General features: G+C 45.7%; 1 protein-coding gene across 1 annotated transcript; it reads left to right on the forward strand.

The window, feature by feature from the left end:
* Positions 1-1,842: 1,842 nt before the first annotated feature.
* On the forward strand, positions 1,843-119,808 carry TADA1 (transcriptional adaptor 1). Its single transcript, XM_078642349.1, has 8 exons — positions 1,843-1,997; positions 8,640-8,731; positions 15,401-15,466; positions 64,017-64,102; positions 67,485-67,694; positions 68,772-68,923; positions 88,080-88,242; positions 119,305-119,808. Exons 1-8 carry the CDS (start codon positions 1,924-1,926, stop codon positions 119,455-119,457), a joined length of 996 nt encoding a protein of 331 aa, XP_078498475.1. The 5' UTR covers positions 1,843-1,923; the 3' UTR covers positions 119,458-119,808.
* Positions 119,809-144,179: the final 24,371 nt, after the last annotated feature.

Consider the following 144,179-nt stretch of genomic DNA (forward strand, 5'->3'; position numbering starts at 1 on the left):
TACCCTCTCAGATGTGGAGGTGTTGTGACTTGTTGTTATTTGCGAGCTCCTCGGCAATGGTCTTATATGTTGTCAGTGTTTATTCCTTTCTTGGGTAAGTATTGTGAAATGTGGTGTCTTTCTGGAACCTGAGAAAGGATGTGGTAAGTAATGACCTGGTGACTGACAGAAGCACCAAAACATAAAGAGAAGTAGGTCATTACACCGCTCAATGTGGACGTTAAATGCACCTCTGAAGGAGAAATCACAGGATAATCAGGTTCCTTCGTCCGGAGCGTTAACAACTCGCGTCCGCCATGTTGGCTGGCTGGCCACGCCCCAGCGTTGTTTCCCACTCTTACCCACTCCATTCTATAACAATCTACCCCACTCCACTCTACCCCATTCCACTCTACCCCAATCTACCCAACTCTTATCCACCATATGCCATGCCACTAACTTTTAGCCATACTGAACTGCAGCCATAGTGGTGTACATAATGGCTGAAAACACATTGGCAAAGCCAATAGCTCTCGCATAGGCGAGATCTATTGGTTTTTGACAATGCTTGTTTTCTTTATTTTCAGCGATGCTGCACAGCAGTCTCACAGCTGTATAACATGGCTAAAACACTTTGACAAAGCCAATACCTATTGACATTGCCAATGCTGGTTCCTTTCTGTGGCTGTCACAAGTTGTGGGGAACTGTGTGTGGGACATTTACAGTTGGGGCACTGGTCCCTCAAGCCCCTACCACGCTATTATCTGCCAAGTTTATGAAACATAGTAGTATAAAATAACTAACATAATAATACACATTATTTAAAATTGTACTCGTGACAATATCAAAATAAAACAAAATAGAAGGTGAGAAAGAACTCAATAGTTAAACCTGAGATTGTCGCATACATTCTGCTTTTTCAGTGTTATTCAATGGAGAAAGTTAATTACTTCGATTTTTTTTCCCATTATCGTGTTTCAAAATGTTAGCCAATATGTTTATTTATTTGATGAGAAAGATGTACACCACGTTTAAAATAGTTTATAAATAAAATATTTGTAATGATAAGTAAATATTTGGAGCCCGAAACAACTTTTGTGGTCTTCAATGTGCAAGACAAAAACAGTTCAACATTTCACTTGTCTGGAGGCTCAAGACCTTCTCGGAATGCGCAAAAGTTGCTTCTTGAGCCCCACTCCTTCAGAAGGGATACATTGATGGCACAATCGTTCTCAGGCAATGCGGTGAGAATCTGGAACTCGCTTCCTCCTTCGCTCCGTGCCATCCCCTCCATCCAGATCTTCAAAGCGGACCGCAAATCTCTTCTTTTCCAAAGACACTATCAGAACTAATTCCCTCCTTCTCAGACCCCACTGGGAAGTTCTTTAGTCATTGTAAATTTGTCATATATATTTATATTGTGTTTGTACATTCTGTGCCTGCCTACATTGTGTTCCTTTTACCTGCGTTGTTTTGTTTCTATGGGCTGCTATTTTTCGCCAGAAAACTCTTTAGTCATTGTAAATTTGTCATTATTATTCATATTTTTGCCCGTACATTCTGTGCTTGCTGTGTTTGAGATTGTGTTCCTTTTGCCTGCGTCGTTTTGATTCAATGGCCTGCTACTTTTGTTTTGTTCCATTTCTGTAACAGTTCTCTCGTGTAACGTAACTGGTTCTATTGTACAGTGCTCTGACACCTTCGGGTAAAGTCCGCGCTTTATAAAAATGCATTAAATAAAAAACAAACAAAAAAAAACATCGCTTGAGAGAACATGTGTGACTGGGAAGGTAGTGACACTCTTCACGCGCATGCGTGCTATCATTCAACCCGTTTTTGAAACACATTTTGAGGCGAGCGGGCGCACTTTTGTTTGTTCTTCGGCGGTGTTTTTTTGTTTTCAAGCATTTTCTCAGCGAGAAGTCGTGCGGGTGGGCTCAAAGATGGCGACTTTCGTGAGTGAGCTGGAAGCCGCCAAGAAGAGTCTGAGCGAAGCGTTGGGAGACAACGTGAAACAGTGAGCACGACTATGGCATTCTTTAACTTAGGAGGGTCCTTACCTGGCCCATACCTCTGTGGGGGACGGAGGAGCTCTGGAGGTCCTGCATAGGAGATGCGGCCTAAGGTTCACGCATAAGCCGCGGGCTAGATTTGTGAGTTGTGCCCGCCAGGGAAGTAAGTGGGTGAGGATGTTACAGGAAAAGGAATCTGCGGAAAATTAGGCAAACTGTCGCGTCTGCTCTACGAGTGGGATGTCTGAATGTTTGCAAATGTTTCATTTGTGTATTCCTTTGATGTGTTTCTTTATTGATTCATGCAGCCCACATTAACGAGACTTATAATTTCCAAGTACAGTTTATTTAGATGAGGGTGTGTGAATTTCTGTTGGGGTTGCTGACCTCATCTGCATGTTACTCTACATAATATATTTAGCCTCGTTGTTACCCAAACTGACAGTTACATGTAGCTTTATTTGTTTTTTTAAAGTATAGATTGCTGTCATTCAAACACATCGACATATCGGATCCTTTCTATTTTTAGTCACAGAATGTTCCGCAGTTCATGCATTACTGGCAGGGAGATGTCTTATTAGTGTTTATTTATACCTGTGGCGTTCAGGTGAGACACAACTCACTCAGGTAAAACAGGATGACTTTAGAAGCCATCCCAGAGTAATTAGATGATCATGCAACTACATGAGAAGTCGTTTTTTACGTCACCAGACATCATCAAGCTTGATATATCTAACTTTGATTTAAACCTGTGACTAATGTCCCACATGCCGGATTCTGCAGTAGATGCGTTAACCCACTGAACGTTCTCATAAGGACCAGAATCTCTGGACTGCAGGAAACACATATATCTGTACTAGGTGCATTTACCCTTCTGCATTTTTCTCGAGGTTTAACATCTGTGACCAGCAGGGTACGTGAGTCTTTGTAGATCAGTCTCTTGACACATTAAACCAGCATTTCTTAACCTACTGAATGATTACTGGATGATGGGAACCCCTATCTAAACAGTTTCTGAGATTTGAACCTCAAAACAATACAGAAAGAGGTGTACTTCAAATTAATACATAAATTATCGAATATTTTATTTATTTCACGAAAAATATGCAGAAATCAAAAGTAAATTTTTTTAATCGGAAGGTTAGAAATTTTAAAATTCCTCCACATTTACAGAACATTTAAAAACTCAACATTCAATTTTTCTTTATTATGTGTGTATATATACTTATATACTCTTTTGATTTTATTTAATTTTAGAAATTGTTGTTAACCCCCTGATTAGGCATTACAGACCCCTAGGGGCTCGCGAACCGTAGGTTAGAAGAATTACACCAAACTATCCCACAAGAACTGTATCAGTTGGCCTGCAGATTTCACATATTATATAATATAAAATTCAATGATGAAAGCTTTCCTCACACACAGAACAACAATGCGGGAAGCCACAGTGAAAGATACAATCACACTAGCCACAGGTGTGCTTCAACTCATCCTTAGCGGGACAGACCAAAAAGAGAGAGCAACACTGGGGATGGGGAGTAACACTGAGCATGAGGGCAGCGAATAAGCACAGGTGAAAGAGTAGCACATGATGGAGAGATCAACAAGGAATGCGGAGCAGTTGGGAACAAGCACACTTTCACGGAGTGGTTAACCAAAAAAAGAGTTGCCTAAAAATGACCAGTGGAAGCAATGGGCAGGCTCCAAGCCCATTTAAAAGTTTTGTTAAGCACACAATCGATCAGTCAGATTTTAGTAAAGCTCGACTGCTCGACTGCTCACCCGTGAGGCTCTCAAGGCGCTGCGGTTCAGTCGAAGAGCCAGGTCTTGAGATCAGTCCTGAATTGTGGCAGTGATTGCCTGAGGTGCAGAGGCAGGGCGTTTCAGTTCTTTGCGGCTAGGCGGAAGAAAGATCTTCCTCTAGCCGTAGTCTTGGGATCTGTGGGACGGTGGACTGGGCCAGTTGGAAGGAATGAAGATGTCTGGTTGGAGTGTAGAAAGAGAGGCGGTGGTTGAGGTATGCAGGTTCGGCATTCTGGAGGGCTCTGTAGGCTTTCGTGAGAAGCATGAAGGTAATTCTCTTGTTGACCAGTAGTCCGTGCAGGTCTCTCAGGTGTTCGGTGATGTAGTTACAGCGTGGGATGTTCAGGATGAGACTGGCGGAGGCATTCTGGACGGTCTGCAGTTTTTTGGGAGTTTCTGGGTGGTGCCGGCATAGAATGAATTGCCGTAGTCGTCTCTGCTGCTAAAAAGCCCATGGGTGATCGTTTTTTACTGGACTCGGTGGAGATCCACTTGAAGATCTTACGGAGGAGGCTGAGCATGTGGAAGCAAGAGGACGAGATAGTTGATTTGGTGGTTTGAGGAGAGCGAGGAGTTCAGGATGATGCTGAGGTTTCGTTTGTGGTCTGTGGGTGTGGGGGATTCTGAGCGCTGCAGGCCACCAAGAGTCGTTTACAGCCCAGCCGCAGGTAGGTCACACTCTCTGGAGGATCACCAAATGAGTGCTTCCTCTCTCATTAAATTTGCGAGGACCTTGGACGTCACGGCTAGGGCTATCTGACCCGTAGGTGTTTTCCAGAACGTATATTCATCTTTACCACGCTTTTTACTTTCCTACTTCCACACAGGACTACCACACGAGTCCAGACTATAGGGGAAGGAATAACTGCTATACATACCACTACTGCCCCCTCTAGGGTGGATGAGGATCTCCTGGTCCTGAAGAAATGCCAAGATCCAACTGGACGATTTAGGGTATAAAAAATGTTGACCACTTCCTTTCCACACACATCCTGAGCTTGAGAGGTTATACTTCCTTCTCTTCAGATACAACTTCTAAGTCAGTTGTTTTTACTCCTAGCAGAGGAACACGGTGAATAAATGTGTCCTTTGGGAATTGTATAGCTATTTTTAATTCACACTTTCATTTTATCCACCTCTACTCTTTCACACTCACGCCCCACCACCTTCATTGAGCTTCACGTTGACAACCAGAGAAAACCTCCGACAAAGAACCCACTCACGCGGCCCGTTGGGCATTGCAGCGCCGGCCCAAGGAGGAGCTGCCCAATGATGAAGCATGACACCCTCTGGGTGTGTGAGGGCCCTTGCTCCTAATTGGATCTACTCCACCTTCGGTTCCCCTTCGCTCGAAGGAACACCTGTTTCCCTTTCTCCTTCCCTCCCCACCTCCTAGGAACAGCATAACCTTACTTATTGCCACCAAGTATTGTCCCAGGTGGAGGGGGAGGAGCCAAGGATGAGGACTTCGGTCTTGTCTGAGTTGAGCTTGAGGCAGCAGTCCTTCATCCATGTGGCGGCTGCCTTCATCCCGTTGTGGAAGTTGCTCTTGGTGGCTGTGGGTTTGTCTGTTGAGGTAGAGAACATCTGGGTGTCATCAGCGTAGGAGACGATGTTGATTCCGTCGCTTCTGACGGTGGCTGCAAGCGGGGCCATGTAGATGTTGAAGAGGGTTGTGCTGTCTGGTATGCGAGGCCTAAAAGGGTCTCTGCAGCGTCTTGACTCATACTTGGTGACGTGTGTGTCCGCATACTCCAGGTGATGGCCTTTTTTGAATTTTTTGTTTTTGCTGATTCTGTTCTGCATCAAGAACAAGTATTGGCAAAATCAGAAGGTTGACTCCTTCAAAGGCGAGACCTACTGGCTTTACCAAGTCTTGTTTTCTTTAGCTACCAGCTGACCATTTTTTTTCTTTCATACTAAACACAACCTGAGTATTTTCCTCTGTATCTCTCTCATATAATCTATAGCAAGTGTTTTTTTTTTCTTTTCAGTTACTGCCCACTTCAGCCTCTCCAGTTTTCTATTTTTTAAAGTTCTGGAAGTGTCAGTTGCCACTATTAACCAATTTAATGGCACTCAGTTTATTGACCTCTGTAAGATGGCAGATAAAACTGTTCTTACTCTGATTCAAACTTGTGACCTGCATATTACCACAGATAGCGACTAGTTGTTGGCTCACTGAGCCATCTTGCTGTCTATATGATATTTGTTGTTAGTGTTGGCTGTGTAGATGAAATTGCATATGATATCCTATTGCATTACAGTGTACTTCACAGCATACATTGATGTGACCTTGCCATACTGGTCCACGTTTATGCAAATCAATTCTCTGCAGCAAGACATGTACCTGTCATGTTGGAAGACGAACCACTTGGTGCAAACAAAAGTAGTCAGAGCAGTTTTCTCATTGTTTTCCCCTTTCTAATTTGTAGACTATGGAAGACTACTGGCGGCTATTCTGTCCACCTATATTCCTGTTGCTAAAATGAACCACCTTGAGACTTAGCTACTGGTAAACCTGATGATTTCCCACCCACAACCCAGCTGATCCTGTCCTTGTTGGTTCCACTGATTACTTGTGTCCATGTTACTTAATACTCCTTTTATAAAGTGAAGTAGTGTTTGCGAGGGTTTATTGTGTGTGTTGTATCCCCATCAAGGACCCAACTGGGGGATTATTGCACATTCTTGCAAATTGAAGGTGTTGTTGGACTTGGTGTAGATGCTATCAGGACCGGGAAATTAGGGAAACTGTACTGTAAGCTATGAATCTTTGTATGACTCATGGTGGCCCCACCTGGCATGCTATCTAAGTCTGGTCTAGTAGTGATCAAATAAAATCATCTGCAACCCGGTAGAAGATACGGATGTATGATGTTACAACGCATACTTTTACAACGCCTACCTTTACATCGCATTTTTTACAACGCATACCATTACAACGCATAATGCTTTTGGGCGCTGGATAGTGAATAGTTTAATTTACTATTCCAACTCCAGTCCCCGTGGATAGTAGGGAAGGTGTTGGATAGTACATTAAACCTATTCCCTATCCTAGAGTGCCCCCAAGCGCTATGCGTTGTAATAGTTTGCGTTGTAAAAGTTGCGTCGTAATGGTAGTGCGTTGTAAATGTTTTTTGTAAAGGCTGTTCACCAGAAGATACCCATGTTTTAAGCAACTAAAGAAAGCAGTAAAAGAGTAACTCCTTGAGTGCCTGTATTTATATTGGTCTTGAAGTAATACAGAAACTGCTAGGCTAAAGTTCTTGTGGGATATGAAGTAAACGATAGGCTGAGATGTTGAGCTGCAGTTGATTCTTCTGGCAAAGGCGCTGGTGGTTCTCCCGCCAAATCTGCCTGCAGGTAGACCAGTGGGCATGGTGATTTACAGGGTGTGTGTTCTCCAACCCTTTTGATTTGGGCATCAATAGGAAAGTTGGGTCTTGAGGACTCTTGAGGACACTGTAATGCAAGGTGTTGCTGCCCAAGTTCGAGGAGGCATTGTGTGGGACATCATTACCAAGAGTCTTGGTGAATTCTGCAAACATGACTGGTGCTTGAGGTGGAGATTCTGATCTGATGAAGTTTGTATAGAGCTGTTTGCTTTCAAGGAGACATGGTGAACATCTGTGAACAATATTTTCATCATAAGAAGTTCCTGCTGTTCTGGAGTTTGATGTGTGGTACTTTCTATAGTGCAAGTTGACATTTTGTTTGAGTGTATTTGCCTTGTATCTTATTAATCTCTTGGCCCACCTAGTTAGGTGGCAGTGGTTTGACTGCTTCTCATTTCAGGTGCACAAGTGATGCTTTCTTTTTTACATACCACAAAGAAAGCACTATATAATTGAAACTACCAAAGGTACACGTGGTGTGGAGTGTTTTAATTTGAACAGATTCTACATTGTGATGTTGTGATATTATGTGGTGCTTATGCATGGTGAGACAATTCAGAGCAGGTTGAAGCTTCTGAATGGCTAAATGTAAGTGTGCTTGTGAAGAAAACATGGTATGCGTGGTAGTGCTAAGTGACTGTATATTAGCTGGTTTCTGTTTAGCGCAGTGTTTGCCAATTCTCTGACTTCTTGGCGCTCTAGGTTCTTGTTGCCTGATTGATATCTGTGTTCCTGGAATTACACAATGGTGTGTCTCTGTGGAAATGGAGAATTGAAGCTCTCCCTACCGGTGACGGAGTGTGGGTGATCTAGTTTGTGGGGAGGATTTTTTTTTTTAACTAGTAGTGATTCGAAGGAGATTCAGGGACCTTGCAGTCTTTCATCTTGAGTGGGAATTATGTCATGGCTTACCCTTTCCTGATAATCTGTAGGCCGTTGATGGAGGTTTGTCTAGTGGCCTTCCATATAATCCATATCAGCTGTGGAAGTGTTGTCTTGTATGTGGAGGAATCTATCTAATTGATTGCGTGTTGGAGTTTCTGTAGTGCAATGTTGTTGACCTGATTGTGTATGTATTGGCAGCCAAAACATTTTCTGACTATACCATTTTTTTTAACACACTCCAACCAGATCAACTTGCTGAGGTGGCAGTGATTTGTGTAGTATGCCTGTAATTCGGGCACAGGCGTTCTTTGCATGGCAATACCATTACAGCAATGCCTAACCTTGCCTCTAGCAGAGCAACTTGCCTTTTGGCTTTTCTAGGAAATGCAGTGTTGTAATTGACTAGATATCTTCTGCTAAGCATCACTATCTAGCCATGAAAGTTCATATGTCCCCAGTAAATCAACTTGTTGTCTTTTCTTGAGACACCTTAAGAACATCCACCGAACTGTTAGCGGGCAGCGCATTAATTCATCTTTCCTGTTTCTGTTGTATGTGCAGGTACTGGGCCAATCTAAAGTTGTGGTTCAAGCAGAAGATCAGCAAGGAGGAATTTGACTTGGAGGCTCGTAGGCTGCTGACTCAAGATAATGGTGAGCAAAGGTTTCCATTCTCAGCCTTTAAAATGTTTTTACCTTGAGGAAAAATATATATATTTAATACTCTTTCTAAGTGCTCTTGATTTTAGCAGGAAAGGGAGATGAGGAACATATAGAAAAGTGGATTTACCCGAGATCATTCAGTTTTGGCAAAGTGGGAAAAAATGGATTCAGTAGCAGACGTTGCATCTGCTTGGCAAACAGGAAGCTGGATTGGGAAGGAGGAAGCAAGAGGGAGAACACAGGAAGAAACATAAACCACGGGGTCATGACAGAGAATTAGGAAACGTACTAGAAAATTGCCACGGCAAGTGATTTGAAAAGTGGCAAGGCAGGCTATAAAGAGCTAGACAGTCACATACATAAACCACCACACAGTGGCGGACACCCTAAGGCAGGGGTTCCAAAACTTTTTTGACCCGTGGCTCCCCCGACCGGGTTGGCGGCTGGCCGCGGCTCCCCACCATTTATTTTGCCAGTGGGTCAGGCAGCGCGCTGTGCTAGGCACACATGGCTTGAATGTTTAGGCCACGCCCCCTGCTGAATCAGCCACGCCCCTTTGAGACCCTCCCCCCGTCTCCCTTCATCCCACTTGGGGCCCTGCATTTGCATGGATGTAGGAGTGCTTCACCCGTCGAGCTACTAGCTGCATGGGTCTGTGTTTTGAGAAGCGCAGCTGCAGTGGTGTGATTCTGCTGAAGCTGCCCCTCTGCAGGATTGGGGATGAGCTGCATGGCTCGCCATCTGCTGCATAGTCTACAGATGTTGACTGAGGGGTTGTCTCTAGCTCAGACAGATCAGATCAAGGGGCGCTGGGGATGTGGCGATATGTGGAGAGACACTTGGCAGAGGTCCCTCGGTGGCTTGTTTGTGCATTTGGCTGTTTGGCCGGTGGTGATGAGGTGGAATGTCTGTCCATACAGAATTGGTATGTGTAGAAATGACAGGGCGATGGGGCATGAGACACGTTGATTTTTGCATGGGCCGGGACCGCTGGGACTGCAGCCGGTGATGGAGAGGATGCGTCCGGAGCCGGAAGGGGGGGGCACAGCTGCCCAGTCCGGTGTGTGTGGTGGGGGTGAGCCCGTCGCAGCCCGTGACCGCAGACAAACAAGAGGAGGGGTGACCTGGAGGGCCGGAGAAGAGACGGGCCCCATGGTAACAGAATGGCAGGCCTCACACGCAGCCCAGAATGGAGCCCGACCAGAGGTGAGCCCCTGAGAATGGAGGGCAGACCCCCACCCCACAAGGTACAGCTCCAGGGCTGCCCCATACAAGTAGGGCCGCACCCCCGGTCTGCACCGCCTGCACTCGCACCTCTCGCAACACACAGCACCCGGACGCCCCTCGTCCTCATGTGCCCCGCCCAGACCTGTGGGGGACCACACACCCACTTCCAGGAGGCAGGAACCAGTGGGACCACCGCAGCAGGACCCAGAGGGGAGAAATGTCCAGGCTCCAATGGATCCCCCAAGGATGTGCGGAGTGTCACACGGCGCCGCCGCGGCCTCCACCAGGCGGCCGGGCGGCGAAGGCTGGTTCCGTGTGGCAATGGAGAGGCGGCCCGAGTCTGGTCATTCACACACACCATACATGGAGGGAGGCGGCACGAACACGCCGGCCCGCCAGGCTCGCAGGCACTGCTATTCGGGGTACTCCACTTCCCGCTGATCACCATGTCAGTGTGCGGCTTTGTCCCTGTTCACTGTTGTTTATTTCCAAGCGGGCACTCAAACCACAATGCGATGCACCACACCTCTGACCCCGGAAGACACATCCTGCGCAGCGCCGCGGCGCCCCTGGCCTCTCGTCACGGCGCACCGGGGTGCCGCGCCGCACACTTTGGGAACCACTGCCCTAAGGCTTTAAATATATGGAGCACTGCATTTCAGTGCCATCATTTCTTTAATACATAAATATGACATATTTATGTTTGTCAAATCGACCGTCTTTACCAAGTGCATTGTAACCATACCTTGCATCTCCCCTTCCCAGATCATTGTCGGTGCATTCCTTAACTGAAGCAAATAAAGACTACGTTTATGAAAATGCCCTTATTTGTTAAAGGAAAGCCAAGTACCAATAAAACACGGTATACACTACATGAATCAAGCTAGGCAAATGTTTACGTGTTGTTATATTTCTGCTTTGAAGCAAATGCATTTTGACATTTTGCAGCAAGAAGAGAAAAATCTAGACGTTCTTTTTAATTTTTCTACTGCTTTAAACATAATTTTATTGTTTAAGATGTTTTATTTTCAAATTTGTGCTTTCAAACTATTTAAAGGTTCGGCATTAGGCAAAATGGAAAATATACCAAATACGGCATAAATGTTTTTCTTGCTTTCATGTAATATGTTATTCCAGCAAGGAAGGGTAATTCTGCGTTGAAAATTGGAACTTGCTAACAGCCAGATAGCATAATTTGGACCATATGTCTGTCACAGCAAATATTTGCCTCAAAATGCTCTCTGGACAATGGAATTTTTTTTTATAGCACATGAGAAATCTGTACTTCAACCTTGAGGAGCCATTACACTTCGCATGCCTACATCTTTCTCAATCATCCAAAAAGATAGCATTACCACATACCACACCACTAGTCCATTTTTTGTATGTTACATGGAGTAATGTGCCATGAGCAATGTAAATATAATTAACTCAAATCTAAAAAGGGCCTTCTTTCACAGAGCCTTGAGTTCTTTTTAATAAAGCTGTCCCTGTTTACTTCATTTAGAATACACCATATCATTCAAACATTATAAAAAGAAATACATTTAAGTAGTTCAGGGATCGCAACCATGATTCTTTTCTATAACCACTGTTATAGATTACATACATTAAAATGGCTTTTCAGTAGATTGACACACAGAATCAGCTGTAGTAACGTAGCGTACAGAGTAAAACCTGACAGCCCGTCGTCACTCAAAAGCCAGCGTTGATTTTTTAGGGTCTCTTTGCTAACCTTATGTCCTTTTTAACTAAAAATATATTTTATTAGATTTTTGAGAGTACCACAGGGGCAAAAGGCCAACAAAATCCACATAGAGATACATTATGGAAAGATTACCAGCCGTGGAAATATTAATGGGTACAATTTGTAGAGATAACAAAAAATAATAATACACCTAAAACTGCACACACACTTTACCATCCCCCCCACAATGGGAAGCAAATATCAATACTCCTCACTTCCAGATACATAAAACGATAATATACACAGTGTAGTTTGCAAACCTCCCAGAGAACCACTGTTCCAGGGATTGAGATGGTAGAGAGGGAAGATCAATGCCCCGGTAGGTGGCCCAACAAGACCAAATTCTCCTATGTTTTGGGGGGCAGCCCTTCGCTTGAAAAACCACCATTTCTGTATCCATGCATTTCGCTACTTTCCCATTGTCGGCGGAGAAGTGCCTTTCCATAGTTGAGCAATATCCCTTTTGGCAATCTTAAGGGCGAGAAAGAGGAGATGCTGCTTATAACGGTTCCCACCTATGTCTTCCGTACCATGAAGTAAAAACAGACTGGGATTGTTTTGGAGGTCCCGCGACAAAACCTCTTTAAGGCAAGTCGAAACCCTGCGCCAAAAGAGCTGCAGGGCCGCACAGCTCCACACCTTATGTAGAAACGTCCCCTCTTCACTGTCACATCATAAGCACAAGGGGGATGCCACAGCTCCCGTCCTGCAAAGTTGTAGGTGGGTATAATACACGCAGTGCAAATACTTAAACTGAATAAAACGGTATCTGGACGCACCGCAGCACCACATGGACTAGGTATCGCCTCCGCCCAATCATGATCAGTCAAAACGGCAATGTCATCCTGCCAAGCCCTTCGTGTTTTTATTAGGGTAGTGTTGGAGTGTATTGTCAGCATCTGGTATGCCTGTCTTATTTTGTGGGCTTCTAGATCGCCCATAAGAAGTCGGCCTTCCAACGGGTGAAATTCGGGGAAGTCAGGCAGAGTTGCAAGCAAGCCAGTTAGGCGTGACGTAGCTGGAGGTACCTATAGAACTGAGTTTTGTGGAGATGGAAATCCTCCTGTAGTCTCTGGAATGATATAAGGATGGTGCCATGCATACCATCCCCCAAGGTGGAGATGCCAATCAGGTCCCACTGACGGAACCCGTTCAGTGCAGCCACTGGACGCAAATAATTCCCATATTGGCGTCGCCTGCGCGTGCCATCCCATGCGCCGAACCCTGTACCTCCACAGCCGGATCGTTGTTCGACCGGCGTTTGGCAAATGGTCAAGATTATGCGCACTGTAAAGGAGCTGCAAGAGGGAAGTCCTTCCCATGGCCGCATGCTCTAGTGCAAACGCCGGGTCTGCAGGTGAGTTATACCACCAGTCATTAATGATTAACAGGTGAGCTGCAATATAATAGGAGTATACATCCGCAGCCGCGATACCGCCGCAGTAGGTAGACTGTAAAGGTCTGAAGTGCCACCCGAATCGCCCCCCCCCCCCCCATACATATGTATTGTGTAAGGCGTTGATTTGTGCAAACCATACCAGCGGAATGTAGTACGGGAAATCTTGAAGACTGTAGAGAACACTGGGGAGAGAGACCATCTTGAAAATGGCAGACCGCTGGTATAACGAAAGCGGTAGGGAAGACCATTCAGCGGTCTTATCATGAAGGTTGGCGAGTAGTGGATTAATATTGCATGCCCAAGAAATCGGGGGACACAAATACTCGCAAATACTGAAACCCTTCTGTGGCATGTTTTAACTGGGATGCCCAGGAGCCTCTACCCTGATGGCCACACACTGGGAACAGTACAGATTTTGCGGGGTTAATATGGAGCCCAGAGTTCTGGACAAAAGCCCGGAGGTTCTGCAAGATACAGGGGACCAAAATCCAGGTTTCGGTCGCAAAAAACAGGACATCGTCCGCGTAGAGCACAATGTAGTCCGGTTGTGAATACTGCCAATCAAAACCTCGGAGTACCGGATCCCTACCTACCCACCCCGCCAGGGGCTCAACAGCCAAGGCAAAAAGTAGAGGGGATAGGGGCAGCCTTGACGTGTGCCTCGGCCGATAGGAAAGAAGGGGGAACGGTGGACGGCTATATGTACAGAGGCCATAGGTTCAGTATAAAAGAGGCGCACATAAGCCAGGAAACGTGGACCAAAATTAATCGCTTTTAGTAATTGGAAAAGGAACTCCCAGCTAAGCGAATCAAACGCTTTATCTATGTCCACGAGGAGTAAGGCCGCGGGACATCCCAGCCCCGGAGCCAACGCTATGGCATTGTGAACCCGGCGAATATTATGTCAGGTGGCCCGATGCCGCATGAAGCCGAATTGGTTCAAATAAACCAGGTCTTGAATGCATGCCCGCAAATGGTCCGCCAGGACCTTCCCCAATACTTTGGATGCAAAGTTTATTAAGGAGGTAGGGCGATATGAGGATGGATCCTCAGGTGGACGGCTGGGCTTCAAAAAGAGGACAATTTCGGCCTGACGCCAGTCCCGAGGCAGGAGTCGCTGCTTGAGGGCCTCGTGAATCGTACCGAGTAAGTGCGAACCCAGTGCGGCTATATGAGAGCAAAGAAACTCTACGGGGAACCCAGAGGGACCTGGGGCACGACCCGGTTGCATTGCTTTGACTGCAGCTGTTATTTCGTCTATGGTAATCGGGAAGGCTAATTGATCTCTCGTGTGAGCCGATAGTTGCTGGGGGGGGGAATGTCCCGTAGAAACTCTGCGACGGTATCCCCGGAGACCTGTTCCCAACAGGTATACAGCACAGAGAAATGGCAGCCGAATTCCTCCACCACCTCCTCTGGCGTGGTACACAGGGCACCATCACCACCTCGGATGGTGGGGACCATGGCCGGGCCCTGCTTAGCCTGACATAGCCTATGTAGCTTCTTACTAGATTTATCCCCCCACTGGTGTGTCCGATACTGGGACGCCAACCAAATGTCCTTTGACTCCTAAGTCAGATGTTGATGCAGCTGCTGTTGCGCCAGGGGTAAATTCCTCCGAAGGGCAGGGGTGGGCTCCATAGAGCATCTTGCTTCCAGGGAAACACACCGGGCCTCAAGTTCAGACTTCTAACTCGATGTCCTTTATGTACTAAAGTTAATCAGTTCTTTCTACTTCTGATAGATGTGTGTTTATACAAGAGATTTCTTATTTCTACATGGAAAAAAAGTGCCACCGATGTGTGTTTATACAAGAGATTTCTTATTTCTATATGGAAAAAAAGTGCCACCGCCTTGCATCCCAGGTATAAATTGCCAGTGTTTACTCCAGTGACAGAATATGAACAGATTTATACAGCCAGATCACATATTTGACTGCCTGTACCTGAAATATCCGAAACAATAGTTTGAAGTCTTTGCATACTTTACTGCTCTTCACACAAATATGCCTATTACCAAATAGCACAAGTCCTCAATCTACACACTACTTCACAGCAACTCATGTTGATGGCAAGAGGTATCATCATGTTATGCTTTTCCCCCTTAGTATCTTTTGTGTCAAACACTTGCTGCACCACCAGATGTGGCTGCCTCATTTAGTAAGTTTACTGTGAAAAAGAGTGGAAAGTTGTGTTTAAAATATATTAAAATCATTTTGGTGTTTACAGTCTTGCTCAAGTGTTGCACCTGAAAAAAATAATTTCTTGATTTTCTTGGTTTTCTACAGTTCATTCACACAATGATTTTCTGCTGGCCATTCTCACTCGTTGCCAAATCTTGGTTTCTGCTCCAGGTAAGCTGGTACTGGGCACTGTGTTGTTTTACACTGACCTGAAATTGGTTCTGACTTTTAGCAGTGCGTGCTGCAGAAGCTTAGACAAAGGACACCCTATTGTTTTTGATAGTATAAGAAAGGTTGATTCTCCGCTTAGTCCTGGAAAGGCAGAGCATCTATGACAGCAGCCATGTCACAGACTTGTAACAGTAGGACTATGTGTCCTTTAAAAGCAGTCAAACATGATGTGCTAGGGTGGTTAATTTTCTGATTTACAACTGGGGAACATGGTTGAGTGGATCTATCTTCAGTGCTAAAATATTTTTAAATGCTTTTTCCCACTTGTTCATACAATAGAACAGCAGATTTTCATAAAAGGAACAAAAAAGCCTTTCTAATAGTTTATTAGTGACTAAAGTATCTTTCATTCAGTAGCTCCTCGCCTTTTCTCCAATGGCTCTACTTACTCTCATTAGGAGCAAAGGTGATGGCCTAAACAAATAACCACCCTCCCCACAGAACTACCAGATATCCGCATTCTTCATTTAGTTTCTTTCTTGCATTTTATCTATCCATTTTTATTGTCAGCAAATGCAAACTTTTAAATGGTGAGAAGATAAGAATGTTCCTGATGAGACTGAGTTGAAAAATATAACATTTACAAAATTGTCAATTTTAAATCTCGGTTTCCATCCTTGAGGTACAGGTTTGGGTGCACATCCATTGATATATTCCAAATCTTGTTGTCGGTGAGCTTTTGCTCCCTCTTATTACAGTGTCTTATCCCTGATATAATTGTTCATGTTGAAACAGATCCTCCCCATCCAATCCCCTACCTCCAAAAGACCTTGCCTAAAAAAAAGTCAGGTTTCGAAGATTTCTGAACATAATCACACCTGAGCACTGCCTGGGTGTCACTGGCTTTAGTAGAAAACTGAGGTCACAGAAAGACCAAAGGCTTGAGATAGTTGTTGGAAAATATTCATGGAGAGGAACACTTGAGACGAGCATGCGAAAAGATGAAAACAAAGTCTGAGCTTTTCCAATATGATCAGGGCCAAGCAATGTGAGGCCCAAAACTCTCGCCCACACCAAGCTCTGATTAAAAAAAAAATAAAAAAAGTTGTATTCCATGGTACTGAAAGCTGCCTAAAACAGTCCCTGCAGTTGACAGCGTTACTATGGTTTCATAACAGGCCTATAGATGGTCTGCGAAACCAGAGGCTTCAATAAAGTTTTGTCTTGATCCTTGCCTTGGTCTCCCTTCCTAGCGAGAGACCGTGGTAAAATACACCTGTAATTATCTTGGTCTGATGGATGTGTAGCGGTAACTGCTGCCTGGTTTCATGAGCTGGCAACAAAGCATGGGGAGAAAGAAGTGTTTGCAATACTGGTAGCTGAGTGGTGGTGTCCTTCTCTCCTTCTGTTCAAGGCTAACGGGAGATATATCTCTCTCTGGAGACGGTAGAAAAAATACCCTTGAAGGTGGGTGGCAAAGTAATCTCTGCCAGTGAGGGTTGGTGAGCTGTGTCTTAGAAATGTGTGATAAAGAGTTAACTGTTTATCATGCCTCCTGCATGTAAAATCTCTTCCCGGTTCAAAATCTTTGAGAATCTTGGGATTCTCAACATTGCCCAAATTTGGATGTTTATAGGCTATTTGAATACCTTAGCTTCCTCTCTATTCTCCTTACCCAATGAGCTGTCTTTGAGAACACATTAAACCATCCGGCTTTCTTTAGAGATGTGTCTGGTTGCATTAAAAATGCCTGAAATGGTTACTCCCTGGAGAAAGACACTCCTCCATGGAGCATTGGCAACATGATAACTTAGACACTGGCTCGTCTGTCTGCTTCTGCCACAGAGGGGGCTCCTAGTTCTGAACATTTTCTTATCCCGGTTCAGTTAAGCATGTCTGCTTGCCAAGCCGCCAACTGGTCCCTCTTTCCACCACCATTAGTCAACAGCTCAGCTCATGCTCACCAAGCTCTGTCTCTGCTTAACCAGTTATTTAATGGGCCAAAGACCATCATGGACAAAGCAGTTTATGGCAGAGTGAATCTGCAAGCTTGAGCTCAGTGTCTGACCAGAGTATGCAGCATCATCTTCAAAGATTGAATCCTTGAGCCTATAATAAGCCCAAAACCCTTTGGGGTCGGTTTCAATGTCAGACGGCGCTGAGTCCGTCCATCATCGATTTGGTACTAAGACCGACCGACCTCCTGTCGGCGGTCCCAACCCAGCAATTCGGTCGCATTCCTATTCTTTACAATGGGAGCATGCATTCTGACCTGAATGCATGCTCTCATTGTAAAAAGAAGAGGTGCTGTTCATCCCTGCACGCGTAGCAGGCACCTTAAGGTGCAGGGATCAACAGGGGGCACCATAGGTGCCCCCTCAGCCTCCAACAGGAGGCGGTGCACCCATCCAACATTGTAATCCCTCGGGCGGAAGAGCCGCCTTTGGGATTACTGGAGGCTTTCCGAATGACAGATGGATTCTCCAAGCCCGTCATAAGCCTTTCAAAATCCGGTTTGGGTTGCTTTCCGACTGACTCCATCCAAATGAGTCAATCAATCAATACATTTATGGGGTGCACTACTCACCCATGAGGGTCTCAAGGTGCTGAGGGGAGGGGGGCAGCTACAGGTCGAACAGCCAGGTCTGAGATGTCTCCTGAAGGTCAGCAGGACCTCTGTCTGACGCAGGTGGATGGGGAGGGAGTTCTGTGTTTTGGCGGCAAAAGATCTTCCACCGAAGGTCGTTCTGCGGATGCGTGGGACGGTGGTGAGTGCGAGATCACCTGAACGGAGCTGGCTGTTTGGGGTGTAGAAGGACTTTCGTTCGTTGAGGTATGCTGGTCCGGTGTTGTGGAGTGCTTTGTGTGCATTGGTGAGGAGCTTGAAGGTGAGCCAGTGCAGATCTCTTAGGTGGGTGGTGATGTGGCTGTGGCGAGGGAGTCCAAGGATGAGGCGAGCGGAGGCGTTTTGTATGCGTTAGAGTCTCTTCTGGAGTGTGGTCGTGGTTCCTGCGTAGAGGGCGTTGCCGTAGCCCAGCTTGCTGCTGACAAGGGCTTGGGTGACTGTCTTTCTCGTTTCCGTAAGGATCCATCTGTAGATCTTGTGTAGCATGCGGAGGGTGTTGAAGCAGTAGGAGGAAACCGTGTTGACTTGATGGGTCATAGATAGTGTTGAGTCCAGGATGACTCTCAGGTTGCGTACGTGGTTGGTAGGTGTCGGGGCGGCACCTAGCGTGGCCGGCCACCAGGAGTCATCCCATGCGGAGGGGGTGGAGCCAAGGATGAGGACCTCCGTCTTGTCAGAGTTCAGTTTCAGCCGGCTGGTCTTCATCCACTCTGCTACGGCCTTCAGTCCCTCGGGGAGGTTGGATTTGGCGGTGGTCAGGTTCTTGGTGAGGGAGAGGATCAGCTTGGTGTCATCGTCGTATGAGATGATGTTGAGGTGGTGTGCTCGGACGATGTTAGTGAGCGGTACCATGTAGATGTTAAAGAGGGTCGGGCTGAGGGACGAGCCTTGGGGTACGCCGCAGGTGATTGTGGTGGTTCCGAACCTGAAGGGGGGAGGCGGACTCTCTGCGTTCTGCCGGTGTGGAAGGAGGTGATCCAGTCCAGGGTTTTGTCTTGCGTCATGGAGGCGTCTGCGCAGGGTGTTGTGGCAGACGGTGTCGAAGGCGGCCGAGAGATCCAGGAGGATGAGGGCCGAAGTTTTGCCATTGTCCAGTATGGTTCTTATGTCGTCAGTGACGGCGATGAGGGTGGTGTTGGTGCTGTGATTGCTGCGGAAACCAGATTGGGAGGAGTCCAAGACGCTGTTCTCTTCCAGGAACCGGGTTAGTTGTCTGTTGGCAGTTTTCTCAATGACTTTCGCTGGGAAAGGCAGCAGGGAGATGGGTCGGAAGTTCTTGAGGTCCTTTGGGCCCGCCTTGGGGTTTTTGAGAAGGGCGTTAATCTCGGCGTGTTTCCAGCTTTCCTGGAAGGTGGCGGTCTTGAAGTTTCTGTTGATGATCTTCCTGAGTTGGGGTGCGATGATGGAGAATGCTTTGTTGAAGATGTGGTAGGGCAGGGTTCCCAGGAGTGGATGGTGTTCATGATTTTGATGATGTCTTTGTCGTTGACGTTGTGCCAGGAGAGTAGCAGGTTGATGTGCTTGGTGGGTGTAGAGTCAGGGGTGATGGCGTCTGTCGTCGGTGTCTGGGTGTCGAAGCTGTTATGGATGTCTGCGATCTTGCGGTGAAAGAAGGTAGTCAGGGAGTCGCAGAGTTCTTGTGATGGCGGTATGGGTGGACCAGGAAGCGGGGTGGCGAGTTCTTTCACAATGTTAAAGAGCTCTTTGCTGTTCTGTGCGTTGTTGTCTGCGTTCTTTGAAGGTGGTTCTTTTGGTGGTTCGGATGAGTTGGTGGTGTTTGCGTCTGGCGTTTGAGGGCTGCATGGTTGTCTGGTTATTGCGCCAGTGTTTCTCGAGTCTTCTGCAGGTGTGCTTGGAGTTTTGAATGTTGGTGTTGAACGAGATGGCTCACGTGTCAGTGCGTCTGTTGGAGAGATTCCTTATCGGGGCGAGGGTGTTGGTGCTGTCGTCGATCCATTGTCTGAAGTTGTTGGCTGCTGCTTCGGAATCTGAGGGCTCGGGAGGGAGACCCGGGCAATGGTGGTAGTGAAATGAAATGAATGAAATGAAATGGGTATTTATAAAGCGCGGTTGTTGCCCAAGGGCGTCCAAGCGCTGATAGAAGGTATGTTTACTGAACAAAAGAGGGGAAGCTGAGAGGGAAATTAATAGTGAACATTGAACAAAAGAGTTTTTAGCTGTTTCCGGAACAAAAGAAGATTCGGGTTGGATCTGAGCTTCAAGGGAAGGGAATTCCAATGTTTAGCAGCATTGAGAGAGAACATCCTACCACCAGCTCTTGCTATCTTGATTCTAGGGACCACGGCCAGATAGGACTGGCTGGATCTAAGGTTTCTGGTGGGGTGGTATTGGGTTATAAGTTTGCGGCCAATTGCTGGGCCTGTGCCCCAAAAGGACTGGTGAGAAATGCACATAGCCTTGAAGATGATTCTCTGTCGCACAGGCAACCAGTGTAACTTGATCAGCCCTGGTTTAGCTGATTGTCTGCGGGGCAGCTGAAGCAAAGTTCGAGCGCCGCAGTTCTGTACAATCTGCAGTTTTCGTAATGTGTAGTCCGGAGCACCGAGATATAGAGCATTATTGCAGTCCAGCCGAGATTGAATAAGGCCCTGGACGGCTACCTGTTTGGCCTCTATAGGCAAGAGAGGAAGAACTTTCCTCAACATCCGAAGAAGGCCAAAACAGGTAGCGGACAATTTAGTGGCCTGGGTGTTAAAAGAAAGGGCCCTATCCAATCAGACTCCTAAGCTCTTTATGGTGTCCTTAGGGGGTGGGGGACTACCTAAGCAGGGGGGCCAGAGAGAGTTGAAGTATTCCGGGGATGTAGGTCCCAGGAGCATCAGCTCTGTTTTGTCCCCATTAAGTTTGAGGGAGGATGCTGTCATCCATCCCTTAACTGCCTCCAAACAATTCAATAGTCCCGATGGGGCAGATTGGCCATCCTCCTGCGCCAGAGAGACCACCAGCTGGGTGTCGTCTGCATATGAGATGATTTTAATGCCAAACGGACGAACAACCTCATCTAGTGGTCTCATATAGATGTTGAAAAGCGCAGGGCTTAAAGAGGAACCCTGCGGGACTCCGCAGTTTCGAGGCCTGCTTGTTGAGACAGCATCTCCATCAAAGATCTGAAAGGAGCGAAAGCTCAAAAATGATTGGAGCCACTGCAGTGCCCCACCTGTTATTCCTATATCGGCTAGACGGTCCAGCAGGGTGGCGTGGCTGACCGTATCGAAAGCAGCACTGAGGTCAAAGAGGACCACTGCCACTGATCCCCCTTGATCCAAGATCTTTCGGGTTTCCTCAGTAACTGCTATCAGGGCGGTCTCTGTTCCGTGCTTAGGTCGAAAGCCCATTTGGGAGGCATCTAGTAACAAATTTTTCTCGAGAAAGTCCATTAGGTGGATGTTGACATATTTCTCGAATTTTGCTCACCCATGGGAGCAGAGAGATGGGACGGTAGCTGCCGTGATCCTCAGGATCGAGGTTGGGTTTTTTCAACAAAGCCCGGACCTTGGCCTTCTTCCATGCAGACGGGACAGTGCAGGAGATAATAGAGGAGTTTAAAAGATTCATAATGATGGGAAGCACAACTTGTTTGGCCAACAATATTATTTCTGGTGGGGCTGGGTCACTTGGTGATCCTAATTTTACTTGGAGAGCTAAATGGTCCAGGGTTTCGGGATCTAACAAAGGCAGATGGTCCAATATCGCTGGAGGTTGAGGAGGTACCGCCTCCGGATTCCCCTGTCCCATTGTACTAAAGTTGGCTACTATGACCGGGAAGGAGGAATAGATTAGATTTACCTTCTGGTGAAAGAAATCTGCCAGGTCGTTGCAATGAGCTGTAGTTGTGGCCGTGAATTTAGGGGAAGTGGAGATTTTAGTAAGACTTTTTATTATATGGAAGATTTCCCTGGGTTTAAATTTGGCTTCCATGATCTTTCCTGAGAAATAGGCGGACTGGGATGATTTTACATCACTTTTGAGCTGGTCTTCTGTGACTTTTTTCCAGTTGCGCTGTGGGATACGTTGTGGTTGGTTGTGTTTGTTGTGTTTCTTGAAGGAGAAGTGGATGCAGTGGTGGTCAGTCCAGTGGAGTTCGATGGTGTGGCTGAACGTGATATGGTCGCTGGCGGAGAAGATGGGGTTGAGCGTGTGACCGGCAGAATTGGTGGGTGTCGTGACGAGTTGTTTGAGTCCGAGGTTGTCGATCGGCGTTGTGGTGTTGCTATCGTTGGCGTTCTCGAGGTGGAAGTTCAGGTTTCCGAGGAGGATTTAGTCTGTGGAGGCGAGGGCGTGCGTGCTGATGAGGTCTGTGATGTATTCGCTGAACTGTGGTCGGGGTCCCAGGGGCCGGTAGACGAGTGTTCCTTTGAGGGTGGTGTTGTGATCGATGTGGATCGGGAAGTGTAGGTGTTCGCCCGCGCTGAGGGATTCTTCGGTGTTGGTTGAGATGCTGATAATGTTCCTGTGGACGATGGCAATTCCTCCTCCTGGTCTGGTTTTGTTACGATCCCTGCGGGTGATCTTGTAGCCGTCTGGGATGGCTATGGCTGGTGCCGAGGAGGTGTTCATCCAGGTCTCGTTCAGGAGGGCAACGTCTGGGGCGGAGGAGTTGAGCAGGTCCCAGAGTTCGACGGCGTGCTTGTGGACTGAGCGGGTGTTGAGTAGTATACATCTGAGGGGGTTGTGGGCAGCAGTGTTGGGGTGGGCCGGATGCGTAGGTGTGCGCTGACTGGTGTAGGTGCAGTTACGGCAGGTGAAAGGTCCATGGGTACGTTTCGGGGTGGCCTGGAAGTAGGTGGAGGATCGGCTGGCGTTTATCGCGTGGAGGGTTGTTGTGTCGTAGCGGCGTCGGGTGTTGTGGTGCTCGTGGGGGGGCGGGAGCAGGCTGGATCCGTGGGCAGGGCCACTGGGCAGCAGCGGTAGGGAAGAACATAACGCTACAATCACACAAGTAACAGGGGCACAATGAAGACAAAAGGCGATAAAAACAATCACCCAGACAGCTACGGATGCAGTGCGGGGAAACGGGAGGCGCGGTGGGGACGGTGGCGGGAAGAAAAAAGCGGCGGGGCTGCTGGCGGGCAGGAGGCACGAACCCTGCTCAGAGGAGGCACAAAGGCTGGAGCGTAAAGGCGGCGCTGCTGCGGAGAGTGCTGGTCTGGATCAGAGTCTAGGTCTCACCCGCGCTCTCCCGCAGCGGTCGCCTTAAGAAGGAGAGGGGGACGGGAGCAGAGGAAGGGGGCGGTGGCGGGCTGGATCGGTGGGCGGGGCCGCAGGGGCCGCAGGGGCCGCAACGGTGGGGAGAACGTAACGCTACAATCACACAAGTAACAGAGGCACAATAAAGACAAAAGACGATAAAAACAATCACCCAGACAGTCAGTCGGAAATGAAACCTGAACAGCTGATTACGATGCTGCAGGAACGTCTCTGACTAAGGGTTGGAGCTGTTTACTACTGCATTGTAATCGGCCCCTTAGTGTTGGTGATGATCAATGTTTGAATGTTTCCATATTCACTCCTGTGACTATACTATCCCAGGCTGGTCCAGTGAGTCGAGCATATTAACCCCTTCGGTGCTGATGACGGCCGGGAGCCGTCATGGCACACAGTGCTCGTGTGCTGATGACGGCTCCCGGCGGCCGTCAAGACCGCACCCGCGATCGGAATGTGGCGCACAGGCGCAGAATCGCGGCCGCGCCCAAGGGGTTAAGAAAACTGCAGAAGGCAATTGGAAAGTGACTAAAGATATAAGGCTGGCTATCCCGTTCCACTGTTAAGGAAGTACTGGGACAAGAATGTTCCCAACATGGTGTACAATCTTGATCAGATAATCAAGGGGGGGGGGGGGGTGTGAGGAGCATTTTTTTAACGGAGCTCCAGCACCCATTCTCTTTCAATATCCATAAATAATGCTAGGGGGTGCGGTCAGTGCTTTAAATGGGAAAAAATAAGCGCAGGTACTCATTAAAATGAGCTAGAGGAGTAATGAGGGGGCGGGGATAAAGGCAAGACATGATGATACTTAACGACTTCTATATTAGTTGCAGCACATACCAAAACCCATGAGCAATGTGTTTATATAAACAAAGCAAGTTATCTCTCTACATAAAATGAAAGAGAAATGCGATAATATGTTAACATTTCCTTTTTTTTTTTTTTTTTGCAATAGTTGCACCTTAATGCCGTTAATTGCTGTTGTTTAGCACACTACTATATATTTTGGAGCACGTGAGTAGGAAGAAACTGAAAATACCTCCACTTCGAACAAAAGCTCTTATGGCACCAAGCAAATCATCATGACCCTCCCCAGAAGATATCTCTTGTCACTTCCATGGATCCATCCATTCATCCTTTCATCCTACCATTTACCTGCTGATGTCCACCATTTAACCTTTACCATCTGCCGTCTATTCAGTCTGTCATCCATCATTCAGTTTTTCACCATTCCGTCTGTCCACCCTTCATATTCAACCCTACCCATCCATCCATCTCCAAACCTATCCATTCATCCTTTCACTCAACCATCTCTTTATCCACCTGTCGCTCGTCCATCAATCCTTTCGCTCATCTATCTATCAACGCTTTCACTCCTTTATTCCATCCACCGTTTCACTCAATCCTTCGTTTTACTCATCCATCATCCACCCTTTCATTCATCCTCCCTCTCATTCATCCATCCAATCTTTCAGGTATCCACCCACCTTCGCCCTTTTATCCAATCATCCACCCTCTTTCACCCATCCATCCATGCTTGCATTCATTCATTCATCCATCCATCTATTTATCCATCCATCCATCTATACATCCACCCTTGCTCACTCATCACTCACCCACCAACCCTCCCTTTTACGTTATTTATGAATATTTGTCGTCTAGCAGACATGTACACACAAAGTGCCACCCATTTTCTTTAAAATACCTCGCTTTTTTTTTTATATACAAAACAGGCATACAAATGCCAGCAAACACACAAACATGAGCACACACACAAAAGACTGGGGTATGATAAAAGCCATGTTATACTCTTCACCTACCATGGCTTTTTTAATTGCCACCAGGTCCGGACTGGCCATAACCTGATTGCCAGTGTCAGGGGACTGCCATGATTCCTGTGTTTGCACAAATGCACAGGATAGTGTGATTGACAGCACAGGGCTTGAACGGACCCTGCTCTGTCAAACACAGCTTGATGGTGAGCACCCGGACATTATTCAAATGGTCCCTGCTGAACAGCTCAGCTGGGGCTCAGATCCGGGCTACAGAAACGGCGCCTTAGCTGCCAAAGACACGTTCCACTCCTGCTCACCAGCACAGCCAATGAGCCCACCTTTTCATGAGTACGGGTACTCCCCTCCGCAGTAGAGAAGTGCTGGTCCTCAGAGTGATAAATCTCGGAAGTGCCAGTACTCCGTAACGGTGAGTACCAGCCCATTTAAAGCACTGGGTGCGGTTTGTCAGGTGAAAGGAGGGAATGACCTTAGCAGGTTGATCTATTAGTGCGGTCTGGGGGATCCTAGGAGGGGGGACCCGAGTGATCAGATCAAAGTACCCTCACATACCTGATGGGGTGTCATGCTTCATCAGGACGCTCCTCTCCTTACCATCACCTGCATGTGGGCCTTGTTTTACTTATTTGCGGTGCTTTAAATGGGGCAGTACTGTCTGGTATTGAGTACCGGGACTTTTTTATTTTGATTGGGAGAGTACCGGCTCTTCTCAGAAACTAGCAGGTACTCTGTTACAGAGTAGCAAAACACACAAGATGATGGACGGAATGTTGCACAATGGCAAGACATTCACCACCTGTCACAGATCTGTGTTTAATCCATCGTAATTTTGCTCACCAAGCCACCCCAGTTCAGACATGGCCATATGCAAATCAGTCTTGACCCTGTGCCTCATGGGAACTGTCCAGACCAAACTGCCAAGCCATGTCTTCCCTGGACCGGAATCAAGCATCCTAGGACTCCCCTTTGTGAATGGTTACCACCACCTTTGAGGTCTCTGTTAAAAATGAATGTTTTGCAACCGTAATTCGGCTGTAAAACATTCATACTTAGCACTACAATTCAGTATTTGGAAGGGACGCCCGTTCCAAATACGGAACCGCTAACCACAAATTGTGAACCTATAACATGTTACCGAAACGCAATTGAAATGATCAAATATGTGACAGTAAGGTATATAATTCCACTAACATGTCAGAGATGCCTCTGAAGGGCCTAGGTGTGGGCTGTAGGATAGAATACGTGTTTGAGCTTTCTGTTTTAGTTGTGCTCATAGAATCTGCTATCTAATCAGTGTACACGTTGTGCTCTCTCTCACTCTCAGGCTTTCACACCCTACCACTATAAACAGTTAATTGAGTCCGCTCCAGGCTCACATCTCCCTAGCCATATCTGTCACCTACTTCTGCTTCCTTCAGTTAATGGAAACCAGTGTACAGCTTTGCAAATGCATGGAAAATGGAAGTGCATTAGAAATCCGAGTGCAAGTGCTTGTGAATATGTGCCACCACACCTGAGGCTCCAATATGCATTTTATTTTATTAAGTTGTGCAAAACCAAGAGGGCCTTACGAGCAGTGCCTGGCTGAAGTGTTAATAAATCAGCACTGCACTGCTATTCTTTATACCTCCCAGTGTTGGATCCACTGGTTTAACAGAACTCTAACGCCTGAGAACTGTTTTTTGGAGTGAAAAGTGCCCTCCAGCAACTCCTGAGAGACAGCAAAGGAGCTCAGGGAATGTGACTTGAGGAACTGTTAAGAGGATCACAGAGGGAGGAGATGGCTTACTGCAAAGAGTGAAACAAACCCCTTCAGCCTTCTCCACAGGTTTTAAAAAACAATTCACTTTTTTATTGATAATCGGGATCATGCCATAATTCATAAATAATTTCCACAACACAAACCATTATCTACTATTCATTTGTCTGCGATAAAATCTTAATTCATAATTCAAAATGGAGGTGTCCATATAAAAAAGCATATTCCCTCATTCCTCCATTACGTCCTCTCTAGAAGAATCCCAGATTCCCTTGGCTTTCTTCAGTGCGCCCACCCTTTGGGAATATAATTCCTCTAATTTCCTAACCTGATCCATTTTCAATATCCAACTTTCATATATTGGTGGAACTGAAGATATCCACCTTTGCAGAATTAATGATTTAGCTAGTAGTCACTCAATACAAATAAACTGTTGTCGTGGCTGTAAAGAGCAAAGATCTCAAATAATGCCCCTTGCAAATTTGGTTCAAATGTAACTTGTTTGACTAAAGAAAAACATAATCTTGCTCCTGAAGTTGAATAATTTGGGAATAAAAAATTACATGTGCCCAGTTCTCTTGAAGTACCCACATCTAAAACAACTGGCGGACAAGGATGGATGCATCTGGTGCAAACAATGTGGGGCATAATATTAAAGCCCATTTGAATAAAATGCCATACTTTTAAAACTTGGTCCACGCACGGCCTTATGGACCAAACGTTTGTATCAACCCCTACTAGCTTAATCCATCTTCCCATCAATATGGGAAATAGAGGAGAAAGTTGCAAGAGCAGTTGACTCATGAAGATACAAATATAGAATTTGATACCTACTGCCTATCCCCATCAGTTTGTCTGCAAAATGATCTTTGAAACATCATCATTTTGTTGCCTCCACTTTAAAAATTCTTCTTGGCTTACTCAGCTGCTGAAGTCTGTTCTTTCATTTGGAAGGAGAGCTCTGCTATTGTAGTTCTGGGTCTGGCTTTAGGGTCTGCACTTCCCCTCCCTTCTCTGTGCCCTCTTGATGTTTGTTCGGAAGTCTCTTTCCTTCTGCAGAAAGTCTATGAACAGATTTTGCAGATTCCTTTCCAGATTTTCTCCTTCTTCTTTTAAGTTTTTGGCTGTCAGGTTGTCCCTGTAAGACCTCTTTTTGTTATGTTTTTAGTGAGTTGTTTCACCTGAGTCTTTAGGGAGATAATTGATGCAGTGGCTACTTGGCCCACAGCTGACGAGCATTGTAGTGATTGCTTCGCCAAGTCCAGCCTTGTTTTTATGTCTTGCCTGTTAGGTCTCCCCTGTATCTGATCTGCGTTCCAAGCATAGTCTAGTGAGGCTCTGCGATAGAGATTCATCAAAGTCTTTTTCTTGTCTATTAATCAGGCCTGTAGAGCTTCCTTGGATAGCAGGGTATGTTTTTGCCACCAATTCTATGTCATTAGTAGCTCTCACATCTGTCTTCCCTGGCTCCCCAGACCTTGCTACTAAGATATTTAGTTTGCACTGTTTTGTGAGTTGTACTTTATTCTGCATGATTCCCCTGTATCCAAAGAGTACAAAAATGATGGATTGAACGCTTGAATTAATCTCAGCTACTGGTAATTACTTGGGCCACATTCCAAATCATCTTTATTTTGCACACCATGCCACCTCAGTTTGGACCCAGCTATATGTAAATTATTCATGACCCTGTCCCAGTGTGAGCAGTCCAGTCCGAACTGCCAAGTAGGGTCCTCCATAAACCAGAACACAAGCAACCCAGAACCGGTTCTGTCCTCGTTGTATGCTCCTGAGTCGAGTATAGCTTGGTTCTAGCGACAGTGTGCACAGGACACACATCTGGGCAACATAATAAAGTATACAAAAAGTGATGGATGACATTCTTGAATTGATCTCAGCCGCATCTCAATCCATTTTTATTTTGCACACCATGCCAACTCAGTTTGGACTCAGATATATGCAAATCAGTCCTGACCCTGCTCCACGGGAGCAGTGCAGCCCGAAATGCCAAGCTAGGTCCTTCCTAAACCGGAACACAAACAACCTAGGACTATTTTTGTCTTTGTTATGGGCTCATTAGCCGGGTATAGCTGACCCGAAATGCCATGAGGAACAAGGTCAAGACTGATTTGCAAGTGACTGGTCCAAACCGAGGTGGTATGGCAGGCCAAAAAATGATGGAATGGGATGCGGCCAAAGAGATTGCCAGTGGCTGAGGTTAATTCAAGCATTTCATCAATTACTTTGTTGTTTTTGCACTCCCCTGTATCTGGCACTGTGGTGATCCATTGGCTTTATGCGGTTGACTTTATTGATTTGCAACACTTCACCCACACTAACATGTTAAATGGTAAGTGTACATCCTTAAACCACTTCTCTGTGGTCTACTCAGGCCCAAGTAGATGTATCTGGCAAGTCTTTAATGTAGACCTAAATATATGCAATCAGCTGGTTCTCTTGCTCAGGAATTGAATTTCCCCATCAGTGGTTTGCCCCCTTCACATTCATCATTTTATCTCTCTGCGGTGATAGTGTTTGGGGTCTTCTCATTCCTGTTCTTTTTCCCCCTTTTCTGTTTCTTTACTGATGTTCGCTTTCTGCAAGTCCCTCCAATTAACTGGGACTTCTACCAACAATTTAATTACCTTTGGACCCTTTCCTCAGGGCTCCTCTGCCATGTAGTGGACCTGTGGTACTCCAAATATGATGTGCTCACTGTGGTATCAGAAGCCTGGGGAGGGTCCTGGTATAGGTCCAGTATCCAACATCTCTCTTTTTTAGAACATGTATGTAATTTGCTTCACTGAGAAACCTTCCAGAGCTGCTGCATTGCCAGTTTCGCTCTGCCTCGCCCCACCTGTGCTGTTTTTTTGCCTAAAAAAGCACGGCAAATCATCCACCCAAGACCATTGAAATTGACTGCTCTTCGTAGCTTTGAGTTGAAGCCAAGTAATTTTCTTTCAACACTAAATGCTGTCAAACCACTTTGTCAGTCTGGTTAGTTTGTTTCAGGGGTTCATGCCATCTGCATAGGTGTGATATACAAAGTTAAGCTATAAAGTTAGCTTTAGCAGTAGGACCATGTACACACATTAAACGCCAGTGTTCTACAGGAGGCTGCAGAAGAGTAAACAACCCGGCCTGACCTCTTGTATTCAAGATCGAAGAAAGCAAACTCCTTCCTCAAGGTAGGATCAAGGAATGGTCCTGTTGGTCACACGGGAGACTCGGGTGATCAGCTGTATTGAATCTAATAATGAATGTAAATGAACAAGGGCCACCTGCGTTGCCTTACTCAAGGAGGTGTTCCATGGACTTTGCGTGGGGTTCCCACGCAAAGCCCATGGAATTTGATGCTAGCCCATATTTGCAAAATCATGTAAACCTGCAGCAGCTCCAAAAACTGACACCTCCGCAGTGGAGGCGTAACGAGGAGAAATGTTTTCATTTCTCCTTGTTTCTTCCTTTTTCCATGTGTGTTGCATTCTGCAGCTCACATAGAAATGGATAAAACACCCCTCGGCATTGTTTTGGTGAAGAAAGGTGCCCCTTCCCTTACAAAAACAATCCTGCCTATGTTGGTGCTAAGCAGCAATTTGTGCGCCAATGCAGGGGAAAAGGACCGAAAGGTACCGTATTTCATAAATACGGTGCATTCCTGTCCTTTCACATTTGGCATAGAGCAGCGCAGCAAGAAAACTTGCGGCGCTGTCCTACGGCAATAACTCATAAATTAGGCCCTTTGTTTTTAGCTACACCTTTGGCTACATCCCCACGCTCAATGACCTTTGGTTTGCTAAACACTGTTTAACATTTCCCTACCATAAAAATGATTTGCTGTGGTAATTGGGGGGTGGGGGGGGTTAGAAATGGGGGTCTCTAGTTGGCAATGGTTTGCACCTTTTCCAAGTAGGGACCCTTCCTTCTAGTCAGGGTAAGAGGGATACACTACTGAAATAACCCCTGCTCACCCCCTTGGTAGCTTGGCACAAGCAGTCAGGCTTATTTCAGAGGTGTGTAAAGGATTTTCGCATAACCAACCGTAATACAGTGAAATCACTACAAAAGGACACCACACCAGTTTAGTAAAATATCCAATACTTTATATATTCAAAACAAGACCAAAACGATACAACTCCAACATACAGTACTTAAACATTATGCACACTGCAAGAATAACCTAAAAATGCATTTCCTTGAAGTTGGTAGCTCCGTCCCATGCTACCATGGTGAACAACACAATACAACCGTTCCATCTGACCACGTCGGTCGGGGTGTCCCCAGACTCGTAAACATTGCAGCCGAGGATGTTGGTGTGGGCCGGTTGTGGTTACCATTGTGGTGTGAAGCGGAGCCGTGCAGTGACCTCAAGTCACGGTGTAGGCAGCGCCTCGGTGACTGTCATCCAGCAGCATTGGTGGGACCAGGGCTGCGGTACGGAGTGAAGGCGCTGCTTGTTGCGGTGCTGACAGATCACGGTGCAGGTGACAGTGCCGGATGCGTGGAGCTGGCGCCAGTCGGTCCGGACTGCGATATGGGACAGGGCTGTGTGTCGCAAGACTTACGAGCAGTGTCCCCAAGCCATGGTGCGCTCCCGATTGTCGGAGTCCGCGTCGGTGAGACCAGGGTGGCGAAGTGAAGCGAGGAAGTTCAGAATGCTGTGCCCAGAGGTCACAGTGCAAGCAGCAGCTCGGCGGCCATCGTCAATGAGACGAGGGTTGCAGGGCGCGATGCGACAGTGCCCTCTGCGGTTCCTTCAGTACACTGAGCCAGCGACTGAGTCGTTTGCTTCCCCCCCACTGTGGCAACTGAAATCACGGTTCCAGAGACGGTACCCAGAGGTCGGTGAAGTCTTTGTGGTCCCTGAGACTTCAGAACAGGAGGCAAGCTCTACTTGAAGCCCTTGAAGATACTCAGCAACATGTAAAGAAAGTTCAGTCCAGTCCTTTTACTGCCCAAGACAGAAGCAGTAACTGCAGGCCAACCCAACAAAGCAACAACACCGCAAAGGGGCAGTACTCCTGCTGGCAGGTCTTCCAGCTCTTCTTCTTGTCAGGTTTCTTGATTCTAGCAACTTCTAAAGTTCTGGGGTCTGGGCCCCAATATTTATACTCAGTTTCTCTTTGGGCTTTTGGGCAGAGAGTGCATGTGCCCAGCCCAAACCAGTTCCATCCTCTCTCGCCCAGCTTCTTGAAAGGAGGTGTAGACCGCATTGTCCAAGGCAGACCAGGCTCATTCAGGTGCAAGGAAATCTCCTCCCTCTACTATAAATACAGCCTAGGTCTATTCAGCCCAGCCCTGACTCATCCAGGAAAGGCAGAAAACTCCTTGAGCCCACCAGTGGCTGTCTGAGGAGAATGCACATCCCCAGCCCCCTGTCACTCCAAAGCCAGACAGTCAATCCACAAACTCAGCAAAGGCACACAAGCTGGCTAAGCAATAAAATACCTACCTTCTAAAAGTGGTATGTTCAAACACAGAACATAAAAATCATCTTTACTAAATGATGCATTTCATATTCTGAGTTTAGGCATACTAACCCCAATTTCTCTATCTTGTCCCATTGGGAAGATATGCTTGTAAGATGTTCTAAGTAAACTCCCATCCGCCCCTATGGGACAGATAGCCTTTCCATAGGGAAAAATGAAACGCACTGTAATTCACTACCGGGATATGTCACACACACCAGTACATGTTCCTACCTTTAATATACATGCCACCCTGCCCACAGAGGAACCATGGGCCTACCTTAGGGGTGACTTAGATGTAGGAAAAGTGAAGATTAGGACCTGGCAAGTGGGTGCACTTGCGAGTTCGACATGGCAGGCACTAACTGCGCACGGACACTGCAGTGGCAGGTTTGATGACCCTTTTCTGTGCTGCTTCGGTAAGTGGCAACATCAGTACTGCTGGCCCACTAGCAGCATTTGTTTTACTGGCCCTGGCACCATCAGTGAACTTTACTAGAGACTTATTAGTAAATCAGAAATGCCAATCATGGAAACACCAATCCATAATACAATTTACAATAGGGGCACTTGCTCTTTAGCACTGAACAACTGTGAAAAAGTGCACAGAGACACTAAACCAGCAAAAACAGAGTCCAAACTAGGAGGTCAGAAAGGAAAAAAACAGGGGAAACATGCCAGGTTTATCAGAGGCATTTATGGTTGTCAATAGATGGTGATGAAGAGTACCAGTTTCTTAAATGTTGTCAGAAGTGGGTCCTTACACCTAAAAAGGTTTGACAAGGGGGTCTCTGCATCAGAAAGATTGAAGACCTCTTCTCTAACATCATGCTGTACAATCAACAAAATAATTACATGGATCTAGACAGTGACAAAAAACAGGGAAATATCTTATGTTTTCTCATTCATCCTAAAAATCTGATCAATCTACATGACGTTTGATATAATCATGAATGACTAGGAGCCTAGTTCTTTTTAGCTGGAATAATTGGCGGAAGAACATATTTGTTTCGGCAACAATCAGTGGCTATGAACCAAATTGTATCCACGCGCATTTCCGCACAGGAATGCCCTTGTCAGGAAAGCCACACATTTCAAGTTCATGATACCCAAATGAACAGGAGTTTCTGGGATGGGATAAGAAACAAAGGAAAGAATTACTCTGGAGCACAATTTGTATAATGAAGAAGTTATCTAAAATAGTTGAAAATCAGTTACCCAGGAATTACATGGTCCACTTAATGCCACACGTCGGTACCGGTAAGCGAAATCTGTGAAAGTACGTAACATTATTGTGAAACAGTTGTCCAAAAATTACTTTGGACAATTGATGCAATACATCAGTATCAAAAGGCTAATTCTGTGAGAGTACCGGATAGTATATGCTTTTGCTGGAAGTGGACGCCGAGTTTATGACAATTACGATGAAAGATTTAGGAAGGTCTACTTGATTGACCTGAACATTAACGAATCAGCAGCTGAATACTGCCTGAGCCCAAAGTGGCACAGAGGAAGTGAAACAACAAAAAAAGTGAATCTAATAATTGGACTTGTCTAATAATTCCAGAAAATCTACTCCACCGTGATCGTCAGTATTCATCAAATAATCCCATACTGTCTAAGGCGGTTTCAGTGCCATATCAGAGTGTAAAGCATACTTGAACTTGGGTAACACAAGCGCTCCACACAAGAAATGTTCTGGCTAGCGACTCAAATTCTGCTACATAACTTTGTAAATTATACCGTGGTTTGTAATTGTTCTGATTGTTGATGACCTACATCACGAGATTGGTGCAGTGTTTGCCTAATAGTAGCAGGGCTAAGCCTTTTTTGTGTTACTTTATTCAAGATGCTTTTGATAAAGGAATACTGAAAAACATTGCTGTTTTTTCTTTGTTAGCCTTTCGGAGTCAGGGTCCATTCTGGAGTTTTTAGGTTTGCGACTGGAGAAAAACTTGGAACTTTAGGTTGTCTTTGTTTGCAGCTGAAGAAACACATGAACATTTAAGTTGTCACCTCTTCGTCCATAAACAGAAATGAATTGAAACCTACTTTTGGGTCTATGTTGAAAGTAGCAGAAACAAAGTATGCTCTTTGGCATAGACTCCAACTCAGAGCCTACAGCTGTGGATCTCAATTTCAACTGAGCACCCTCCTTAGTGGTGTCAAAAATTCCCTGCTAGTTTAGCACAGGAGTTGGTCATTAAAAAGTGATTAAGGCTGCTGGATAGATATAATGTTGGAAGCATCACGTTTGGAAGCAACTTATATCCCATACCACGTGTAATAATGGTTTGGTCCATGGTGGAGGTCCCAAACATAGATTTTTTCCCCACTGAGGCTACAGTTTTTTGTTTTCTTCTTTTATACAGTGCTTCAACTAATTTGCTTCAGTTTTTCTCACGATATGCTTATGTTTTTTTAAAAGAGTTACGGAACTCCACAGTACCATGTAGGATTGGATTATAATCCTATATTGACGGAACATTTGTCGGAACAAAGAAGTCAAACAGATTTGGTATATCACAGTTACAGGGTACTACTATGTACATATGCCTATTATTAATAAATGGGGGAAGGAATGGAAGCAGTCGTGAATTAAGAGTTAGTTGGTTGATAATGTTTGGTAAATGACTTAGCTTGGCCAAGCAAAGTCTGAAAAAAAAGACCTCTCAGGTTATTTACAAATGAATGGTGGAATGGTCCTACCATTATACTGTAATTATACTGTAATTAATTGTTCCCATGGTGCACTCTGCAGCAGTGGTAAAAAGACAATTTATTGTTCAGGCTTAAATGTGAGTAACTAAGTTGTAAAATAAGAGAAACTTAAAACTGACCATACTCCTAGGAAATCGTTATTTAGTGCTTTGGTGGACTAGTCACCCCAAAGAATGTAATCCCACATAATTTGGGTCCGAAACAAACTGTGACTACTGCAGGATTGACACAGGAATTTTTTGTATTGTCCTGAAGGCTGACAGCTTTCTCACCGTCTAAGGCATTCCGTTATGAAGCACCACCTGAATTTACAAGGAAGGCCTTTCATTCAGTGGTTCGGGTAAAAAGGCCCATGCCTCTGAACTATAAAAGATCACCCCCCCCCCCCGTCCCCTAAATCATGTTAAAAGATGTAGTGTCCACCCTCAATTTTGACAGAAGGACTTAGGGCAGTATACTTTAGGTTCCCACTGGCCTGCAAGTCCAGAGTTCTGCCTTTATTATCGGCAGGAATCTTGTAGCAGAATCACTGAACTCACAGATTGCCCAATGCACTGGTTGAAAAACACAGCATATGACAGACAAAGTTGATCACGGAAGACATTCATACAAAGACTGTTCATGCAGAGTGCCCTACTTCCAATCCTTGATTGCATTGTGCATCCGCTTCTTCCAATACTCGATTGAAGGTTCTGTTGTGAAAGTATATTGACTTTGCTTTTGTGGACAAAGTAAGCTAATATAGCGAAGACTCTGGTTATGTAGTAGTTCTTGAGTTGTATACAAACTGTCACGGAAAAACAGTGTGTGATGTTGTGGAAGGGTCTTGGGTCCTCTGCCACAGCACTTGAGAAATGTTTTCCTCGTTGCATTGGTGCCAGCCTATTTCAACACCAGGGTGGTGGCTTCCTCCAGGCAAGAAATGGTTCTACATTTCAACAGCACTCCTCATTTTACTTAAAAAAAAAAAAAAGCGTAGAGATCCATGTTGATGTTTGCACCAGCCCCTTGTTTACAATGTGACATTGATCCTGTATCGGGTGAGAGGGAGGGACACCTGTGCCAAGTGAATTCATACCCAAGCTTTTAATCACAAGAATTGTGTTTGTGTATGTAAGTGGTTTGGGTTGAGGTGTCCTGGTTGTGACTGACTGACTGTAGAATTCCCAATTTCAAGTACTCAGCTATGTCAGTGATTGTAATTTAGGACTTGTTTTGCTACGGCTAATTTGCTTCCGAGTTGTCTTTTCCGTCATATGCCAAGAGCAAAATGCACTGTCTAGTCTGCTGTCTATGGCATCCAGCTCACCCTGCTCTCTGTTCAATGCTCTGCCAGCTTCTAACATACATTTGTGCAACAGAGGATTTTGGGCTGGTGATTTTCACTCTTGAGAGATTGCAGCCTCTTCATTGTGATGTGGCTGTTATGTTGGAAGCCAGATACTAGATTTGACATTAACTTTGCCATTGCCGCATTGGATTGGAAGTTAGGCATAATAAGTTGTGCGCTACATGTACACTTTTTGTTCTGTGAAGTGATGCCAGGGACATTGAACATGTGGCTTGATAGTATACTACAGCTTGGTTCGGCTCCAACTGGCTTGCTAAGCTGCCTGGTGCTGTTACTTGGCACTTAAAGAAGAGCTTGGGATCGCTGCTCAAGCAAGCAAGACACTCAAAGTCAACATCATTGGGTGGGAATGGGGATGGGAGGGTCTCTGGGTGTCAGGCTAGATCTCCAGCAAAACTGGTTATGAAAACAAGCTAGAATTTTGTAAGACTTGCTAAAAATATTGATTTTAAATGTTACAGGAATTAGAAGTACGATTGACAGGTATCGGGAGAATATTGTGCAGTGCTAACGGAAACCAATATACAGCCTTTCTGAGTTGGGCAAGGGAATATAATCCAGAGCTTAGTTTCTTGCAAGAAACTCAATTTAAAAATAAAGTTTGGGCTCTCCCACATATCTATCATCTGCTAAGATGTCTCATCATGGGTAGCCATCTTTTTTTCACCGATCTCTTGAGTAGCAACAGGCTACATCCAGAGTATGTTAGAGGAGGAAGCTCGGTGGGTTTTACTTGGTCTTTCTCTTTTATACATTCCTACTAATATTGAGAGACATTTTTAATTTTCTGCAAGCTGTAGATTTAGATGTACAATGAAGGAATATGTGAAGTTATTTTGAGGAAATGCCTTCACCTTGTAGCTCAAGAGCTCCTTTTGTAAAGTTATTTCAGTGTTAAGTACTTGTGCAGCTATACTTCCAAATCTAAAAAAAGTAAATATTTTGGAAAAAAAGAGCTGATAGCCGCCTTTTCTCACACTTGATGTGTTGTATTTTTAGGGCTCATCCTATTAATCGCGCAAGCGATAATAGGACGAGAGTATAGAGGCTCATCTGAGCTCTGAAACCATCGCCGGAGTTCAAGGAGTGCACGTGCTCGGGCACGCGCTTGCCCGAGCCTCCTGCCTTTGAAGTGAAGCTTAGCTTCACTTCAAAGGGATCCGCTCCCCCGTCCCCTGCTTCACACTTTTCACGGCCGCCAGGCCGTGTCTCGCATTTCTCCTCCCACACTTTTCACGGCCGCCAGGCCGTGTCTCGTTTTTTATTTCATTTTACGGCCGCCAATGCTTGTTTAGTGTGAGTAAAACCTGCCTTGACAACACTATCTATCCCGAATGCACGAGTGGGCGTGAGCGGCAAAGAAGCTATTTTCTCCCAGCAGCTTTTCCTGACCGAGAGAGCGCTCGTGCGGAGTCTACGAGAGGGATTTCCTTGCGCTGGAAGCCATGGGTGCGTTGTAGAGCTGGCGTTCTGATCACACTAAAAGGGAGCAACGTCAATCATGCTTATTTATTCTGCTATATAGCAGCTGCTTATGGCTCTGTGTCCCTGACTGCAGTGAACTTCGCATTCCTAGAAACCCATACATCAAACATTGCGAAAAAAGGATGACGTTCTAGAAAACAGAGTGAATGAATGAATGTTGGATTTATAGAGCGCGTGGTTACCCTGGAGCGTCCCAGCGCTGTAACACTGGGGAACCCGTCCTGGCTTTTCCCTGTGAGATGGTCCCTTTACTGGGCATCCCCAAGGTGACGCCAGGCATCCCCGGCGGTGGTGGGGCCGGAGTGGAGATTAAGCAAGCTATTGCCCAGAGTTGCAGCGTGGGACCCCATGGTTAGAGTGGCACCGAGGCGAGATTTATCGGGCCCGCTGACACTGGTCCTGCACCCGGCTGCGTCGGGAATTGAACCCTGGTCCCGGGCCGACCTCAGCCTCCGGGTCTGCCGCCTCTAACTGTTGAGCCACACTTCTCTACAAGCGAAGCCAACTTTTTTTTTTTTTTTACCTCTCAGCTTGACAAAGGTAGCAGAGCAAACATCCCACGCCTCAAGATGCTTGGAAGCTATTATGCTTTCACCATTCGCGTTCATTTCGCGGCCGCTTTTAATTTTTTAATAATTGATCTTCACACCTGCCTGCTCTGGAGTCCTTTGGAGCTGATGATAGTCTAGCTATTTTTAAACTGGCGCCTCCGGTTGGCTCTGAAGGCAGCATTCTCCATTACGTGCCCACGCCGGGGTGTCCTCGTACTGCGTGGCTGGCACGGTGGCTCGCCCCTGGATGGGTAGCGCTCTGATCCTGAACCTACAGATGGCCCCACCCTGGACCCCTGACCTGCTGTGGGAGGGGCTCTCCCTGCCCTGGCACACAGCATGCGGTGTGCTCACCACACACGGGCATCCTGAAACTAGGGCCTGCTGCTGAGCCGCACCCTGCTTCCAGGAGAGACTTTGTTATTTAGGGCACTCTAACATTTTATAAGAAGCAAAGTAGGAAGCAGCCATCCAAACAGCAAGGTTTCAGTCCTTTTCTAAAACGAAGGTAATTGTCAGACTTCATCGGGTCGTAAGGACTGAAATTCCATAGCTCGGGCACAGGTTATCAGAGGAATCCAACGAGCGAGCCTCTCTCGCGGCCGGAGAAGTCCCGGGCCTGATTCAGCAAAGCATTCTGGACAGGGGCCTCCAACGTTTATTAATAAAAGCAGCTTATGTTCGATGAAAATCAGCCCGAGCTAATGATATCACGGGCTCTGTAATAGTGACCACCTCAGACAAGATTACATCTGTGGGCACCCCGTGCAAGATTACCAGCAGTGACCCCCCTCAGAGATCACCAGCAAGTGGCCCGATTTGTGATTTTTCAGAAGACCTTTTCCGTGTAGTATGGCGTCTGCTTCTTTAAAGCAGTTGAACAAAGGTCTGTAGTGAAGCCAGCATTCACAGTCCATCTTATTAAGGTCACTGAGGGTTACTGCTGTGTGAGCAAAGGGAGTGTGAGGATGATTTTTTTTTCAACATTTTGTTTAATGGTCCCATCTTTCCTAGAATACGTTGGACATATTGCAGGTTTGTACCTTGTAGATGATGTAGTGTAGTGTACAGGGTACGTTTCCTATACAATGGTTGCAGATTGATTAGAATGGAAAGATTAGAGAAAAGGGTCAGAGAGTGGTTTCTAAAGATTTATTTTGCCATTGCTTAAAATATTTGCCTTGGTGGTCTGCCTAAACGGCACAATTCAGATTTGATAGCAGCAGCCTACGCCTGGGGTTGGGGTAAATGTTTGAACCAGTGCTCAGACTGATTCCCACAAGTGAGTTTGTTTGTCAAAAACTTAGATTTACTTTTTGTTCTAGTGTTGGCCTTGAAATCCAACATTAACTGCTGTAAAGGGTGACCTGTTCTTCAACGGCACATTAAGATTTCATCCCAACGTCAAAAAAGTTCATTTTGGTTTATTCCAAATTGTCTGTGAGTAGCCTGAAATACCCGTAGGATGTGACGAGCCATGCAGCAGTGATAACGGCCTTACAAATTCTAAGCCACAGCCCCCTTTAAAATAAACATATTTCATGTGAGGAAATAAGCTGTTGTGTGAGATTATTTTAAACATAAGGCAAGTGAAATCTCACTGACTTGCTGTTTTTACTCTGAAAAGTCGTTTTTGAGCTCTGGCCCTTAACATTGGTGTACTGGTCTTTGCACTACTGTACTAGTGCTGATATAATCTTGAGATTGCACCTTTATATAGATATACACTTTCGCCTGGCTTAATCAAACTCTCCCTGATTAAAGCAATTCAAGGTTCAGCGGAATGGCTCATTCAAGATGCCTGCCATTTTGACCACATAGCACCTGTCTGCCTCTCTCTACACTTGTTCTGTATTGACTCGAGCATCTTTTGAAAAAGCCTGAATAAAGTACATACAAAGTAGTCCACCATAATGCAATGCACCCAGGTACCTGACTGACAAGCTTGTGTCTTGTTTACTAAAGCGTTTCGTTTTGTAATTATCATTTAAGATGGCTGTAGGTTATACAATAATGTTTTAACCACTTCTACTTGCCATTGTGCTTTAAATCCACTATTTCTTTTTTCCAGTTTAAAAACTATTTGCTTTATTTAAAATAAGTAAAGAAATATAAACACACTTGATAAAACACAGGTCCCCACAAGGCACATTTTCAAAAAGTTGGCACAGATGTCCCTGAAGCCATTTTTTATCATTTAAAAGACATTGCCTTGTGGGGACTTGGGTTCAGGTCCCCACAGTGAAATCAAGTCCCCACAGCGTGAGTGTGTTATCACACACAAGTCCCCACAAGGATAGTAACACAAACACAACCACACACAACCACACACAACCACACACACAACCACACACACAACCACACACACAACCACACACACAACCACACACACAACCACACACACAACCACACACACAACCACACACACAACCACACACAACCACACACAACCACACACAACCACACACAACCACACCCAACCCCAACCACACAACCCCAACCACACACACAACCACACAAACACACATAAACACACAACCACACACACACAACCACACACACACAAGCACACACACACACAACCACACACACACACAACCACACCATCAGTGCACACTTTCACCAGGCACAGACACCATCACGCCAGTGCACGCTTTCACTGGGCACAAACACCACCAGCCGTCACTGCACGCTTTCACCGGGCACAAACACCACCGGCCATCGGTGCACGCTTCCACCAGGCACACACCACCAGACGTCAGTGCACGCTTTCACCAGGCAAACACACACCACCAGCCATCAGTGCACGCTTTCACCAGGCACACACTCACCACCAGCCTTCAGTGCATGCTTTCACCAGGCACACACACACCACCAGTCATCAGTGCACGCTTTCACCAGGCACACAGACCACCAGCCATCAGTGCACAATTGCTACAGGCACACCCACCACCAGCCATCAGTGCACACATCAATTGTTAACACATCCATAATTACCTATTGTAGCAATTGCAGTATGGTGCACTTTACTTTTAAACATATTCATCTAAAGTGCAGCATGCCACCATTGCTACAAAAAGAAATACACATTTTTTTGGCCTACAATTTATAGACTTTTATTGCAATTTGTATTGCAATATTTAGCAATGCCAATAGCTCAAACTTAATTAATGCGAGACCTATTGCATTGCAAATGCTTGTTTGTTTAAGTGATGGAGACGATACTCTTGAAGAGCTAGGACCTGATCAGGGAGGAGAGACTAGAATCATGCCCTGAAGTAACACTCAAATAGGATGGTTGGGGGCATTTCAAGAAGCATGCAGTCATGTGCTACGGGCATCATTACCATCCTTGCATCATTTAGCTCTCTGGCATGCCCTTAGCTTGCTCTGCCATGTGTGCAACCACTAAAGACAAAATTAGCACTGGCTGACGCCTACGCTGAAACAATTCTCATGTATTTCCTCAAAACATTTTCCTGTTGTTGCTTTTTTAAGTTTCAAAGAGTCTGCTAGCTTTTGCAATACGGGGGTGCTGCGCGCTTGCACACAGAGTGGTCCTTTATGGAAAGCAGTGGGAAGATAAAACGAAACAGTTTCGATGAGCTAGAAGCGGCTCTTAACCTTTTGACAACTGAGGATCCCCACTGAATCTTTACTGGAATCTTGGGAGCCCCACTGAGTCATCACTGAAAAGTGAGGCCCCCAGTATATGAAATTTCTATGGTTTGAACTTCAAAAATACAAAAACAAGTAGTCCCAAAACAAATGCGCAAATATTGAAATATTTTGTTTCCTTCACAATCAAATATAGAAAAAGTTTTCACATTTTCAGTTTTGCTTCTTAATGGGTATTTACTTAATTAATTGTAATGTATTCATTTTAATAATAATTCATTTCGTAACACAGTTGTGGACCCCTTGAGTTATCCTCGCGGATCCTCAGGGGTACTCTGAGCACAGCTTAAAAACCACTGTGCTAGAGGCTTACCAGATATATTTGGTTTGTGATAAGTTATGATTGTACAGTGCATAATGGCCATGGATGTTTCCTATTGTATCCAATAAAGTTATTAATTTGATGCGAGTTTGGCCAACAAAGTGCATCTACTTACTCGGATTTTAAGACTCAACAAAATTGCATATAACGTCATAATTTTTTTACAACATTTGTTAGGGATGTGTTTCGAAGCAGAATAAGTTTGGTCCTCAATACGATGTCAGTCAGAAAGCCTCCGACCAGCTGTCGGAGCCTTTTCGACCACCGTATTATGATGACTGTGGTCAGAGTGAAACCTGCAGGGGGATTCCACTGCCCTTCCAATGGGCTTCAGGAACCCATCGGAGCATTGGAAACACAAATAATCCCATAATGACGGCAGCCTCAGCTCTGCCCTCGGGATTATGTCAGTTTCTAACATTCTTTTCATGTTGGCCTTTCCGACATGGAAAGGCTGTCAGAAAGTGACATTCGGGGGCCCCTAGCAGGGCCCTCTTTCCCCTGGCCCTCTGTTATGGGGCCTGTCAACATGCAGTGCCTGCCACACGGTGCAAGGATGTTTAAAAACATACATTTTTCAATGGCAGCTTGTGCTGAGGGCCTTTTCCACCCGCCGCACATTGGAAAATGGATGTTTCCGACCGACAATAGGGCGGTCTCATTCAAATTGTGTGGGCGGAATCGCCGACCTATGATCAGGCGGTTTCCAATCCATGCATCCACCTGACATCGTAATTAGGGCCTTAGTCTGAATAGGCTGAGCTCCACGGGCAGACTGTCCTGAAAGGTGTGCTTGTTAGTTTTCGGCAGAAGATTGTGAAACGTAAATAATGCTGATCTTATCTTTCAGAAAGGCCCTTTGCCTCGAAATAATCTTGTATGTTTTCCTAAATTAACCACTTGGGCATCTGAGAGCCAGTAGGTTTCAAAAGATATGGCATGTTTCCCTGATTGAATCTATTTATATTAAGCAGAAATTCCAAGGTTGAGTCCGTTGTATTAGTGCTGAAGAGAAGAAAATAAAACCCTCATCAAAGAAGCTGGAATTAGGAAAGGGAGAATCGAAATTTGCCTAGCTTAGTAACGGTAAGTTTCAATTCTATTAAGGACACGGAGGCGAGGATTATGCTTTTTCCCTTCTTCGCTGTTTATTAACAAAAACCATCAGCAGCCAAAAAGCATCATTGTTAGCCTTATACCTCAGAACAAAGGATAAAAGGCTATCATAACGTAGAAAAAATCATGAATAAACTACAAATCCCATGGTAATCATTATAACAGTCTGTAACATTGTCCTTCGTTAGTGTCCATGACATGTAGATAGGACGTCCCTCCGATGACCACTTCCTCTTTCTTCGCGCGAGTCACGCTTCAACTTCACTGGTCCTGTTTTGCACCGTCGTTACCTAACAAGAAGCATACCACAGCATCAGTGGTCTGTAAAGTCAACAATGCAGTACAGGCAGAAGAGCACTAGTATTAACAACACATCTCATCAAATACCACTGGAAGACCTGCGTACTTACTGCAATACGGGGGGGGGGTCGCCTCCACCGGTGGCTGGGAGGGATAATCCTCGCCTCCGTGTCCTTAATAGAATTGAAACTTACCGTTACTAAGCTAGGCAAATTTCGATTCTATGTCAGGACCGGAGGCTTCAGATTATGCTAGTTTAAAGCTTACTTACCACCAAACGCGCTATATCCACCACTGGTTTGAAATAAAACCGCTTAAAAGTGGAATCCGAGGACCAATCCGCTGCACGCATCAGGTCCTCTAGACGGGCTCCCAAAGAGAAAGCCTTAGAAGCCATGGCCCCTCTAGCTGAATGGGCACCAAACTGCTTCGTATCGATACCTGCTTCCTGCATGACCCACCAAACCCATCTGGCGATGGTGGGAGATGAGACAGCCTTGTGTGGCTTCCGCAGTGCAATCAACAGCTGTCGTTCGCCCGGAGGACGAAGTTCCAGGGTTAAATCTTCATAAGCCTTCAGGCATTGGACTACACAGAGTTTGGGGACGTCCACGAAACACGGGTAAGAAATTGACCTTGACCCACATTTCGTGCGGCGCCCCAACGTGAAGACCACCCCATCCGGAGAAAAAACCCTCGCCGAGATGTCCAAGGCGCGTACGTCAGATACCCTTCGGCACGAAACCAGACACAAGAGCATCGCTAGTTTAGCCGACAGCTCTTTCAATGAAAGATACCCATTCGACTGCCAAGACGAGAAGAGATTTAGAACAAGGTTGACGTCCCAAAGAACCGAGTAACGTGGTTCTGGCGGTAAGGAGAGGCGAATCCCTCTCAGGAGTCTACAAACAAAAGGGTGTACTCCTATTGGAGCGCCTGCCACCGGGTTGTGGCCTGCCGAGATCGCAGAGCGCATTGCATTGATCGTGCGGTAGGCCAGTCCTTTCGAGGCAGATTCCGCCAAAAAGTTCAAAACTGGAACGACGCCTGCGACCAGGGGATCCAGGTCTCGTCGAAGACACCAGCGGGACCATTTATTCCAGGCCGAGCGGTATCGCTTCGCCGTGCTCCCTGCCCAGGCTTTGGAGAGGAAGTTCTCAGCTGGTCCCGAAAGGCCTGGGAGCAACCAGCGTCGCCTGAAAGCCTCCATGCCATGAGGTGGAGAGAACTCTGCATGATCAGATGGTGAGGATTCCCGTCCGCGCCGAGAAGAAGACGCGGAAACCGGGGGAGTAGGATTGGAGAATCCCAAGAAAGTTCCAGTAGAACCGGAAACCATACTTGAGATCTCCACCAGGGAGTCACCATCACCACATCCGCCCGCTGCCGGCGAAGATGGGCCGCCGCCCTTAGTATCATCGAAAACGGCGGAAAGGCGAATGACTGTTCCTGACTCCAATCTTGGAGAAAGGCATCCGTGGCCTCCGCGAGAGGGTCCGGTCTCCAGCTGTAGAAACGCGGGAGTTGGTGATCCAGTCGGGAGGCAAAGAGGTCCACTGAAAAAGGGCCCCACATCTCGTTCAGCCACTTGAAAATCTGCGAGTCCAGCTTCCACTGACTCGAATCCCGCAAGTGCCGGGAGTGCCAATCCGCTACTTGGTTGTGCTGGCCCGGCAAATACTCCGCTGTGACCGAGATCTGACGAGTCAGGCAGTAGTCCCAAAAGACCTTCGCTAAGTCCGCCAGGGCTTTGGAACGAGGGCCGCCCAGGTGGTTGACATAGCGGACCGCGGATATGTTGTCCATTCGAAGCAGGACGCAGGAGCGTGCCGAATCTTTCGTCCAGCAACGCACCGCGAAGGACCCCGCCAACAACTCCAAGCAGTTGATGTGCAACTCCTGCTCCTCGGACGACCAGGCTCCTCCTGTGGAGAACTCTCCACAGCAGGCGCCCCAGCCGGCCCTGCTGGCATCTGACGCTATAACTAAGTCCGGCACCGGTCCGAAGATTGCTCGGCCGTTCCAAGCCTCCATATGAGTCAACCACCAGGTCATTTCCTCCTTCACCTCGACTGAGAGGGGAACCACCTGATCGTACGTCAGTCCCCGACGAAGGTGATGCGCCTTGAGGCGCTGAAGGGCTCTGTAGTGAAGGGGCCCCGGAAAGATTGCCTGGAAGGATGAGGAAAGCAGTCCTACCACCCGGGCAATCTGACGGAGCGACGTGTGGGATTTCGAGATCGTCTGACGCAGAAGGTGGCGAATCTTTCCCAACTTCCTGGTAGGAAGGCTCAGGGTACACTGCACCGAGTCCACCGTAAAGCCGAGGAACATTACTGTCTGAGTAGGGGAGAGAACGGACTTCACGCCGTTTATTACAAACCCCAGTCCTTGTAGTAAAGAGACAGTCTGCTGGAGCTGAAGGTTCAACTGTTTGGGGCACTGCGCCATCAACAGAATGTCGTCTAAATAGACAATCATCCGGATTCCTTGGCTCCGCAAGTGCTCCACAGCCAGATGGAGAAGCTTGGTGAAGCACCAAGGGGCCGACGAAAGACCGAATGGAAGGGCGGTAAACTCGCAAGTTTGGCCCATCCACTGGAATTGAAGGAAACGACGATGTGGAGGGTGGATGGGAACCACCAGGTACGCATCCTTGAGGTCCAGACGGACCAACCAGTCATTCGGGAGGAGTACATCCCGCAAAAGATGGATCCCTTCCATCTTGAAGTGCCGATAAACCAACCACCCGTTGAACTCTTTGAGGTTGATAACCGGGCGCTTTCCCCCATCCGCTTTGTCCACCAGGAACAAGTTGCTCAAGAACCCGGCCGGATGTCGAGTTGAACGACAAATGGCCCCTTTGCGCAACAGGTCGGCGACCTCTTCGTCGACCAGGTGCGCATCCGCTTGGGAGAAAACGATAGGGTATGGGGGTTTGGCTTGAGATGGTCGATCGTAGAACTCTATGTGAAAGCCACGGACGGTCTGTAGGACCCAAGCGTCCGATGTTATTCCGGCCCATGCCTCCGGGAACCGGGCCAACCTCCCCCCAATGCTGACACTGTCTGCCAAGAGTACACTCACCGTTTGGGTTGTTGCCACCGGCGTTCTTGAAACCACCGCGCCCTCTGAAGCGCTGACCTCTGGTTGGGTAGAAGGTATTGTAGTTTGACGAGGCATTAAACTGCCCTCTTCCGGAGCCTTGGTTCCTGTTGGCGGGTTGCTGACCACCACGGCCGGTCGCGCGCCCCCCACCGCGACCGGCCCCCCTAGAGAAACGCTGCTGGAAAACTCTCTTAATACTTGATTGCGCCTTATCTAGGGAGGTGAAAGTAGAAACAAACTTCCCTAACTCTTTGATAAAAGGGTCCCCGAAGAGGCCCCCTTGAGCTACCGCCCCTGCTTCCGAGGAAGCCAAATCTCCTAGTTTTGGGTCAAGTTTGATTAGGAGGGACCTCCGGCGCTCGGTGGAAAGGGCGCAGTTGGCGTTTCCCAGGAAAACCACCACTCGCTGTGCCCAGTTTGACAGGACCTCTGGGGAAATGGGCGCACCTGACACCTTCGCTTCCTCCACCATGTCCAGGATCTTAGTTATAGGACCTATGGCGTCCAGAAGCTTGTCCTTACAGGAGCGCCAGGAGCGATCGATCCCCTTGCGAGGATCTTTAACAAATTTCGCTAAGAAAGTGGCCATTTTAGGGTCTAGCTCGGGGGTAAGGGCCACCTTGCCCTCCAATGTTGGCCTTGGACACTCCCCGCGCAGACAGCTCCTTGCGTCCTTCTCGAGGGGCTTGCGTAGGCGCCCTGCGACAAACTTCGCCACCTTCTCCCCCAGTGTCCAAGCAGCCGACCGCGGATGCATTATTTCATCCGGGTCCAGCATGCCCGAACTATCCTGGGGTAGTTCAGCGGCAGAGCCCGAGGGACGCCAGGAACGCACTGACCCATCCTCTTCGTCCGTATCTGCCGGGGAAAACCCTCCTGGGGATGAGGGCGCTGTCCCTAAGGACCCCGAAGGGCCCGAGGCTGGTGGAGGCGCAGGGGTAGGCGCGGTCGCCTTGGCTAGAAAAGCGTCACGCAGGCGCTCGAAGGCGTCCCTGTCTACACCCTGCGGCGCACCAGCAACCCCTTCTGTACACTTCTTCTTAGGGGCTGGGGGGGAACCTTCCCCCAGAGGCGTGGAGGTAGAGGCCCCCAAATGTGCTTGAGTGACCCTCTCGCACTCCTGAATAATGCGTGCAGAGAGTCGATCTTCCATAGGGCCTACAATCTCCTGCACGCAGCGGTAAATGGAGGAATCCACCGCAGAATAAAACTCGTCATCATTTAAATATTGGTGAGATTCCTCCTCTTCATAATACTCATCTTGATCCATCTCCCTAACAAGCGCAACCCAAGCACTCTTATTGGGAAGGTGAGAGGGGAAAAGGCGCAGGAGTAGGATACCAGGCAGCAGCCTGTGCAAATATGTGGGACAGAGGTACTCTGCCGAAGGTTTTTGGGCCCAGTGGAACTGGGATTTCAAGGGGGGCACCCCACCCACAGCGCGCTGACCCTCCAAGGGACCGGGTCACTGCTGCCTCCCTGCGCGCTGCAAACCATTCAATGCAGGAAAATAGGTGCCAATGAAACAAAACGCCCGTAGGCGGCAACGCGGCTAGACCGCTTTACAGACCCCCAGCGGGGCGTATGAAAGGCCGGGGCCTGGGACAAATACCGACTCAGACGAGCTGAGCGTCACGGTGAGGCAGCGGGTGGCTCTGACGGAATGGTCACCTCAGCGCGGTCTTCCTGACGAGAACGCCGCGCTGAGGCGAACGAGACGCACAGGCTCCCTCTAGCGTCCGGAGGCGGCCGCGAAACTCCGGGAACGCCGCATGAAGAGCAGGAAATGCTCCCGCGGCGTAAAAAGGGGATCTGAAAAGCAAACAAGACCCCTTATACAATCGCAAACACATTAAACATCAGATAATGCACGCTACCCCACAAGTAGAAACCTAGTGAGGAGAACAACAAAAAACCACTTAACTGGCTGCGAAGCAGCGAAGAAAGAGGAAGTGGTCATCGGAGGGACGTCCTATCTACATGTCATGGACACTAACGAAGGACAATGTTACAGACTGTTATAATGATTACCATGGGATTTGTAGTTTATTCATGATTTTTTCTACGTTATGATAGCCTTTTATCCTTTGTTCTGAGGTATAAGGCTTACAATGATGCTTTTTGGCTGCTGATGGTTTTTGTTAATAAACAGCGAAGAAGGGAAAAAGCATAATCTGAAGCCTCCGGTCCTGACATAGAATCGAGAGAACACGTTCCAAGGACTTTTTGAAGGAGAGACATGATCTGAACTCCAGTCACAGCATTAATGGGGATTTGATTGTTAACAAAAACCCACTCTTTTGTCATAATCTCTAGATCAGCTTGTCCAAAAGTATGGGTCGGGTGCCGATTTTTGACAGGTCAGGGATGTCCGGGCACTAAATAAAGAGGTCTTTAAATTCTGTGTTTATCTTGTCGCATTTACCCTTGCTTCAAAGACAGGTCAATGTCTTCTGACGTATTGCTGGTTATTTTGTTTACGTGGAAATTGGTGTTTATATGTCTTCCTCTGACTGCAAAGTGAGAGGTGCTTTTAAAGTGAATTATGTAGCAATCTTACTGGAGTGTGAAAGTAAAGTATGTATTATGTTATTTTTTAACACACCAAAATTTGAATATCTGTAAATTAACTGATTGCATTCAGAAGTTTAGAAAGCAAAAATGAAACGCATGTAATTTTGAAGTATGCTGGAAACAGATTGAATAGGATCAAATCAAGACAATTTACTCGGTGATGCACAAATGATAAATATCCTCAGAAATCCAATTTCCACACGTATTGTAAAAAAATGTAAATGTAAATCAGTATTGTAAAGCGCGAACTACTCACCCTTACGGGTCTCAAGGCGCTGCGGGACGTCGTGGAAATTCAGTGAGCTATTGCCCAGAGTCACATGGTGCTGAGCTGAGCTGCTGCCGCAGCCGGGGATCAAATCGTGAACCCTGTGCTCCGAAGTGAGCCCTGGTCGCTGCACCACACCTCTTCACTTGTGTGTTGGATATATACTTTGTCAGTAAAGCTATGTTTGTGCAAATTTTGTGGCCACTTAAATGGAAACTGTGGTCTCTGTAAGTGACAATGCACTACCACATGGTGCTTTCGTTAATTTCAAAAACAGCCCCTGCCTCGTGTCCATTAAAGGTAGGTGGGCCGCAAAGGTTTTTCATTCTAAAAATTGGTTTGTGGTTCTAAAAAGGTTGTTAATCACTTCTTTAGGTCGTTTATTTCCCATGTTTTCATGATAGCAATTGTTTTGTTTTGGTTCATATATATAAATGGTCTCCAAAAAATATGAACTCAGTTATTTTACCAACATGATAATTAATACAGACAAAACAACCTGTTCTTGAGATCAGTTTTCTCTCAGTATCATGCTGGCCTTGCTGTTTACGAAAAAATACCCAATGCTCTCAGTTCGGAATGGTATTATCCCAGGGTGCCAATGGAGAGGAAATTCAACAGTGGCTTTCATAGGCTATCAAAATAAAGATAGTTACCTTCAAGACTGCAAGACAACCTTCCAAACAACGTTCCTAGACAAGAATGCATCACAGTCTGTGGACCCACTTATTTGTAGGCAGTGGATCCTTCTTTTTCCATTGAAATGCAATTGTCAGTTTTGCCACTCACAAACCATGCAAAGTCTGGTACCAGTCAGGTCTCAAAAGACCCTTAGATTTGGATGGTCTCATGCATAGAAGTAGAACACCTGGGTCAAAGGAATGGGATATCAGAGTAGTTCATACCCAGCCTTAGCCACCTCTTTACAAAACTGGTTCAGCCTGGGACAACTTCACCAAACATGTACTGTGTTACCTATACCACCACATTCTGTCCAGCAGCAAAGGCTAGCAATTGAATAAATGTGGGTTTCAGTGTGTGTTTAATGCCAGTCCAAAAAGATTTGATACTGTGTTTCCTAATTACTAATACAGATAGCGCTTTCATACCCATCTCTGCTCGAGATTTCTCATTTTAGAGCATTTTTTTTTTATATTTAGATATATCTCCCCACTAATCATGCATACCCAGGAGACTACTGGGACGACCTTCATGAACAGAATATTTAATGTGAACATTTCTCAATCAGAGACTGTTAGATTTTTTTAAAACCTGGTCTTGTCTCCTACTACTGTCTTTCATTTAAGGGTGTAGGACCCAGTGTTACATTTGTGTATAATGTAACCTCTCCGTTTCTTCCATGTGGGATTCTGATTACACTGCAAAAAACAATGTAATGATACCCCTGAAAGATGTCTGAAAGATCTCTGCAGCCCCTTATCTCCATTTACCGAATGGGCAGGGTTGTAGTGCCGGGATGAAGCCCATATTAAAACGGATCTGTGTATAAGGGGAAGGAAAAGAAGTAAGACTCATTTATGTCACCTGGTCTCCTCCCTGCCAAGTTGTGCCAACGCACTGAAATATACATTCAGGAACCTCTCAACAAAACCCATTGCGGCCTTTATGCGATATCACCATCTATAACGGCCCAGATATTATATATTTTCTATTTAAATCAATCATATGTGTTTTATGGATGTTTTATCCGAACTAAACAGCCTAAAACAATCAATATATCAATACATATATAGTTTGGTTAAAACTGGATAAAACAATGGTAGCTGGAACTCCTAACTCCGTCCTCTTAGGAGAAATTAAAATCAAGAATTTAACAATTCATAGTTTTTACAAATTAATGTAAATGAGCACTATATTTCCTTTATCAATATCCCAATTGTTGCAGTGCAGTATACAATCAATTCATTACTCTCATTTCAGGTTATATTGTTTAGCTAGCCAACATTTCCTCCTGATCGCCCAAGCAGAAGGTAAACATTTTGCTACACTAAAATTAATTATTCCCTAAGTACAGGTTCTTAAAGTTTCTGTACACGGTCAGACCCCCAGTTGCAGAAACGCATCATTTGGGTATGACCCTTAACTGGGCAGCTGTAGCGTGAAAAGGCTGGCAAGGCCCATATGAAAGTCTGGCAAAGCATTCTTTGCTTTGGTTGTTGGAGAAGGTGTATCAGACCTCTTGGTTTGGCACTGCTGTGTACAAAACGTGAGACTAATTTCTATAATTGTGTAAAAAGATAATTGTTAATCACGTTTGGAAGTGCTCAAAACATGTAAACTGACCTGGATAGGATAGTCATCTTAACTGTTAATTTAGCCCACCCATTTACAATTTATCCACCATCTTCAAAATATTAATAGTGCACCTCCATACATAGTCTTTTCAGCTCGCTAACCAGACAACAGTAACTATAACTCACAACTCTAACATTGCACTGTGTTGCGACAAATGATGTGGTTTGAGATCTTATAAGTGTTATTACTCAATGCTATTGATTTTACATGCTATAAGGGTATAACCACTGCAAGGAAAAGATGTGAATTATAGTTAATGTAGTGTGGTGAGTGAGGTGACAAGACTGTTCTAAATTAAAGTAATAATTATAAATTTACCATTTTTAATCTTTGTTTATTTTAAGTTGGATTTGTATAGAAGTAATTAAAGTATTTCTAATTATAAATTATCAATCTTTATTTTCATTGTATGTCAATGATTTTTATTTTTTAATAAAAGTGTGTTTCAGATCGTTGTGTGGCTTGTCATTCATTTGAGTGGATTGTGTCGTAGAATATAGAAAAGTGTTGACTAGAGCGTTGTACAGTGGAGCGTACGGGCATTGAGTGGGGTATATAGAGCTGGATAGAGGAGTGTACAGGGATACAGTAGAGTCATAGAGCGCGATCAAGTATAGTAGACTTTTATAGAGTAGTGTTATATAGAGTGCAGGAGTGTATCATATATTGGAGTGGCGTGGAGTTGCGTGCACTGGAGTGGCATAGAGGGGATTACTGTACAGCAGAGTAGCATTCAATGGACTAGTGCACGAGTAGAAGAGTGGAATGGTATAGAGTTGACTGGTGTAAAGTGGAGTGGTGTACAGTGGAATAGAGTAAAGTGGAGTAGGGTATAGTGGATTAGTGTTGAGAGGAGTGATGTAGCGTAGAATCAAGTAAACTGTTATTAAGAGTGGTGTGTCATGCAGTAGAGTGGAATGCTATGTTGTACAGTGTTGCAAACTGTTGCAGAGTGTTGTACAAAAGAGTTTCCAGGCAAAGAGTGGAGTACAAATTTGGACCGTGGAGTGTAGGGTGATTGAGTGAAGTAAAGCCTAGTACATTGGCGTAGAGTATAGTAGAGTTATGTAGAGTACAGGAGAGTACTCTGGAGTAGCGTAGAATGGAGTGGCTTACAGTGGAATAGCGTACACTGATGTGTCGTGGAGTGACGTACAGTGGAATAGCGTACATTGCTGTAGCGTATACTGGAGTAGGTTAGAGTGTAGAAGAATACAGAGGAGTGGTGTACAGCGGAGTGACATACAATGGAATAGCATAGAATTGGGAGGCATACAGTGGAATGGTTTAGACTGGAATACCATACAGTAGAGGGGTGAAGATTGAAGTTGCATACAGTGTAATAATGTGGAGTGATGGTACAGTGGAGTGGAGTAGACTGGAGTGAGGTAGAGTGGATTGGAGGTAAGTGGTGTCCAATGGACTAGCATAGAATGGAGTGGCACAGAGAGGAGTATTGTATAGTGGAGTGGCATAGAGTGGAATAGCAATGAGTGGCATAGAATGGAATAGTGTATAGTGGAGTAGTATACAGTGGAGTGGTGCAGACTGGAGTAGTGTACAGTGGAGTGGGGTAAAGTGGAATAGCATACAGTGGAGTGGCGTCCAATTGAACAGCGTAGAATTGAGTGGCATAGAGTGCAGTGGTATACACTGGAATAGCTTAAAGTAGAGAAGCATACGTTGGAATACCATATAGTGGAGTGGCGTAGACTACAATGGCGTACACGCGAGTGGGGTAGAGTGTAAAGGCTTACAATGGAGTGGCATCCAACGCAATAGCGTAGAAGGGAGTGGCGAGGGGTGGCATAAACTGAAGTAGTGTATAGTGGGATAGCATACACTAGTGACATACAGCGGAATAGCCTAGTATACAGGGTAGTGCAGTACAATGGAGTGGCATACAGTGGAGGGACTTTGAGTGGAATAGCATAGTGGAGTGGAGTAGAGGTGAGTTGACAGTGTAATAGCGTAGAGTGAACTGGCTTAGAGTGGAGTTGTGTACAGTGTAATAGCATAGAGTGGAATGTTGTACAGTGGAGTGGCATAGAGTCTAATAATATACATTGGAGTGGCATATTGTACAGTGGAGTGGTGTCCAATAGAATAGCATAGAATGGAGTGGTATACACTGGAGTGACATAGGATGGAGTAGCATACAGTGTAATAGCATACAGTAGAGTCTTCTAGAATGGATTGACATACAGTGGAATAGCATACAGTGGAGTGGTGTAGAGTGAAATTGCATATAGTGGAGTGGGAGAAGAGTGTGATAACATACAGTGGACTGGCTTAGATTGGAGTAGCATCCAATGGAAAAGCTTTGAATGAAGAGGCATTGAATGGAGCTCTGTACACTGGAGTGGCGTGGAGTAACTTATAGTGGAGTGTCAGACAATGGAATATTGTATAGTTGTGGCGTACAGTGGAATATCATATAGTGGAGTAGCGTACAGTAGTGTGCCATACAGCGGAGTGGCGCAGACTGGAGTAGCTTACAGTGGGGTAGAGTGTAATAGGATACAGTTGAGTGGCGCCCAGTAGAACAGCATAGAGTGGAGTGGTGTAGTGAAGTGTCATACACTGGAATAGAATACAGTGGAGTGGCTTTCGGTGGAATTGCATATAGTAGAGTGGTGTAGACTACAGTGGCGTACACTGGAGTGGGGTAGTGTAAAGGCATATAGAGTGGTGTCCAACAGAATAGCATAGAATGGAGTGATGTACAGTGGAGTGGCGTACAGTGGGATAGGCTATCATACAGACAATTGCAGTAGAATGGAGTAGCATACAGTGGAAGGACGTAGAGTGGAACAGCATATAGTGGTGTGGCATACAGTGGAGTGGCGTAGAGATGAGTTGCATAAAGTGTAATAGCGTGGAGTGGTGTAGAGTATGGTAACGTATGATGGAGTAGCACAAAGTGGAGTGGCGTACAGTAGAGTGTTTTGCAATGGAGTGTTGTCCAAAGGAATGGTATAGAATGGAGTGGTATACACTGGAGCGGCATGTAGAGTGTAGTAGCATACAGTGGAGTCTTCTAGATTGGATTGGCATAGCTTGGGATAGCATACAGAGGAGTGACGCAGAGTGGAATAGCATATAGTGGAGAGGTGTACAGTGGAGTGGTGTAGACTGGAGTGGGGTAGAGCGTAATATCATACAGTGGAGTGGCTTAGATTGGAGGAGCGTCCAATAGAATAGCATAGAATGAAGTGGCATAGAGTGGAGTTCCGTACACTGGAGTGGCGTAGAGTAGAGTGGAGTGACATATAGTGGAGTGGAGTGGGGTGGAGTGGGGTGGAGTGGGGTGGAGTGGAGTGGAGTGGAGTGGGGTGGAGTGGGGTGGAGTGGGGTGGAGTGGGGTGGAGTGGGGTGGAGTGGGGTGGAGTGGGGTGGAGTGGGGTGGAGTGGGGTGGAGTGGGGTGGAGTGGGGTGGAGTGGGGTGGAGTGGGGTGGAGTGGGGTGGAGTGGGGTGGAGTGGGGTGGAGTGGGGTGGAGTGGGGTGGAGTGGGGTGGAGTGGGGTGGAGTGGAGTGGAGTGGAGTGGAGTGGCATCCAGTGGAGTGTGTAGAGTGGTGGTGTATACAGTGCAAGGACGTTAAGTTTAGTGGCGTAGAGATTAGTGGAATAGCGTGGAATGGTGTACACTGGAGTGGCATAGCTTTCAGCCCTTCACAGTAGTAGTTGAGCTAGAGGTTATTTGTTCATTGATGTATAGCTGCCAGCGCTCCACTAGAGACCTACCTCCCACCCCCAGAGTGAGCCTATCCCTTCAGCTATGTATAACAGGGATGGCATCCGATCCTTGCTCGTAGCCGAGCACTGTGCCCCCTCCACCATGACCACCTACCACCCTGGCCTATTGCTCAGCTTTCAACCCTTCACAGCAGTGGTTGGTTATTTGTTCATTGATGTTTAGCTCCCAGCGCTCCACGGAGACCTATACCCTCGCTCCCCACTCCAATCCTTTGTGTGAATACACGTAAAAACAATAAGGACATGCCTCAAAAGTGCTTCGCTTTTGAAATATCAAATTTCTTAAGAAAGAAAACAGGCAAAATTCTAAGATTCCAACCATTAATTTTAGTTGTTTTATTACTTTTCTAGTACAAAGCCTGTAACATGTTGTCAGAAATCATTGGTTGATCGCATTAGTAATTTTAACAATGTTCTTCCAATATAATCTGTGATATTATCAATGATGCCATTCCTCTCCCCACACTCTCTTTCTTTCTTTTTTAGGTCTTGCAGACCTGCGTGGCAGCGCACATGCACTGCTCACCTCTGCGAGACATATTGTGGGGGAGTATATTTCAGAAGGGGACTTGAAGCCCCGCCCCTCATTTTCATTGGGTAGCGTCACCATTTATGGTAAACTCTGGATTCCCATTGAAAATGAGACTTAGTTATTGCCCTTTCTCCTTTTGGGACGGCCCATCCGGACTGGGTCTTCTACTTCACGGTTGTCTTGAAGCAATTTCTTATCTCAAGGAGGCTGTTATGTAAACAACCCCTGTGATCCAGTCCTGATGGGTCTCGCAAAAGGAGACAGGGTGCCCTTTGTTTATTTTTGCATCTCGCTTTCGAAAGTTAAAGCGCAATGCAAATATAAACAGCGTTGCTTTCCCCCAATGGCGAGCGCTTGTTTCTGTTACTGTCAGTTCAGTTTTCACAATGTTTCTGCAAGTTACTGAGCGACACTGCGCTCACTTTGATCATTTCGACCGTGCAGCCCACATAGGAAGTGCGACATTGGCACCAATACTTCACGCGCACACATTTTTTTTTACCTGTGCTATCGCAGTCACATTATTTATTTTGTTGCGACTGATTTCTTTTCTTTTCACGGTTTCACTTCATTTCACTTCTTTGATGGTCTCATTTCTATTTCCATTACCAAAGTAGCGGTGACCCACAGGCTCCAGGTTACACAAAACTGTGCCGCTCGCCTACTGTACAACATCCCTCGTTGGCAGTCAGCCAAGCATGTCCTAAAGGATCTTCACTGGCTTCCAGTCGCCGCCAGAGCTCAGTTCAAGGCTATGTGCATTGTGCACAAATCCTTCCACCGAACGGGCCCTGCCATTCTGTTCCCCTTAGTTCTGCCCTATGTCCCCTCCAGAGCCCTCCGCTCCGGATCACTGCATCTAGCGACCACAACAAAAATCAACAAAGCTAGGTGGGGTGGCCGCTCCTTTTCCCACACGGCTGCTAGGCTCGAACTCCCTTCCCCTCGCCCTTAGAGGGAACCCAAACAGGATGGCTTTCAGGAAAGCGCTGAAAACATATTTGTACACTAAAACTCGTTAAACTCCCGGATAGCCCACTTTAGCAATCAATATAAGCGCTGCGAGGCCTCCGGGTAGTTTTAGCGCTATATAAATATAATTTTTCATTTCATTTCAAAGCGGACGTTCGCACATGTCACTGGCCCTCGCGTATAACATCCACCCGTCTGATCTCACTTGTAACATGGAGTCCTGCACGCTAGTGCTACCTGGCAACTTGGAGTCTGATTCATACTGTTTGAGGAGTGGGTAAGCTTAATATCCTCAAGAAACTTAGTAGACAACCCGGCGTGGTTGTTCGCATAGATTTTATAAGGATTCTGGCTCTTTGTTTTCAGCTTTTGTCGCTAAATTCCATCGTCCAACCGGGCATGATCGTTAGAGGTGCACTCCATATGAATAATACTATCACACTCACTGGTCTTATGTTGGAGAGCACATTGAGAGACCGTATTCTATGACGACTTTTCTTTTGGATTCGGTTTTCTTATTCTTTGGTCCGGTTTTTAAAACAGCACTTTCCACTTTCTAACTAGTGTCACTTGCACCACTACACATTAATTGCATTTTGCTTACCTCTTGTGTGAAGTGGATTCCGTTCATATCGACCCTGTATACTACTTTGGTTCTTTAGTCCTGTCCTCGCTCTCAGTCTGTTTCATTATTACATGTATTTGAAATATCGCTTTAATGGTGACAGAACTGTTATTGTCTCAATGCTTTAGGTTCCCCTGATGAAGAGCTAGGAATGAGCTCGAAATGCATTGGGAGTTATCCTTGTGTTAACCTTCCACTGACATGAAACATTTTGAGTTTTTCATCGCGATTTGACCTAGTCTTCAAACTTATGGCAATAGCTATTTGCATCATTTGGCATGGATGTGGCTAGCCATAAAACAAATTCTTATCCACATGCCACTATACTCTGCGCACCATTCTACTCTTCGCACCACTCGTCTGTCAATACATTATACCATGCTCTCTGCTACACTGCACCACTACACTCTGCGCCCGTGCATTTTGCACCTCTTCACTGTCGCCACTGCATTCAACTGTACACTACTCTTTGCCATTCTACTCTTCGTCTCTCCACTCTACGCTACTCTGATCTATTCTGTATCACTGCACACTACCCCACTACACTCTAAACCACTCTACATCTCTGCACTCCATTCCGCACCACTGCACCTCTCCTTTCTACCCTGCACCACTGCACTTCTCCTCTCTACCCTGCACCACTCCACACCATTCAACATAATTAAGTCCATCACACACAACCTCACTCTACATATTTCCATAACAGTTGATACAATTTAATTACTATCCACATAATTCCACAGCACACTATGCTACATATTTCCACTACACAACTCCACACCCCACAATTCCACAACAAATAATTCCAAAACAACCCATATCTTCCTTGCACTTCCACTAAACCTGTCCTCTCTCTCCCCCACACCCACTTCCCCTCTTTTCTCTCCCTCGCACTACCACTTCCCATTTCACAATTTCACTGTGACCCTCTCATCCCTCCCTCACACTCAGTCTCCTCTCTAAACTGCCTGCTCACTCATACTACCTTCCTATACCTCCTTGTACTGTGCACTGGTCCACCTCTCGCCGCCACCTATTGCCCAGGGGCCCCTCCCAATCCTCTCTCTCTTGCAGTCTCTCTCTCGCTCTCTCTCCTCTTACTGTCTCTCTTTCACCTCTCTTTCGCTCTTTCCGTCGCACTCTTCCTGCTACTCTCATATGGTTCACTTCAAGTCTACGAGCTCCGTTTCCTTCTTGTGATTTTCACAGTTTCCATCCCTCAACCCCACGCTCTCCTTCTCTTCTTAGTTTGTCTTCTGCATACACTGAAGCTACCTCTTTATGTGTGTATAGCCTTATCTCTTTCTCACATACTCTTTCTGCTCCTCTGTCTGGAGTTCATTCACCACTTTGTGCACAAACTGCCTATCCCTCTCTATCTTCCTTACTATCTATTCTGTGCAGCTCTCACTTCTATCTATTCACCATGCTACATAATTCTACCACACAAAGCCACTGCACACCATAAAATTCAACAACTAAGAATTCCAATTGAACCTACATAATTCCAGTCCACATATATACATCCACTCTACTTTAAAAAATAAAAACAAAGTGGGTAAAAGACATTGTCATTTACAACTCCAAAGCTCACTATCTCGCAAATGCGAGACCTACTGCATTGCAAATGCTTTTTTTAGGTCTCGCGTGCGATGCAGGGCAGAGCCCTGCTCCGCCTCCGCGAGAGATTTTGTAAGTGAGGACTTTCAGAAGAGGGCTTTAAACCCCACCCCTCATTTCCATTGGCTGGCGTTACCGTTTATGCTAAACGGTGGCCTGCCATTGGAAATGAGGGTTTCCTGTTCACTCCCTTTCTCTCCGAGCCGGACTGGCTCGCCTGGTTTGCATCTGTCGTGAAGACATTTCTTAGCAGTTTGTTTATTTAACAAGCTGATAAGAAATGTCTTCACGAGAGCCGTGAAGGAGCATGCACCAGGCGTCCTGCAACCACGCTGGCTTCACACCTGGAGCATGCACCCGTCAGCTCTCTCATTGGTCTTTCGGTGTCCAGCTGGCTACGTGTCTCCAAGGAAGATGCTCTGAGAAGGCGGGCAGAGAACGCCGTGGAGTGGAGCTTCGGGTCTGTGCTGAGAGACCCACTTTGTGAAACCCAGCTGCTCTGCAGGCAAAGACGAAAACACCGGCTTGTTCTTGTTTCTGCTCGTTTCTTTCCTTTTGTTTGTGCTCCGTCTCCCCTTCTTCCCTCGTTTCTTCTCTTTCTTCATCCCTTTCCTCTTTATTTTCTTTCTTCCACATGCATGATGTTATCATTTTGTGATAGGGCTATAGTGGCAGTGCTATATGCTCCGAGCATGACAGAGGCACCGACCAGATCGTACATGCCGCGCACGGGGGTCACAGGATGGCTGCTATCGCAACTCTCCGGAGCATTTGTCTTTCACAAACACAGCTTTCAAATTCTGCAGGGACAACCCCGGCGTATTGGCAGGAAAAGCGCCAGGAAGCTTGCAAGCGTCAGAAAGCTTGCGCCTTTGACAGGGACATAGTAGGGAACCTGACGCGGTGACTAGACACTAGAACCTGTAAAACCACGTGGGCTGTAAGTAAACCATGGACACAATGCACCACGGAATGGAAATCCAGAGGGGGGAGAAGAGAGGGAGGGAGGGAAAGGGAGAGAGAAGAAAAGTGAGGAGACAAAGGGCGGAGACAAAATCAGGAGAAGCGACAAACCCTGAGCGAGGAGGCGCACTCCTGGTGAACGGTGCAGTCCACAAGCCACCGCAACAGACCATATATTCAAAAAAAGAAGCGACTCAAGGAAAGAGAGCCGCAGTGCTTAATGTGAGTCGGTGGTTCGTGCTGGTTGGTGGGCTAGATTAAGGTGAGAAGGGACAGAGTGTGATCAAACCTTGCAAGCCTGGTCCCGATCGCCTACAAATGTCTCGTCGCAGGGTTCCAGCACCCTGTTGTCCGAGGCTACCCACGGCTTCATAAACTGCCACCATGCCAATCCTCCAATGCTCTCTATGATGCCAGGCCCCGCACCAATCTCTTCAGCCAACGGCTGTTCACCACTGTAGCCTTCAGGGTGAACCAGAAGCGCAAAGCTCCACGAGGAGCGGTGCGGCCTACGAGCCCAGCCCACGTCCCATGCCTGGCAACCTGCCAGCCTCCCTCCTCCACCGCAGCCTGGGGTCTTGTTTTATTACAGCTTTACGGTGCATAGTTCCGCCTGAACAGACCCATGCTGCACAGGGCGCACAGATCCCTCTCCGTACGACGCTGTCTGCTTAAGGGTCATCACGGTGGGACCTCGGACCGCCAACCTATAATCAACCCAGGCATCTAGGCGGAACAGGCCTTTTATTCCACCGGTATTTCCCCAGCCCTTGGGACCAGCTGGTTTTACAAGCACAGTGCCGCTCCGCGTGCCACTGTCACTCTCCTCCACTGAACCTGAAGGCTTCAGGAGAGCGAGGGGTGGAAGGGAAGGTAGAGAGAAAGCTATCAGAGATGGAGAAGAAAGACCGATGGGGGAGAGAGTGGATGGATGGAGGAAAGAGAGAGATGGCACGAGGAGGGGAAGGGAGCGGGGCTGGCTTCAGCATGTTTGCCAGGGTTGTTTTTGGTTTCCCCAGCCCTGCCAGGCATCCATTTTTGCCAACTCAGCGGATTTGGGCAGCAGAGTGGTAAATTTTCAGCAAAACTCCTGTCTACATGTATGCAAAGCTTGTGGTGGCGTGGTGTGTTTTACCTGCTGACCAGCACTGCACATTCAAGTATACGAAAGTGCAGGTACTCACTGTCCCAGAGAGACAGTTTACTAACCAGAAGGGTCTGTACTCCCCCGCTCTAAACACGGAGCCCCTTTGAGGAGTACAGGTGCACTCCCTTTCACACGGAAGAAGCGCAGACACTCCGTACCTGCCCATTTAAAGCCCAGCTCCCTAAGCATTGATGGTTTGCCAACACCCATTGTAGGCTAGCAGCGCCCAGAAGGACACTCCTTGCGGCGCTGCTTCGGTCACAGATAGCAGGAGACGGCTTCCCGCAGTGGTCACAATTCACTTCATCCCGCAATGTCACACACGATCACTCCTCTGATCTGGGTCACATTTAACGTCCGGTGACTGTCGAGCCAAAGGCGGGGAGATGGTACTTCCAGTGAAGTCACTGGGATGTTAATTAACAGGTTTGAAACCTCAAAGTCCTACTTGTGGTTGGCGACAACACATTGCTTTGTATGCCAGGTCAATGCCCAGTGGCAGGCTACATTGGAGGCCTTGTTGGGCCCTCGCTGCGCGTGCTCACAACCCTCCTTGTGTGTTTCGTGTGTAGGACTCCTCCTGTGATGCACATCCTGACTCCTAGCCTGCCATATAAACAAAAGCTGGGCCCGCCACATTAAAAACATTTCTTTCCACCACACTTCAGAATTACTACCCAAAAAAGTTAGCTTCATTTGTGCTTTCCAAGCTCTTGAGTTATCAGCACAGTTCATTTACAGACGTTTAAATTTTGTTTTGTGTTAGAAAAAAAAATACCATTGGACAGCACACCCTGAGGAGCTGCCTAGAAAAAAAACAAGCATTTGCAATGCAATAGGTCTCTTTACACACGTTTAATCTGTTGGCATTGTAAATGACAATGCCTTTTAGTTGTTTTAAAAAACGAAACAAAAATAAAAGTCGTTATTTGCAATGTCAATAGCTCAAACTTGCGTAAATGCGAGACCTAGTACATTGCAAATGCTTGTTTCCTTTGGCTGATTTTGTTGGGGACCATGTTTTCTCATAACCTCATTATGCGCTACAAAGTTTACTGCTTCTCTCATATTTAAGGATTTAATGGGAGAGGTGACTAAATTATTGGGCATAGGAAGGGAAATTGGTGCTTGTACTGTGGTATTATTTTCTAGATATTTTGACACACATACACATGCACTTTCTCACACACGCAGACACACATGCCCTTTCTCACGTGCACTTTCTCTCACACACACACTTTCTCACATGCACACACACTTTCTCACATGCACACACACTTTCTCACATGCACACACACTTTCTCACATGCACACACACGTTCTCACATGCACACACACTTTCTCACATGTACACTTTCTCACATGCACACACACACACACATACTTTATCACATGCACACGCACACTTTCTTACATGCACACAAGGATCTGAACAAATGCGTTCACGATGAAAAATAGTTTTAGATTAGAACATATTAGCAGCTATAATCCATAACTTTGTTCCTTTCGACTTGAAGAAGCTGTGCATGTAGGTATTCATGTGATCTTACATCAAAATCACTAGGTGAAAAAAGGATATACTTGTCACTCTTTGGCAGAGAAGATCGGAGATGGATGCATGCAAACGGAGTCATTTTCTGGGTTCCAAAATAATCATAAATCTCAATTGATTTCCATCCAGCTGTAGAGAGAACTGTAGTTAGATACTTCTGTTTTAGACCACATCTTCCTTCTCTTGGGAAATACTCAAACCTCTTGTCATCGCAATAAAACACAATGTGAAAACTTCATGGCAAGGTTTCTAACCCTGTCATCGTTTTCGGTAAGCGTGTGTGTTGAGCAGTTATGAGCTTGGGAATTGTTTTTTGAGGAGTTTGTTGGGAGGCTGAAATTTGCTCCATGGACTGTGTAAATCTCTTTTTGTGTTTTTACATGCATCATTGCATCATTTATGAAAAAAGTTTGTATTCTAAACTTACTTTAATAGGCTTTTCTTTGCTTCCTTCAGCCATTGGCTAGCTTTGCTTTAGAACCTTTTGCCAGGAGTATTTCAGTCTCACAATTTTGTAATGACTGTTCTGGTGTGCCTTATGCTTCAATTGGAATGCGCACGCGGCTATTCTATATCTGAAATCAGTAAGGGAGTGGCCTGCCAGCAATAGCTTAAGTGGATTAAGTCACAAGTGCAGGTGTGGCATGGGAGGTTTGCGTAGAATATTCCACTACCTATCTTCACCTTGACATAAATGTTTCCTTATTCTTGTCTTGCAGAAGGTACAGGGACTCTGAATTCAACCACCAAGCCTGGAAAACCTAAAGGGAAGAAGAAGTTCTCATCAGTCAGGCAGAAATTTGACGTAAGTCTTGTGGAAGAATTTGGAATGTGAGATCGGTAAAAGGTGATGATTTCAGTATTCTTTATGGAACCATAGGCATTTAATGTTTCACTTAGTTAACGCTGGCAATCTTTTGCACTTCTAAAGCGCAATATAGAGTATAATTCCGTAAAACGAACTAAAGTTGTTTGTAGGTTAAGATTCGCTAATGTACTAACTTTGGCTTTATCATAAAAAAAATGAACATTCATGAATTTGGTACTTGTGGTTGATGAAAGTAAAACTAGTAGAAGAGCTTTTTGCATTTGCCAATAACTGTGAAACCTGAGCCTATCTATACCGTCCCTGTACCTTTGGTTTTTTTAAGTGAATATATATGCTTCTCTTGGAGCATCTTGTCCACTACAGCGCTGCTACAGATAAAGAATTACGGCTTTATTAATGTTGGATGCTATTCACTGCACTACCGTGGACTATGCAGTGGAATTGGGCTTTCTCTGAGCTTATAAAAAAGGCGTAAGGCATGGAGTTATTCCTGGCCACTATACTTCTACCTATAAGTGTGAGCTCCTCTCTATTTAGCCTCATTTTGTGAATGAAAAAATAGCAGTCTCCCTCGAAAAAATTAAATAATAACTGATTAAATTAATTGGTTATTCTGCTGCTTTCACTTCATTTTCCAGCACCATCGTACTACATCAACCTACACTCTCACCCCTGTCATTACTGTCATTACTTGAGAAAGCCCTAAATGGATGTGTCTCATTGAATCTGTAATTATGTTTATAAGTGTTTTTTAAAAGATATATGATTACAGGACTTACACCAATGCTCTCTAGTGCCATTCCAAGTTGTATCGTAGCTGTGTGAGTGTGTGATGGTTGGTCTGCCGGTTGTTGTGAGCATGGGTGTCTGTGTGTATGTATAGGTGTGTTGGCGTATGATGCTACATGTTTCCAGGTGTCTTTATAAGACCATGGCTGTGTGGTTGTGTGATAGGTGTGTGGGCAGAGAATGGTGGGTGTCATAAATGATGTTGGTTTGATAGCCCTTTGATGGTGACTGTGGTAAGAAATTACGTCATTAGTTGAGGAGGGTAAATGCCCACCTCAAAAATTAATCACATTTGTTGTAAAGGTGAACCACTAAAGTTACTAAATAAACCTGAGCTCAACCCCCATGTAGCTATGACACAGAGCAGACAGTCTTAACTTGGAAACAATTCCTTTGGCATCCTGTTTCCCTTCATTTCAAGTGTGCCCCTAGTGTTATATGTGAAATCCCAGAGACAGAAGTCTGGTGGGACAAAGCAAGGGCCCTGCCCAGGTGTCAGCTAAGATTTGCCTGTGACAGGAGAGGTCTCTTTGCGGTTAATCCAGTTTCTACGCCCAGCCACACTGGTCATCCTTTTAAGGGAACAACAAATCCCCACACCCAGGCCTTTGTTCAGTGCAGTTTTCACACCTCTTCAATTACTAATTACTGTCTGGCAGAAGTACGAGAGCAAATGTGAATTTAGCCTCCTTAAACATCATCCAGGGAAAAAAAATAACTTTCTAAAATGTTCTTTTCTTACTAATTTCCTCACTATTTAGTAAACATCTGACTTCACAATTGAATTGGATTTTCAATAACTATTAAAAATAGCTGTTTAATTTTTTTTCGAGGTAGTCCCATTCACATATACAATATTAGGATTTTTAATCTGCCCTCTAGTTTTCTACATAAGACAACTTAGCCTGCCACTGTGAAAAATATCTTTTGGGGGCTAGCCACTGTAAGAACATGTTAGCATTACATTTCTACGTGTGCTTCTTTTAAATGCCATACATCCTACCTTGTGGGTGGCAAGTCCTACATCAGGGTGACTGATTAATATATTTATGGTTTACATCTGTTTTATTAATTTTTAAAATACCAAACTAATCAAACAGATCAATGTCATTACAGTCTCTCTCCCACAGAGGCAACCATGCCAGTATATATGCCAAGAAACACAATGATAGACACAAACCTACCCCCTCTCCCTCAAATACCCTCATCCCAACCATAGTACTCAATATGTGGTAACATTGTCTGTGTTGGTCCTCACCCAGCACTCCTCCGTCTGCGACCTAAGTAGCCCCTCCCCCCATGCTTGTGCTGTTCCCCCGGGCTCCCCTGTCTCTTCACTTCAGCAGTGTTGCAAAGAAGGATTATTTTTCACTCCCTTGAATGAGACGGTAAATCATGACCTCCTCTCTCTTTTTCTGGGGGAAGGTTACGTTTAATTACCTCCACCCTTGGGCAAGCAGGAAGGATGACACTTGGCCCGGTTATCTCTACCAGGCCAAGGAGAAAAAGGCCTTCTTTTAAACTTTCTACTCAGCCTGTCGAACAGGCTGGGAAGAGAGATTCGTAATTTGGCGGGCTAGCCTGCCCTCATGAAGGACGCCATGGGGTTACTAGCCTGGCTGCCTTTGTATTCTCTCCTCCCTCCCCTTTAAAATGTCTTTTTATAGTTTTTGCCAATTTGTTCAAGAGCATTGGGAGTCAAATCACGTGCGAGTATCCAGTGTATATGTACATTTGGAGCATGCACCTCTGTAATTGGCAACAGCAAGACAGCGACTGACTTATAGAGTAGCCAACCCATCTTTATCTTATTGGTTGGAAAACATACAGCCACACATACAAAACTTCAGTTCATTTACCTTCCCCTTCCACCATCTAATTTTTTGGTGTACTCTCATGACCACATAGTCCTGTCCTTTGTGTTTTGTGTTGCCTAATAAATATACTCTCATTGAGAATCATGAGACTACTTTCCTTTGCCATGCTTTGCTGATCATAGCAATTCTCTCAGTGCTGGTCATTTTTCAGTATAAGATTCACATTTATTGATTAATAGCGTGTGGGCTTAGCCCACAAGAGGTAATAGTGCAAAAGTAGAACTTGCAGATTACATATCTTGGTTGACTCTCTGAAACATTTATATAAAGACGTGTCACACACTAAGAAAGTCTTCTTGCATGTGATCTGATGCAGTTGCCCAGCAAGATGCCTGTAATCTGCTTAAATATTTTTCTTAAAACCCTTACTCTGTGGGTTTGTACTGCACAGTATTCCTTTCCAATCATCGGACTCCAAAGATAATCTCATACAAAAGAAGCAAATGTTTTATATCATACTTCCCTTCCTCCCGTTTATGGACTTTAATAAAAAGTGTGCTTTGATATTTTGACTTCGGTGGAAATATGATTTACCCCTGTGATAAAAAGAAGAGTGAGTCACTGAAGTAATGTATTTGAGCATGCCCATTTGTTGCTATATTAAAACATGTGAATGTCATGGAGATTCTGACCTTTGGGAACTATTGGGCTTTTTCTCCTCTTATGCTTGTTATGCATTCTGCTTTCTTAAGCACCGGTTCCAGCCTCAGAATCCCCTTTTGAGCGCTCAGCAGTTTGTGGTGAAGGACCCACAGGAGGACGATGACTTGAAGCTCTGCTCTCACACCATGATGCTGCCAACACGTGGACAGCTGGAAGGACGTATGATTGTCACGGCCTACGAGAATGGCCTGGACAATGTGACTGAGGAATCAGTGAGCGTTGTCATCTATGCTCTTGAGGTGAGTGAGTAGTGCCTGCCATGTAGAAGTGAAGAGGGCAGCCCACAGGGTTTTCCCTTGTTATCAGGATCCTTATTTTTCCTCTACTGTACTCGCAGTCTGCACCTGTTTTGCGTATTACACTACTGTTGTGTGACTAACCGGCTATGAGCGAAGATCATTTTTTTCTTTGGCGACTGCAATGAGTTCCGGCACAAAATTTTAGGACTTCTGCAGTTATACTTTTCAACTCAAAAATGTGATCCTACATGCTGCTGCCAGTCCCTTAGGACCAAGTTCAGAGACCTTTTAGATCTCTACTGTGCTGAGGGAATATACATTTTCTTGGTTAGCATCTCCCTTGTTTCATCAAGTAAACCGCTCTTCCTCCTTGTGTTGTACCAGTATTTACCTAGCAACTGGAGACCTTGATGAAAACAATCTACTTTTCAAATAACCTAACTCACAAAATGTGAACAGTTCCCTTCAGCCCTTGCTCTGCCTATTTAGAAAGTCTGGGGAAAAAGTAGACAGACTAGGAAAACTGACTGATTCTGGTTTGGGGCCCTGTTATAGCCATATAAAATATGATGGTCTCTCACTTTGGGACGTTCTTTGTTTTAACTTTTTGAGCATGTAAGTACAAGTTATAGATTGTTTTTGAAGATATGACTGGACATTGAGTAAAATTGTTTCTTGTGCAGCATTCCAGTTGTAAATCTTCTACCTCATAGAATATGAACTGACGGCTCCCAATGCCACATTTGAAGAATATCTGTACAAAATCACTATGGAATACACAGTCGAATGCAGTAGTACGTGTATCCCTGGGACACCACTAGTAACTGGCAGCACTCTTCATGGATTCTTCCCACTCACCATTTATTGTTTCTAAACTCACAGAAAATCTTTAGAAAAGCTCTAATTCTTAGAAAGAAAGACCTATATTAGTAAAGTCATGGAAAATATGTGGTTGAGTGGTTAACTTAATCTGGTGTGACTGTGTTTTAATCTTACACTCATGTGTAAGTGATTCTTACACATTATGTTTACCCACTGTCTGATTCATATTCCCTACATGGGCTTTGATTGTTTCAGAAACACTTGAAAGACATTCTTACCTCCGTAATCTCCAGGAGGAGAGCTTATCGCCTAAGAGATGGCCATTTCAAGTATGCCTTCGGCAGCAATGTCAACCCACAACCCTACTTGAAAAACAGTATCCTTGTCTACAACAACTTCATTGAGAGGTAAAGTAAACATAATTCTCAGATTGATATGTCTTTAAATATAAGACTAACTATTTAAAGGAGGTTTTCAACAGACATGATGGAGAGGTGGTTGTGTCAAGTGTTCCCATGAAAGGAATCAATGGCTCAGTAGGATATTCGCACTTGAAAACATGGCACATTTTCTTATCTGTTTCTAGTCACGGGATAGGGGCAAATTATCTAGCCCAAAGGTACTTGGATATAAGACTAGTGTATGATAAGATCCTAACTGGAGTTGTAACATTGCTTTATTCTCAGCATGATGGTATACCATTTATATAGTGTTGACTTTGTAGAATTAAAATTCTTCAGTGTTTAGCACTTGTGGTGAGGGTAGTAATACGTTTGACCATTCAAGAGAAGTTTCCTTAAGATGTCTTATGAGGTGTTTCAAATGATAATTTTTTGCCAAATATTTTCCCTAGAATTTTATTTGAAAACATCGATGTAACCAAAATCTTGATTGACTTTGCTACTAAATTCAGTAGCCTCTCCCTTTCACGCACCTACCATGAAAGATTCAACAAACATTCATTCTTACTATTTGTATTCTTGTTAAGCTGCCTGGAACCTGCACCTTTTGCCCATCATTAGAAATGTAGATGTGCCTCTGCATTTTGCTAGAAGATAGCAGTACTAGCAGATTAGTAAAAGTCCAAAAGCATCCGTTATCCGAAATAACCTAGAAGAAGATGGAGAAATTGGAGTTGAACTGAGCAGATCCTATCCCTTAAAGTTATTTCTGTGTTCTGCACTAATACATCCTGCGCCCTGTTAAATTCATTAAATTTATTCATTTGATAACTTTATTTCGGTCAAAGACCATAAAAGTGCCAATAAAATACATACACAATGGCACAGAAAGATAAAACAATAAATAGCGGTTCAGTCATATAATAGACCTAAAAAACGAATTAAACTAGATAGTTATCGAAGAGAGGAATACAAAATATTTGATAACACAGATATTATACAAAACTTTTCCGTCTATGCCACATGGCGAATAAAAACTGTAATGCGGAGAAGACAATAGGGGGGTGGGTGTCATACCTTAAGACTCTACACGCTTGGTCACACTGTCTAAAGCCTTGATTCCTACATAGGGGTATCAACCAGCATTTCCTTATGTCATGATAGGCAGGGCAGAAAAACAGGACGTGACGAACATCTTCTTGCTTGTAATTGCATGCAGGGCACATAATATCTTCTGCGTTGGCCCATTTGGAGGTAAATACCCTTAGTGGGAGGGAACCATGCCTAAACTGAATGTAGAGTTTCCTTGCAAGTGGAGGAGAAATTACATCCAAGAATTCCTCCATTCTTGGTTCAGTCTTTACTAGAAGAAACTCAAACGTCAGTCTTCCCACTGTGGTGGATCGTTGTAGAGCAACCGAATTTAGGTACCTCAGGTGGTACAAGAGCTGTGCTTTACTTATCCCTGAGCAACTTACTTCAGGGTTCTCCCACAACTCTGGTAGGCCAATCCTGTTACTGAGTGCCCTAATATGTGAGAGCCACGAAATGTTCTTACTTTTTAAGAAAGTCCAAACCTCTGCAAATTCCTGTCTATAGGAAGCTAGTTGGGGCACTAACCAAAGCCTCTTCCAATAAAGAGTAGGCCGTGCTACCACTAGCTCCTCAATTGGTTCTAGTCCCAGATCTAAGCATAAAGGGATGAGCGGGGTACTTACTGGTAAGCCCAAAGAGTTTCTCATGACGCCATGTTCGACCCTCATACGGTTAGATATACTTTGTTGACCCCATAATTCGGCTCCATACACTGAAGCCGTTCTAGCCTGCAGTCAATAGATTTCAACAACCGGGGATATGGGTTTGAAAACCGAAGTTCTATGGACTTTACCAATACCCCCCGTTACTTGGGTTAGTCTAAGTGCGGCCTTTGCGATCTGAGAGCCCCAGTCAAAGCTTTCCGTAAGGGTGATGCCGAGTTAAACAAACGTCCTAACTCTTTCCAGCGAAATACCATTCAGAAGAGGATTGGGACGGGTCTGCTTCGGGGATTAAAGATCATAAACTTGGTCTTATCCAAGTTTATCTCCAATCCTTGTGAAGCACAAAAGCCAGCAAAACCATCAAGGGTACGCTGGATGCCTGTAGATGTTCTAGACAACAGCAGAGTGTCGTCTACGAACATCAAAGCAAGCACGCGCCCCGTAGCCAACCTTGGAGCGTCATTGTCTTTTACACCAAGTAAATGATCTACCAAACCATTGATGTAAAGACAAAATAATGTGGGGGCCAGGACGCACCCCCTTCAGCACTGGAAAGCGGGCCGATAAATCACCATGTCTACCACACCTTACTTGGGCATAGTTGTTTGTGTGGTGTTTGATCAAGATATTCAATAGATAAGTCGGCAGACCCAACTCTCTCAAAACTCTCCACAGCTTATCCCTCGGTACAAGATCAAAAGCTGTTTGCAGGTCGACAAAGATGAGGTAGAGGCTGCCACCCTCTAGTCTCACCGTTTTCCAGAATAAGACCTGGAGCCTGAATATTTGATCTATAGTGGAGATGCCTGTTCTAAACCCAGCCTGGAATATGGTCAAAATCTCCTTGTCATCTATCCACCCCTGAACTCTATCTAAGATTATCCTACCCAGCAGTTTTTGTGTGATATCAATCAAACTGATGGGCCTATAATTAGATGGAGTTAACGGACAACCTTTTTTGTGAATAGGGACAATCTCCGCTCCAAGCCAGGTATCAGGCGGGACGTTCCCCTTCAAAATTGCATTAAATAAGACTGCCAGGTACGGTGCCCAGATTTTAGGTTCACACCGGTATAGATCCCCAGGCATCCTATAGAGCACTGGGGCCTTGTTGGGAATTAATTTAACTATCGCAGACCCTACCTCCTTGAGAGAAATGAGCTCTGGCCCATACATTTGAAGTTCGAGTCCGGGGACCAGAGTGTCAATTCATTACAGAATCATGCATTTACTAAGATATTCCATTATTTGATTATCGTATCTGGATTGTTGGGTATATTGGCTCCCTCCCCCCCCTCCCCCAGAATGTTGAAAGAAGCTTTTGGTGCCAGCTTTGCATAGGTGCGATCTTTTAAATGCAATGCAGTGCTTGGTGCTGTCACAGATAAATCAGTCTCACTCTGTTTGGGTTTTGGATGTAGTATTGTAAATCTGTCCTTCCCCAATATGTTCTACCAGTCATCAACTCTTCTGGAGCTGCTTTATCCCACCTGCCTTATCTGTGTTTTTGCCGAGAGATATGTTCATCAAGAAACAACCAAAATGTGAGCCTGTCCTTTGAGAAGGCTATTGTTTCAGTCATATTAGCAAGATTCGACATGCTGAACAGATGAGCTTAAGAAATTGTCTCTCTCCACCTTTTGAAATTTAGTTGAAGATTAGATTTATCAATGTTTAAAATAGTGAATATAGCATCCTTGTCTTGTTTGTTGCTTCATTATAAATAGGGCTCCCGGTTTTCAGTTTTTACGGATTTATACATATAAATACAGACGGAAAACAAGTTTTCCTTTGTCTGTATTTATATATATAAATGGGAAAATACAAGTAAATTTTGCTGTGCTGGCGCTGGTGTCTCCCTCTCCTTAGAGGGTTAACCGCATGCGCGCTAGCGGTTTTCCCGCTGCGCGCTGCGATTTTGAAAATCCCGCGTTACGTGACACGGTCAGCTCGTCATACGCGTAGCGCAGGTAACGCTCATGACGAGCTGACCTTGTCATGAGCGCTGAAGGGGTTAAGAGGCGTCAGCCCGGGCTGTGACGCACCTGAGTACTTCACAGGTTTTTGAAAGACCAAAATCGCCGGCCACAAGGGATTTGTGACGTCGCCCCTTGCCCCTAAACCCTGAGACGTGCCACCTGTGAACCCAGACCGCAGTACCTTCTTCTGTCCCCAGAGGGCCGAGCCGGGAATCAATTGCAAGGATTCTCCCTTTTAAATCACAGGGCAGGGAGCCCTCTTTCTTTCCCCCCGCAAATTCACCTTTTAACATCAGTGGGGGCCAGCACCCTTACTCGAGTGCACCCCCGCATTAGGCACAGACAGTGGCGGTTTTTGTGTGAGGGCGTCGGGGCTCCGCCCCCGTCACTTTCACCCCCTGGGTCGGCATTGGGATAGTCAGTGTAAATTAAAAATGATTGAATTTGTCCGTTTTCATTTTTATTTTAATTCAAAAACACAAGACACACGCACCTTGTCTTTATTGCTGTGGGTCGACTTGATTTCTAATGAGTCTCGTTTGTGTGTGTGTCACTGCAAGCGGCGCTGATCCACATTCACATTCCCTAAAGCTGCTTGTGGGGGGCCCTGCTGAGTCTTTTGCCGGGCGGACGAGCTCAAAGTCAGCTAGGCAAAAGACTTAGCCTCCGGGACCAGTCTCCACCCCCTGATGCGTAGAAGTGAAGTTTGCCCCGGGCGCTTCAGGCTGAAGCCCTGTAGTGCCAGGGGCTTCACGTCAGTCAGGGGATGGAGAAGAGTGTTACCCCACCCTTTCCCAACTCCTCCCTGTGAGAAGTTGGGAAAGGGTGGGGTAGAGGCTGCAGGCAGGCGAGATGGGAGCAGAAGATTCGAGTCTGCGCAGATTGTCATCATGATTCCTGAAGACACACTGCGCTGACTCGAGGTGTCTGCTTCCCGCGTTTTGGTAACTGCAGGCCGGGTGTGGACACCAGTAACAGCTCCAGCGTCAATTCTTGATTGGACGGCCAAGGATGCATGGATTTGGGCATTACTTAGAAGAAGTCCGATCCCGACGGTTCCCAAGTGGACCAGGCAGCACCAAGCTCTGGTAGGTGAGTAAAGAAAAGCAAAGTGGTCCATACATCTGCAAAGCAAAACAGAATCACCGCCAGTGACCAAACATGTTGCTTTGACAGTGAATCTGATTAGTCAAACGAAGTCCGGACTCACTCAGCAGTGCCATGAGCAGGGAGTTTAATTTGGGTATTAACCCCTTCACTGCGGCGGCTATTCCGCCGCAGTGCTAAGGGGGCGGAGCGGCCGCGCGGCAGCCGCATGCTGGTGACGGAAGCGCTCCGTCATCAGCCGCGGTTGGGCTGTGCTCATGACGGAGCGGTTCCGTCATGGCCCAGCCCGCTCAATAGAACGCCTAGCGCAGGCGCGGAATCTGCGCCTCGCAGGCGCGGCGGCAGGGCCTTGACGGAACCGCTCCGTCATCAGCACAGCGCCACCGCAGCTGATGACGGAGCGGTTCCGTCATCAGCGTGCAAAGGGTTAATGGCTAAGGTGTGCTAGCTGGATGAGTACAATGTATTTCGTTTTCAAAGTTTTCAGCTCTGAATTCCTAACTCATCTCATAGGAAAAGGGGAGGCCCGGAGTGTCAGAGGGAAGATATTACTATTTATCACTGCCCATAAAAGCGTCTCCATTAATAATTATTCTGACTCCTGCTCGGCCCATAACAATGGCCTATTCTGAGGGGTCATCAGGCCTCCATCTGTTCGAGTCTCCTGACTGGGTGTGAGCAGCCAGGAGCCTCACATCTAGAAGCAAATGCCACAGATGGGAAACAAAGGCTCACACCTGTTATCACTTCACACATACTTCAGAGAGGCATCTTTTCACTTTGTTCAGGCAGCTGAAGGCAGTGTGAGTTTCTCTCAGTGGGGCTGTATGGTGTTCAGTGGGGAGAGGATGTGGCACTCTGCCAATGACAGAAACTGCAAGGCTCTGAGACAAACGGCTTGTGATAGCACTTTTAAGCATATTTGGGACATTTTGCAAATGGCAAAGGTTGTTTTCAGATGAATGTATAGTGTTGACCAATAACAACTGAGCGCATGTGTGCATTGTCAATTTAAATAAATGTGGAAAAATACTAGCTGTAGCGTCGTCTTTTGCTTGCGGCAAAAATAAATGTGGATAAATACAGAAAAAATGCCTGAAAAATAAATATGGATAAATAGAGACGGAAATGGCAAAAAAATAAATACCGTATAACCGGGAGCCCTAATTATAAATGTGTAATTTTCCTTTTAATGCTATCGCCGTGGTAGCGCCACAATAGCATCATAGCTGGGTGCCAGGCACAGATCAACAGGAATTGTTTTCGTTTTTATCCAGCGGAAGCCATTGTACTGAAGAATCATTCACTGTTACTACTGTGAAACCTTCAGCTGCGTAAATTCTCTAAGAACCATTTAAACAAATGTTTGTTGTTTCAAAATTGCATGCAGCTGAGAATGCTAAAAGTACAAGTGTTACAAGCGGCTTTAGCAAAAACTGACGTATAAATGTGCAGACACTCTCTGAGGTCACCTGTACCGAAGAAGCAGGATCCTAATTTAGCAGTTTTTATTATCTGCAGCATTGCTCCACTATTAAGTGGTGAAAGTCCATGTCTCTCTATTGATGGTGTCTCTCTTTCTTATGGCGACGAGACTGATCTGGTCTTTATCGCAATGGTGCATCTGTCTCAGCCTGGTGTTTCTATTGGCTAACAATGCTGACGTTCTCCTGTCTACTTCTGGTCTACCAGTAAAACTCTTAGTAGAAGCCACTGTGGTCCCAAGCTGACTCCACAAGAGGAGATAATATTATATTTGGTTATCTTTGGATAACTGGACTATTTTACCTCCAACTCATCACTGTCCTATGGAGGCCATATTTGGTTTGTTTCAGCCACATAGCTTGTAATCCAGGGTCAACTGTCTGCTTTATAGCAACATCATCCCCTACATCATGAGGCAGATGAAAATAAATTAAGCGCTTCTTCCCTTCAAACAACTTTAAGTGAGACCGTCAAGCCATTTTCACGCCTCATATCAACTTTAGAAATTTAACTTTATCTGGTGTACCTGCTTCTCCACCTGTCTGCCCACTGTGCAATTGGATCCAGAAAGATTCCTCACATTATTCTTCTGAACTGGTTTGTATTATTTATCTTGTTGTCTGTTTGACCCTCCGATTTCTCCTCTTTTGGAATCTTCACATCGATTGTGAATTAAATGGTCTGGTGGCAAAATAAAAATAAGCATTGACAAAGTTAATAGACCTTACCAATGTGACCTATTAGCTTTGACAATTTTATTTTGTCATGTTGCATAACATCCGGAATGCTGTGCAATGCTGCAAAACAAAAAAAGCCTATGACCCAGCCGCCCGCATCGTTTTGTAGGCACGAACTCCTAGCATGCTTGAACTTACAAAATGACAGGCGTTTTCTTTTCTTTTGTTACAAATCAGAGTTGGATTGGTAAATAAAAACGTTCAAACAGAGCAGAGGGAGAAACCAAAGGTAAATAGCTCAAAAACGTAAGCTCTCTAATGGTGTGCTTTACACAAAAATAAAAATTAGTGCAAGTCATGGAAGCAGTGATGCCAGTCAGTCAAAAAGATTGTAATGAGGAAATGCTCCATGGGAGGTACAAACACAAGATTAACAAGCTGGACACATATAAGAAACAAGCAGATGAGTGACTAGGAATGGCAACCAATGGTAAGCAATGGGCAGACTCCATGTCTCTCTGTTCTTGGTAAATGAAAATGTGCCTCGCATGCGCTGTCTAGTAGCTTTAATCTAATGACTCATGTTTTGTAATAACTTTGTATTCATGTTCCTTGCCCCATTTTTGGGCAAAGACCCATCCATTGAACCTCATAGGCAAAGCTCATTTGAGATACTATCATACACGTTGACATTTGTTATGGAACCGAGAGGTGGGCATGCTTAGATTGCTACAAAACGGTGCCAAATGTATATGAAAACCAGATGGAAGTTGTAGCAAAGGTTACAGAAGTTACAAAATTAGATAAATCGGTATTATTTTTCATGTCGAAAGCAGTGTTCGTCTCATTGGTTGGGTTTGTATTAGTGATCTTTTATTGTAAGGCTGCATCTTAGCTGAACCTGTAGGTTTCATGCTGAGGGTCAAACATTGAAGCTGTTTTGAGCCTTTAATGGGCATGGCAGTCATCGCAAGATATTCAAGTAGTTCCACATGTTTTCATTTTCAAAGTCTGTTATGGTAACTTTTCCTTAGGCGAAGGTGCTTTGGCATTTAATCCCCTTTTATGAGTGCCATGATAAACTTTTGAAATGTGCTTTACCTTTTGATTGCTCCCCTATCTAAATGAGGAGTGCTGCAGGCAGTACTGCACCATCACATTTTTCACTTGATATATTTTGTCTAGTAAAACATACAGAAATTTACTGGGGGAAAGTCTCCATACAATTTCCCATTTTTCTTGAGGATACACCGAATCTAAAGTATTCACCTAACGTGTTAATACCCTTACACTGCAGTATTTACTGGTCCAGTGAATGTCTCTGTCCCTCAAACCTACACTTCAAATTGGGGTTTTAGTGCGAGAGAATGCTTGAGAGAGTTCATTGCTGTAATCTAAATACAGTGGAGGTACTTGTCAACCAATCCCAAAGCCTGCTTCTTCTGTTTACTTGTGAAACATTGCAAAACTATGCTTTTGGTGTAAGGTTTGCTCACAGTTGGACATTCCTTTGACTTCTTAAAGACACGCCTTTTTCGTCAGCATCAACTACCGAAAGTATGCTCTTTCACTCCGTCTTCCCTTTTTAGCATTGCCATTGTGGTTTGATGTGGAAAAATCAACCGAAACAGAATTGCAAGTGCAAAACAATTTGAAAAACCACAAAAAAGATTGCTTGAGGCAAGACTTTGAGGATGCCAAACAAACACAAAGTCACGAGTTAGAAATGAAGTGTTGCTTTGTTTTGTCTCATTTTTCCAACATAAAGAGTTCTCTGAGTGGGTGATGAAACGTATTGGACAGTTTCACTTGCAGGCAAAACAGTTTTGCTTCACTCTCGGGTTGTGTTGCTTGTGAAATTTGTTAGTATTATTTTTAATTGAATATATATATATATATATATATGCTTTGTAAGCCTTCATTGCTTGCAGTTTCTATTCTAACCAACCCTCTCAATTCAAAGTTAAGTCTGTGTTTCCACTGCCTAGAAATGGAAAACGTCCTAGCTTTGGTCACATGGTAGCCCAGTGGCCAAAGCCGATGAGTTTCGTTTCTTAACCTGTGGGCTGGAGACCAATGGGGGTCCGCAAATCCTTCTCAGGGTGTCCGTGACTGCTTAGAAAAATTATTCATAGTAACAGATTAATAAAGTATATATATTAATGCACCATTGCCAATTTTAAAACGTTTTGTAAATGTGAAGGAATTTGAAATAGGAGGCTAAAAATTAAAAAGTTGAGATTCTCCGATTCATTTGTGGGACAGTGCAAGTGCATCAAACAGAATATAGTCTGTCTGATGGGTTGCCTTAATTGAATTAGGAATGCTCCATCCTTCCCATTAAATAGTGACTTTTTAGGTCTGGGCTCTAGACGGTGTGCAAAGGACTACAGAGAGAGGGAGAGACATAGTATCTACTGTTGTGAGCGCATTGTCGTTCTCCCCATTTGTTAGAGGAATACATGCCTCCTCCGGTGTTTAGTCCTCCCTGAGTTCACTGCCCAACTTCTTTTAACCATGTGCCGCGGCCATTGTAGGGCAGTGTTTCGGGACTGCTTTGTTTGTTTGAGCACTTAACACAAGCGCTCGTCTTTACAGTTGCTCCGTTTATGTGAATCCAGCTCCCCGCCACATGGAACGCTCCACTGCTCCTTCTCCCCCACTGCCCCTTCTCCCCCACTGCCTCGCTTTAATGACGGTAAGAAGTGCCCACCTCTTATCTTACCCTGTGCCACTGCCTGGCTCCCGTTCTGTCTGCAATAGGATTAAATGAAGCACATCTCTGGTTAGACCACGCAAGCAGCCGATCTGTCATAAGTTGTGCTCACAAGTACGGTACTAATGTTTATTTGTTTTATCTGTCTTGAAAGGATAAAAGTCGCAGTCAGCTTAGCGAAGGCATGAATCTGACCGGCCGGTACAAAGAATCTGCAGAGCACTCTCGCAAGTACACGTTCCTCTCCGTACAACTTGCTGCGCACACAATAACAAACCTGCAGTACCTGTGCGGTGCATTTCTTGGCATTAATAGCTCTTCCTGGTTTTTTGGAGTCATCCCTTGCTTGCAAGTATAGATCTTGTAGGCATTAGTTTACCAGTTCCTTTGCTCCTTCACAAAAATGGTCCGTCCTTGATTTCATGGCCATGGCTCTTATTCTCAAATGACGAATGTATGTTATTTATAATACCGCTGTCTTTTTCCCGCAGGGGAATCACAACACGGTCGGAACAGCGACTTGGGGTGTGGGGGGGCGCTGGATGTCCAACTCCTGTCTGTGCGGATTATAGGGAAGGTGTTGGATTTTATATCGAACCGACCCCCCCTTCTGTGAGATTGTGGGATGTAGTCTAGTGGTTGGGGGTGGAGTGAAAGGGAGGAGCAGGAACGGGAGGAGCCAGGGACAGGAACTAAGGTAGTTAGAGTAGGGACAGGGTGTAAGCTGGATGTACCAAATAGAGCTCCAGTGAACTGTGACCAGAGTCTGTGATTATTCGTAGCACGATGCTACAACTGGCGACGAGGGTAGGATGGGCATGAAAGCAGCCCACAGAATCCCACAAGAGTGCCCTGTCCCGTGCAGCGCCGAAAGGAAGAAAACGCTGCTGTGTGGAGCTGCCGCCTGAGGAGACAGGCCAGCAGCAGGTGACCCTGTCCCTCCCAGTGGTGGCGAGGGAGTGAAGAGGGAGCTGCAGCAACGAGCGCTGAAACGCTCGAGAGAGGTGTAGCAGCGAGCGCTGGAACGCTCAAGGAAAGAGAGAGCCGTTAGCGCCGAAACGTGACCCCGCCGGATGCGTGTGATCCGGCGTGTGCGGAGCAAACAGAAGTCGGGAGCCCACTCCGACTCTGCCCAGTGTCCCCAAGAAGCGCAGGACTACTGCCCTGGGTGAAGGAAGCTGCCCCAAAGAAGTCCGGCGGTCAGCGCAGCCGAGCGCGTTAGAGTCGGAGCTCGAATGCCATCCGACGTAGGGGAACCTCACGCCTAATGCGTGAGCTTCGGCACTCTGTCGCCGAAGGAGCGCGGGACCCTGCAAAGTGAGGCGGGAGCCCACCCCAACCTCACCTGACGGTGGCAGAGACTGAAGAGAGCAAAGTCCAAAGTGTGCTGACCCCTGGATCGACTGCCGGTGAGTCCCAAGTGAAGGAGCTGGGGCTGAATGAGCAGAGGAAAAGTAGTGCATGCAGATAGCAATGGCGGCCATCTTAAAGTCAGGCAGTTTCCAGGACAGACCCCTTGGCCAGGGTGGGGCGGCCATCTTAAGGTCAGGCATAGTGAATAACACGTGGAAACAACACGCACGAGCTGCAGGGAGACCCCTGACAAGCGTGAGACGACGCAGATGAACAAGAATTACTAAACAAGCACGAGCCAAGGCAAAAGTGGCGCATGAAACAAGCTCACAAACAAGTAAACAAACATTGGCGAATGCAAGAGACCGATAAAAGCAACGGCAAAACCGCGACAGCACGACAAGCACACGCAAGTGCCAAGGTCACAATAAATAATCACGAGTAAATGCAAGGAGCGCAATGTGTAGACAAGCAGATGCCGGAAACAGAAATGAAATAAGCACCAGCAAATGCCAGAGACAAGCAAAGGAAACGGTGAGCACGAACATGCACTAACACAGGTGACGAGAAAGGAAATGAACAAATGTAACTATTGGCAACGAGCACTGGCACATACACGACTCACAGCACGCCAGTGCCGGAAACGAGCGAAGACTGCACTGTACATAAACAAGCACGGATGTCCACAAGCTCTGAAGTCAGCGAGCACAAGCAAACGCAGATCCCGAATGTAACAAGCACGAGCAAAGACAAGTGCCACATGAAGACAAACAATCAAAAGTAACGGGAGCTGAGAAGACAAATGAGCCACAAGCTTCATTAACTGGCACCTGTGGAGACCGTTGCGAAGCTTACCAACCTCCGAGGAAACAACCAGACCAAGGACCTCAGCCAAAGGTGATCAGCAAATAAGACGGGAAGCAAAGCGAACAATCCTGCAACGGTAGCAGACAGAAACTTCCTTCCCTCATGGCGGTGGATACAGCAACCCATCGGTCCAATCCCTGCATTGAAGTACCGCCTCCAGTGACACAGACTGACGGTCAGAGTTTGGGCCTCAAATGGAACCGGTGGCTGGAATCATTGGACGATTTCCTCGACGCGATCGGTGAACGAAGAGATAGAAAATGTCTGCCACTACTTCTCCAGCTGATAGGTCATGAGGGCCGACGTTTAGTCAGAACATTCCCTGAAAAAGACACAGAGACCTATGAGAGACTCCAAAAGAAGCTACGTACCCATTTCCATGCACCGGTAGACGTGGATCATGCTCGCATCACCTTCACCACTGCACGGCAGGAACCTGGAGAACCATTGCCAAATTTCATCGCCCGGTTGCAAAGCTTGGTGCCCGGTTGCTTCTTCAATATATTTACAAATGAAGAAGCCATTCGGCTCGGATAATAGAAGGCTGTTCAAATGCAGACACGAAGCGCAAGATGCTTCAGGGGCAGTGGTCGCTAAGGAGAATCATCAGAGGGGCCGAGGTTGGAGTGCGGGTCGAAGCAAGAGACATATCGAAAGAATTGCACCCGAAGGCAAGACACAAAAGTACCAGGAAAGAGACTTCCCTCATGTCTGGGAACAAAGCCCAAGAAACAAACAAAACTAGAAAGAGGGAGGGTGAAGGCAGACCAGAGAGAAGACCAAGGGAGAGACAAAGTGACATGGAGTACTCCGAGTCAACAATACAACAGACCGGGACAATCCAGGATCGTGAGAGTCTCACTGACGCAACCTCAAGGAGTCATTCAAAGTATGGCACAAACTACTCTGAAGAAGATGAAGTGTCAAGTGGGACAGATTGCACCCATGGACAAGATGGCAATCTGCACAACAAGCGAGCAAGAAAGACAGACTACAGCAGATGGGACCAATCCTGTCAACACTGGAAATCGGCACACGAACACCCACGAGCATCCTCTCACTGTTCGCCAAATTCTGCAGATGAGTCGGAGGAAGCAGCAAGCGGTGGGACACACAAGCGAAGAGAAGAAACTGACCACATGAGGAGTGGTAAACCACTCAGACACCGAAAAGGGAGAGGCATGTGCACTCGAGACAGTCATGACAATGAGAAAACGGAGAAGAGACAATTGATGTCACGTGAGAGGGGCAGAGACCAAATGTTCCAAGATCAAACGAAAGAAGTAAACGCGTGGTTAGCAAACAACCTTTCCACAGCAACAACACAGAAGACACGTAAAGAGACATACCCACAGGAATGTCCTACAGATAGCTCTGACTCCAGAAGCATATCATCACAGACTACCAATGCAAGAAACTTACCAGTCAAGACAACCCCAAAGGAGCGTTCTCAAAGGGAATCAGCGACCGATCCCTCCGACTGGGAAAGCATGTCTGTCCAATCACTCGGGTCAACAAAGTCATGGTCCCGACCACGTCCATGGCCTCAATCACCCGAACGCAGTCATCGCCATATCAAGACATGGGTAACATACCGTCACCCCTGATGGGGTCAGCGAGGCTAACTCAAAGGACTGACAGAAGGAAAACAAAGAGATGGGACAGCACCTACCAGGTGGAAAAGGACTATCCTGTCACCCTGCAAGGAAGACCAGATGTGGTGAAAGAGATAGATTGTCACCGGCCGAGAGAGAAACAGGTACATGCCCGTATGACCAAGGGATACACCAATCGCGAACACGAGTGGGTGAGACAAACCGAGGCGGCAAATGAGTCCAAGAACCAAACCAGGACACCCATCTCAGATAGTACGTTAACGTCTGGCGGGACCGACGGTGAACAGAAGAGCAGTGCTGATCCCAACCTGACAAGACAAAAGGAAGTAGCCGAACATGTGGGAGCTCGGAAGAGAACCAGAACGTCATCCACTCATGAGGGAGATCGAACGTCAATAGAACAAGAGCCACCAAAGAAAACAGACTGTCACTGCCGAGCTGAGCCAGTAGCAGTCACACAACAAGAAAGAAACATGGTAGCCGCGGAACCTGAGCATAAGCAACTCATACGCAATGGTCTGCGTCCTCAAAAGTGCAATCCCGTAGTCAAGGATGACCTTGTTAAGACGACAGAAAGATCGACCAAAGCTAGGTCCACCACTAATTCGACACTACTGATGCTTGACGAACAGACTGTCCGCCGACCTGTGCGGCTGATTGAAGAATTGCGAACATTGTGGAAACTAAGTTCATTTTGTTAAGAAAGGGGGAGATGTGAGATTGTGGGATGTAGTCTAGTGGTTGGGGTGGAGTGAAAGGGAGGAGCAGGAACGGGAGGAGCCAGGGACAGGAACTAAGGTAGTTAGAGTAGGGACAGGGTGTAAGCTGGATGTACCAAATAGAGCTCCAGTGAACTGTGACCAGAGTCTGTGATTATTTGTAGCACGATGCTACACCTTCCCGCGGCAATTCGTTGTTTCGACTTGCGTTGTGATTACCGGCGGGGAGAAAGATTTGTGGTAAACGTTGTTTACCCCAAATGACACTACATTATGGTCATGGAAGCTTTTCATTTAAAACGTGTCTTTATTTCTTCAATATCAGTAACAGTCTTTTGTGCAAGGGAAATCCTAAACAGTTGGAGTACACATTGCATTCAAGAAGTGCCTATTGTTTGAAGGCTTTCACATTTTAAAAATAACGTACTTTTCTTAAAGGAATTATGAAAAATGTAAAACAAACTAAAAAAGCAGATGAAGCCCTTGCCATGCGGCATATTAAAGTGGTTCACCCATTTCCTGTACACAATTGAAACAATGTTGTCTTGGTTGGAAAAATTGCTTTTTTTCGGCAAACGTTTGTGGAATTTGCAAACGAGACCGATCTGTTATGTTTGTGTGGGGCCAGAAAATAAGGATTCCTACAGGAACGGGTTATAAAAATACCAATGTAACTCTGCTCCAATATTCAGGCAATTCTCGTGATCGGCCAGCAGGTGCTGCCATATCTCTATGTTCTTCCTTTAATCTTGGCAGCCGAGCATTCGCTGGAGGGATGGATTTTGATTGTATTGTCAGTCGCCCTCTACGATCGTACCATATCCAAGGAGCGCTTCGTTTAATAGAAACATAAGACAACAACAGCATCCAAATGACATATAGACGTTTATAGCCCAACATGACGGGCAGAGAAACTTTAAAACACCTTTTTAAAAAAGTTCTGCTAAATGTCCGCTTCGGTAGTTTATTTTTAGGGAGTTTCATTGGTCGAGGTAGTTTGGGAGCGCAAATCGCATTCTCAGAAATTCAAGGTTCTCCGCCATGGCCATCTTTAAATTCATAAAGATGAGAATCTCTCTGCCTACTTGCTGATTCCCAAAACACATTTTAAATTGAGAGGATATCTTTATTTTTGCAAATCATTTCATAACAAAATATACATGTCTGAAAACTCTTTCCATATTTTTTGGGTAATCGATCCAATTAGAATTACACTTTTACCCTAGAAAATACCTTGGCTGCAAAGAGTACTTTATTCTCCTTTTCTACAAGTAAAAGTTAGCAAGTACCAGTGCAGATCGTAATCATCCTCTTTAGAGGAGAATGTTAACACTGCCACCTTAAGGAATCCACGTTCACAGATTGCACCAGGCAGGTTAGTCTATTTTTCTGGTCTTTGTTGCAAAGATCCCTGTTATTTGTTCCTTTGTAGCTTTATTTTTTCAGAATTTTTTTAAAAAGGGTTCATCTAATTAAAAACTTGATGTCGTAAGAAGACATCTCTTACACGTTAATGAATAATTTTGACAAGTTTGAAACGTTCTTAGATTGTCTCGGGGTAGTGTCACGACTCAGATATTCTATAGCTATTATGCCAGGTTCTGATAAATCACAGATTGTCTGAAGTTGAGCATATGGAACACTCTTTCAATAGGTGACTTGTGGTTTTGAAACGTGGGGTTATTCTGCTGTCTGGTTCATGTTTGCATAGCTGCCAAGGTTTCAGATTGCTATGTGTGACATTTTCATAATGTCACTGTAATTATGAGTGACATTTCAACGACTATGTGTGACACTTTCTTGCGAGCAAAATCAAGCAGGGAACCGTATCAATATCAGAAATTACACCCATTTGAGCAACGAGATACTCTTAAGAAGTCAGTAAACTAAAGCGTGCAACAGGACTAAACACTTCCTGACTAGGTAAAGCACTTGGTACATGTTTCACTGCGAATTAGATTTGGTCCCAAAATCTTACTACATAAACAATAAAAACACTTCAAATTTTTTTTTTTTTTTTTAACAGCCTGCACTTAATGAGTTACAGATATGTGTGCCTTCCCACCATATCTTTTTACACACCCTTTTGTGAAGCATATGTTGCAAAAAGTGCTTCATTTTTCCCAAAGACCCATTTGGGTGCCTGGCCTGATAAAGAACCAAAATATTGAACAATCAGGGTGAAATCCACAGCACTGATTTTCGTCAAGGTCAACAGCTTTTTCTTTTGAGTCTGGGCGAGGCAGAGAACTGCGACCATACTCCTAATAAGATTGCACATGCTGCCCACTGTGCACTGATTTCAGTAGCCACAGGACTCGGATCCTGAAGCTCAGTCTGCTCTGATTTTTCTTTAGAATTATTACTTTCATCCTATGCTAAATATAATATTATGGCTGTTTTGCACTGATTATGAAAGCTACTCTGCACGAATGGGGATTTCCACTTTTCACTAATTCTCAGCGTTATTCTGTCTTTAGGATTTCCACTGTGAGGCTGAGAAGCCTAGGCCATGCCAACTCAGTAAAAAGAGCCAAACTGACCGTTTCTGCCTGGAATCATCTTCTGCACTGCACAGTAGTGTTGTCACTGTCTGGGATGCCTTGCTAGCATTTAAAACCGAAGACAAGGCATCACCAGATGAAAGTGTCACTCATAGTCGTTGAAATGTCACTCATAATTACACTGACATTATGAAAATGTCACACATAGCAATCTGAAACCTTGGCAGCTATGCGGTTGGGGCTTGATTGATTGATTCAAAGTTCTTTTTTTTTTTGTGCTACTTTAGAGACATTTATTAATGTTGTCCTATATTTACAGCTTTAACATCGGAGTAAAACACCCAGAGTGAATTGCCGTCTGATGTGGGCTGTCTGTAGGGCTTTTCCCTATGAAAATGAACGCAAAACAAAGTATGCCAGCACTTGCCTCTCCGAGCTTGGCCCGGCTGAAATCTAGATCAGCAATTATTTCTTGCCAGCTCGCAACACTCCTCCACTAATTCCCGCTTTCTGAATCCGGTCAGACCTCACTTCTAGGATCATTCAGGAGGTGAGGTCACATGACATTCCCCGCAGCGCCACAGCCACTAGAATGTCGCAACGCGACACAGCCGAGGGCAGCAGGCCCCGCCCGGGTGTCTCGCTTTTGCGCGCACACAGAATTAGTGTGGGGGGGGGGTGAAGTCATCGGGTGGGAATTTCCTGCAGCCAGGGTTATGAAGATACCTTGTTCAGCGAACTCCCGGGACGGCAAAAAGGCAAAAAATCTGCGGGGAGCACTGGCAGAGCTGGCGCAAGTGTCACCGGCGCGCCGGGCGCTCTGTTAGCAGCCGTTTCAGCGCTGGAGCCTGCAACAGAAGAGTGGCATTAAAATGCGTGACAATGCATTTCAGTACGGTGATGCGGAACACGGCACTGAAATGCGATAGTGTCACGCCTGATGCGTGACACTTGGCAGGCCTGCGTTTGGGGGCGTGGTAGGTACAGTACCAAACCAGCAGGTCACATTTCCCTTATTATCAAGCAGTTCTGACAAGACAAACAAGAAGGCAAATGTCCCTTATACAGAGAAGGTGAAGCACGGGCAGCTGCACTGAAAGGTTCACTTGAAGGCAGAGCATGTGTGTGAGTAAGCAGCAGTACAAGCTTCCGCAGCATGAACAGAATCAGTGCAACTTACCTTTCACAGACGACTGTCAAAGCACAGACAGAAGCAGTGCAAGCATAGCTCTTACACAGGTCACTTCGTACATAAATGCACACAAACGCTGACATTCACTAAGGTTGTACTGTTGTCAGCGTAAATGCGAGATGCTCACATAGTGCAAGATTCTCCTAGTCCGCAAAGGCTCAGGTATCATCAGTTACAACATCAGTTTCGCACGGAATAGGTGGCAGTAGAGAAAACCATCCTTTGCAGGCATAGCTAGTGCAGCTCAGCAAGCAGCAGTGAAAGCTTTCTACATGCATATGCCCACAGACGTCCATGATACAAAGAACATACAGCATCCATATCCGGCCTCACGTACACAATGGAACAGCACAGATAACTATGGGAAGAGATTGACAGCCTGTCATTTCAACTTTATTGCTGGTCAAGTAAACTCTACATGCAAGTCAAAGTAATTTTAAAGCTCTGAAAAAGTGGTATTAGTAGTGTAAATATCGTGACTTGACCTACGTTTGCAAGTGAAATTAGTGCGAATTGTTATACCTCCTCCAATCTGGGTTTCCTCTTATTGTAGGCAGGTTTTACATCAATTTATATAGAATGTAGAAAATCAACTGTGTATAAAAGCGTTATTTATTATAAGGGAAAAGCACACAAGTGGAAGCATTTTCATACCTTTCACCAAAAACTGCAAATATGACTTGTAAACCCTTAATGTCAGTAAAGAAGGACGTGGCTTTAGAATGATATTGCATAGAAAGCTCATAGGAAGAGGCCACATGTAGGACTTTTTTGGCCCTTAAGATACAGAGGACGAATAAAAGTAGTGCAAGGGTTAATTGCTATAAAGCCATACCCAGCACAAATATAACTGCAGAAAACTCGATCTAAACAAAAGGTTTAATCAATCTTAATAATTGGCTGTGAATATACAGAAAGGTGAAAAACACCTCTCTTGAAGGGAACAAAGGTAAGCTTTACAGTTGTTTGGTTGTGTGCAATGTTTCTATTTCCATCAAGTGCTATGTTTTGCACAGTAAGATCCACCACAGTGGCAGTTTTTCTGCAAGTAAAAATGCACGTTTTTTAAATTTTGTATTCATAATGGCTGGGGTTCTCTCATGTTTTGTGCTTTGATCCATTATAACTTGGTTTATTTTGAAATGGGTGGTATTGGATGTGAGAGTAACAAATGTCTTTATGTTCAGTCCCGCTACCGGCATATCCCCTCCGGCTGGACCAAATCCATCTTCCAACCTGCACCCAGATGAAGCTGAACAGCAGGCTGCCCTTCTCCTGGCATGCTCAGGAGATATTCTGCCAGCCAGTCTGCCTCCAGTGAATATGTACGACCTTTTGGAAGCATTGCAGGTGAGTGTAGCGACTGTGCATACACCTTCAGTTCAAGACAAAGGGCCTCATTACGATGCCGGTCAAACGAGCATCTGACTAGCATCGTAGCGGGATTGGGACCAACGGAGAAGTAGTCGGAGGTCCCACCCATCAAATTATAATCTGACTGCCGTGTAGGCAGTCAGAATTGTAACTTTTTGTATTGCGGCTCGTGCTGCAGCCCACAAAGGACTATTTCACAAGCCTCAGTGGATAAAGGATTGTTGACAAACATCCATGCCATGTGTGCCAGGCACCATGTGTTGCCTGGCACACAGGCATGGATGGGAGGGGGGAGGGGGGGGCGGAGGAGGGGGAAAGTGGGTACCAAGGGTACCCCACTGGGTCCATAGCGGTGGCCCATGGGGTGCCTGCTTGGGGCCCCCAAAGTCTGCAGGGCCCCCCAAAATCCCATTATTGCTGCCTTTTCATGGCAGTCGGAAAGCCATGAAAAGGCAGTCAGAATGGCCGTCGTAATCCCTACAACATCGTCCAGCCAGGCACTGTCCCTATTTTAGGGATTACGAACTGTCTGACTGGCTCCTTGAGCCCGTCGGAAGAGTCGGTCGGTCCCTCAGACCGATGCGGTCCGACCTACCGCGGCACCAGATGTCAGACAGACCAACACTACTGGCCTGTCTGTGGCTGCCTGACCGACATCCTAATCTGGTTTAAAGTGTTGCACTTGCTAGAATGATGTTTACAGATTCCATTAGTGTTGCTAAGTTACGTATTATTATTATTTTATGTGTATATTATATGTGCTGCTTCATCTCGATGGCTGCGTCTATGTGAACCGACTAATGTTGGCAGAGAGGTGCCCAGTTGATTTCAAGTAGAGAAGAACCGCTAGTTCCAGTTGGAATGCTGGATTACCTAAATGTTCTTGTAGAGGTTTGCTGCTTACTGCTGGCTCAACACTACCTGGATTTCAAATAGTGTGGCTTTACCCAAAGTAGGTTCGCTCTGGGTCATTTTCTATTAAAATACGTTTATCAAATTTGCTTCGGTTTAAAAGGGTCCCTACCCTTTTTCAGACTCACACTATTTTGTTCCTGTGTTTAAAAGTTTTGCCTTTTTAAGATTTTCCATTGCACTTTTTCCACCTGTTATGTTTTTTTGTAGCTACTCTGGCGATGCAGAGCGCTTATCCTTTTGAAATGCGACTTCCATTTCTGGATGCTTAAAGCATTCGCAAAATCAGAGCAACTAAAATAACATAAGTTAGCAAAATAATTACAAAACATAAAATTAAATGATTGTACTGGGACTGACCTATCTCAAAATATTTAAGATGGGTAAGTCCCTTGGGAAACAAAATGTTCCAAAGTGTAATTTGTTTACGCCTGAACGGGAAAATAATAATCATGCTAAATAAATAAGACGGAAATTCAAGGAAGAATTGCAATCCTAAAATGACATCACTTTATCTCTCACTGTGACCGAAATACAATTATTTGATGAAAGTGAAAAAAACAATTCTCTACCTTCTTGTTTTTATATTGTAAGCTGCGCCGCAAAGACTGGTTAATCTTACCGTTCTCATTGTAAGGATTTTTATTATTTCAACAATAAAAACATGCTGTATACTGGCAATTCTCTACAGTACCTCTAGATAGAAAAAAAATATTCTTTTGCCTTATTTAAAATCTTGGACTGTATATGTAACACCAAGACCCTGGAGAAGTGTGGTGCAGCAGCCAGGGCAGCTGACTTCGGAGCACAGGGTTCACTGTTCGATCCCCAGCTCTGGAAGCAGCTTAGCTCAGCACGACGGTCCCCAGCGCCTTGAGACCCGTAAGGGTGAGTAGTTCACACTTTACAAATACGGATTTATATTTAACATTTACCCTAGTCAAAATTTTTACTTTTCCGTTAGACTTAATAGACAGTCTCCCATATTTCTGATCATTTGGAGCTTAATATGAAAAGGAGTGAGATTTTGAAAGAAAGTATTTTAAGACCTTCTAAAGTTTCTTTTAGTAGAGAGGGTGAGAGGTGAGAAACCATTTCAGCCTCTTTCCATGCAAAATTGTGTGTAGCTTGTACCAAGTATGGAGCCGGTGGCATCCCTGCCCATGCAAAATCGCACTTATGGCTAAGGAAGTGATTAGCTCTTCTAACCTTAATCATTAAATCTACCAAACCAATCAACACTTCTACTCCCTTTTCTTGCTACCATACCCCACTAAACCTATTGAGTGGACTGTGGCTAACTTGCTACTAGAATGTATGGAATTCAATTTCCTTGGCTCCATTTCAAGTCAAGTCACCTCTGTGCTGGCTGAACATTTGATGGTGGTTGATGATGCTGTATTTCGTCCCTGATTTTACTATATCTGTCAGTTGCTTTTGACACAGTTGACCATTCAAATTTGGGCGGCTGGGAGGTTTGAATGGTCAACTGTGTTTGATCCTTCCTAATTGATAGATCTCGAGCTGCAAAACTAAGAGCATTCAAGTCTGTTCCCTGGGTCGTACTTTCTGCTTTATCACTCCACCATATTGGTCAACCTACATTTGACACCCGTGGCTCATCTTCAGAGTAAGATGGGGTTTTTCCCTTCTTCACATATGCAGACCGGTATTGTTGGACACCTGGGGACAGGGGTAGTCTTTTTTCCTGCCAGACTTTCCTTTAGATTTGGAATAAAGATAAATTCAGACGGCTTTAATTTGAACCCATCCCATACGGAGATTCGTCTCACCAACTCTACTCCAAAAACATGTGTTGTAAGCTTGTGGCCCAGTTCTGTCAGTGCTTGACACATTCCAGCTGATGCAGTCTGGAATTTAAGGATAACCAGTGACTCAAGTTTGACATTAGAAAAACCGATTTATTGTTCACATCTATTTTTATTGATTTTATAAAAGAGACCCTAGAACAGCAACTCTCATCTACATCCAAAGGCATGTGAGGGCAACACAGGGGGAGGGAGTATGGGGGAATTGAGGCCAACAAGCCTACTGGTCAAGGGTAGATGGGGGTGGGGGGGAGTGGGAGCGCTCTACTTCCCTGTCCCCAGACAAGTCCAGTGTACATCCTCATTGAACTAGATGTGTCAAGTCTAAGAGGGTCCACAACCGTAAAGGATCAGATATAAGGAACTCCCCACCCAAACCTAGCCAGCCCCAGTCCCAACATACTCAATCCGGAAATAAATGTCGATACAGCCCTCTCCTCAGGCAGGGCGATTGACCTCACTCTCCCTTCCGACGTGGCTGCCTGGGCTCCTCATTCCTTGGTGCTCGATCCATTCTGCCACTGCTTCGGAGTGCTCAAAAAACCAGGCCCTCCCATTTGCCACTACGCAGAGACGTGCAGGAAAGAGCATTGAATATTTACTCGTTTCACTCAGAGGAACGACCTCCTCTGCTTTTGCAGAGGGTGAAGTCTTGGAAAAGGTTATGTCTGTGTTCTCATAGCGGAGGGGGGCCCCCGTCCTGGCATTCTGGAGGATGACATCTCTTTCCCGAAAGTTCAGAACTCTGGCCAGCATCGGCCACGGAGGAGCACCTGGCTTGGGACAGCCACCCGGGACCCTATGTACTTGTTCGATGACAAAGAACTTGTTGAGGCCTTTAGGCTGTAGGTGCTTTAGGATAAGGTCTTCAACAAATAGGTCAGGGGACTGCCCCTCTGATTTCTCTGGAACACCCAGAATGCAGAGTTTGTTGTGCCGTAGACGGCCTTCGCAGTCGTCCAGTTTTAAGTCTGTGAGTTTACGGAAGTCTTGCAAGTCGCTGAATTCTCCTTGAAGCTGTGTGACATCTCCGACGAGACTCACAGCGGTTATCTCCACCTGTATGACCTTCTTGTTCAGCTTACCCAGATCTGCATTGATGAGGTTCATGTCGATGGCCATGGTGTCCATTTTATGTTCAAGGGAGGTTTTGACTCCAGTGATAGCTTTCATGACGTCTTTCAGTGATAACTCCTGCTCCTCCTCACATGGGCCACCCTGGGAGGCCCCTCCGGACAGTCTGCTCTATTGCGCGTCTTTGGGAACCGTGTAGCTGTCCAGTTTATTGGTTTGCGCCACCCTGAGCCTCCGGGCCCCAGAGCCTTTACTCCGATCCATTTCGCTGCTTAATTGTTACTCAGGCCCTTCCAGGTTACACAGGGTAGGCGTCTGTTCAGGCCTCTCTACCAGCTGGTAAATCAGTGGTCTTGTAGGCCCCAATGGTTCAGGTGAAGGGAAAATTAACACAGTCTCTGATACCCCATGAGGAGCCCACCTCTATGTATTGGAGTTGCAAGTGCAGAACCTGGTTTCAGAGTCGAAACACTAGCCTCCTTGGATCCGAAGCTCCCTCCCACCTGGGTCGGCACTGGCCCTTGGCCCTGCTCCCTTACTGTCTGCCAGGGGCGAATGACCCCATCCGCATGTCCCAGTGGTGATGGTATACAGGACCTCTTCTGCCCCAGATCGGGTCGCAGCTCGCACAGGTGCAACACTTCCTGGGTATTTGCTGGTGTTACGTGTCACCGCTTTAACACAGTGGGTCCCCACACGCAGAGCCCAGCAGCCACCGTCCAAGTTTGCCGTGGTGGGTGAGCAAGATGGCGCGTCACCAGCCTTTGCAGCGCATTTTCGCCACTCGCCGAGTGTAAGCCCACCTCGCAGTGATGGCGCTCTACCCGGGCCCCTCTTGCCAGACGGAGCTTCTTCCCCGGACCTCACCCGCCTACGGGTCACGGTGGGGTCCCGATCCTCACAGCGCGGTTTGCTATCCTCCCACAGCGGCGATATGCCCCAGGCCTCGCGCCGCCGCGGGAAGTCCCCCGCACAGTTGAGCCATGCCCCGGAATACCCTCCTTAATGAAGCTGCAGAGGCAGAACTCTTTAAAGATTATCGCAATGGCCCCCCCACCCCCTTCTGTTGCCGACTCTATTTAATTGCTGCGTAGTGTAGCCCTGGGGTAGTGCTAACTACGATTCAGCAACTGAGTCCTGTGTGAGCCAGGTTTCCGTTAGAAACAATGCATCCGAGGATTTCTCTAGTAGTAGGTCAAAGACCTCGGCATGGTGCTTGGCCAGGGGCTGACAATTCAGGCTGAGAAATCTGAACTCAGAAATGTGGTGAGGAGGACTTGAGCTTAAACCTCCTGCTCTTATTTTAAATGCACATGGTTTCCAGTAAAAAGGACCCCTTAGTGGGGACCAGGCGTGATTGACACAGGTAGAACATTGTGCTTCAAGAGACAAGAGCTCATTTCGCGAGTATGGGAACCCATGTCTAATTACTCGGGTAGAGTGCCTGACGCCGTCCAGACGCAGATGGGCTTGCATTTGGGGCGCCAGCGGCCCGCCCGTTGCACGCATCCTCGGCGCATCCACGCTGCAGTGTGCTTCAAATAGCGGGTGGGCAACAACTGGCTCCTCCCGTTAAGCGTCTGATTGGCCCGAGTCAGCCAATCGGCTCTAATCCCTGTCCGTAAGCGGAAGCAAAATGCTTCTGTTTTCAAGATAGCAATACATTTTCTTTACCGAAACATCAAAGTTTAAAATAACTTTTAAAAGTCTAAGTAGTATGAGGGTATGAGGATTTTAAAAGTGAAAGCAATCTTTACGTAAGACAAAACATCTAAAGGACTAAACCTTTTTGCCTACAGAGCGATTGTAATTTTGAGCAAATGATTTTCGCTTCTTTCAAATCAGTTTGTGGCGGAGACTGGACAAACTACATTCAATATGGCAACCAGAGAATTTTCTGACACAATAATATTTATATGTTCTATTTTCCAATGTTTGTTCCACCCCATTTATTAAATAACTGTCCTTTGCAACTGGACACGTTTATATATTTTCCATATGCCCATGTTTATCTTAATTAAATTATAACATTTCAGGAAATCTAACCGTATCAGCTGGTTCAAAATTGGTATTTCCTACATAGTCAACATTTTCCCTTATTTTTGAGAGGTTCATAACGTGTTTATTTACAGTAATACGGGGTTAACATTTTGTTGCTGAGAGTGTGAAATAATGTTGAAGTTTGTAGATGCATAGCCATAACCTATTCTCAGTATGTACAGATTAACATTTACAAAGCCAATAGCTCTCGCGTCACAGAGACCAACTGGCTTTGTCAATACTTGTTTTAATTTTGTCATGTTGTACTGCTTCGCAACTGCAGTACTGCACCGCTTATAGTTAAAAAAATGCTATGACTCGGTCAACGTTGTCATGATAGTGTTTTTTTTTAATGTTTCAACCATGCTTCATCGCAGCCCCGCTGCTGCACACCATCGCTAAGTATTGGCTTTGCCAGTGCTCGTTTGTCTCAGTTACTGTCTGTATACACTGTAGACACTGACGCATACTTGTGTATGTTTTGGCTTAATCGATTCCTCTTTGATGCCACACCACAGCTTTTGCCCAGTATGTAGGCCCAGCCAGATGCCACCCCACAGTCCCAGAAGTATACCCCAAGCCTGTTTCTCGTCTTACCAGCTTTGTCAGTGTTTCATGTTACACGTGCATATCCCATCATGCATGAATGTTTCATTTTGTTTCTGCTTCCTCTCGATTTCAATAGGTGTTATTCTATCACTTACAACAGGAACCCATTTTGCAACAAAAACTAATTTGAAGGTGCTTACTTTTCAGTGTTGCATTATGGTATTGGTTGCCTTTTGACAGATCGGATCAGAGTTCAAGAGAAGAAACATCTATATAATGGGACTACGTGACATTAATTTCGATCTTACTTTTGACAAATGTACATTAAACTTGAATGTGGAGCTTTTCTTTTAGGCTTCTGTTTGCTGGGTGGGTCCATTGAGATTTACTATGATAGCTCGCTTTATATCCCAATAATTTGAAGCACTCCTGTATTATGCTTTGTGCACAGTGCCCAAAAACAACCCCTGGTAGAGACTTCTGATGCAGCTCTCCCAAGAAATCAGTTTTTTGTGCCAACCAATGGTATTTCTCATCATTGGCACAAAGGCTATATTTAAGTCTTCATCTTAATCAAAAGTCTTTTTAAGTTTTCTGCCTGTCTTCACAGTATGATACTTCACATCTTCAGGTTTAGATAGCAGGACGTCCTTGAAGCCATCTTTCATTATAACTTTCCTCTCATCATTGTATTGTTGTCTTCAGTGGTTTCGCGCTCCATGACCCCTCAGTTGTTCAACTGAAGGAATGAATAACAAACACTTGCAGTATGTTATACCATTTTTTTTTGTGTGTTTTCATGTGACTGTTTTGGTGCCCTTTGTGAGAAGTTGGCCTGGCATATGCTGTTCACTATTCTAGTGGGCACCTTGCATTAGTCCAAACGACCCTTATTGATGGTAGGTTTAAAGACAACCTATATAGAAACCTATCCTAGTGGTAGCTGTGGAGAGCAGCTAAGTCTTGAAGGAATGTAAAGCAGCTTGTTTTACCAGTCTGTAATCTCATGAATGACCAAATGAAAGGCGAACCACACCAGGTATATATATAAAATATATGTATGTATTCTCTTCCAGAGGATCCTCATCAATAGTCATAAGCACTGAATATTCCCGCCCATATGCGGGGACCCCGGAAATAATATAAAATTATATATGGAAATCATATATATCTAGCTCTACATATATGTATGTACATATATCATTTTTTCTCACACCAATGCAGCCCAAGACTGAAGCTAAGCAATGTAATTATCCATAAAATGACTGTATTTGCAAGTATATACAAAACACACATTAGGTCAAATAGCACTTGAACTCTGTATTTTAATGAGCAAAACACTCATGTATCATGAAAATTGCAAATAAACCAGACATTGTTAGCCCACAGGCTGCATTGTAAAGCAATAGCATAGAAAATTAAAGCATTTTCAACAAAAACTGGCACCGTGCCTTTAAGGCAGCTATGACCCCTGGCTTCCCATCATGCCTCAGGGGTAACAGTTAGGTCAGTTGTTCTTTCCGGCTCCTTCAGTCAGGACCCTGGTTTTACAGCTCCTACCTTTTTTGACTTTCTGTCAAAAATATCTTGATATTCTTCAACTTTTTCACTTTCACTCGACGTCTTTTGACTTTAGAGTGCTGGTGCTGCCTTTTTTGTTTTTCAAAAAAGGTTTATTTTTGTCAAAATGCCTTCACTTTTCGATCCTTGCCACTCCTGTGGCAAAAAGAAGGCCAAGCCTGACACACACACCCCTGTGTGTATCCTTTGTCTCCCTGAGACACCTTCTGCAGATAGCTGTCAACACTGTTAGAACTTATCAAGGAGAATCCTCAAGGACAGAGAGAGAATCCAAATTTATGGCCTCTCTGAAAGAGGTAGGTCTCCTAAAAGGCAGCAGAAGAGGAGAACGCGGTCAATGTCGAGAGAAGTCCCAATCTGTTCTCCGTCGGCATCGGGATCGCCGTTGAAGCTGCCTGCGACAACAAAGACCTCTTCGAAGACAGCTCATCATCCTTCGACAGTGAAGACCTCGACGTCGAGAACTCAGGTACCTCCGTTGTCGTCAACCAGGCGGCGTTCAATGTCGAGAGGCAGACCTCCGTTGTCGCCGGGTGAGCATACGACGTCGAGGCAGATCACTCCGTCGTCGCACAGCGATCGGCGTCGAGGCACAGCGCTCCGTCGCGGCACAACGCTCCATCGTCCCAACAGCGATCCGTCGTCGCAACAGCGATCCGTCGTCGCAAGAGCGATCGACGTCAAGGCACAGCGCTCCGTCGACGCACCGGCGTTCGACGTCAAGAAACACTTAGCCGCCTCATCACCGGTGTTCGACGTCGAAGCAGGTTGCTCCGTCGGCGTCTCAACGTCGTTCGACGTCGAGCCACAGGTCTCCGCCAAGAATGGTTCATCAGTCTTCGGCGTCGAGACACCAGCCGTCACCTTTAGTGTCGAGACATGTGTTGGGCCACACCACAACGTCGACGCAGAAGACCCCTGTAAGGACGACGTCGAGTTTGCGAACTCGGTGACCGGCCAGCGTCAAAGCGGAGGTCTCCAAAGTCGACGCCGAGAAAGGGAAGCGGCATTGGCGTCGGAGAGGTGTTCCAAGTCACGGGGACATTCTCCTGTACGCTCGAGCCCACCTTCTAAAAAGAAGAGATTTTCTTCAGGGCAGTCTCCGCCAAGACATCAGACAACAGGCATCACAGAGTTGCTCCAGATCTTGCTCTAGATGTCCTTCAGGAGAGATCTCTCCTCCAGTGAGCCTATCGTCATCTCCCTCAGGCTCTCTTATCTCTCACCTTGGATCACCATCTAAGTCCTCGGATGTGATAATCTATTCTTCTGACAGTGCAGTGTCAGGACATTCACCTGCAAGATCACTGCATGAAGACGTGAACCCATCGCCTCCAGCAGGTTGTAACCAAGGTGGTACAGGCCGTTACATCACTGGGCCCCCGACAAAGATACAGCAGCTCGGTTAACACAGCAGGTGGATCGGGATCAACCTCCTTCCAGGCCCAGAGAGCGAACGCGCACCCCAGTGTGCTCAAGCGGGTGGAGATCCAGGTCAAGGAGCAGGAGAAGGGAGCACAGATCTCCTACTTCTTCCTCATCGTCTACTCGCTCACATAGAGACTATTCTCCAACACTGACCGACAGTCCACCGTCGAGAATCTCTCCAGTGGACGATATCTTCACTTTTCAAGACATTTTAGGCAGTGGGTCACTTAAACTGGGGATTCCCATGTCAGCTCGCCAGACCAAGTCGTCAGTGATTTTCGAAACACTGCATCACAAGACAGCGGCCAATCCTCTGCTTCCCTTGGTTCCGGGGATCATAGAACCAGTCATGGACGTATTCCTCACGCCTGCGACCATAAAATCAGTACCAGCGAGGATTCTCAAAAAATATTGTTCGCCAGAGGAGGATCCACTATTCCTCAGAGCCGACACTCTCCGGATTCGGTGATTTATCGCAGCGGCAAGAAAGAACCATGCCGTGGCATCTTCCTCCACTGTACCACCAGACAAGGAGAGCAAGACGCAAGACTCCTGGGGACGAAGGGTATGCGGCACCTCGGCCTCCTTGCTGAAGGTTTCCAATGCGAAGGCGCTATTGGGCCGCTATGATAGATCCCTGTGGGATTCCCTACAGCGCTTCATTGAAAAACTCCCTCAAGAAGATCGCAGAGATTTTGAAGAAATCCTTACTGAGGGCAGCCAGGTCTCAAACCAGATCATTTGTGCTGCAGCAGAAGGAGCTACCCTGTCTGCGCATGGATATGCTCACCGGGTATGTGCAAGGAGGTCTTCTTGGTTGCGTCTTACCACCCTAAAGCCAGATGCTCAGACCTGTATCATGAACCTGCCTTTCTCTGGATCATCTTTATTCGGTTCACACAGCGATGAGGAAATGCAGCGTATGAAAACGGAATTGGACACTCTAAAAGCCGTGGGGCTTGAAAATAAAAAAGAATTCCGTATAAGGTTCCGCCCCTACTATAAGCGATCTTCCCAACAGAGGGTTCAAACCCCCCAGTGGCAGAAGGGTCAAGACCAACAGGGGCAGCAAAAATCCCAATACAGAGGCAGGCGCTCCTCAAAAGGCGGAGGAAATCCGCGTCAAGGCAACAATTCCAACAAGACTCAATCCAAACCATGAGTTCTTCCTTCCCCCAGCGCCGTTGACCACTCCAGTGGGGGGAAGCATCGCGTATGATATGGAAGAGTGGCGTGCCATTACAAAAGATCGCTGGGTGCTAGCTACGCTTCAGAGTGGTTACTCTCTTCGGGTTCAACATCAACCTCCCTCTATCCCTCCAATGCCAACATTGAGTCATCAGTCAAAACTCCTACAAAAAGAGGTAGCCACCCTTCTCACAAAATCAGCTATCGAGAGGGTACCGAGATCTCAAGAAAAAAGGCCAGAAAGCAGAGTACAGACCCATTTTGGACTTGCGGACACTCAATCTTTATGTAAAAAAAAAAAAAGTTTTGCATGTTGGCGCTTCATCAAATATATCCACATCATAGGCAGGGAGATTGGATGTGTTCGCTGGACCTACAAGATGCATACTTTCATGTACCAATAGCTCACAGTCACAGGAAATTCCTCCAGTTCCGGGTGGGGACCTCTCATTACCTTTTCAAAGTCCTCCTGTTCGGGTTGAAGTCAGCTCCCCGAGTGTTCACGATGTGCATCGCAGTGGTAGCAGCCGCTCTACGCCGCAGTGGTGTCTTCGTGTACCCATATCTGGACGACTGGCTGTTGAAGGTCCTTCCCCAGACAGTGTAAGGGACCACTTTCTGAGCTGCATCGATCTATGCTATCGGTTGGGTCTGCATGTGAATTTCAACAAGTCAACTTCACAGCCGACGCAGAAAATACATTTCCTAGGAGCTCTGCTAGACTCCGAGGCAGGAAAAGTGTTTCCTTTGGAGGAGAGACAGTGTTCCATCACTCAGAAATGCCAACTGGTTCTACGAAACAAGGATCTGACAGTGCAAAGGATTGCCTCCCTGCTAGGGTCGATGGCATCCTGCATTTTTCTGGTCCCCAATGCCAGACTACGGATGCGTCCGCTCCAGCAGGATCTGGAGGACAAGTGGGACCAGCAGTCAGCTCACTGGGACGACAAGATAACTTCGTCAAACACAGCGCGAGTGTCCATACCTTGGTGGATGAAAAGGCGAAATATGCAGGTCGGGATTCTGTTCCATCAACCTCCACCTGCCCATACGCTGATCACAGATGCCTCTCTACAAGGCTGGGGGGCACACATGGGTCATCTCTAAACACAAGGGCTGTGGTTTCCCAAAGAGCGATCCTACCACATCAACATGTTAGAGCTGAGGGCAGTCCATCTAGCCCACAAAGCTTTCCTGCCCTCGATTCAAACATCATCTGTGTTAGTACAAACGGACAACACCACCACAATGTACTACCTGAACAAGCCGGAAGGAACACGCTCACGCACCCACTCCCTGGAAGCGCAAAATCTGTGGCACTGGCTCCTGGTTTGGAATCTGTCAGTCACTGCAGTCCATTCTCCCAGGAGAAGAGTGTCAGGTACCCCACAAGACTCACCTGGGCTTGTGAAGCAATCCCGCAGAGACGACAGAAACCACCGCCCCTGATCCCAACAAACCCCCGCGGGGAAGTACTACGCTCGTGCTAAAAAACACCCCACAAGACACATGCAGACAGTAGCCCCTGTTTCTGACACTCACCACAATTGTTGTTCGGGTTAACTCAATGAAGAGGTCAGTGAAGTGTTGTCCAGGAGCCTTACGTCCGTGGCAAGGAAAACGAAAATAAGGCGCTTCTGCGCCAGGACCACCAAAGAACCAAAGGAACTCAAAGGAAGGCGCTTCTGCGCTGAAAGGGAGGTATGTACAAGAACTCCAGGGTAAGCGCTATAGCGCGGCCCATATGTACAATGCTCCTACGCTGAATGCGTGTAGGAACCAAGCAGTAGCGCTCCTGCGCCACCGCCAAAGCAAAGGTATGTCCAAAGTATATAGTTAAAGCGCTCCTGCGCCACGGGCAAAACAACTGAGGAACAGGGTGTTGAAAGTTAAAGCGCACCTGCACTTATTACTACAAACAAGCAGTAGCGCTCCTGCGCCACTGCTAACTAAAAGAACAAAGGCAGGAAAGTAGCAGCGTGCCTTCGCAGCTGCTTCCTAAATGAGTTATCAGCAGCGCTCCTGCGCGGCTGACATCCAAAATTACAGACGGCAAGCAGTCACGTAATGCGTGAGGGATTGCAGCGTTACCGTGACTCGAAGCAACCTCCGGCGTCTGCTGGGCTGAAGCGCGGCTGCCGGGAAGTATCAGTAGCACCGATCCGGCGGGCTTCACGCATTTTAAGCGTGTTCCCCCAGAAGTGCTTGTTGTGGTGGAGGACTAGACCGGGACACCACTTCCGGCCGGAAGTGAGTATCCCGATGTCTGCATGCATCCTGTGGCGCCCGGGACCGCGGAAAGCCGCCACATGACAGTACCCCCCCTCAAAACAGACCCCCCCCCCTGGGGAGTCAGAGAAAGGAAGCAGGGCGTGGGCTCAGAGGGTGGCTCAGATGGAATGCTCGGACCAGAACAGGGGCATGACGAACATGGGATCGGGGTTCCCAGGACCGTTCCTCAGGACCGTAACCCTTCCAGTCAATGAGGTAGAACAACCACCCCCTGGTACGACGGGAACCCAGAATAGCCCTAACCTCATACTCCACATGGTCCTCCACAACCACCGGAGAAGGAGGAGAGGAGACGATGCAGTCAGGATGGACCGCACGCAAAAGAGAGACATGGAAGACCGGGTGCATCTTCATGTGAGCCGGGAGCAACAGTCTCATGGCCACGGGGTTGATCACCTTCAATGACAAATGGACCTACGAACCGAGGCAGCAGCTTCTTGGGACCATGCACGTTGAGATGTCGAATGGAGAGCCACACCATGTCGCCGGTGTGATACGCGGGTTCTGGCTGCCTGTGAGCATCAGCGTGTGCTTTGTAGGTGTCCTTTGCTTTGGCTAGCTCGAACCTGGCTCGTTGCCAGAGCTGACACAGTGTCTTGTGATAAGCCCGAACCGTAGGCAAAGGACTCTCCGCTGGAACGTCCCACGCCGAGGTGCGGGGGTGTTTCCCTTGTAAGCAGAAAAAAGGCGACATCCCAATGGCGGAGTGTTTGCTGTTGTTGTAAGCGTACTCTGCCATCCATAGCACATCGGACCACTCCCTCTCGACCGTGAGCAACAAACAGCGCAGGTATTGTTCTATGGTGTGGTTGGTTCTTTCCGCTTGCCCGTCTGTCTGGGGATGGTATGCAGGAGAGAGACGAACGTCCATCTCCATGAGTCTGCACACTGCCCTCCAGAAACGGGACACGAATTGCGACCCCCGATCCATTATCACCACCTCAGGAACGCCATGGAGGCGAACCACGTTGTTCACGAACACCATTGCCAGTTCCGCCGCCCTGGGGACTTTGGGCAGTGGTACAAAATGAGCCATCTTGGTGAGGTGGTTCACCACGGTTAGCACTGTGGTATGGCCGGTTTTGGTCAGCGGAAGCTCCACCACGAAGTCCATAGAAATGGTGTGCCAAGGATAGGGTGGCACCGGGATGGGACGGAGGTGGCCCACTGGGGGCTCAGACCTGTTCTTGCCTAGTAGGCATATGGTACAACGGGAGACGTGGTTTCTTGTGTCGGTTTCTACTGTTGGCCACCAGAACTGTCGTTGTATCAGATCAAGCGTTTTGTGGTATCCTGGATGGCCAGCGATAATATGGTCATGACACATCTGGAACGCTCGTTGTTGACAGGGTTCCCTCGGTAGGTACAACCTGTTCCCTTTAACCAGGAATCCGTTTTCACAAACCACGCCTTTGTGTCCATGCACTAGAGCTGCTGGGTCTATTCCGTCCGTGTCCTTCCGTAACTGGGTCATGAAGTCCGTGGAGGCCACTACTCCCTGGAAGTGGTCATCCGAGATGACAGGAATCTGTTCTGTGTTTTCAGTGGCGTCCTCGGATTCGTCCAATCTTGAGAGAGCATCCGCCTTGGCGTTGTCCTTTCCGGGTCGGTAGGTGATGGTGAAGTTGTATTCATTAAAGAACATGGTCCATCGTAACTGCCGGGCGGTCAGGGCGCGTGCTGAGCGTAAGAACTGCAAGTTCCTGTGGTCCGTGTAGATGGTGACCGTATGTTTTGCATCCTTCAGGTAATGACGCCATTCCTCGAACGCCATCTTGATTGCCAGGAGCTCCCTGTCTGACACCGTGTAGTTCTTTTCGGCCGGCAGTAGTTTCTTGGAATAAAAAGCCACCGGATGTAGCTGTCCGGTGTTGGCATCCCTTTGTGACAACACGCCTCCCAAGGCGTCTTTCGAGGCGTCTGCCTCTACCACGAAAGGCTGTTCGGCGTCTGGATGTATCAGCACCGGTGCTGTAGTGAACCGCCTCTTTAGTTCCTGGAACGCGTAGTCTGCTTTCTTGTCCCAACAAAAGCGCTGTCCTTTGCGCAATAAGCGCGAGATAGGCGCCACCATCCCGGAGAATCGAGTGATAAAACGGCGGTAGTAGTTGGCAAACCCCAAGAACCGCTGCACCCCTTTCACGGAGTCCGGCGTGGGCCAAAGAAGGATGGCCTCTACTTTCTTGTTATCCATCTGTATGCCGGCGGGGGTGATGACATGACCCAGGAATTCCACGGAGGTAACGTGGAATACGCTTTTCTCCAGTTTCACGTATAGTCTGTGTTTCCCTAGTTGTCGTAGGACCGAACGTACGTGCTGTACGTGCTCGGTGATGGTCTGGGAGAAGATCAAGATATCGTCTATGTACACGATACAGAAGACGTCGAGGAACTTTCTCAATACCTCATCTATGAAGTACTGGAACGCGGCGGGGGCGTTGCAGAGTCCGAAAGGCATGACCTGGTACTCGAAGAGGCCGAATTTGGTCCGGAAGGCGGTCTTCCATTCGTCACCCTTCCGGACCCTGACCAGATGGTAGGCACCCGCAGATCCAGTTTGGTATAAACTGAGGCGTTCTTGACTTGGTCCAGGAGGTTGGAGATAAGCGGAAGCGGGTATCGTTTTTTTACCGTAATGGTGTTCATCGCCCTGAAGTCGATGCAGGTCCTCCGGTCCCCTTCCTTCTTCGAAACGAAGAAAAGGCGAGATGACACCGGGGACCTGGAATGGCAGATGAACCCGTTTTCCAAGTACTCATCCAAATAGGAACGTAGATGGACGTTCTCCTTTTCGGTAAGGGAATATATCCGGCTACAGGGCAACGTAGAGCCGGGTATTAGATCTATCCGACAATCGAAGGAACGATGCGGTGGTAAGGTGTTGGCTCCCTTTTTATCGAACACTTCTGCCAGATCCTGATAGTCCTCCGGGGGAAACACCCGTTACATCGGATATATCGCATCGCGCTGCCATTGCAACGAGGCTATTACATCGCACCGGTCATCACATCGCATGTCATCAGAACGCATGCAAGTGCATCGCTATGACATATACATCGTTAACGGTTACATCGGATTTCGCTCAACATTTACATCGGATTACATCGGATTTGAATGCCATTAAAATAAAAGCGGCAAAATTGAGCACCAGATATCGGATTACACATTATAGGATAAGCAAAGCAACTGAAGCGCCGAAATTGAGCACCAGATTGGTGTTTATTAAACAAGCAAAGTGTTTATTCAAGCTGGATAGTGTTGTAGAATTGTTTATTAAATGTGGTTAGTCAAAATTGATATTATAGGATAAGCAAAGCAACTGAAGCGCTTATTATTAACAAAAATTGACACAAATCATATTTAATAAACAGCCGAAATTGAGCACCAGATTGGTGTTTATTAAACAAAACAAGCAAAGTGTTTATTCAGCCTGGATAGTGTTGTTGAATTGTTTATTAAATGTGTTTAGTCAAGCAGAATAAGATGTGGTCTGACGGATAGCTAGGCAGACTTTGGTGCTGTCAGACAAGGTTCGAGCCTCCTCATAGCCAGATAATATACTTCTTTTGTAAAGAAATTTCTATAGACCTAAACGTGTTGAAATTAACACATATTATCAATTTTGCATTTTATTATTAACAACAATGGACACAAATCATATTTAATAAACATCTGGTACATATATATGTAACAATTACAGCGTCAATAACTGCAACAAGATGTGGGCTGACGGATAGCTAGGCAGACTTTGGTGCTGTCAGACAAGGTTCGAGCCTCCTCATATCCAGATAATATATTTCTTTTTTGACATTTTTTTTATTTCATAATGCAGATTTTTGTTCATTTGGAGGACAAAAACAAGCTGCGACGATGCCAAGTGTATTTATCGCGCATAATTGAACAATTGGGTTTATTAAAAGCAAAGCAGCTTTTAATTTGGATGACGAAAACAAGCTGCGACGATGCCAAGTATATTTATATTTATTGCTCATAATTGTGGCCACGATGCCATTGTTTATAGCGTAGATTTGGGAAAAGGTGTGCGACATCCCCTCATATCAACATAGGAAGGTCAATTTCAAAAATCATATTTAATAAACATCTGCTGGCTGGGTGGATGGATGGATGGATGGATGGATGGATGGGTGGGTGGGTGGGTGCGTGGGATGGGTGGATGGATGGCTGATGGTGGATGGATGGATGGGTGGGTGCTGGGGGATGGGTGGGTGGGTGGGTGCCTGGATGGATGGATGGGTGGATGGATGGATGGGTGGATGAATGGATGAATGGATGGATGAGTGGGTGCTGGGGGATGGGTGGGTGGGATGGGTGGATGGATGGGTAGGTGCCTGGATGGATGGATGGGTGGGTGGGTGGGTGGGTGGGTGCCTGGATGGATGGCTGGGTGGATGGGTGGGTGGCTGGGTGGCTGGGTGGATGGATGGGTGGATGGGTGGCTGGGTGGCTGGGTGGATGGGTGGATGGATGAGTGGGTGCTGGGGGATGGGTGGATGGCTGGGTGGGTGGGTGGGATGGGTGGATGAATGGCTAGGTGCCTGGATGGGTGGGTGGGTGCCTGGATGGGTGGATGGATGCGTGATTGAAGGATGGTGGTGGACGCATGCTTGTGTCCTTTAGGTGCATTTGCAGCAAAATCATCTGCTCAGCCGCGCAGATGGGGGCAGTGATTGAGGCCAAGCGTGTCCTTTAGGTGCATTTGCAGCAAAATCATCTGCTCAGCCGCGCAGATGGGGGCAGTGATTGAGGCCAAGCGCGTGCCTGGTGAAGCGGCATGCGCTTTACCAGCGCAATAATTACGCCAATGTGGGTGGATGGGTGGGTGGGGTGCATGGATGGATGGATGGCTGATGGTGGATTAATGGATGGTTCGGTGGGTGCTGGGGGATGGATGAATGGATGGCATACTGCAAGCATACCTGCGGAAAAATCACGCCAATGTGTCATGCGCTTTACCCGCTAAATAATTACGCCAATGTGTCATTCAAGAACATAAACCAAGGTGATATGTAATGTCACATACCAAAAACCACAATAATCCCATTTGTACATTTTTATTTGTTAACCACAATAACCACGTTTGTACATATTTAATTGTAAAATTCACTCAACACGTTTGTACATTTTTATTTGGTAAACATAATAAACACGTTTGTACATTTTTATTTGATTTACATTGCATTGATACAAAATACTTACAAACTTACTAGGTATGTAATAGCCCCAAAAAGAATTAATTAATAGTACATATCCATGGCAAAATGTAAACACGATGGGGGGTACAATTTACAGACAGGATTATCGGGCACAACAGTAAGGATTCAGAGGATGGAATACAACACATACAAGTGCCAATTTTTTTACCCAAAGGAATTAAGTACATGTGCGATGGAAGGCAGGTAGTCAGAAGGCACAGATAAGGGGAAAAGTTTTAATACTGCCAAAAGTCGGACAGACATTTCCTTTGAACGGGGGCAAACACGTGGATGTAGATTAGCTGCTAAACACTGTGACATTCGCATTTCCTGGAAACTTAGCTCCTTTTTTAATATCTCAAGAAAACTGTAGAAATTAGGGTGCGGTTTGCCAATACTTTTGTTTAAGGAGTTGTGCCAACGCTCAAGGGCATTGTTTGTCTTTGCTCCTCCCTCTAAGCAGGTGGAGTAGCAGTTCCACCAGTCCACAAGAAAACGTGGTTTCCTCCGGCAACCCGACCTGCTTAGATGCCCAATCCATGTGTCTTCAAAATAATTTAATAATGGTGCCAATTTGTCCTCGTTTACCATAAAATATTCAGACTCTGTAATCGATGTGTAGTATTCGTCTACACTATTAGGAGGAACAAAGCAAAGACCAGCTAGTTTTTTAAGCTCAAACTGCAGTTTACTATCAGACACATAATCCTCAATAAGGGATGTTTTTTGAATTTTGCGCCAAATAGCCTGAGAAAAGTGAAAATAACATCCCTGTATTTGGGTATCCATGTACAATTTCTTTACAACATTTATCATGGGTAATTCAAAGTCCATGATTACTTTTCTCGGACTTTTGTTTGGGATTTTAGATTTTACGGCTGACAAAAACTCAGTATACGTTGAGGATTGTTTGTCTGGTAGTAAACTGTAGACTAAAGGAACTACAGTGTCGTTAACGTACCCGTGAATGGTGTAGATTTGGGTGAAAGGGGTGGGCGTGCTTTTAAACGTCCCATCAAGCATCCACACATCACTGTTCTCCAAGCGGTTAAGATTACGGGGGGTGCTAAATATTAAAATGCGCTTATGACAATTCTCATTGTCATACATAATAAACTGTTCCTTTGAAACGGTGACACAAAGTTCAGCAGGAATTTTAATATCCCCAAAAGTTTGTGGTGCCACACTTTTTGGATGATTCGCGAGTTTCTTACGTTGGATCATTCGACGTAAGCTGGGGATGGCAGGCATACTACTAGCCACATGTTCAGTAATATGTTGTGATACCTCCCTTAAAATGGCACCACAAGGGTCATTGGAGTTGCCTGCAATCACTTTCATCTCATTTATCGATTCTCTAACTTCAATAGCAGTTGCAGAGGCCGAGTGGTTATGCTCTGTGCTTCTTAAAACAAACTCACCCAGAGTAACCGCTCGTCCTCTGCAATGCCTTGAGTAATATTGAACACACTTCCAATGACCCCGTGGCTCAGAATTTCTCTCCTTGCAATATATATAACCGCTGTGTTTGAGTAGGCGATTTCCTCTGCTTGACGTGATATATTGCGCCATCTTTGGCTCAGACATTTGCTGTAGAAAAAAAAAAATCATGTTAAAAATGATGATAAAGACATTTGCGGTAGGAAGACAACAAAGAATGCTTTTTAAAAATAGTAAGAGACATTTCCAGTAGGAAACAAACAAAAACATTCCTTTTAAAAATCATAAGAAAGACGCATTGTTCCTAATGCCGGACACGAAATGCATACAGCACTGCATACACCCCTGCGCCCGCGGCAGTAAACCTCCATCCCAACCGACCACAGAAGGATGAAAGGCCCGCCCCCCAAACAAAAATAACATCAACTCCCCAAGATTAGTTACTAAAGTTTAAGCTATTGCCATTATTAATTACAATAACTTTTATTTAAAAACATTTTATTTTATTATAAAAACCTTGGATGTGTAACATCAATGCTTAAGTGACGTCAATCCAAAACATGTTGCTATAGGTGTCACATTGTCCAGAAATACAAGTATTACCATTGTTAATGACAAAGCTATTAATTTCACAATTTCAAAACAAAACAAATCAATAACACATTTGTCATGTCCTGCTCAAATAAAGCCAACTTTCCTAATGCGAGACCTATTACATTGCAAATGTTTGTTTACCTTTTGTGCTAATCTGCTGCTGCTGCACTTAGCGTAGAAACCCAAAATCTTAGCTTGACTTGCACCTCCGTTACCTTTACTAATCTGTAACAGAAAGTAAAAAATAAAGGTTTGCGGTGGCATTATTACTTAGGTCTTTCAACTACACTTTTTGCAGTTTAGTTTTTGGCAGTTGCAAGTGTTTAAAGGTGTTACATGTTATAAGTACTGTACTACAAAAAACCAAGTACTACGAAACATAGCATTTTCTATCAGCAACCAAAAAAAAAATAGTTTGCAGTGCCATTATTACACGCCTACTACAACAAACAGCAATAAAATTAAATTACATGGTACTATGCAACACATTGCTTCCAGTCATTTGCAAATAGCATTTTGGTACCTGCAATTTATGCAATCCACAAACCCATACACCCACCAACACATCCACCTGCCAACACATGGTACTATGCAACACTTTGCTTCAAGACTCAATTTCTTGTCTTAATATTCTTTTGGAACTAGCAATAATGTACCTGTTGCGTTGTTTTACGCTTTGAATGGCGTTCTTCTTAGTGTTTGGATAACCACAAAAACCTTCACGGTGGGGGTGGCCTATTTTAGGAGACAAAATAGAGATTAGACTAACGTTGGGTATATCCAGCCAATCCTGCAGCAATTTATGCAATCCACCAACCCATCCACAAAACCATCCACCAAACCATTCACCAAACCATTCTTCCACCAACCCATCCACCCACTGCATCCCCCTCCCACCCCGCTAAATATAACTCGGGTCATCTGTATATAGAGATAACTGTAATCACTAGTATATGCATCTGTATATAGAGATGACTGTAATCAATAGTATATGCAGTAGACCTTTGTACTCTACCATTCCTATGTGACTCTTGCAGTATCTCCATTCATATCCCAAGGGCATATGGTACATTTGCAAGTATTTTCTATTTGTATCTTTTATGCAACATGTGTAATCCAACGCAAAGTTCTTATGTTTTGCTGCTGGTTCTTATGTTAAGCGCTCGGACACCTTCGGGTAAAGTTCACGCTATTTAAAATCACATTAAATAATACTTTAACAAAAAAAACACCCATCCTCTTTCTGTGATTTAACATCTTGTACATTTGCAAAGGGAAACATAGGGCTGAAGTGCACGAAAAACGAGGGAAAGATAGGGCTGGGGTGCACGAAAAACGAGGTAAACATTGGGCAGGAGGGCACAAAAAACAAGGGAAACAGAGGGCAGAAGGGCATGAAAAATGAGGGAAACAAAGGGCAGAAGGGCACGAAAAACACTTTTGTTCTCCATTTCAAAAGACCACTTTTGCAATACTATTTTCAATTTTTGACTGATCCATCTTGGATGGGTCAATTTAAAAAAAGCTCTGTTGTTTTGTAGGCATGCACATGTGTGTTCAATACATGGACGTCTGCAGTATAGAATGGCTACAAACGACACTGCCCAAGCCAAGAGGTCTTATATGCAATGAGTGTTGGAATATTTCCACTACTTTACAAAAACAAATGCAGTTTAGGTTTAAACCTACTCTTAAGCTGTTTACTATTTATTCCCCATTCATTAATAATGTTCCCAGAATGAGATCAGAACCTCTTTTCACGTTTTCCGCTCCAGACTGTCCTGGGACAGTAGACCTTTCCTGTCCGTCGGAAAAGACGTTGTGGAAACCAATAACAATGGCTGTAAATTATATCAGTACCCCCTCAACCGAAACCGGGGGCATGCAGGTGAACTCTGGCATGCCAATGTATATTTTTCAGTAAAAAACTGCACGGCCTTAAAGACTCAAACGCAAGCATTTTTCACACCCTAAGCAGAGACCCTTTGCTACATTTAGAGTTTGCCAGGTGCAGAGACTGATATGGCGCAGTTGCGACGGACACCAAACGCGAGAATTGCTCTGACCAAAAAACATTATTTACACCAGTGTGCAATGCTCCGGTATGATTTTCTGCAAAATAAAGCCTGGTGACACTGAGCAATGCACTGCAAACCTGCAAGCTTGATTGTGGACTAGGAAGTGCTTAACTACAAACCCCCTAAAGATAATGCCCTGCGTTGACCTTCAATACTCTTGGGAGAAAGAAAGTGCTCCGATTTGGTCAAACAATTCATCAGAATATTGTGTCCTATGTTTGAAATTAAGGAAGCATTATTCGGCTCTTAGATACAGTTCCGAATGTAATATACTTTTTATTTGCCTCTAAGAACGGGAAACACCCAGCGATTGCAGCGCAAAATAAACACGTTGTGGAAAGCACTAACAATGTCTGTAAATTATGGCAATTTATAGTTAGCACTACAAAAATGCACGGGCCAAATCCCTCAAACGCAAGCATTTTTCCCACCCTAAGCAGAGACCCTCTGCTACATTTAGAGTTGGGAACGACGGAGGCGTAATGAAAACGTACATTGGCCAGGTGCAGAGACTGATATGGCGCAGTTGCGACGGACACCAAACGCGAAAATTGCTCAGACCGAGTATTTACACCTGTGTGCAATGCACCAGTATTATTTGCTGAAAAATAAGGCCTGGTGACAGTGAGCAGGGATATCCATCTTAGAGTCATGGAAGATTAGAGTTCACGGCAAAAACACAAAACAGTGGACACTTACCGATGCAAAAGTCTGTCCTCAGGGTCACGAAATTGGCACAAATGGCTGCAGACACGGCGGGCAACACAATATATACCCCCCCCCCCACCCCCGAACACCCCATTGGCTATAACGATTTAAAACGTGCGGGCTAAACCATCGCGTTGTCATGTCGCGCGATGTAAGGTCGCCGATGTGACACGCGATCCTATTGCATGGCCGCATTTGCGTTGCAACATCGTGCGATGCTAAAATGGCCGATGTGACTGCATTTGCGATGTAGTGACGGCGATGTGAATTACCGCGATGCAATTCAATACGATGGATAGTCATACAACCGTCCTCCGGTACTTCGGCCTGAGACACCATTCCCATGCCTTGTCCTGGTAACGACCATGCTTGTATGGAACGAATACCATGCATGTTGTCCTCTTCGTAGCAGGTGCTACAGCAGTGTTCAGAATCAAGATTGATCACCCGAGTTACCCAGTCGATTCGGGGATTGTGGTTTACCAGCCATGGCAGTCCCAGGATGACCTTCAACTGAGGTGCGTCTATGACGTCAAAGCTGATGGCTTCAGCATGATTGTTCGTGAAGTACATAGTCATGGCTTCGGTCTGATGCCTGATGAGACCGGAGGTCAGATCCGTACCATCGACGGCTTTTACGGTTTCTGGTTGTTTTTTAGGCTCCGTGCTCATTCCCAGGGTTTGTGAATAGACGGTGTCGATGAAGTTGCCGGTGGCTCCGGAATCAAGCATCACGATGACATTCCACGAGGCGCCGGTTTGGTTCCGCAAGGTCACTTCCATGCCTAAGTGATGGTTGCCATCGAAGACTGCAGGGATCGCGGTAGTGCAGGAAGAAAAACCCAGAGGGCGGACCCCCATGTCTACTGGGTTGTCTCGTTTCCTGCCTTGTTTCCTTTGTCGATGGGCAAGGCGAAAGGCCGTTTGTTCCGTGTGCGGCTGGGTTTCACCGGGCACTCCCTGACGAAGTGACCGCTCTTACCGCAATAGAGACACTGGTTCTGTTTCCTCCTTCTTTCTCTCTCTTGGCTGGTTAGGGCCCCTCTGACGCCGCCTATCTGCATCGGTTCCTGGGTGTCGCTGGGCGAGGGGGCATCCTCCTTGCCTTTGTCGGAGGCCTTCTCTGTGATCGGGAGGAAACGGTTGTCGCTGTTTTTCCCTTTTTCGGTTTTCCTCTCTTGCAACCGGAAGTTCATCTTGACCACCATGTCAATGAACGGCCCTATCATGTCTGGAGGGTCGGTGTGTTGGGCGATAAGGTCCTTCAGGTCATCCCGCAATCCTCGGTAAAACACTGACACCTTTTTGTCCTCAGGCCATTGCGCCTCGATAACCAGGCGACTGAAGGTCGTGATATAGTGAAGCAGGTCACTGTTTCCTTGTTTTAACCCAAGCAGCTGGTTGTCGGCGGCTTGTACAAACGTATGGCGAGTGGACATCCGTCGCATGGTCTCTTTGAACGTTGGCAAGTGGTTTAGCATGGGGTCGTCGTTTTCTACCAGTGAGATGGACCACTGTGCTGCGTCCCCGCCCATGTAGGACAGTATGAATGCCACTTTTGATGCATCGTCTGGGAAGGCAGCTGTTCTGGCCATGAAATGCAAATGGCATTGGTGGATAAAGACACCATACTTGGTGCGTTCGCCATAGAAGCGTTCGGGTGGAGCCAGTTGCACCAGGTGGGGTGTGATGACCTGGATAGCCGTGTCCTGACCGGTGGCAGAGGAGGACCCCCCAAAGGAGAACGTAGGCGGTCTCAGCAACCCCTCTGTTCGGGTTCTGGGACTAGGAGTGGTACCCCTGGGGTTGGTGAAGCCAGCCGCCACTTGGCCCTGTAGGGCCGTCATATCTTGGCGTAAGCTGAGGTTCTCTGCCTGCATGGCAGCCAGCAAGGCTGCTATGTCCTGCAGGGTTACCTCTGGTTCTCCCATGTCGTCTGGGCAGGATATATGAACGTGGGCTTCTGATTCTGTCAGGTACCCCACAAGACTCACCTGGGCTTGTGAAGCAATCCCGCAGAGACGACAGAAACCACCGCCCCTGATCCCAACAAACCCTCGCGGGGAAGAACACCCGACAAGGATGAGATGGATCCAGGGATGGGGCCAAAAGGAACCAAGGAAGTGGCTTTGGTGGTAGGGACATTGGGAAGGGTCTTGGCACAGCTGAGGGAACAAGAAATACCTGATTAGGGCTAGGTACTCCGCTCGTGCTAAAAAACACCCCACAAGACACATGCAGACAGGAGCCCCTGTTTCTGACACTCACCACAATTGTTGTTCGGGTTAACTCAATGAAGAGGTCAGTGAAGTGTCGTCCAGGAGCCTTACGTCCGTGGCAAGGAAAACGCAAATAAGGCGCTTCTGCGCCAGGACCACCAAAGAACCAAAGGAACTCAAAGGAAGGCGCTTCTGCGCTGAAAGGGAGGTATGTACTAGAACTCCAGGGTAAGCGCTATAGCGCGGCCCATATGTACAATGCTCCTACGCTGAATGCGTGTAGGAACCAAGCAGTAGCGCTCCTGCGCCACCGCCAAAGCAAAGGTATGTCCAAAGTATATAGTTAAAGCGCTCCTGCGCCACGGGCAAAACAACTGAGGAACCAGGGTGTTGAAAGTTAAAGCGCACCTGCACTTATTACTACAAACAAGCAGTAGCGCTCCTGCGCCACTGCTAACTAAAAGAACAAAGGCAGGAAAGTAGCAGCGTGCCTTCGCAGCTGCTTCCTAAATGAGTTATCAGCAGCCCTCCTGCGCGGCTGACATCCAAAATTACAGACAGCAAGCAGTCACGTAACGCGTGAGGGATTGCAGCGTTACCGTGACTCGAAGCAACCTCCGGCGTCTGCTGGGCTGAAGCGCGGCTGCCGGGAAGTATCAGAAGCACCGATCCGGCTGGCCTCACGCATTTTAAGGGTGTTCCCCCAGAAGTGCTTGTTGTGGTGGAGGACTAGACCAGGACACCACTTCCGGCCGGAAGTGAGTATCCCGATGTCTGCATGCATCCTGTGGCGCCCGGGACCGCGGAAAGCCGCCACATGACAAAGAGAACGTGAGAGCGGACGCACTAAGCTGGCATTTCGAACACAAAGAGGACTGGGTTCTCAACGACGAGGTAGTCTAAAACATCTTCCAGTCATGGGGTCGTCCCACAATAGATGTCTACTGACCAGGATCGAAAGGGAATGCCCTTTTGATAGACTGGTCAGGGGAATTTGTGTACGGATTTCCACCCCTTCCGCTGATCCTGAAGGTGGTGAGCAAGCTAGCTCACTCCTACACAATGATGATTCTCATGGCCCCTGATTGGCCGAGACAGTGGTGGTACACGGACCTTCTACATCTGTCAGAGTGTCCTAACAGGAGGCTGCCGTGCAGGCCGGACCTGCTATCCAAGATGAACGGGAGGATTCATCATCCCAACCTTCCATCACTGAACTTGGCAGCATGGCTCCTGAGGTCATACAATTCTGCCACCTAGGACTGCCGCAGGACTGCATGTCCATTTTGAAAGAAGCGAGACGGCCTTCCATAAGGCATTCCTATGCATGCAAGTGGAAGCGTTTCTACATGTGGTGTATGCAGAGCAATTGTCATCATATCAAGGGTCAGGAAGAGGTTATTCTCCCTTACCTATTATATCTGGCTAAAACAGAGTTGAAATTGTATTCCTTTAAGGCGCACTTAGCAGCTATAACCGCTTATAGGCGCTCACCTTCCCAATCTCTTTTTTCCAGTTACAGGCTGTGAAAGATTTTATGCAGGGCTTGAAGAAGGTCTACCCTCCGGTACGGCCTCCATCACCCCCCTGGGAGTTGAACCTGGTGTTATCGAAATTGATGGGTCCTCCTTTCGAACCCATTCATAAAGCAACCTTGCAGCATATTTCTTGGAAGGCTGCTTTTTTGGTAGCAATCACGTCAGCCCGCAGGGTGAGCGAAATTCAAGCTCTCTGTTCCAAAGAGCCTTATACAGTGTTCCATTTGAATAAGGTGGTGTTGAGGACACATCCCTCTTTTCTGCCTTAGGTGGTGTCAGATTTCCATATAAACCAGACCATCTCTCTTCCCACCTTTTTACCCAATCCCTCCACTCCAGCCGAGAGGGCCTTGCATTCTTTGGAAAGGGTTTTAAAATTCTATCTTGATAGGTCCAAATCTATACGTATGTCTGATCAACTGTTTGTCAACTATGGATCGATCAGATCTGGTTATGCAGCTTCAAAACGTTCAATTTCAAGGTGGATAGTTTCATGTATCAAACTTGCCTACCAATTGGCGCAGAAGACCCTGGGGTTTTCTCCCAAGGCACATTCCATCAGAGGAAAAGCGGCCACTACATCTTTTCTTCATAATGTGCCCATGTCTGAGATTTGTAAGGCGACGACCTGGAGGTCCGTCCATACATTTACCAGACACTACTGTCTAGATTCAGACAGTAGAGCAGATACCCAAGTTGGCCAGGCCTCCTTGCGGAATTTGTTTAACGGCTGATTTTTAGCTGTTACAACCTTTAGTTGGGTCATGTGTTTCTCATTTACCTGCAGATGGTTGATGGGCTTGTTATTCTATTCAGTGCTTATGACTATTGATGAGGATCCCCTGGAAGAGAAGGATAAGTTACTTACCTGTAATCCTAGTTCTCTTCCAGGGGTATCCTCCTCAAAATCATATGCAACCCACCCGCCTCCCCAGGTAAATGAGACTATGTCAAAGTGTTTAGAATTTGTTGATGAGCCCTGACTTTCAGGGTTATACAAAGAACAACTGACCTAACTGTCACCCCTGAGGCATGATTGGAAGCCAGGGGTCATGGCTGCCTTAAAGACACGGTGCCAGTTTTTGTTGAAAATGCTTTCATTTTCTATGCTATTGCTTTACAATGCAGCCTGTGAGCCAACAATGTCTGGTTTATTTGCAATTTCCATAATATATGAGTGTTTTGCTCATTAAAACACAGAGTTCGAGTGCTATTTGACCTAATGTGTGTTTTTTATATACTTGCAAAGTATTTTTATGGATAATTACATTGTTTAGCCTCCGTCTTGGGGCTGCATTGGTCCGGGAAAAAATTATATATGTACATACATATATGTGGAGCTAGATATATATGATTTCCGTATATAATTTTTATAATATTTCAGGGGTCCCCGCACATGGGTGGGAATTTTCAGTGCTTATGACTTTGATGAGGATACCCTTGGAAGAGATCTAGGATTACAGGTAAGTAACTGATCCTTCTAAACACAACCATATAGTCTTTTTATGAGGCTAGAGGCAAAAGTACATTCAGTGAACTTATTTAGTACACTGTAAATTAACACAATATACTTTGAGCCCTAGGGGCGTACCAAACCATATATTCAGAAAGTGGTATAAGAACCACGACTGACATAGATACTAGGCCTCGAGCCATTAGAACCGCTGGGGCCACCAGGAACCACCCAAGGTAGTGACACAGGGAACCCACAGGGGATGCGTGCAGTGTTTAAACACAGCCACAAATCACCATTACCTTCTATGGGGAAAGTCGCGGTTGGAATTTTAAAGATAAAGGACACTTAGAAGAGGACTTGGAGCAAACCCCTTTAGAACTAGGCAGTTCTAGAGTCCATACCCACGGGAACACCGAAGTACTCTAATTACCTCACCCAGGGAAGCCGGGTGCATAGGTGTCTTTTGGTGTCTGTTTTCGTCATCGATTTCAATGGCAATCTGCTGCAAAGTGCTGCTGGCGACCAAGTCAAAAGTGTCCGGCTGGATCGAAGATGTGAAGAACCTGAAAGCAGATGGGACAGAGTCTGGGTCACTAGCCTGTGACCAGGAAGGTGATGAGCAGATGCCCACCGATGTCGGGTGCTTGCTGGTAAAGAAGGTGAAGCTGGACTCTTCAGCCATGAGGACGAGGAGGTGTCGACGATGACCAGATGCAGGATACTAGCTGTCCCACGAAGGATGTAGAGTGCAGCGGTGTCTGTTTCCGGATTGGACCCAACAAGCCTTGGCAACAGCAACCCACGCAGAAAGCAAAGATTGGCTTTGGTGCAGATCAGCAAGGTCTGAGGGACTCACCATTTGGTGGGGAGTCAGGGCACGTCTGGAGCAACCAGGAAAGCCCAAAGGAAACAAGAGTTTCCTTCGTGGGGACCCACCAGTCGACGGACCAGAGATCGCAAAGGAGCCTCGAGCGGAAATGCTAGAAGCGGGCCCCCGGAACACTCGTGGAGTGTAGGCCAATAATCTTCGATGCAGATGGTGCTCGGGGCTTGGACTACAAGTAGCCCAACGCACAACTTCGGGAAATCTCGGGAAGTTGATGCACTTGCAAATGTGCGCGGTGTCCAGGAGTTCCGGTTCCACGTCACTCGTGAGGGCTGCGGGTCTCAGCTTTGCTGGGATCTCGTGCCGGCCTCTGAGAAGTCTGGAAGTCCGTGTCCTGAGTCGCAAATACTTCGGAGTACGGTGGGACCTTCGGAAATGCAGACCGGCAAGATGCTTCTTTGGTGCCTGTTTGAACAGGGGAGTCACTCCTTGACCCCATAGGAGATTCTTCCCTCTTCTAGTTGTGTAGAATATCGAAGTTCCAGGATATATGTTGCAGAGTTTCATCCAGGTGTAATCTGAAGTCCTAAGGACTGGGGTCCCATACTTATACTAAGTTAGGCGGTTGGACATACTCTGGGGACCCACCTATGGGAGGGTCTGGAAAGAAGGGTGGTTACACCCATTCCCTTTGTCCAGTTTCGTGCCAGAGCAGGGGCTGAGTGCCCCTGCAACCGGTTTGAAGTGGGGTATGCACAGGGACACCAAGTGTGCCCCCAGCACTGTCTAAAAAGCACCCACCCAGCCCAAATACACTAAAGCTTGTCTGTGAGACACCTCCCTGTGACAGGAAACCTATTGTCCAGATGTCCCCTGCCGGAGTTTCGTCCAGCAGCAGGGGGTCGGACCCGTGTCTGTGACATCCTTTTTGTGATGCCAGGGCTCTTTTGAACTGCTACCGGTTAGGCCAGTGTGTACATGTCTCTCCCTCTAGAAGGGTGGAGTTCTACCCCCACAGGACTGGCGGGGGTGGGTAGGATTCCAAAGTGTTTGACACCTAACACAACATGTTTCCATGCAGCCATTTCAAAGTTAGCATTTACCGCGAGGTTATAATGCACGTAAGAGTATATGGTCTGGCTGCATCACAGAACAGCCTCGGAGAATAGATTCCGAAAGCTACAGAGGGGTCCTGCTCATGCATGGGCACCCTCTCACACAAAATCAAGCACTCTTCCTTCAGGATTGATAAGGCCTGCCATAGGAGTGACTTACAGGTTTATATGTGTCAGTGATTAAAGGTAGATATAGGTAACCTATATCTTAGTAAGGGGTGCATGCACCACCTTACCCAGGCTGCAGTAGCAGACCTGTGGTGCCATTTTGGAAGGCTTCCCAGGGGTGGCATAATACATGCTTCAGCCCCTGGTAGGCCTCTGGAGGACCTATGCCCTTGGTACCTAAGGTACCATATACTAGGGACTCACAAGGGTAACCCAGTAACCATTCTGGAGTGTACCTAAAGTACATGCAATCATTTTAGAGAGGAAGCAGCTAGGCTGGGGTCCTGAATAGCAGGGCCTCAGCCAGAGTAAAGTTGAAAAACAGTGAAACACCAGCAAAAAGTGGGGGTAACCATACTAAGCAGATCCTACTCTCCTTCACCCTTATGTACTAGTTGAGGAATTTTCATTGTGTTACCACCGCTGTAGCTTGGGAGATGCATTTCCAAAGGTTACTGTTTTAGAATTGTCTTTAGAAATTCACCACTCACAGAGTGATAATGGTACCTTACTGCTCCTGAAACATTTGTTTAGCTGAACCTTGAAATTTGTATTAGTTGTTGTGGGACAGGGAAGTAAGAAATTATCAGTTCGCACTAACCGGCTGTGCTATTGCATCGTTTGTGAATAACGGGAAGAATTTCAAAGAAATTACAGGTCAAATTAATTTAAGAGAACAGTCGGCGAAACCACGTGTAAGGTGGGAAGTTTGAGCTCCTATTTAAATATGTGTGAAGATATTTCAGCTTGTAACCCTTGTTTTTTTTTTCTATTTTCCTCCCCACCCTAGGTAAATCGTGAAGTTATTCCTTCCCACACAGTTTACGCTCTGAACATTGAGAGGATGCTTGCCAAGCTGTGGCACCCAGGCCATGGAGAATTACAGCAGGATGAGATTCACCGCCAGCGCCTGGCTTTGAAAGATGGGCTCTTATTGTGCTGAGTGGCTGAGATCGGCCCCACAACACTGCAGACTATGTCACACTATACAACAAATAACCAACTCTAAGAGTGTGGCCGATAAATTTGAACATTTCCAGACCAATGCGTAAAGCGTTCAGTAGCCTTTTTTCCTATGGAAACTTGACCTATATATTGGTTCTTCAAGCTAGAAAGCAAGAACATTATTTTCCTCCAACGTCTTGTATTTAATCTGGTGGACCAAAAAATGGAGGGGGAGTTTGGCAGCATTTCGTTAGCCATGTGAAGAAATGCAAAGCCTTCCCAAACGTCAGAGGTAACCGATTGTGTCATTTTCTTCAAAATAAAATTATTTGTCACAATAGACTTCAAATCTGATGTCCTTAATGAAATGCATTACTCTGTGCCATAAAATCATCACTATCCTTTATTGAACATCTTTTCACTTCAGCTTGCTACAGAGGCGCTTCAACCAGTGCATTGCGTGACAGTGCCTTATTCTACGTGGTCCCATCTTTGCTTATTCTTTGGTTGAGAATGAATATTATTTTTTGTTATTATGATTTGGAGAGTGGGAATGAGTCACCGAAGTATTTAAATTTGTGCGAGTCTCCACTATAGCTTGCAAACGTTGCTATCAGAAAGTTGTTCAAGCGTTACTGCTATTTATAACACCTGGACTGATGCATCCCTTGGGCTGCCCCAGGGTGAGTGGGTACCATACCCTCTAGGAATAACGTGAAAGTTATGTCAGCAGACAACACTGCACAAGGCTATGCCACCTGACCTAAGCGATCCCTGGTGCATAGGCTTTGCAGCCCTTCGGAAAGCCTTGTGTTTGTTATTCATGGTTTATACTACTCAACAGAGCGCTGACCTACTAATGCAGACTTAGACAATTCCCAAAGTTAAAGCTATGTTATCCACCTTAACTGGCTATTAGAATTGTTGGTCCTGCTCATGTTAAAAATGCTCCATCAACCTTAAATTATTGAACGAAAGAATACATTAAGACATGCAGATCATGTACTAGTCTGTCCTACACAAGCTCTCTGTCCCTAATGACAGCATGACTGAGCAATAGCATAGCAACCTGAGCAAGCAAAGCTGTACTCTAGCAGAGAGAGTTCTCCAAAACTAGAGCTTCCGCAACACACGTCTGCATGGAAGTTAAGGCAAGTCACAATCCTGCAGTGAGAGCGGCCTTCAGCATGTAGGTGAGATGGCACCCACCAGGAGAGAGTGTGAGCATAGTCCATCAGCAGGACTTTGAGAGAGCTTCTCTTCTACAGTATGGGATCTTTGCTAAATCCTGCATGATTCCATTTATGTGCAATATAAATAAATCTTTCCAGTTATAAGTAAATACTTTAGTGCAGGCAACGTTTTCTTTCTATGTTTAATAAAATAAGTTCTGTAAAAAGAAAAAAACATACAAAATCAAAAAATGGATTTATAAATGTCCGGACAGTATTGCTGCTTAAACCCTTTTTATTTCCTCTATTAAAAAGAGAAAATCTAAATAAATTGCAATCTCACATAGAGATACAACTGTAAAAAGTCTGCTAAGCAGCTTCACAGTGGCCAAATTGAGCAGTGAACCAGTTGGTCCATCAGCCCACTTTTCTCCTTTATGGAAGATCCGTGAACAAAAGTGAGTGTGCTCCTTATTTGTTATATTATTACATCTTGCCATTTAACGTTTTATATCTCTTAGCATTGTACCAAGTATTCTTTTGACAAGTACTCCTTATATTTCGCAGTTTTTCACTAATTGTTTCTGCCTTTTTCAAGTACATGTTTTCTGCCAGCAATATTGTGTGGTGCTGCCCGGAAAAAAGCTGGTAAGGAGTTTTCTACTACATGGAGTTGACAATATCTTTACAGTTGACCCAACATGGTGTAAGGAGACTATTCCCGTGCCTCAGAAAAGAACACTCTCTTTTCAAAGCTGCAAGGTGGCAGATGTGTCACACTGTGACTACTTGAGTCATGTTCTCTGTCAAAGACGAACAGGTAGTACTCCAGTTTAACGGACAGTGATGGAGCATTGGTGTGGGAGGGATATTCTACGCTGGCTTGGGAAAGGCTATGATAGCGCATTCTATGGCAGTATATTGCGCTGAACTTTGATGGTCGAACGGTACTGAGAATAACGGTCTCAGATAATGCTTTTTTAAGGTCCTTATTGAATGTAAGAAGTTTAACATCAACAGTTGCCGTTAGAGCAAAGTTGGACATTATAGGAAGTCACCAGACCTGGTTGAAATGTAAAACATCTCTGGTTGAATGCAAGAGCATCTCTTTACAGAATTGGCTATGTATGAAGCACTGACACATCGTAAGTTGGAATGGAAAGGAGGTTGGCATGATAAGGGATCTCTCGTTGGTGCTGGACATTAAACAGCTGTGGGCAGCACCAGAAGACCTAACCAATAAGGTATTGTATTTGCCTAAAGAAAAGAGCAAAAGACGGGAGCATGGAGTGAGCCTTGCCTGCCGATGGATTGACCTCTGACAAATAAGAGAAAGGCTTTGAGAAATATTAGGAAAGGCTGTGCTCCCTACAATTTAGCTTTGGAAATAGTTCACAGTTGCTGCTGTAATTGACAATTTGATAGCCAACCAGAGTGATACCATGTATGCCCGTGTAGAAGCAGAATTGACTAAAGTGATACTTATTCCTCCTCTGTCTTTTATATAGTAGGCTAGGGAGGGCCTTCCAATAATTTGCACAAGTTAGACAGTCATGCTTCTGAGTAACACAAGGGAGCCAACTGTGATACAACACTGAAGTAGGCATGTCCCCTGAGGTTACATGTGATTAAGGTAAAAGGTGTGAGGGGTTAGTTATCCAGGTCTTGAGATATATTTTCTTCCTTTTTAATTTTTTATGAGAAGCGGTGTCTGCCGATTTTAATGTTTTGTGCTGCATTACCTGTTCATTTTAGTGCTTGTTTTCGTCTGTTTATGTATTTTAACAGTTTTTTAAGTAATCAATACAGATGCTATTGTTGATTATTCAATCTTCATCGACTGGTCATAATGTACTTACACTAGTAACATTTATTCTGGTGTATAACTCTTTGCAGATTGCTCACCTTTAGAATATTCCAAAATGTAAGATAGAATCCAGTAAAGTTTTCCAGCAATCCTCCAGTGTGGTGGTGAGTGTTGCTCTGTGGTTACCGAGTGAATCCATACTGCTCTGGAAGTGAAAGAACAAAGCCTCATATATAAGCACCAACATTGTGTACTGGCAGCTGATTCTTTCTTTCTGCGTTTTTGTATGTGGATCCAGTGCTCAACTCGACTAAAATCTTTCAACAAGAGTGTGCTCGGGAAAATGTACCTTCCAAAAATGAAATGATTGTAACTGTGCTGAGACTGCAGGAAGCATATACTGGTCATGGACCCACACAACATGTTTTTGGTGCTTGTACTCTGGTCACAAGTTGTGCAATAGGTGTACCCAGGTGGCATTCTGTGAACAGAAGGCAAAGCTCTACGTTGCCAATCATAAAAAGAGGTTTCTGCCAAAGCACAAATCCCATTCCAAGTAGCGTGGCCGCATGTGATCATGAGACTGATCTTGAGACTGATCCTGCAAAAACTCCAGATTTGAGGCCTGTGTGACTGTAGAGGCACTCGCTATGCATACTTTAGCCATCTAATGTTTGGTCCGGATGTGTGGAGGTTGTGTTTCTTCGAAGAAGTCTTTCGAGTCACAAGTTAAATTGACTCCTCTTTATGATAATGTGCATGGGCATTAGATCTATTGTTAAATTGTTTTCTTGCCGCCGTCTGTTTTGGACGTGTATTACTGCGCTCCAGTTCGAGATGGTTTCGGACTCCTTTCGGTTAGTAATTCACCCTTATCCTCATCGGTATTGTAATTGAACATGCTCCCATCTTTGCGTTTTGGAATCTGAAAAACTATTGCAAGTCAAATCCACACGGTCCAACCACAGCCATTGGGGCCTCGTGCTTCCGGACCTCTCTTTCTATCTCTCCGGCTTCACCTTAGAATGCCCTGCTAATGGAACAGACGCCATTCCATTTCAGCTCAAGGTGCCACACTAAGTACCTGCTGACTGACCTACATCAGGTGTGCAACCTGTGCTTGTCTCCCGATCACAGGGAAGAAGACTGCGAGGTCTACCGATCGTTTCGGTGCAAGAAAATGTTCTGGAACTGAGGGTACATCGCAGGGAGATGCAGTGTCAAGAGGTCGACGAAGTACCCAACATCTTCGGTCAACATGATGTTGAGGAGGAGGCAGTCCACAAGGGCTCTGCTGCAGAGTAAGAGGCTTTTTCCGTAGAAGACTCCAAATCCGACTTGCAGATCGACCTCCACATGCAAGACCTTCCACCGGATCAGTTTGCTGTGAGTACTGCCTTCCCTGTCCTGCCACCGAAAAAACCTTTGGTTCCAACCGAACATAAAGCTTCCGGGCCACCACTGCCAGCAGCCCATGGTCGGCACTGAACATCTGCTATGAATGCCCCGCCTTCGGGCTCGGCACTGAAAGCATGGCCTAAGCCATCGACTTCCGCACCAAGCAATCTTAGGCTCCGACCACTTCGGCTCCAAAACTAAAGCCCATCTCCACATTGAAAATTTCGAGACAGGCATCGAAATCAGCTCCCGGTACTCCGGTAGAACCAATCCTCCACTGACAATGCGGTAATGGCGCAATTCACGCCAGAAACGTATGCAGCATCAAACTGGCTGCATCTTAGACAAGACTATGGTGGCAGAGCCACCTCGATCAAAGAGCCAACTTCCCTTTGGAGAAGCAATAGTCTGTCAGTACCTGTTAAAAAGAGAAAAACGGACAATGCTACTAGTCTTTGCTCCCTCCTCCACCTACTTCTCCACCACAACCACCTCCACGCTTCATTCCCCCACCTATTCCACCTTCACCGTCTCCACCTCATTCTCTGGGTAATTACCTAGATATCACTCTGCAGGGGTCCCCACATTCCTTCATTTGGATGATTCTTATGATGCACCACAGCCTACGGGTCCCTGTCCAGATTATGACATTGATCCCCAGGAGGACCCTGCTAAACCATTGCCTCCTGATGACACCACCTCAACTCCGCAGGGCTGCAACGTACCACAATGTTTCACTCCATAAAGAGCCTATAGAGGAAGATTTCCTCTTTAAAACCCTCTCCAGTAATCCTAGGGCTACCCAATTCCTCCTTATGTTAAAAGCATGATGCACCAAACTGATGACATCTTTAAAGACCCTGTGCTAACATGCATAATCACTCCCAGGGTCAACAAGAAAAACAAAGCGGCATCTTCAGAACCTATTTACATCTGAGGGCTGCTTCCACCCTAGTTCATTAGTTGTCTCTAATGCACGTAAGCGGGCTTATTCACAAACCACAGCTGACACTCCACCTCCTGATCATGAGTCTAACCTTATTGATGCTTCAGGGAAATGAGTAGCTGTGCAGCCTCCCAATTACTAGCGGATTGCAAATACACAATGCCACTTAGCCAGGTATCATCGAGCCTACTGGGATTAAATGGAGGAAGTCCTCTGGTACCTACCTACCTACCTACCAGAGTAACATAGAAAAATAGGACAAGAACTCGTACAGGAGGGGAAACTAATTTCCAGTAACTCCATTAGGTGTACCCTGAACTCAACTGATACAGCTGCCAGGGGTATTAATACCAGTGTGTTGTTACACAGACATGCTTGGCTGCATATATTTGTCTTCAAACCAGAAGTCCAGCAAACACTTTTGAATGTCCTCTTTGACAAGGAATGTAGGAAGGTGGAATCGGACTATATGGTTACCCCCACTTTTTACCTGGTGTTTTGCTGGTTTTCGACTGAGTTGGACTGGGATCCTGCTATTCAGGGCCCCAGTCTATCTGCTTTCTCTATAAAATAGATTCCCTGTACATTAGGTACACTCCAGATTTGTTACTGGGTTACCCTTGTGAGTCCCTAGTATATAGTACCTTATGTACCAAGGGCATAGGTACCCCAGAGGCCTACCAGGGGCTGAAGCATGTATTATGCCACCCATGGGAAGCCTTCCAAAATGGCACCACAGGTCTGCACTTGCAGCCTGGGTAAGGTGGTGTAAGCACCCCTTACTGGGATATAGTATACCTATACCCACCATTTAAAACAGACACATATTAACCTATAAGTCACTCCTATGGCAGGCCTTGACAATCCTGAAGGCAGAGTGCTTGGTTTTGTGTGAGAGGGTGCCCTAGCATGAGCTGAGCCCCTCTATAGCTTTCGGAATCCCTTCCTTATAGCTGTTCTGTGATATGGCCATACCATATACTCTTAAGTGCATTATAATCCTCGCAGTTAGTGCTAACTTTGGTTTGACTTTATCTAAACATGTCGTGTTTGGTGTCAAACACTTTGGAATACTACCCCCCTCCCCCCGCCAGTTCTGGCAGCGGGGGTAGCATTCTACCCTTCTAGAGGGAGAAGACATGTACACACTTACTTACCTGGTAAATGTTTAAAAGAGCCTCCGCATCACAAAATGGATGCTGCTGCCACAGACACGAGTCTGGCCTGCTGCTGGACGAAACTCCGGCAGGGGAGGCCTGGACAACAGGTTTCCTGTCCAGGGAGGTGCCAGTACCTCCCCAGACAGGCTTTAGTGTTTTGGGACAGGGTGGGTTGCATTCAGTGAATGCTTTTCAGACCCTGCCTGGGGCACACAAGGTGCTCCATGCATTTCCCGGTTCAAACCGGTTGCTGGGGCACTCAGCCCCAGCTCTGGCCCAAAACTGGACAAAGAGGAAGGGGTGTAACCACCCCCTCCCAGGTCCTCCCATAGGTGGGACCCTAAAGTTAGTCGAACCCTTAAACTTAGTATAAGTATTGGACCCTAGTCCCTAGGACTTTAGATTACCCTCGACGAAACGCTGAAGACGAAATCTTGGACCTTTGACATTCCATATTGACTAGAAGACGGAAGAAATCTCCCATGGGGTCAAGCAGGGACCCCCCTGTTCAAACAGGCACCAAAGAAGCATCTTGCCGGTCTGCATTTTCGAGGCTCCCTTCGGATCCCGAAGAATCTGCGATACAGGACACAGACTTCCAGCCATCTTCGAGGCCGACACGAGTCCCCAGCAAAGCTGAGACCTGTAGTCCTCACGAGAGACGTGGGACCGGAACTCCTGGACATCCTGCAAGTTTGCAAGTGCACCTACTTCCCAAAGTTGTGCATTAGGCAATTTGTTGCCCTTGCCCGGAGCACCTTTTGCACAGAAGCTGAGAGGCCTACAGTCCACGAGTGTTCCGTGGGCCCGCTTTCTTCACCGCAGCTCGAGGCTCCTTTGCAATCTCTAGTTCGTTGGCTAGGGGGTCCCCACGAAGGACAATCCTTTGTTTCTTGGGCTTTCCTGGTTGCCCCAGACGGGCCCTGATTCCCCTTCAAAGGGTGAGTCCCTCAGACCTTGCTGGTCTGCACCAAAGCCAATCTTGTTATCTTGCATGGGTTTCTGTTGCCAAGGCTTGTTGGGTCCAATCCGGATAACGACACTGCAGCACTCGACATCCGACGTGGGACAGCTCGAATCCAGCTCCTGGTTGTCGTCGACGCCTCCTGGACCTCGTGGCTGAAGAGTCAAGTTTCACCTACTTCACCTTAAAGCACGGCTGGCCTCTTCCTGTCGCCATCGTGGTCACTTGCTAGTGACCCAGACTTTGTCCCCTCTGCTTTCAGCTTCTTCAGATCTTCGATCCACTCTTGGATCCACCCGGACACTTTTCCTCTGGTCGCCTGCAGCACTTCTTTGCAGCTCTCCATTGAAAACGACGACGAAACCAGACACGAAAAGACACCTATGCACCTGGCTTCCCTGGGTGAGGTAACATGAGTACTTTTGTGCTACCAGGGTTCCTGACTCTCGAAGTGTCCAGTACTGAAGGGGTTCCACCGTAGTCCACTCCTAAGTGTCCCTAATCTTTAACTTAGTAACTTAAACTTTTTCCATAGAAGTCAATGGTGATTCACAGCTGTGTTTAGACACTGCACGCGTCCCCCGTGGGTTTCCTGTGTCCCTACCTTGGGTGGTTCCTGGTTGCCCCAGCGGTTCTACAGGCCCTAGGCCTCACTTCTAACTCTCATGTGGTTCTTATACCACTATTTTAGTATATGGTTTGTGAGGCCCCTAGGGCAAAAGGTAACTGCTATTTATTGTGTGCTTGTCGTGTATTTCTATAGGTTCTGAATCAGTCCCCCTATTCCTGACCCTATTCTGGTTAAACTAACTATCAAGTTAACTAACAGTCAGCCCATGAGGCAAGAAAACCCCCATGATGCAGATACCGTTATCTGACGCAGTCACACTACGGCACAGGAACGTGTTATCTGATTAGGTCATAACGCTTGAGATCTAATTAGACAAGCGACATTCCTCCAGCCCCTGATAAGGCATACGACGTTCTCATAACAAATCAAACCTATGACAACCTGGATAATCCGTGCGGCCATTGTTTTGATTTCACAGAGAACTTTTGCAAAAGAATGTGCTAACGAGCAAGTCGTATGACATCTTTATTGACGTACCTATGTCCATCCTTACGTCAATCTCGGCACCTTTAAGGTATAAATATTGCCGACCTTGCCCTGTGCAAACACACGCGTGGTGACAAGACGGAGCAGCCATACTTGCCGAAGCCGAGAGCAGAAGCAGACCCCGCTGGCAGCAGCCCCGCCTTCCTGACGCGCTGAGAGACGCGCTGCTATCTCAAGCCGAGAGACCCAGCACCGGCGCTTTCGGGCAGCCCTCGCAGGCAGCCTGGAATATCGAGAGCAGAGAAAGAGATACTATTCCTCATCCATCCTAAATTCCAGGTACAGAACTGAATAACCCCTCACAGAGAATTCTTTAGTTATTCACTTGGCAAAAACAAACTTAACTTAAACTGTAACTTTCTATTCCCGCCCACGCATTAGACTTAGGTCAGGTACACGGGGTAGGCGTATTTAGAAACACCAGTTGAGTACGTTTAGTCAAATGTATATGTGTATGTAAATATATTTTAATCATTTTACACATCATATGGCTCAAACCATATCAATGTTTTTACAGTATTATTTTATACTATTGCTTTTAATGTATGCACTTTACTTAACTATAAGTATTGCAATAATATCGATCCATTTCTCATGTATGAGAAAAGAGACTGATCAATAAATAACATCTTTTATTGAACACGCCCGTCTCTTCCTTTTCTCTACATTCTGATGAGACTAAGAATGCACGTACTGACTGAGTAAAATAATTGCCTTGTGCTCACACGACTCTCGAGATTGACTCTTGATTAGGGGAGAGCAAAGTTGTCATGTTCTATGGTTGTCAGAAACTAAATCCCTTCTTGTCTAATCAGGGAAGTTAATCCTTCCTTGAACATTCGAGAAAGTTTCTAGCGAACTCTGAGCTTAGCTGGCAAACCCAAAAATTAAGTCTAGTATCGACAGTAGTAGACCTAGTTAACGTCTGATCTAGGCCTTTACTGCTGTAGGTACTATTCCAATGCGCAGAGCCTATTGGGAAAATAGGAACTACACTACATGCTATTTAAAGTTCTTGTATTGTACTTTTGCCTCATAAAGAGACTAGAGGGGTTGTGTTTAGAATAAATACATATATTGTGTGTATATATATATATATATATATATATATATATATATATATATATATATATATGTGTATATATATATATATATATGTGTATATATATATATATATATATATATATACCTTGTGTGGTGTACTTTCATTTGATCATTCAAGAGATTATAGACTGGTAGCCTTCAAGACTTAGCCTGAAGGCTGCTCTACACAGCTACCACTAGGATAGCTTTCTATGAAGGTTGTCTTAAACCTACCATCAATAAGGGTCGTTTGGACTGGTGCAAGGTGCCCACTAGAATAGTGGACATCATATACCAGGCCAACTTCTCACAAGGAACACCTGTTTGGTACACATATTGACCAAGCATTGGAAAAGATGAAGAAAGACTCAGAGGTTGCTAAGTCCATGGGTGCACTACAAACACCCCCTCCCCGTGGCTCCTTTTGCCACTCTTCATATAGGGCAGCCTCAAATGCAGCATCCCTGATGACCTTCCCCTCATGAGGATATTACAGGGGCACGTATAAAGGTAACGACTCCAAAGGTTGTGGCAGAGGTGCTTCATCTTCATCATGTGGTGCTACACCCACCACCGAGCAGTGACTCCCTTCTCGGTCCCCACATCCATTTAACACTTGTCTGGTCGATTTATAGCAGTTTTTCCTCACCTGGCAAACCAAAACATCAGATCAGAGGGTGTTGGACATTATCCAACATGGCTATTGTCTAGAGCTCATTGTCACACCTCTAAACCTTCCACTTCACACACACACACACACTCTCTCTGGAACATCAAATACTTCTTAAACAGGAAGTTCAAGCTCTTGCTCAAAGGAGCTATATAGCCCTCTTCAACATCAAGTCTCAGCAGAATTCTCCCTGTTCTTTCTCATCCGCAAAAAGGATGGCTCACTACTGCCCATTTTAGGTATCCGGCCTTAAATCATCACATCCTCTCGGAGCATATGGTCACCCTCCAAGACGGGATCCCCCTTCTTCAGCAAGGCAACTGTATGTCCGCAGTACAGTTAAAGAACACCTACTTCCACATCCCAACCCATCCAGCACTCCACAAATAACTGGTTTGTCATAGCTGGCAAACATCAGTTCATATTCCTCCCATTCGGGGTGACTACTGCACTCCTGGTCTTCACCAAATGCTTAGCAGTGGTAGCAGAGCATCTACGTGGACAAAATATACATGTCATTGAGTATCTGGACAAATGGCTGTTCAAAGCCAGTACCATTCCTCTGTGTCAACAACACACTCAAGTCACTATAGATCTGCTCCATCAACTGGGATTTACCATCAGTGTACAAAAATCTCATCTTCAATCTTTAAAAAATTCAGCTGTGTCTGGGGGCTATTCTCAATACATAGTTAGGATTAGCCTATCCCAATGCAACAAGGATTCAAACTTTACAGACACCGCTACCACAAGTTCAAGCCAATCAACACCTGACAGAACAGTCATGTGTCTGCTGGGTATGATGGCCTCATGCATCGCCATAATGCCAGATGCACAATTAGACATGCATCAGCTGCAAGAATATCTAGCATGACAGTGGTCTGAGTCAAATGGTCAAATAGAGGATCTAGTGTTGATAAACAGCCACACATCGCGCTCTGTTAAGAGGGTGGCCATTCCTCTACTCTGTTCCCCAAACTGCTTTCACAGTGGACGCATCCCTCACAGGATGAGGTGCTCACCTACAGGATCTCACAGTTCAGGGTCTCTGGGACACCAAACACCAAGGTCTCCACATCAGCTACCTCAAGCTTTAAGCTGTTCACCTCGCATTGAAAGCATTCCTTCCTCACCTAATAGGCAAGGTTGTTTTAGTCCAGACAGACAATATGACAGCCATGTACTATGTACAAAAGCAGGGGGTATATACTCTCTACAGTTATCACGCCTATCTCAGACAATGACTTTGCCGACCTCCTCAGGCTGATGTAGCAACAAGTCTACGAGTGGGAACTCCTCGCCCAAGTCCTCTTCCCCTACTTCCTCAAGTGGGGCTTTCCACCAATAAACCTGTTCAGAACCGCTGACAATGCAAAATGCCCTCACTTCACCTCCAGGTTCCCACACCTGCTATCCAAGGGCAATGCCGAATGGATAAACTAGTCGGGGATATTTGCTACACTTCCGTTTCTAGTTTGGAAGCTCAAGCAAAAATCTCTCACCCTCATTCTGGTAGCTCCCACTTGGGGTCGTCAACCCTGGTTCACCACATTACTCGAACTCTCCATAGTTCCCCACAAGAAGCTTCACCTCAATCCAGACCTTCTCACTCAGAACCATGGAGCAATCAGGTATCCAAGTACAAGGAAACTCAACCTTGCGATTTGGCTCCTGAGGTCATAGAATTCAATTACCTCAATCTCCCACCTGAATTTATGACCCTTCTCAAAGAACTTAGGCATACAACTAGAGCATGCTATGCAGCTAAATCGAAAAGGTTTGTCGTTAACTACTGTAATAAGCACATTGATCCATTTAATGCAACTGTGCAAAACATTGTTTGCTACCTTCTACATTTACAACTCTCTGGCCTTGCCTTCACTTTAATACGCTTACATCTAGCTGCAGTGGCTGCCTATCTCCAAAACAGGCAACACTTCTATTTGTGTACAGTGCCAGTTATCAAGGATGGAATGCCTTAAAAGAGTAATTCCACCTGCTCCCACATAGAATCTCAACATTGTTCTCACCAGACTTATGGATCCACCATTTAAACCATTACATAATTGTTCCCTCCAATTTCCATCTTTGAAGGTCGCTTTTTGATTGCCATTATAATTCATATTTTGTAATAATCCATATTCGTAAAGTGCAAACATATAATCCCTTAAGGTTTCAAGGTGCAGGGGGCCGTCGGAGGAGATTAAGTGAACTATTGCCCAGAGTCACATGATGCTGTGCTGATCAGCAGCCAGGGATTAAACCGTGAGCTCCAAGCTCCGTAGTCAGCCGCTCTGCCCACTGCTGTAGGGAAATAAATATATCTATATCCATATATATTCGTATGTATGCACTATAAAAATATCATGCTTAGCTATGTCACACTGCAACAAGCTGCATGGAGCTCCGAAGGGCTTCCAAATCTGACCTTGTGTGGACAAGCTTCAACAGCTATTCAGAATCACCTTAGCCTCTTCCATGCGTAGGACGTCCCCCGGCCATCCGACGTTACAGTGGGCGTGTGCGGAGGACGGCCAGGGGCCGTCCGTTCCACGCACACGTGGAATTCCAGCTACGTCGAAGCAGTTAGAGGTCACTTTGCTTGTCCTGACTCAATGTTAGTTTGCTTATGTGGTTGTGTTTTCTCCTTATACAGTGGGTCGGAAGTATAATTGGCACAGTGCTGAGCCTGCTGCCCATATTTGGTCATAATTAAGGCTGCCTGTTTTATGGTATTTTTTTTTTTTACATTTCCGTCTGTATTTATCCATATTTATTTTTTAACTAATTTTATTTGTATTTATCCTTTTTTATTTAGCGTTTTGTGGAAAAATGAAGCTGAAATTAGTATATTTCCATATTTATTTAAACGATAAATATGCACTCATGCTTGAATGCCTGCCTGATTTCAGTGATATGAACACCCTCAGAAGATAAATCAATGCACTTATATGAAAATATGCACATTTCAGTATCGACCTTGTGCATATCTACTGGTGTTAAAGCCTCTATACTAAAATTCCTTTCTTTTTTAACCCCCTCATCTATCAATTCACACAGCTATTGGCTTCGCAGTCATGGCAGACAGTCTTTAGAATTACTAAAAAAGCAACCCAATTTCCGTTTTTATCCACATTTAAAAATAAAGACAAGAAAATAAATGTTTTCGGTCTGTATTCATCTGTAAAAATCAATAGAAACGGAAAACACAAAGCCTTAGTTATAATTGGCATGGAGCAGATCTTGCATAACCCTGTTAGCCATATTTGGCACAGTGTCGTATTCTAGTTCCGCTGACATTGCATTACTAAATGTATATAGACCCCAGAAACCAGTCAATGAGGGAAGAAGCAAGGTGAGAGCACCAACTGGTGACCCGACTTCTTCCTTTCTGATCAGCAAGCATGCATGGGTACCAATAAATACATTTCATTCTGTTTCTAAGCAAACTGCTGTGTCTGGTGAGTTTCTTTCATTTGCTCTTGGGGGACTGCAAATGATTCCCTAACAGAATACTGCCAACAAGTCCCTCCACAACATCGGACCCAAATACCTCAATGAGAGAGTCTCCGTCCACTTACCCCAAAGGATCCTGGTATAAATAAAAATTTAGTATTGGTGTCAGGCACAACAAACTCTATGGTAATCACTTTGAGGACAGCATGTTGTCACCAATCCTCTCTTAAAAAAAAAAAAACACTTTATGGGGAAGGCCTTTTTCCAAACCTCTGTTCCCTTTTTCTAGAACCTTGTTGTTAGTGATCTGTAAAGCCATTTCCCTCTTGTTCAGGGGTTGTTTCACGGACCTGCCCCGCGTTGTCCACTCCAGTCTATTTTTCTGCAGGTGCAGACCATCACCTTTCATCGAGACTGTGGCACATAATTCACTAAACCCCATCGGGTGGTGTTACTTCCCTCTGACACTTTATGATAAGCCCTCATGAGTCATAGAAATGGTTTGGTCTGTTCTCTCCCTATCTGCTGTGTTGCGTAGATCCTCTGGTGACAGATAGACTGAAACATGGTAGATGGCGGAACCTTCATAGGAAATGCACCTGATCCACAATAGTCCCAATAATATTATCCCTTTTATAAGTAAATGGTTAGGGGTTATGTGCACACTGAAAAAATACCCACCATCACAGTATTGGTCCCAAAGCAGACCATAAGAAATATTGACAAAAGCACAGGTGCACCATATCACAATTGCAAAGAGACCACAAGTTTGTTCCACAAATATAAATGGTAATGTCCAAAAAGTCTTGTGTGGTTGATTCCTTTATTTTTTTCAAATAGAAAGAAACGAACAGCCGACGCGTTTCGTCCCAGAAGGGACTTCTTCAGGGCAAGTGTAGTATGAAAATCTTTGCAGTATAGTTGATCATGTGGCGAAGGCACGGGTGAGTAGATCCCTGTTGTGGGTGTTGTGGTGTTTGAAGCCGTGATAAGAACGTAAAACAAGCACGAGTAGCCAGGTACCAGAGTTATATCGATTCTGTACTCCACGTGGATGTCAGAACTGGGTTTGCAGATATGCTGTCAGCTTGACGATTGTAAGTCGTTCTTGCGTAATCTTGGGCGGAAGAAAAAGGTCCCTGGTGCACCATCCAAAGGTTGTGCACCTATATCTGAGTTTGAGGGAAGTATCTGTAATGGCTGAGATAAGGTAAAATGTAGGCAAAATCTCCTCAAGACTTTAAGTTAGTATACAGTGTCCAGGTTGCACCATCCATAGGTTGTGCACCTAGATCTGCATTTAACTGTAATATCTTCAACGAGCGGTGTTATAAGTATCTTAGATAGATATTTCCAATCTTCCGCCTATGTCGTCAGGGAAGAAAGTATCCGAAGTCTTTTCCGTCCAGCCCGTGGCTACGACCCCCAGTCCGTATAGGGCCTGTTGGTCTATACGGACTGGGGGTCGTAGCCACGGGCTGGACGGAAAAGACTTTGGATACTTTCTTCCCTGACGACATAGGCGGAAGATTGGAAATATCTATCTAAGATACTTATAACACCGCTCGTTGAAGATATTACAGTTAAATTCAGATCTAGGTGCACAACCTATGGATGGTGCAACCTGGACACTGTATACTAACTTAAAGTCTTGAGGAGATTTTGCCTACATTTTACCTTATCTCAGCCATTACAGATACTTCCCTCAAACTCAGATATAGGTGCACAACCTTTGGATGGTGCACCAGGGACCTTTTTCTTCCGCCCAAGATTACGCAAGAACGACTTACAATCGTCAAGCTGACAGCATATCTGCAAACCCAGTTCTGACATCCACGTGGAGTACAGAATCGATATAACTCTGGTACCTGGCTACTCGTGCTTATTTTACGTTCTTATCACGGCTTCAAACACCACAACACCCACAACAGGGATCTACTCACCCGTGCCTTCGCCACATGATCAACTATACTGCAAAGATTTTCATACTACACTTGCCCTGAAGAAGTCCCTTCTGGGACGAAACGCGTCGGCTGTTCGTTTCTTTCTATTTGAAAAAAATAAAGGAATCAACCACACAAGACTTTTTGGACATTAACATTTATATTTGTGGAACAAACTTGTGGTCTCTTTGCAATTGTGATATGGTGCACCTGTGCTTTTGTCAATACCTCTGGTGACAGATGTTCATCAATTTCTGGTACCGTGGTCTCAGGCATTGGGGTTCTGCCCTGCATCTTGTCCCCTTAATCCGTTTGTGGCGAATGTTCACCGTCTACGGTCCAGTCCACCTAGAACTAAGAGAAACTGCTTTTATTTTTTACACCATGTCTCCATAGTTGCTTTAGAAGTATTTCCCCTTATTGCAGGCATCCCTAAAGGCAGAGCATAGGCCATTTCAGGCCTGTTCCATCAGTTGCCTTTACTAATCTATTTTTTTATTTTGGAGCTCATCTTTTCCTGGCCTAAACGTTGGGCGGTGGTATGAGATATTCAGGTTATACTTTATCCCTAAACACATCATCTTTTGCATAAATGCAGTCACTAGGTGGTCTCCTCTATCACTATTTATACCCTGGTGGACCCCAAACCTAAAAGAGATGGCTTTCCTGAAGCACTGCACAATTTTTGCTACATCATTCTTCCTTGTTGGACATACCTCCATTCATTTTGAAAACACATCCAACCGCACCAGCAAATATTTCAGCCTATTCACTGGGAAGCAAAATGCCTCTGCACCTTCATCCCCCTTTGTAAAATATCCCAGAACCTATGCTCCAGTCTTCACTATCTGTTCATCTGGTGTTGCAGACCATTGTTCTTCCTTCACATTAGCTTGCATCAGTTGACTTGGAATGATCTGCATTTTTGGAATGTTTTTATTCATTAGTCCCATCTGCACTGGCTGTAACATGCCCTCGTAGTGATACCTCCAGCTATGTTCGTATTATCTCCCTTATGTGCTTTACATTTTATTACAACTATCCTGTAGGGTAGTAGTATTGCTTTTAACAAGCTCCTTACTAAAGAGCCATTTTCAAAACGGTGCCCTGCTTCTGTTATGAATCCACTATACTTCCACAGCTTAGGGGTCTTATCCTAATAACCTATTGCAGGTAATACTGCTGCCAAATTGACAGGTGGGCATTTTGTTATGATATTACAGTTAGACAACAAGATGCAGTCATAACCTGTGTGCCTGCCAGTAGAAAAAATGTTTTGCTGCTCTAGATGAAAAAAACAACTGCACCAAATGTGGCACCTACAAAATACAAGTATAGTCTAACACAATAGGAGCCGTCCTCTGTACCATCACAGCTGCTAACCCCTGAATATTACATTGTAGGATAACACACCACTGGTAATGTAGAGAAGAACATAGCGGTTAAAATTTGCTAATTCATAAAAATGTTAAAGTGAATTTGGCTCTGATGATGTCTGAGGCTTTCGTGTGCCTAGCACAATGAGGGGCAGATGAATGCTCTATACATGTTAATTCTTTTAGGAGCTGATGGGGATGTAACTGTTTTCTTTAGAAATAATACCTTTGTTGGTATTATGCAGGGTGGTGTTTATCCTGCTGAATAAGATTATCAAGGGGCATAGCATAGATATCAAAGAGTAGATAAGAGTAGGGTATCCGTGTTATTGTTACCCAGTGTTTCAGGATGAAGGTATCAGACATGCCTAAGGAGATGTCATGCTTCCACTAAGGTAGGAGATCAAGGGATACATTTCTCAATGTTAATATGGGTGCGCCTCACCAATTTGCTGGTGATGTGGCTCCTCTGATAAAAAATTTATTTTTGCATCCGTATATTTTTCAATAAATGGAACTTATTCACAAATACCTAAGGACAGGTTAAAACATGGCACTTACTGCTTGCAGCTTCAGTAAGGATTCTCTATTACATGCACCCCTTGTAGTGCACTTGTTGATGAGTTGAGAGAGAAATGACGCTGTAAGGCTGCAGTTTGGTAAATATGAAGGGGAAATGGCTGTACAAATCACAAACAATAAGGTTCTAGAACTAGGGAACTGAGAGGTTTAGAACAATGCCTACCCCATAAAGCAATATTTTAAAAAAGAGGTTTGGTGAAAACCTGCTGTCCCCATAAAGTGATTACCTTACGAACTTGTTGTTTCCTTGGAGCCTGTTGGGCCTGACACCAATACTATATTCTCATTTATAGGCAGAGTATTTTTCACTCCTCAGTGGCTTAGAGCCTGTTGTGCATGATACCAATACTATATTCTCATTTATACTAGTAGAAGCAGAGTATTTTTCTCTCCTTAGTGGTTTTTAGTATTAAAGTCCATCCACAGAGTGAAAGCCTCTTTGCCGTCGCTCTAAAAGATACCCAGTAAACTTCCTTCACTGAGTCCCAAGGTCTATGTGCAGGCACTAAAAAGACACTTGGACCACCTATGCCTGGAAGGTGGTAGCATCGTCTTGCAGTATGCTGATGACCTCCTTGTGACAGCTCCATCACTTGAGGCCTGTGAAAAAGACACTGTAGCTCTTCTGAACTACCTCCGGGAGAGAAGACACAAGGCCTCATTGTCAAAACGCCAGTGCTGCCAAAAAGAGGTGACTTACCTGGGTTATGTGATATTTCAAGGTACACGCCGCATGTCACCTGTCTCACTTGGGGGACCTTTCTGCATTGGGGAACTGACCTGGGAGCTTTCCCCTGGGGTCCTGGATCGCCGCAGCTCCAGCGCTGCTTCACCGCTGCCCATACCGGGCTTCCTGCTTCCCTGCCACCGGAGACCGGGGACCACATCCCCCAGCACCCCTTGCGCCGAGGAAGGCGCGCACGTCCTGTCCCGCCCCCGGAGGTGCTCAGAAGTACAGCGTGAGCCCCCGCGTCGCGGGTAGGCACCCGGGGCTAAGCCCGGGCAAAGGGCGGGCCCTCTGTGGCCCTCAGAGGCACGAGGAGGATGGGATGGGCCACCCACTTTCGATTTTTGCCTTTTTAGTCAATGGGAAACGGGAGGTAACTTTGTATTAACAAATCCATTAAAGTGGCTGTCATCATATTTTCCTCAGTATCCTCTACTGGTCTACCCTTTTACCTCCCTGTTGTTAGACTATTGGTGTACGTGCGCTGTTGCTTAGCCCTCTGTCATATATATTTCCATAAAGCTATCCATATTATGACAGATAAAGGGCTTCGCACGAATAACATACCCCAGGGGGGGCAACGGAAAGGGACATTGGACAATTATTTAATTAGGACCACATCGGCCATCGAGTCCGTTATAGAAAGAGTAGAAAAGAGTCTGTGTATAGAATCCACATCTAGCAACCACTCAGCTATGGAGCCACCAGACCAAACACAAAATCTTTCTTTTCTGGATGAACTAAATATGCTCTGTAAAACTGTGTATATCAACGTTGAAAATGGAAATGACTTAACAAATGCTTCTGTAGGTGCATTGCGAAATACTAGCACCCAGTCTATTACCACCTTTCAACTAACTCAAGTCATCCTGGTACTCCTTTTTTATTAACACCCACAGACACTATACAACAGCCAGTAAATGTTCAGGTACCCTATCCAAATAGAAAGCGCAAAGGGCCTAAACAGAGGGAAAGATTAGCTAAAATACAAAGATTGCATCAAAGTCCCCCTTCAGGAATTAACAACATCCTTAAAACATCAGAGGTACGTTCAAATCTGGAGCTGACTGCAAATACCGCAACATCTGAACTATTGGCCCAAATTGATCTCCTGGTCAGGTCTTTAATTTGCCCACTGGTAAAAAGAATTGAGGCAATACGGGAAAAGCTCTGCTCTATAGAGGAATCCACTACGGCAAACCTAACCATCTCAAAAAGAATTGAAGGAAAGAATCAAGTTGAGACCCTAGTGACTACTGATATTCCAATCCTCCCTGTACAAAGTAATATCACTCAAACTCATGTATTTGCCCCCAATACATCTAAAACATTAGTCATACCAAATCCCTCAATAGCCCAGATTCCTGCATCTAGAGATGGCCAGATTAAACCACTCACGCCGAAAAAGGGGAAGTCCCATAACTACGGTTATACGCAAAGAAGGGCTAAACATATAGATCTACCACCGGAGGCAGCACCCTTTGTGTCCATCCTCTCGGGCGTCCCCGTGCTCACTAATAGTAAAATTGAAAGACCAGCAGACCTGGCAAACAAGGTGTCTTTCTGGTTGACAAAGAACAGACCCTTACCACCTAATATCGACGGAACGATCCTAAATGTTAGAAGGATAGGGTGGTTGGGACCTATCCCCAAGGATATACCGGGAGACCTGGATTTGGTCAACTTTAGGGACCCTCGAGTCATCCAACATTTCCGATGGTGGAAGCCACAAATGGGTGATGGCTCAATCGGAACATGGGAACTGCATTACTTTTACCCAAGGACTACATATTTGCCCCATGCAAGATCACATAAATAAAATAACTTTGGGATGGGTAGCTATGGTCCTGGATCTAGCAAACACATACTACCTACCCATTACCGATTTCCTTTACTCTAAGGCATAGACCTGGTTCCCTGACCTGTTAAACCCGTGTACAGAAGGGCTCTTGTAAGTAACTGAAATTGATAATGACTTACATTAAGTCCATGGATGGTCTTTACCAAAGGAATAACTTATGTTTTTTTCCCTCTTATACCCTCTGAAGGATATCTGCTTTATCTTTAAATGTGTCACTATAACATGTAAACATACTTGACTTTTTAATGCAACTGAATTATTTGAATTAGCTACGACCATGCCTTGCAACAAAGCTGCTAGGGTTTTGTATACGATGAATTGTAAAAATGATTTTATCAGTATAATGATTTGTTGTTAACCTTGCACAGATAGTGACCTTGAATTGAATATAATTGATGTTTGTTTTTATTGTGTTTTTACCCTGTATGCTTTTATGAATTTTTTCACTAAATTCGAATAAAGCTTGTTGACTGACTGACACCTGACAGAATAAAATTGAACTCCGGGCATGCAGCCCCTATCCGCCAAGAAAGGAATTATGTCCTGCTTGGGGATAATGAACTTCTCCCACCACTGGATCCCTAAATGCTGATTCTATGACTAATGAACTTGTAAACTGTTTCAAGAAATTGGAAGAGACATTATGTACTGCGTCAGCTTAGGGACTGCCTGGCTTCAAACTGCCTTTCCATCTCTGTTACAGAGCAAATTGGCATTGCAAATCATGTGCTGTTGCCAATGATGTGCTGACACAGCTTGAAAAAAAGCCTGTGGGATACTACTGTGTGATTTTACCTTCAGCAGTGACTGAGGGTTAGCAGCTGTGATGGTAGAGAGGATGGCTCCCATTGTGTTGGACTATACGTGTAATGTGTAGGTGCCACATTTGCTACAGTTGTCATCTGGAGCAGAACATTTTTCTGCTGCAGGCACACAGGTTACGACGGCACCAAGTTATTTAACTGTAATATCATAATAAGATGCCCACCTGTCACTTTGGCCGCAGTTTTACCTGCAATAGGTTATTCTGATGAGACCCCTAAGTAGGTTGGTGTTGAGATAGTAGAAACTGGTACCACACAGATTAGACAACATTAGAGAAGGGAGACTATATGAGTGGTACACTGATGGTTCCTCCAGCAGACTTTAATAATTACAGAGCAAGGTATGCTATAACAATAGCAGACACTGTAGTTAAAAGTTCAGCTCTGCCACCTGGCACATCTACCCTATAGGATGAACTGTATGCTGTAACAGGAGCATGAAACCTAGTTAAGGGGGAAATTGTTAACATTTACACTGACTAACGTAATGTTTTGCTGCTGTTCATAATTGGAGCAGCAATTAAAGGCTTGCAACTTTCCTACCATGGTGGTTGTCCTTGCATCCAGAGATCTCTCCATGAAGTCCTTCTATGCTCTTAGTAGGGTTTTCTCGAGTGAAGAAAGGCAAGGTGGTGCAGAAGAGGACTCTGTCCAGGTGGATAATCCTTTGCATCAAAATCTGTTACACACTGACCAAGCAGGAACCCACAGAAAGCCTGAAGGCTTTTTCTGCTAGAGTCAAGGCCACTACAATGGCATTGCTCTGGACATTGGACATTGGTTCACACAAAACATTACTGCCTTGACACTGTCAAGGCAGTAGTGCTTCGAACCCCTAGTGTGGTTTTATTCCACTACTGTCTAGTCCAGCAGGAAGACCACTTTACTGATTTGATCATGCAGGACTTGGGCAATATAGTCTACTCCTCAGATCCGCCACTTTTGGAAGATACTGCTATGGATTCTAAAGGTGAGTAATCTGTGGGTAGAAGTATCCATCAGAAGAATAAGGTACTTACCTTTGGTAACGCTCTTTTTTTGGTGGTTAATCCAATGCGGACATCTCCAAATTATTCTGTAGTTAGAGCTACTTCTGCTCAGTGAAAATCATTGTGAGCTCCTCGAGCAAAGCAACTTGTGCATTGTCATCAGATACCCCCCTTGCCCAGCTTCATTATCTTCAAGCCTAATGTCCATACTATGGTTTCAACAAAATCATTTGACATGGGGCACTTTCACAGGCTGCCATGTGTCAGTGAGAGTGTGGTCTGTGAGGATGTATGTACGTGTGTGTATGAATAGGATATATGTTCATGGGTGACTGAGAGCCTATGTCGTATGTACTTGTGGCACCAGCCATACCTTTCGTCAAATGTGGTAGTGTTACATGTATAACATACATACAACCATTTTTTTTAATGGGAGAAATATAAAGTGCAGAAAAATGTTCCTAGTATTTTTCTGCACATAGAATTTCTCCCATCTAAAGAAATGGCTGAATTTGTAGGTATAAATATGGCGCTGTGTCTACCAACCACTTGGAGCCAGATGCCTGCGGTTTGTAAATGTGGAACTTTGAAATAGGAAAAAATTAAAATGAAGAAGTAACTTAATCATTAAGGGCCATATGCCTCATTCCTAATTGCGATCGCAAATGCCGAAATTCGTAGAATTTCCACATTTGCGATCGCAATTAGGCTTAATGGTATGTATGAAAGCAAAACTGCTTCGCAAAATAAGGAATCACAAAATTTGCGATTACTTATTTTGCGATTGCATTTAACACCTTCGCTGCTAAGGCAATTCCCCCCCTGTGCTGAACAACTCTGACTCCCATTGTTCATGACGAGCTCAGCTCGTCATGAGCACACGATCAGTGTACTGCATGACGAGCTCAGCTCGTCATGAGCATCGAAGGGGTTAAGGAATCGCAAATTGCTATTCCTTAAATCCAATCTAAGAAGCACAGAAAAGGTGCAATTTGGCCTTAAGGAATCGCAAATTACCACCAACTTCAAGTTGGTGGTAAATTGCGATTTGTTTTGAAAAATTCACTTTTTTGCATTTTTCAAAGTGCCATGTGGCGCACATACATGCCCTTAGGGCATGTATTGGTGCCACATGTGCACACATGCACATTTCAGGGGTGCATCAGGGTGTCCTTTTGACACCCTGGCACCCTTGAAATTGCATTCTCAATTTGCGATTCTCTAATTGAGAATCGCAAATTGAGAATGTCTTCCCATTAATTCCTAAGGGCCTCTAGGCCCATAGTAATGAATGGGGAGGTATTCCTTAATTGCGAATTGCAATTTGCGATTCGCAATTAAGGAATATGTAGGATTCGCAAAATCATTTGCAAATCCTACATACATAGCATTTTGTGATTCTCAAATTGTGATTCTCTAAAAATCGCTATTTGAGTTTCATATTTATGGCCCTAAGTTAACTTCATTTTAATTTTCTCTAATTTAAAAGCGTTCAAAAACAACAACATTCTCATACTCGAGTCCTGAGATGACAAGGACTTTTTAATTCACAGTTAAGTACCTAAGAGCTTCAGTTCTTCACCTCAGTGCCCCACCCTGGGTCATAACGCTGAATCCAGCATTACTCATTATACGGCCCTGCTATATACACCCTGATGATATATAAAACAGCCTTCCCTCAATTTTGAAGGAAAACACAACACCTATTTATTGACCCAAGGCCTATTTAAAAATTAAGTCTAGGCTGTGAGCTATTCTGAAGCAGTCTACAAGCTACTGGTAGCTCACGATCAACTGGTTGGAGACACTTGCTCTAACTGCAGATCCCTCACTGCCTACCCTTTTCACCGTTCTGTGGAGTGGATTCCTTATTAAAATTTTTTTTAGCAATCAGCACACTGTCATCAACAATTTGTGTAAATGCTCCATGTTTGAGGGCAATGGAAGGAGATAAATTGGAAAACCTAACATCAGTGCGCAGGGGTAACACTCTGCTGTGACACTTCGGGGGGGGACCGATTGTTCAGGATCATTGCTGGAAAATTTCTCTAGATCCCATCTGATGCCAAGGAATATATTAGATGAGGAGTAAGCATGGGCGTAAAATCCGTTCCGCTCGCGGAATTTGCGGATTTTCGGCAAATTTGCGATCCGCGAACTCTCGCGAATTTGCAGAAAATTCGTAAATTCGCACGCAGCGGATTTTTTTTGCTTGGTCGCGCTTGACAAATACAATATTGCGGCGCGCGGCGTTCACTTACCGTCATTCAGCGTTTGAAGAGTTGTTTTTCTCCATGTTTGCGTGTGCTGAGCCATTTTGGATCTTGCTGCGTGATCCCGCGGGAGTTTGTCGACCGCGATTACGTCATCGCGCCCGCCACCTTGCACAGCGAGAGTTTGTCAACGCGAGTACGTCATAAAGGCTCGTGATCACACATCGCAGGAGTAAACAATTGCGAACACGTAGATGCGGCGGGCAGCAACAATCTCGCACTCGCGAAATTGCAAAATTTGCAATTCTGCACAAGAAATCCACCAGCAAGCAGCATAAACCTTCTGAAAATGATGATTTTTTTTATCAGAATAACTCCTAAGGTTGACATTTGCGTGCACTTATTTTTGCAAGGAGTCCATTTTGTTGGGGG

Source organism: Lissotriton helveticus, chromosome 1_1 (genome assembly GCF_964261635.1).
Source record: "Lissotriton helveticus chromosome 1_1, aLisHel1.1, whole genome shotgun sequence".
Lineage (NCBI taxonomy): Eukaryota > Metazoa > Chordata > Amphibia > Caudata > Salamandridae > Lissotriton > Lissotriton helveticus.

What these genes read in the sequence shown, in the direction of transcription:
- TADA1 (XM_078642349.1), top strand. Translation starts at nt 1,924, where the DNA reads ATGGCGACTTTCGTGAGTGAGCTGGAAGCCGCCAAGAAGAGTCTGAGC. An exon ending in TTGGGAGACAACGTGAAACA is followed by an intron (nt 1,998 to 8,639) that starts GTGAGCACGACT and finishes TTGTATGTGCAG; the next exon opens with GTACTGGGCCAATCTAAAGT. An exon ending in TACAACAACTTCATTGAGAG is followed by an intron (nt 68,924 to 88,079) that starts GTAAAGTAAACA and finishes CTTTATGTTCAG; the next exon opens with TCCCGCTACCGGCATATCCC.